The sequence below is a fragment of the Lethenteron reissneri genome, chromosome 35, assembly GCF_015708825.2.
Source record: "Lethenteron reissneri isolate LAM-NWPU_2019-01 chromosome 35, ASM1570882v1, whole genome shotgun sequence".
Classification (NCBI taxonomy): Eukaryota; Metazoa; Chordata; class Hyperoartia; order Petromyzontiformes; family Petromyzontidae; genus Lethenteron; species Lethenteron reissneri.
Window position 1 is genome coordinate 7,477,576 of NC_083813.1, and position 112,010 is coordinate 7,589,585.

The 112,010-nt window shown below is 47.5% G+C and overlaps 1 protein-coding gene across 11 annotated transcripts; it reads right to left on the reverse strand.

Moving 5' to 3' along the window:
- Nucleotides 1–25,020: 25,020 nt before the first annotated feature.
- LOC133350869 (neurofilament heavy polypeptide-like) lies at nt 25,021–111,478 on the reverse strand. 11 transcript variants are annotated; one of them, XM_061565683.1, is made up of 29 exons: nt 110,827–111,478; nt 103,476–103,651; nt 94,994–95,282; nt 92,390–92,569; nt 87,515–87,957; nt 86,255–87,067; nt 72,057–72,128; nt 62,420–62,509; nt 62,027–62,074; nt 60,150–60,242; nt 59,513–59,578; nt 58,519–58,566; nt 58,325–58,411; nt 57,709–57,774; nt 56,715–56,762; nt 56,521–56,607; nt 55,906–55,971; nt 54,912–54,959; nt 54,718–54,804; nt 53,421–53,468; nt 53,088–53,135; nt 52,894–52,980; nt 52,612–52,659; nt 51,231–51,278; nt 49,188–49,277; nt 48,086–48,133; nt 41,472–41,630; nt 37,214–37,279; nt 25,021–28,596 (listed from the first exon to the last, which is right to left on the reverse strand). In XM_061565683.1, the coding sequence occupies exons 2-29, from the start codon at nt 103,632–103,634 to the stop codon at nt 28,564–28,566; spliced, it is 3,465 nt and encodes a 1,154-aa protein (XP_061421667.1). In that variant the 5' UTR covers nt 103,635–103,651; nt 110,827–111,478; the 3' UTR covers nt 25,021–28,563. The 11 variants fall into 11 exon arrangements, with proteins under 11 accessions (XP_061421667.1, XP_061421668.1, XP_061421666.1 ...); XM_061565684.1 differs by having other exon boundaries at nt 49,188–49,274; nt 86,255–87,070; nt 110,827–111,477; XM_061565682.1 differs by having other exon boundaries at nt 56,715–56,759; nt 86,255–87,070; nt 110,827–111,475.
- Nucleotides 111,479–112,010: the final 532 nt, after the last annotated feature.

Here is a 112,010-nt window from a genome sequence, read left to right on the forward strand (position 1 = left end):
ATAATAAACACATTTGAACCTTCATATTTTAAACAAATCAGTTGCTCTGATATAAAGCCATCATAGTAATCTCCGCCATATGCTGGTGGCTATACACGTGGCCTGCATGTATGTTGAATTTCTTTCGCACCGTACGTAGCCAACTGTGCTAATCCAGCACCGTTCATGCGGCTCGAGTTGGTGGATCACACAAATGCTGCGAAAGCCCCTTTGGGCGTCGGGGAGGTGCTATATATGCCGGCTCGACAGCAGATGGAGTTGCAGCAAAACGCATACTAATCTTCTTGGTTCTTTGGTTAATATCACGTGTCCCGTTTATATGGGATAGAGTGTTGCCCCCTTGCACGCCGTGGAATTTTTTTCAGGTGCTCCGGTGTCCTCCCAAATGTATAAACACATTCATTAATTGGCAACATCTTCATGTATAGAGAACTGCAAAGCTTGGGCAATTGTTGGTAGTGCTGGCTGCTGCTTTCCGGCTTGTCTGTGGTTCCCCAGCGATTGAAAAATGAACTATGCATGAATGACAGCGTTATATATATACAAAAAATATTACCTCCCTGAGCCAGTCATCCACCTACAATAGGTTTCCGATATTCTTTTTAATATTCAATGGGATTTCATATACCCACTTATGCAATCATAATTGCAAAATGCTATAAATGTGTCCCTCCTAATGTGCTCTCGCCGGGGAACGGTAGTGCAGCTGTAAGCGCGCCGCGCTATGTCTCGAGTTCAATTCCTGCTCACGGCCAACACCAGTGACGATTATCTGAACCGGTGCTGGGCCTCCCCTAGTTCGACTCAGCCTCAAATGAGTACCTGGCGCGGTGTGTAAACATCGCCATTAGGGAGGAAAAGGCGGCCTGGGCGTGGTGTTGGCCACCCACCCCCTCGTGGGCCGTGCTCGCGAACAGCACTTGCCCCAACAGTCTGTTCAGGTTATCAGCGCAGTGTTCTTCACTAGTTTTTCGAGGGGGACCACTTCTGCCGATAAGACATCATCAATGTGAGAGCCGCCACACATTTGAAACCATTGGGTATGACAGCACGATGATGATGATGGGGTGAGTGTTTTCACATTTGTGTGGCCGCACGTCACGGGTGATACTAAAGGTCATCAGGGATCGCCAGTGGCCCGCGGGCCTTGCAATGAAAGAACACTGCTATAGAGGGGATCTTTGTCACCTGGTCATACACGGCTAAGGGCTTGAGATTGTATTGATTGATTTGGCGATTGTAAACTGGTGTCTTCCTGCAAGCCATCTCAACACCAGGAAGGCGACTGGGTTCAAATTAAGGTGCTCAGTCTCGGCTTACTTTTGCTTCTCAAGTTAAAAGCAGAACGACGGACAAATAAAAAATATTTCAAGAAACATACTCTTTTGTTCTTTCGGTAAAGTCACGTAGGTGAAATAACCACAGAAAGAAAATGCTGAAATAGGCCTCATTCAGCATTTTCTTTCTGTGGTTGTTCCACCTGATGAAGATTGCTTGTGCTGCGATCGAAACGTCGTGATTTGTTTTATTTTATTTCTACCTACGTGACTTTACCGAAAGAACCAAAGAGTATGGATTCCTGCAGTCACGAAAGCTTCAAATCAAGATTTCAAGAAACAATTCACTGTTGCTGCTGCTGCTGCATTGGCAGTGGTGCACAAAAGCACAATTAACAACAACTCAGAACGCTCGCCAATAGCACTGCTTAAAAAAAAATTCCGATTGTATATATTTTTTGTAATGTCATTGTTTTCCTTGATGGCAGCGTTGTTGACGAGTTGTGTTGAGGATCTTTGAACAATAAAACAAAAATTAGCGTTGTGATGAATGGAAGAAAAAAACTATTCAGCCATCCGCCAGTAGGGGTCTCCAGCGGGTAATCATAATGACCGAGTGACCCCATGAACAGTTCGGCTCGCTCTCAGGTCAGGTCACGGCCTCCGAACAACATTTTCAGATTGCTCAGTGATATTGCTGATGGGCGTGTTGCCCATTCTATAATTGCATGCGGTATTCGGATTATAATCGGTAATAAAGGAACATATTTCAATAATTGATCAACATCAGTGTGGCAAGCGTGCTGCATGTTTTATTTGACCGCAGCGAAGGTTTTTGTTGTTGTTTTTGTTTTTCTTGTTGTTGTTGTTGTTTTTGTTGTTGTTGTTTTTGTTGTTTGTGTTGTTGTTTTTGTTGTTTTTGTTGTTGTTTTTGTTGTTGTTGTTTTTGTTGTTGTTTTTCTTGTTGTTGTTTTTATTGTTGTTTTTGTTGTTTGTGTTGTTGTTTTTCTTGTTGTTTTTGTTATTTTTGTTGTTGTTTTTGTTGTTGTTTTTGTTGTTGTTGCACAAACTCTCCGATGTGATGTACAACGTTGCTGGGAGCTTCTGCAAGGAATTAAATTCCTAAACAAGCCCCCACCCCACCCACCCCGGCCACGTGGAGCGAACAGTCTGACATGCGTGCTGTTCGGCACACACCGCGTGTGGTTCGCCATGATGTCCGACGTTTCGCTCAACGTGCTGGGAGCTTTCGGAAACAAATCCCTGTGTAAGCTCTCAACGCGTTGAACAAAACGTCGGACGACACGCGGCACAACCCGAGGACATGCACCGTCGAGCTAGAACATGTTTTGATATCGTGCGGGAAGTGTTGTTGTTGGAGGGGGGGGGGGTATTGGCTTGAAGGCGTGGATTGTGAACGCGTTTGGTCGGATTTTGGCGTCGTTTGTCGCGACCACCAAAGACAGAGAACGTCCCGTGTAGCTTTAACAGACTGTTGGGGCAAGTGCTGTTAACGAGCAACCTTTGAAGGCCCGCACTGTGGCACACTAGGGGGTTGGGTGGCTAGCACCACGCCCGGCCGCCTTTGTCTCCCTCAGTGGCGATGTTTACACACCGCACCAGCTACTCATTTGAGGTTGAGTCGACTTAGGGGAGGCCCATGACCGGTTCAAATACTCGTCACCGGTGTTGGCCACGAGTGGGAATCTAACTCGGGTCGCCGGGTTCGTAGCGCTAACCGCTACACCACCACTCCCCACAGCAGCCACCACCACCACCACTCCCCACAGCAGCCACCACCACCACCACTCCCCACAGCAGCCACCACCACCACCACTCCCCACAGCAGCCACCACCACCACCACTCCCCACAGCAGCCACCACCACCACCACTCCCCACAGCAGCCACCACCACTCCCCACAGCAGCCACCACCACCACCACTCCCCACAGCAGCCACCACCACTCCCCACAGCAGCCACCACCACCACCACTCCCCACAGCAGCCACCACCACCACTCCCCACAGCAGCCACCACCACCACCGGCGGTGTGATTCTGGATAATGGAGCGGGGCATGATCGTTACACATCCTGCAGACTGCTCGTCGGTGTGATTCTGGATAATGGAGCGGGGCATGATCGTTACACTTCCTGCAGACTGCTCGTGTAGCACGCGGCGGTCAAAGCTGTCTATGTGCCATCCCTTAACGGCCCCCTTGATCGAGGAGCCGTCGACGATGTGTCGAACGCCGGCGGCAATGGTTGGTTCCGTGCGGTTGTGTGTGCCGTGGGCAAACGGACGCGTTGATCTACGGCGACCGCCATACGGGCCTCGCCTGCAGGGCCGTGATCATCAACCTCCGATTGATTGGCGAGGCAAGAGCTGTATGGTGTTGCTGGACGGGTGGGGGTCAGGGAGGGCAGCGGTGAGGAAGCTACGGGGTCCATTGGCTGTAACCGGCCCCGTGCATTGTAAAGCACGGGGACGTTTACGGCCCAAACGGCCAACGAACAACATTTACATCCACAATATAGTTTTTTTTGGGGGGGTTAGATCGCGTACATATATAAATGTGTCGTCAAACCAGCCGCCACCCGACACAGCCAGTCAGTAAGATTTGTCACGTAAATGTGCCAATTCGTTACTAGTGTAGTGGCATAGTGTAGTAGCATAGCGCTGGCTGCTGGCAGGAAAGGGGATCTGCGGCATACGGCAGCCCTGAAGTCAGCAGGCCACGTGACACACCAGAAGGGGGGTCTAGGGGAAAGGTCACAGAAGGGGCACACCAAGAACCCGCTGGAAGGTTCTAGAAAGGGGGCGTGGCCGGGGGCGGAGCCAGGTCCACACTGACGTCATAAGAGGGGCCCCTGTCGGGGACCTCGGGGCTGTTGTTGGAGTGGGACCCCCCGTCGTGCTGCTGAAGTCGTCGTCACCGTTCTTCTCGTCGTCGTCTTCGTCTTCACCATCTCGGGGCGCCGCGAGTCAGGCAGCCTACCAACTGTCCTGACTGAGTAGCGTCGCCGGCAATAGACGGACTCATCATGAAGAGTGTTAGCCCCGATGGTGCTTGTTCATCAAGAAGTGCCTCCGATCTTCTTGGTTCTTTCGGTAAAGTCACGTAGAAGGGAAGTAATAAAATAATAAAAATAAAACATGATTTTATTATGTTTTATTTTTATTATTTTATTATTTCCCTTCTTCGTGACTTTACCGAAAGAACCAAGAAGATGAATCCCTGCAGTCACGAAAGCTTTAAATCGAAAGTGCCTCCGAGTCTTTTCGTCTCCGAGTTAGTGACGACACTAGTACAGCAACACCGGTGTGTTGGAGAACAAAGCCACAACATTTACAATCTGAGTACGACGTTTCGTCAGTAATTACAACTCGCTTCATCAGGCGACAGCCAGATTTGTAGAGAAATCCTACTGTTTTGTTCCTTACATAGAGGGGTAGATGTGATGACGTCACTTGTGACCTCTAACGACACATTTTTCTATATTTACGCGATCTAACCCCCCATAAAAACCTGTATTATGGATGATATTGGTCGCGAAAGCCTGCTACGTGTTAAACTAACAATTACACCGGCCATTGCAAGTGTATGAGCCGCCACTAATCGTGTACCAGAGGGAAATATCCTCGATTTGGCAAGACTGTGTTTCTAATTTCAGCATGCTCAGCCACTCGTTCTCTTCCAAGTATTTCTGAGTACACAGCCAATGTATAGAGTCATGGCGTCGTCAAAGATTAGTGTCAGCTAACGTGCGGTTGTTCCTTACTGCAGACATCTAAACGTTGTATTCGCTCCTCAGTGGGCTCGAGTGTGCGACTAACAGTCGAAAAGTTGAGTTAAAATCTCAGTCAGGGGTCGACTCCACTCACCATCTCTGCATGGGGGATACAACTGAGTACCACTTTGTGTGAACTCATTACCTACGTATGGATGTTGAACTTCTTTCACACCGTACGTAGCCAACCGTGCTAATCGGAGGTGCGGGGTAAGGAGAACAAACGAAGCACAAAAAGCAGTTCTAAAGAAATGAGCTTTCAATCTAAATGTGTTTTCAAATTAAAAGTGGTTGTTCCCTGTGGATAAACTGCCCCCTGCCACAGGAACGTGAAATGAACATTGCTTCTTCAAGGGCTGCCGATGGATACGAGGATTGCCTCATTGTTTGAGCAAGGGTGACACTTTGAGCTTGCCTGATGCCTCTGCATATGCTCAGCACGTGATTTCAAGAACAAAAATAATCAACCTGAAGCAGGAATATGGAAGTAAATAATATTTACATAAAAAACCTGCTTTTTGAAATGATGAAAGGATAAAAATAATCTATCTGGATTTACATCTTCAAGAGCAATGTTTTCCAGTAAATGACACTTTAGTCTGTTTTGTGATGGCACGTACCGCCAGCGAACAATCTTTATTAAATCTACCATAACACGGGAATACAAACATGAGTGAAGCGGTCTTAGTTTTTCGCTGAGCCCAGTACATTCATATTTTTGTTTTATTTTATTTTATTTCTAACTACGTGACTTTACCGAAAGAATCAAGGAGTATGGATTCCTGCAGTCACGAAAGCTTCAAATCAAGATGATTCATATTGTCGTCACAGTGCCCGTGCTGCTGGGTTCAGTGGAAGTGTGGGTGCGCTGCATTCCTACGTTCTTATTATGGTCTGATAAGGACGAACAATGGGCAGTATCAGAGATCAAAGCTGCGAGCGATATGACATTTTAAAGGAATGGATGTTTTCAAGTTTTGGGTTTCCCATACAATTCTAGATTTGAAGCTTTCGTGACTGCAAGGATTCATATTCTTGGGGTTTTTTTCGGTAAAGTCACGTAGGCAAAAAATTAAGATTAAAATTAATAAAAGTAAAATTAAATAAAAATAAAAATCACGACGTTTCGGAGGCAACACAAGCTTCCGTCTTCAGGTAGATCCGTCAGCACGCTTGCTGTATCAAGTAAATGAAGTATAATTTACTAGATACAGCAAGCGTGCTGTGACGGTTCCACCTGAAGACGGAAGCTTGTGTTGCCTCCGAAACGTCGTGATTTTTATTTTATTTCACTTTCCCATACAACCCCATGATCAGTCGATCTGGTGCTGCCCCTGCAACAGCCGGTGCCATCTCGACAGTGGCTCCACGTCTCCAGTGAAAAGAAAAAAACAAGTTTGTTTTCGAGGCTTGAAATAACTCGACAATGAAACAAAATCTACTCCAACTCTCACGACGAATACATTGAGTCGCCCGCGTAAGATTGCGTTGGTTCCAAGTTATGCAAATAATATGCTGTTAACCTTTAGGCCGCCTGTGACCAACGCACCCATACGGCGCTCGATCTTGTCAGACCTGGGAAGCTGAGCAGGGTGGGTTCAGCGACCGCCACGTGGCAACGGGGCTGGGATGACGTGGTCAGCAGGGGACAGCTCAGCAAAAAATCCGTGGTTGTACCGTACTTCTATGCTCCCGTGCTCCTTGTACCCCTACGTCCGACGCAATTACCAGCGTTGTGAAAGCTGGTCAAATAACCGCCCCCCCCCCCCGCGACCCACATAGTGTGGGGAGGACCTTATCCAGCAGTGGATTGGTAAAAAAGCTTTACATGTACATGTACACGTACATGTGCATGTACACGTACATGTACGTGTACATGTGCATGTACACGTACATGTACACGACCTTTGGGCCAATGGAATTGGCGAGAGCGCCTAAGACGGCATACAGAGCAAGGCAGTGGCATGGCCCAGCGGTACGTAGCGTGTGTCCACCGTTTTTTGCAGAGGTTTGCGGTTTGAATTCGGCAGGCCACCCTGGTTATTACTTCGGGTGTGTTATCCGTTAAAGAGGCACCGTCTGCTTCACAGTGGACGTTAAAGATCCCGTGAGGTCATTACGAAAGAGAAGGCTATTGTCTTCCGGTGTCATGGTCCATATTTTTCCAAATTTGATCAATTACACCTAAAATTACTCAATTGGGATTGCATAGAGCAGTATTGCCCCCTACTCTGAAGCAACTACAGACTATCTGTGAACATGGCTCCTTCGTGATAGCCTTGAACCATAAGAATGGATCATATATCAAATGCACAATTTTTCCCACTAATTCTTCACTAATTTTCAGAGGGGGGGGGGCGGCACTTTCGCGAATAACACGTGCTTGTGACGTCCGCCACACATTTGAAACCATTGAGGTTTGACAGCACGATGATGGGGTGGGGGGGGGGGTTACATTTGTGTATTGTCGGGAGCCGCAGTAAAGGCCACCAGGCGCCGCCGGTTGCCTGCGGGCCTTGCAATGAAGAACCCTCGTCTCTATAATCAACTCACATCATGACAATAGGTAGAGTTGCGAGCGGTTGATCGTGAGACGTCCATGGTTGTCACAGCAGTCCTCGTGCTCCTCTGCAATGGAGACACCGTGGATTGACTACCCACCGAGAGGCTTACGCACGTATGTGGGGTTTAAGTAAAGAGGGATCAGTCGTCGGCTGTCGTGGCACTCAATCAGCCTTCTTCTTGGTTCTTTCGGTAAAGTCACGTAGAAGGGAAGTAATAAAATAATAAAAATAAAACATAATCAAATAATTCTCACGACGTTTCGGCCACAACGCAAGCAGCCGTCCTCAGGTGAAGACAGCGTCATTCAGACGCTGTCTCCCCGACAGACCTGGTCTTCACCTGGGGACGGCTGCTTGCATTGTGGCCGAAACGTCGTGAGAATTATTTTATTATGTTTTCTTTTTATTATTTTATTACTTCCCTTCTACGTGACTTTACCGAAAGAACCAAGAAGATGAATCCCTGCAGTCACGAAATCTTTAAATCGAAATTCAATCAGCCTTGTGCCGCAGGTGTGTCTGAGTACAACGCTGTCTCAGTGTTTGCGGAGCGACCAGCGGTTGGTGGTGCTCGTGTCTGCTGTCTGGCCTGGCTGTGTTGGAGTCGGTATTATTGGCGTTAGGCACGAACACCAGAGTACAAGGATGCATGAAACAATACCCTTGTATTGGTTCATGCATCTGGGCTCCATGAGCTGTTTAGAGCCCTAAGCTTATGCTTGGTTTACATTTGCCTATTACTGGAAATGACTGCTTGTCACGTGTGTGTGTGTGTTGCCTGCGTGTCGTGGGAGCGGTGGTGCAGTGGTTTGCCCACTGCGTTATGAACCCGGCGACCCGAGTCGGATTCCCACTCACAACCAATAAAAGTGACGAATATATGAACTGGTCCTCGGCCTCCCCTAGGTAGACTCAGCCTTTACTTGGTGCAGTGTGTAAACATCAAAATTGGGGAGACAAAAGTGGCCAGGCGTGGTGCTGGCCACCCACCCCCTCGTGTGCCGTGCCGCCCTTCATAGGTGCTCCTCGCGAACAGCAATTCCCACAACAGTCTGTGCCAAAAGTCTAGACGAGGGATCTTTGCTTTTGAGTATCACGTAGTCACCTTTGAAACCTTCCTTTGTTTACTCTTGCATGTTCCATAGCTAGGTGTGGCTTACTCAGAGCAAGGTCCGTATTATATTTAAATCTCTCCTGGAATGTACTTTCTATTGTACAGAGTTGCCAAGTTGAGTGTAAAGAATGCTGAGTTTGCATGGCTTGTATTGTCAGTAGCGTAACGAGTGTGGAGGCAGGGGGTGACTTGGCCCCCACCGGTGGCCAAAGCTACAAATTGGGGCCCCGCTGACAAGCACCACGAGATATGTTTCCAGAGTGTAAACAAAAACGGAGCGCCCCAACAGCGTGAAATGTCCAAGACCGTGAGCGTCACGACGTGATTAGGCAAGAGGAGCCGCGGTATATAATAGCCTCTAGGTGCGACCTTGCGAGACAAATCAAATATTGGGGGCCCCAAACTTGGCCGATTGCCGCACTCCCTCAGCTGATAATTGAGTTGCTTCGCCACTGCTGTGACTGCACAGCCTCACTCTGGATCGTACAAGAAACACCTCTCCTGGTTCAGCGCAATGTGTGGCACTGTTAGGACACTCTACACAGGCCAGATATCAGAAGCTGAGCAGAGTTGGGCCTGGATAGTATTTGGATGGGTGACCGCCTTTAGGCTCTAGGCTCCGCGTGCCGCATGGCGGATAGCAGCGGGCAATGCGACACAATCCATCGTTGTAGTGTACCTCCCGGCTGCCGCATCAATGCCACCCACCTTCATCAACCCGCAACTGAGCAGCGTGTGGAAGTGCGGTACAGTAACTGCCAATGCGCGCATGGTGTGGGGAGAGGTCCTCATCCAGCAGTGGAGTGACCAGACAGCGGCTGTTCGGGTATGGGGTAAGGGGTGGGGGGCACTGAATTACTGCGTTTCCACGTCCGTTGTTGGAAGAGTCGAGCTCATCAATGGGCTCAGCACCCCACTTCCATCCACCCACCTCCTGTGTCCTGTCAAACCCCGATCTCCTGCAGGGAAGTTTTCATAATTGTTGTTAGGCGCATGAATCGGGTGGCCGACGCTAACTCAACACGACAACTATTATTTGGGAAATTTCCCACGATGGGGTTTTTGTTTTCTGGTTGAACCCTGCCCTGCTTGTTTTTTGTTATGCGTGCGAGATCTCATTGTTGGATGACAAGTGAGGGGATGGTCTGCGATTGTGTTTTCGGATTGCACTTGCATGTGTCTCCGCGTGATGTTCTAAGCTTTCTCTCGCTGTCTCTGTCGGGGGGACGCTGTCTCCCCGACAGACCTGGTCTTCACCTGAGGATGGCTGCTTGCGTTGTGGCCGAAACGTCGTGAGAATTATTTTATTATGTTTTATTTGTATTATTTTATTATTTCCCTTCTACGTGACTTTACCGAAAGAATCGATAAGATGAATCCCTGCAGTCACGAAAGCTTTAAATCGAAATCAGTGGAATTCTGTCAACTGAATGTACAAACCGTTAACGGTGGAATTCACTGCAGTCTACTGGGGGGGGAAACTATTCAGGTTGATTTAAAACAACCCAGCGGTGAGCGAACTCACCGCTGTGCCCTAGTTTATGATTCAAATCCCACAAAGCCCGCCTGTAAATTAGATGTTCGAGATGCACTGCTGTAATTTGCAAGAGAAGGTGATTATTTGTCGGCGTCATAGCGCACGTTTGAATAATATCTGGCAACTGAATATACAAATCGTTCACCATCTATAGAACTACGGTATGCCGGGTGTGCTTTGAAAAACATAATTAATCTCAATGAACCCTTTTCTACTCTGCCAATTAGCAAATTCTGCCAATTAGCAAATATGCCACAAAATGTAGACATTTTTCAATTTTAAAAGTCATACCTCGTGCTCTCTGGATCATCAACACATCGGTGCAAGGACTCGAACAACTACACGCTTCTCAAAATGTGACTTGAGATGCGGGTTGATTAATGCCCTCTCGGCTGCCACGAGAGATTAAGGCCCTCTCGGCTGCCACGAGAGATGAAGGCCCTCTCGGCTGCCACGAGAGCACGAGTCTTCATTCGCAACGCGCGACGTTATTTCGTCAGAGAATGACGAGGCTTGCGACGGTGCAACAATCGCATTTTAATCACTCTCCTTTTTTTCTATTCCGCGTTTAAACGGCGCCTCCGAATGAATGTCACGGCGGCTCCGCCGCTAATTTACACCCTTCCACGTTGCATTGCGAGGCTGGGCCCGCTAACCACTTCGACAAAGTCACCCCCAGGGACAGACGACAGCGAAACACGCCCACCACAGCAGTGATCCCGCACGCCTTTTCGCCATCACGGTTCTCCCAGCTGCACGTACACACGCTGGGAAAGAGCGATCCCCCTGTATACATTTAGACCGATGGCACGTTTGCTGTTAGCGAACACCTACTCAGGCCGGCACGAGAGTTCAATGTGGACAGCACCTTTGGTGGCCTGGTGGCCTCACAAGGCCGTGTTTATAATATATATATTGGGGAGGACACATCCCCACACATCCCCCTAAATATTCAAATATGTTAAAAATGCCCCCCCCCCCCCAATATATTTCTATAAACAATATTTAAACAAATATTAATTTCTATGCTATATAACTAAAAAACAAAAATTTGCTAAACCTGGTCCACAATATCTGGACTTGTCTTCATATAACAATGCATAGATTTCTGTTTATATGATTGTGGTTATTGTTATACTTTATAAATCCCTAATCTCTGTCATTACTTACAATGAAACAAGAAAATGTAAAAAAGAAAAAACAGAGCAATGTAATACAATACACTATTTTACATTATTGTAAAAAAACGTACATCCGATATGTTAGTGAATTTTTTTTTATATTTTAGGCAGGAAATTACAGGAAATTTGTTTTCAAATTTAGATTTTTTTCTGGGGGGGGGGGGGGGTGGGGGCCTAGACCCCCTGGAAGATTTGTTCCCCCCTAATGTGTACTCCATGGCGACGGCCTTGATATTTACACACCGCATCGCGTACTCATTTAAGGCTGAGTTGACCTAGGGGAGGCCCAGGAGAAGTTCATTTTAGCCCACGCCGTTGATGTTAACTGTGGCCAGGAATCGAAATCAAGTCATAGTGAATCGGCTGTGCCGCCAACTCCCCACACACACGTGCGCACAAAGACAAAGACCCCCCGTAGAGCCTCAACAGACTGTTGGGGCAAGTGCCGTTAGCGAGCACCTATGAAGGCCGGCACGGCACACGAGGAGATGCTGGCCAGCACCACGCCCGGCCGCCTTTGTCTCCCCATTGGTGATGTTCACACACTGCACCAAGTACTCATTCGAGTCAACGACGCAGGTGACATGGTAAATCCGGGGAAATGTTTGTCTGCACGAGTTGGTCCATTGGCGTGATATGCCCTGCCACGTGTTTGGTCTCGCGGCCGTTGCATAACACGATGACAGATTGCGCCACACAAATACAAAGATCCCCTTGTGTGAGCCTTAACAGACTATTGGTGGCAAGTATTGTTAGCGAGCGCCTATGAATGGCAGGCCAACATGGCACACGAGGTGTGGTGGCCAGCGCCATGTCCGACCGCCTTTGTATCCCTCATGGCAATCTTTTAAACATTGCCCCAGGTTCAGATAATCGTGACTGGTTTTTGGCCGTGAGTGGGAATTGAACTCCCGTCTCCAGGTTAGTAGCGCAGCGCACTAACCGCTACATCCGTGCGAGGGATGCTGCTCAATAATTACAGTTGTTACAAAATTTGTATTCAGATTACAGTGTTTGAGACATCTATGTATTTTCCGTATGCCAACTGTCCACCTATTTCCCTTGGACAGTCCTAAATGTAATACCATAATACTTTACGTGTGTGCTCATATTCGGGTCGCCACCTTATCCAGCCAGACGTTTTTTTCCCCCGATCAGCCTATATCAGTCTATTATCAAAACTGTGCAGGTGACTGCAATACAATTCAACACAAGACCGGTAACCAGTTCTAGGTGCAAATCAATTCCTACCACCGGAACACAGATGGCAGTTCCAGGACTGTCTGGGGCAAACCGGGACAGGTGGCAACCTTAGCCCATACATCAACACGCACACACCCACGCAAACAATTCCCTTTTTAGGCAGACAAGGCTGTTGATGAGTGAGGTAAGTGCTGTCAGAGGGGACTTAATATGACCGGTATGCAGGGATGTCTTTTGTGCCTCAAGCAACTGCATGTGTGTATACACACACATACAGACACGTATATTTACACACACACACATATGGGGAGCAGTAGTGTAGCGGTTAGCGCGCTGCGTTACGATCCCAGCGACCCGAGTTCGATTCCCGCTCACGGCCAACACCAGTGACGATTATCTGAACCGGTCCTGGGCCTATCCTAGGTCGACTCAGCCTTGAATGAGTACCTGGAGTGGTGTGTAAACATCGCCAGGGAGACAAAGGCACGTGGTTCTGGCCACTCACCCCCCTCGTGTGCCGAGCCTGCCTTCATAGGTGTTTGCTAACAGCACTTGCCCCAACAGTATTTTAAAGGCTATGCGGGGGATCTTTGTCTTATATATATATACACACTGTGATAACAGCGGCAGACTTTGCCCACTTTCTTTCAGCGTAAGTGTTCAAGTTCATTTATTAGGTATACACCTGTGAGCCATTCGGCTCTTTGAATCGGGTGCAACCGCAAAAAACTAAAACATGAACAAAAACATCTTAAAGTGAATATGTGACTGAGTGCAAACAGAAAATCTAAGAAAAGACAGCAAAATATTGCAGAAAAAACACCGTACACCAACGCTGTGTGCAAAAATCCCAGTGGGATGCAAGTCAAACAACCAACACCAACAACAACCACAAGACAACTTAGATTAAGGCCATCAGTCTAACTCTGTACTACTACAACAAACAAACATGGCTAAACCAATACACTTTTCGAAATCACCAAAATAAAGCCATGAAAGCAATGAAACAGTGATCATAGGAACTGACGGATTTTTTACAATAAATGACAGAAACAACATGTACTACCAAAATCCTGCAGCCATAGCTGGCTGCATGAGTCACTCCACAACAGCAGGAGCATCAATCGGAATATTAGAATTTTTCAATGCACCTTTAAGATCAGCACAATTAAACTGCATGGAAAGCATAATGCCAGGATGGCAACTTGAGTTGATACTCGAGTTACGCGGCTCACAGAAACGCCGTGTAAGAGTCACATGGGGCACAGTCGTTGCCGGCTTTGCCTGCGATACTCCACGAGGCCCAGAACAGAAATGGCACTCGTCGGTCCCACTGGCATGACGTTTCAGCGGTTCCATTTTCTTTACGTGGCCAAACACATTCCTGCGGAGGGAGCTGTTAAGAACGTTGGGTTGCTCGGTCAATGGCCAGGGTCAACGGCGGCGTGGTGTATTCCGCAAATATGCCCGACTGTGAGGGCGGGCACAAGCCGGCGTGAGTAGGTTAAACGTTGAGTTTTATAAGGGCACCACGGGGTGACCAGCCCCTCCCCACCCAGCCCCACCCCTCCCACCCCCCACCCAGCCCCACCCCCTACCCAGCCCCTCCCCACCCTCCCCACCCAGCCCCTCCCCACTCTCACCACCCAGCCCCTCCCCACCCTCCCCTCCCCACCCAGCCCCACCCCTCCCATTTTTGGATTCACGACGGACGGTCGGACACAACAATCCCCTGTGGGCTGGTGTAACCAGGAGGTTCCTACCAGTATAACACAATGAGTTGTCTGATAACTATCTTAAATGAGAGGGGTTACAACATAATTATTTTCCAAATAAGTAAATCGATATGGCTAAAGTTTTTGAAATTGCACTCTTTGGATATTGGACCGATTGAAATAAATGAGTCGTAAATTTTTGGCACTCCACCCGCCCCTCCTCTGAAAGTGTCCTGGTTGGTTGGGAAGTTGGGATTCTGGTCTGGGATGTGTAGACATAATGTACTCATTTATTTTAGTTGTGATGATAATTTTTGTTGTTTGTGGTTTTGTTTTGGTGCAATTTTTTTATTTTTTATTTTGGTTTAACACGTAGGCTTTCGCGGCCAATATCATCCATAATACAGTTTATTTTGGTTAGATCGCGTACATATATAAATGTGTCGCCTGATGAAGCTAGTTGTAATTACTGGCGAAACGTCGTGCTTAGATTGCAAATGGTGTGGCTTGGCTCTCCAACACACGGGTGTGCTGTACTAGTAACGAATTGGCATGTTCTGTTTACGTTCCAAACTTTACTAATTGGCCGTGTCGGATGGTGGCGGGTTTAACGACACATATTTACACGATCTAACCCAAAAAAAACGTGCTTTATGAATTAATTTCTTATTTTTATTTCGCTTGGTAGCAGGGTAATCTATTTTTATCGGCAGTGGCTGTATATGGGAATTTGGTCCTTATATCATAATTAATGTACAACGTTGTGGGATGCTATTAGCATGAATAACTCGAGATAAATTTAAAGTATTATCATTTGCTATCATGTGTGCTGTGGCCCATGGGCTGTAACGCTGCCGCGGTGTTGCAGGCGAAGAGCCGCTTGCCTGGTTCGTGAACCGGGCCAACTCGCTTCTCAGAGGTCACGTGATCGCAGCAGCAGCAGTCTGCCCGGAGGCTGACTGAACAGCTCCCAACTAACTGCAGCATGTGGGCCTCTCAAGCTGAGTTGACAAATTCCGGGCGTGTGTGAGTGAATGCCTATTTGCCCTGATGGAGAGTTTAAATGTCCAATCATGGCTGAATGTCTATTGGCCCACCTTGCACTGTGCACTTCACACACCACTGCATTTGAGCACTCCCTCTATACGAAACAGCACAAAGTCACACGTGCACGCGTGTACACATACAATACATGGCTTATCAAGATTGTCACTATTTGGTGAATTGGGCCGTAATATGTTTGCTTTGGTCAGCTTATTGTAGACGTGTAAGATTTTGTAAGCGCTTGGGGAAATATTATACAAGGAGGTCAAATTACCTTCATGGTCACCTCCTGAACAAGTGCAAACAACACGTATTTTCAAGAGTGGACTAAAACTTGCAATAATAATAACAATGATGACTTATTCACGCAAGTAAGCCACACTGGGTACAAATACTCGTTTGTCAGGAGGGTCCTGCATTGGGATGTTTGACCTACACCGATTACATGACGTTTATAGCTATGGGAGGAAACCGGAGGAACCAGAGGACGCTAGAATGGTGAGACGTTAACTACCTCGTGTACAGGAGGCCGTGGGCTCGATCGCCCTACCCTGATGCCTGCTGTATATTTGGAGTTTGCGTGTTTTCCCCGTGATCGCGTGGATTTTGGTTTTTACCTCCACATGCGTTTAGAGTATTTGGCTGCTATCGATTTCCACGTGATAAGTCACTTCGTTGAGCTATCAATTGTGGCCGGGTCACTTTTGAAAAAGGGCGAATATATCTCAGTGTGCCTTACCTGCTAAAATAAAAATAGAAGTTAGTGAGTTAATAGAAACCCAAGCAGAACGTACACACTCCACACAGAAATGTGCCTGAATCAGGAATTGCCCCCAGGTCCTTCTTGCTCTGGGGAGCAAGGGTTACCAATGCCCAACCCTGCCCCACCCCTTTACTCTACTGAGGTCAGTGTAGGGGAGGAAGAGAGAAACTTTGTAAAAAAAATCACATCCAATTATTTAAACCATATTTTTAATTAAATGTCCTCAACAGATGTTTACATTGGATGACACTCGTCTCCATTGCCTTGAATGATTGGTGTATGTGCTCTACATCACAATGGCAGGAAATGTTTTTTGGGATCCTATTTTTGACAGTGGCACAAAAGTATGGCCCAGAAATGAGTCACGAAGTGACCAATGGGTCGTCTCCCTTCAATAATATAGCACACTGCAACATCGCCAACCAGAGTGCAATGTGTCAACAACTCTTGATAATTTTACTCTTCATACAAATTAGTTCATGTATAATACAACTTGGATATGTGAAGGGTTTGCCCTTCACTAAATGTCCATCAATGGGCAGCTGTGTTCATTTGGCAATGTAAGACAGTTCATGTGAAAACGCGGCGTATTTCGTGTAGTCTCTGACTGCTTTCACTCCGTCTCTCTGGCCTCCCCATCTCTCTGGCGAAGATGGCGGTGTACAGAACGAGAAAAACGATGCTGGAAGGTGACACTGATGGCTGCTCTGTGCTTCCAGTGTTCAGAGGCCTGCTTAAGGCGCGGCTCCGGCTGGATCACGCATACCGCACACATGTCGGTGATGTGCACGTCTGGGGAGCCGGAAAAGCCCTCTGTACCAGCGTGGACGCCACCCTCGTGTTCACCTTCTGAAGCGCTCGCTCGTCACCGTGGCGTGCGCGATGACCACCACAAACAACCACCACGTGACTTTTCTTTCGTGTTGTGCGCGGTGCTTTTAGCGCCACAGAGCGTCGATTTGTAGCGTTTATTTTCATTTGTTTGCTGCTGACTTTGTGTATTTCATATCGAAATCGCCTCCAGTGCTTTTGCTGCTGGCGGCAATAAAAGTTGTTTTAAAAAATCAAAAGTCTGCTATAAAGAAGGGCCTTTGCTTGAAATGTCTACCATCATATTTATTTATTTTCCTCCCCCTTTTAGACAAATATGTTGCGTCTGTGTTACAACGGCGAGCCGCAACACAACAAACCCGGTATGGATTATCGCACGTTGCCTCTACCCTGGCCGGGGTGTGAACCCACGAGCCAATAATACGCCAACGATGCTGCTCTACCGGAGGGGCTATCCTACTGCCAAACCGCCAAAAGGCAATGGTTTAAATTACTTACAAATAATTAAAGAATACGAGGAGGAGGAATATACATTTCTTCACGTTGACTAAAGTGGGCCCGAAGAGAGAATACTACAGATGCCTGTATTTCCACACCCTTGCTCAACCTGACATGGCTAAAAAAAGATGTGGGTTTAAAAAAAAAAAAACTTAAAAAATGCAGCCAACACCTATATAATATAAATGTCACCTGTTCAGGAATGTGGAACACTTATCAGCTCCTCTCTCGACCCATTCCTACATACTCATGGCCGCGTCATTTCATAAGTGTACAGGGCTCATTCTGTCTTCCAGGGTCGTAAAGCGATCATCATCGCGACGCCACCACTTCCACCACAGCTCGCCATCACTTCCTTCAGCTAAACCACGTGTTGTAGTTGTTGCCAAGCTAACATCTGACCTTTACCATCGAACTCTTGCAGTACCCAACAGTGTGGCTTTATGCCTGCACTTTGTCACGCAGTGGACACGCCCTTTGAGGGCCGCCCTCGGAGTCTGCTTCTCGGTCTCCTCCTTGGTCGCCGACTTTTGGATGCTACTCCCATGCCCGTCTCCCTCAACTGCCCTCCTCCATCCTGCACACGTGTCTCACCCATCACAATCTCCTCTTTTCCGATTACATCTCTAACATGTTTTTTTTTTGCCACATTCTATTCCGAACTTGCAAGTTGCTCACCCTAGCCTTTGTTTTTTTAATAAGATTCCAGGTATTTTCCTTTATTACAGGACAGCAGGGCTTCAAATCGTGAGATTGTGAGGTCAAATAAGGGCCGGGCTCGACTCATCCAAACTCAAAACATGCCCGTCGTCCTCAACTGAAGTTCACAAAATTATCACTGCTGCTGAATTCATGTCTCATAGCGGTTGCCCCCTGCAATGGGAATAGGGAACGTACATCACAGGCTCAAGGCTCCCATCACAGGCGAGTGCTTCCCCACTGCGTCAGTATGGAGACGTTGAAACTTGCAGTATTTCTAACTCGGGCCGTAGACAGCAGGCACCATTTAGGCAGTCTGCCCTCTGGGCTTCAGATCTGAGGGGTGTCTCAGAAGGAGAAGAAGAAGAAGAAAAAAGCCAAAAGGGTCTCAGAGGAGACCTCATGCGGAATTTTGCCCCCAGGGCTCGAGAAACCTTTAGTTTGGCCTGCTTGTTATTATAGTCACGGAGATGACGAATCCTTGCAAAGATAGACGACGAATGAGCTCCCACGGTCTCAGACATAGGACGCTCACCGTGTAAGTTACGAGCCACGTGCAAAGTATGCAAGTTTGAGCCTGGATCGAGCTTGAATGGGCACTCACGATTCATAACACAGGTGTTGTAGGCTGCCACGGGGCCACGTTATGGACAGCAGAGGGCAGTACAGTAAAATACATTACTGGGCTGTGTTTCTATGCTCCCACGTGTTTGACTCACACTGACCAGGGTGGTGAAATATGGTCAAATAACCCACACGGTGTGGGGCAGCCCTCATCCAGCAGTGGATGTACGTATCTGTGAATACTTGCCGGCAAATGTGACCTGTGTGGGTTGTAATGTGCCCGGTTCATTATGTGCCTGGGTACATGTCTTTAAGAATCCATGAAAGTAATGTGTAAATGTAGTCTATGCAGTACTCTCCGGAGGAAAGCGTGTGTGACGTGGGAACGGAAAACATGAATATGTGATTGTTTGCATGTTGGAATGCATGTGAATCAAGTGTGTGTGTGTAGGGAGCAGTGGTTGAGTGGTTAGCACACCGTGCAGAGGTGATATTCTCTGCCATAGATGACTGGCAAGTGGTATTCAAACTCGCCCTGAGCCTCGCCTAGGTTGGCTCAGCCTTAAATGAAGACAGTAAGCGGTGCAGTGTGTAAAGCATCTGCACTGTGGAGACAGGCGGCTGGCCACGGTGCAGACCACACAGACCTCTGGTGCAGCACTTTTCGCAGTCGCCCCAATAACCCGTTAAAGGCTACACGGGGACCTTTGTCTTTGTGTGCGCCTGCTCGCGTGCCTAAAGCTTTTTGCTTGATACCAACGCTTAACCAAACAGCCCCTGGTATCCCAAAAGGATCGTTATTTGATCACCTGCACGGATGGGCATGGGGCTGAACCATACCTCTGCCAGCCTTAATAAATGCTCACTTACAGGACTTTACACAACACTTGCGTATAGGTCACACGGAGGAATGTCTGCGCGCGCGCGTGTACGTGTGAACACGTGTGAGTGATGAAAACACAGCTGCGCTTACAGGGCGATCATAAATTTCATCGTCACATCAAAGTGGTTGAGCGAGGTTGAAACGGTGAACGATAGCTCTTCTTTTTTTTAAGCTGAAGATCACATTCCATAGCAGCATCACTAAGGAGGTCAAGCGACAGATACATTCCATTAGTCATTCACTCAACAACAGAGCATTTAGCAATAAGCATTTAATAAAAGGAACGTGATAGGCGACATTTCTGGCAATAGCCCTTCCTGAAGTAAATTATTCACCGCACATTTAATTTTACGTATTCGGAAGAAGGGCCGTTGTCGGAAACGTTGCCTATTATACATGGGGTGGTTATTTTAAAGCCACCCAGTATTCTAGACGAATACGTTGTGTACTCTTAGGTTTTTTTCGGTAAAAGTCACGTGGTGACTTTACCGATACAGTAAATCTAGCTGTGACGGTCCCACCTGATGACGGAGACTTGTGTTGCCTCCGAAACGTCGTGATTTTTCATTTTATTTCTATTATTATTTCTATTATTTTTACTTTTATTATTTATTTTTACCTACGTGACTTTACCGAAAAAAACCTAAGAGTATGAATCCTTGCAGTCACGAAAGCTTCAAATCTAGAATGAATACGTGGTGTTTTTTGTTGTTAATTGTGCTTGTGCATTGTTGCCAACGCCACAGTATGGCCAACGTCATGTTTAAATTGGAGCGTGTATCATTTACACGCCACCCATGGGGTGTAATATTTGGTGCAATGGACTCAATTCTATCTCCTGGTGCGGCAGCTGAATCGACGCAGCAAATTAAATTCCTCCCTCGTCACCACTATCCGTCTGGCAGGGTTGAATGTGTACACCACAGTCTAGTCCATCGGCAGGTCGCTTGTGGTGAAACGTGCATTGAGATTTAGAGATATTTTTTTTCTGCTATAAATGTCCAAATGATAAGGCAATTTGTTGAGCGATCATTTATGGCCAGGTCGCTTCTGAAAAATAAGTTAATACCTCAGTGGGCTTTGCCTGGTAGGGTGGGGATGCATCTTCTTCTTGGTTCTTTCGGTAAAGTCACGTAGAATGGAAATAATAAAATAATAAAATAAAACATAATAAAATAATTCTCACGATGTTTCGGCCACAACGCAAGAAGCCGTCCTCAGGTGAAGAACAGGTCTATCGAGAAGACAGAGTCTGAATGAAACAACCCCAAGCTTGGAGCGTCTATTTAAGCTGGGTTGGAGGGAGAAGAGCACCTTGACAAAATAATTTGCATATCAAGAGAAATTTAGCATATTTATGGGAAATGCAGATATGGGATTAGTACTACTTGTGAAGTAGTGGTTTAGTGATGTATTTGTTTGTTTTTGGGTGATTTGTTTACCTTTCTTGTACTTTGCACGACTATCATGTTTTTATATTGTTTATTGTTGTAACGTTCTTAGCTGCCCTTACTGGACATCTGTGAAAAAAAGAGCATTATAGCTCATCGGATTCCACCGGTAGAAATACATATTCTTTTTCGATTTAAAGCTTTCGTGACTGCAGGGATTCATCTTCTTGGTTCTTTCGGTAAAGTCACGTAGATAATTATTTTATCATGTTTTATTTTTATTATTTTATTACTTCCCTTCTACGTGACTTTACCGAAAGAACCAAGAAGATGAATACATATTCTGTTAACATGTTGGCACTCCCGCCTCTTCCACGATGTCTGGGCGAGCATGGACGAGCAGGCGAAAAATCCCTCCTGCTATGGCAGTAGGAAGGCCCTTCTGCCAGCAGTGGTGTGAGCAAGCACTTGCAGGGCTGCGCCTCTACCGTTTTACACCCCACCGGATTCCTTGCCTTCCAGATGCTTTAATAACGTTCAGTGATGCACACCATCGTGTATATATATGCACACAGCAACGAAATGTCAACCCGTGACAAGGAATTCATGCCATTTGCAAGAGGGCCCTCCCATAAAGTTGTGTTTAATGTTCAGGTCAGATTGTAATGTCTTATTATATATTTATGTTTTACCATCTGAGCCACACGAGACGATACCTATGTCTGTTCCTTTTTCCAATTTATCGGAAAATGTTACATTTTACGACGTGGGTGATGAATACAACTTCTTTAGCTGAGCATCATCATATCATATCATGCCATGGAATGGTACAAATGAAGGTGCCAGTCCAGGACTTACCTGGTTAGTAGTCCATGTATATACTGCCTGTTGTACACACACGATGCCGTGTTTATTTTCACATTCTGAAGATGTTCCTTATCACAACAGTTGTTTTAATTTGTTTGTTCCACATTACTATTCTTCATCAACTGTGCATTTAAAGAACAGTTTCCTCATAAACAGCTACCACATCAAGATTGCTATCCTATTTAAAACTGTCAAACTGTTTAAAACTGTTTTTAATTTTGCCAGGTAAGGCCCAATGAGCTATCTTGCTCTGTTTCCGAAACGACCTGGCCTCAAATGATAGCTCAACGAAGTGGCTTATCATGTGGTAATTTATAGCAGCCAAATACTCTAAATGCACGTTTATAAATGTGGAGTGAAACACCAGAGGACCCGGAGAAAAATCCACGCGACCACGGGGAGAACACGCAAACTCCAAATGTACAGGCGTCAGGATCGGGATCGAACACCACGACTTCCTGTATACCAGGTGAGGGAGTTAACATTTCGCCCCCGAGCGATAGGTTTATCTGTGATGGAGAGAAGTGATATGGGAGCTACCTATCCATGAGAAGCTCTTAAACTCCCCCCCCCCCCGCCACTCCAAAGTTGTGCCTCAAGTCCCGGGGCCGGCCCCATTCGGGGACAGGGCCAAAGCCCTCAACGCGAGCTCGTTCCGCTCCACCTGGACGTGGCGAGACGCCACCGTGCCACGATCAAGGAGCTCGCTGCCGACCACCCCACACGAGAAACTCCCGGGGTTCGACTCCTACCCAGACAGCAATGGTCAGCTCTAAACCGCTGCAGGACAGGGTTAATACCGCAAGATGCGGCCACCTCCTTCATCGATGAAAAATTAAAATAAACGGCCCGCAGTGTGACTGCCGCGGTCGCCAGAGGCAGACAGTGGATCACGTGTTTGAGCCAATGCCCCCTGCACCGCCGATTCACAGGTCATGGCTCACACGATCCAGCACTGTCCCACGCACCGCCAATTCACAGGTCATGGGTCACACGATCCAGCACTGCCCCACGCACCGCCAATTCACAGGTCATGGGTCACACGATCCAGCACTGCCCCACGCACCGCCAATTCATGGGTCACACGATCCAGCACTGCCCCACGCACCGCCAATTCACAGGTCATGGGTCACACGATTCAGCACTGCCCCACGCACCGCCAATTCATGGGTCACACGATCCAGCACTGCCCCACGCACCGCCGATTCACAGGTCATGGGTCACACGATTAGCACTGCCCCACGCACCGCCGATTCACAGGTCATGGCTCACACGATCCAGCACTGCCCCACGCACCGCCAATTCACAAGTCATGGGTCACGCGATCCAGCACTGCCCCACGCACCGCCGATTTGCGGGCAGTATCACTGAAATCCACTAAGCCCCTACAGAGGTTGTTGCATGGCTTCATCACCTCGATATCCACATTGAGAAATGTTGCCAATTTCACCTCGCCATATGAAAGAAGAAGCGATAAAATTCTTGAGGAAAGTCACTGCCAGCATTTGGCACGCTAGGTGGAACCGATGATCCTCGTTTTTTCAGGCTACTGGCTCGAGGTGACCATTAATCGCAGGCATCTGTCTGAGATTTGAAACCAGGTTTTTTTCCATGACATTCGCTCACAGCTCCGACACGGGCGTTAGCCCCTGGAGGCGTATATTGCCACATTAAAAAAGACAGTTTTTTTTTTTGGCCTAAATCAGCCAATGCGATGTGCGATTTGCTGTGTGTATAAATAGTGTAGATGTTACTCTCGCCAGAGATCCATACATTAAGATTAATTTGACTAAAATTAAAACGGTGACAAATTCCATTGTTTTTTTTTGCTCCCCCCCCCCCCCCTTCCTCCGTGCCCGAATTCTCGTTGTCATCACGAGATGACACTGCCAGTGCAATACCGCGGGCCGAAACAGCTCCGGAATATGACGCGGCACAACTACTTCTGAGGTCACGTCACTTGCCACCTTCTGTGTGGCCCTGCAAATGGTGTCTTATCGCAAGTCAAATGAACAATATTTCAACGAGATTGTCAGAGCAGGAATAAGCCGAACTGAGTCCAATTTCTTTTTTTAAGTGACGGTTTGAGGGACGCGTTTTTAATCACAGGCGGCTGCCAAGATTCGATTCCAGGACCTGAGAGCAACCGCCTCAGTGCTCTGACGTGGCACCAGCTCACTAAAGCCACCGCTACCCACACGCATTTACTTCAATAAACCTGTTCATTCAACAAGATACAAAATGAGAAATGTTAACGATGCCGCGTGCTTGCTCGTATTTATCAAGAAATTGTTTTTTTTTTCTCATCGCCGAGGTAAGGTCAGAGCACTGACCTGGCACTGCTGAGCTTCTGGGTTCAAATCCAGGTGACCGCTTGTGATTAAACATCGCTCTCAAGTATGGCGAGTTAGCAATATGATGGTTCTTGGCTTGTTCACTTCACCATTGGATTTCAACACTCAATTTGGTTCTGTGCATGATGAGGCTTTATTATATCTGAGAATGAAAATATTGGTTTCAATGCCACGTCATGAATATTACTGTCACGTGCACAGTGTGAACAAGAAGAGGGATCTCAGAGGTGGCTCTGTGGTGTCCGCTTCTGTGGACCGTTCTCTAACATTAAGGGCTACGCCGAGCCGCTCAGAATCAGAATATTTATCCTGGAGAAATCCGATGAGCTATGAAGCTCTTTTTCACAGGATGTCCAGTAGCGGCAGGTCAGAAAGTTACAACAACAAACATTACAAAGTATGGGAAAGGTAAGCAAATCACTAAAATTAATCAAATAAAGTATAAAATAGATAAATTCCCAAAGCTTGAGCAAGGCAGAAAAACACGAACAAAAACAGTCCCATACCACATCAAACAACACAGTCACTCTATAAAATTACACATTCAAATTCAACTATCGATACCATGGGTAAGGATGAAAATTACAAGAGATTCGAACGACATCAAGAGCACGATTGGCATAGACATGCTGGGAAACTGACAAAAAATGTAAAATTAAAATTGTAAATAGGTTATGAACCCCCAACGATGAAATAACACTTTTGATTGCTGCGCGCAGAAGATACGCACGACTCAGTCAGATGGCTCTTGCCGAAGTTGCATATCGTTTATTTGTTCACTTAACAAGTGGATTTCAACTACAGTCTTCGGGGACCACCTCAGTCCAGCATTCGACATATGCCTTGCAACAGACACGAGCAATTTACAAACAGTTCATAATTTACATTTTAACGAGCAGGCGGGTAATGTACATCCGAGTGTGAGCGACTGGCGGCCGCGTAAAAAGTCAGACTGATGGTCGGTCTCTGAGGACTGAGGTGGGAGGGGTGCTGGTCACAAAACCCCTGAAGTGAAAATCTAAAAAACACTCAATGTCCAGGTGCGATCCCAAATCTACAAAACAACATTAGTTCCCCCGATGCGATTACCCCTTCCCCGACCCACCCAACCGCTGAGCAAATGCATTTCATTAGAAAAAATATACAAGGCTTATATAATTAAAGAGCTACATTAAATGATAAAAAGTAATCCCTTTGTCAAGCCACTGCTAGATGAAGGTCCCTCCATTCCATCTTGGTTGTTGGGGTTGTTTGACCATACTTCACCAAACTGGTCAATGCGAGTCGGTGAAGGGTAAGGGGCAGGGTGAGGGGTATGGGCCTACTTCAGATATCACTCGTCAATGATGCAACACGTGGTGGCTTCATAAAGCGGTGCGCTAACCACTGCACCACCACTCTCCCCCACCTGCCCCTGTCCCCCTTCCACCAAAGTAATGGAATGAAATAAACACGATATGTGTTTTACAGTAAATCACTGGAGTCGGGTCTGTAGCCATTGGTTCTGCATTCTTAACCATAGAAATTACTGCCACTGCTAATGGCACCGATGCATGTACTGGTGTCAAACGATGGAGCAAAGAGCTGGAATCACACAGTCCGACTGCATGCCCAGTAGTGTGTTTGATTCATATAAAAAAATATACAAATCTAAACTTGTATTGAAATTGTGTTACAGTGTTAAAAGCAAAACTATACAAGGTAATAAAAAAAGGCAGGAAGGAATAAAAAAATATTTTGACAATCAGTGGTTTTGAGAGAGACTGAACTCATTCGCCCCTGGCAGGATTAATCACACGGCGTGCAAGAGTAACTCTAAAGCTCCCCATCGGCAATTAAAAGCAAACAGCACGTTGCAAACATCGAGAAGTAATTTGGAAATAACAAAGCGCTGCAGGCAGAATGACGAATTATTACATTTTTTCCCCCTCCCTGTTGCAAAATTAACTTTGCACGCTTCGCTAAAAGGTGTTAAAATATACGCTACCGATTCGGTGACTAAAATCATGTCTCAGAACACAGTTCTAATTAAACAATAACAGCGTGACCGACCTATATATATTGCGTTTTACTTGTACATCAATCTCACATCTGTCAAAGCACGCGACGAGGCGACAGGGCTCGCACGCATCAAAACCAACACCTTCCGAGGTTGAATTTTCCACTTGTGATTAAAAAATACTCGACACAATCATAAAAAACACCGTGGCCTTAAAAGTAACTACGGTATATATGTATAATGTATATGCTTTGGGGGCGATGGCATGTCATCGTAGCAAATGTGCTATGTAGAAAGGCCATTTGCCTGAAACGTCGCCTACTTTTCCTTTCAAGGCTACGTTATTTACAAATGCGTGAATATGTTTGGTTTTATTTGTGATTGTGGACTACGGCCAACGCAGCAGCGGCATCACCAAAATTATTTGTTACATTTTACCTCCGATTAGCACGGTTGGCTACACACGGTGCAAAATAAATTCAACATGCATCTCATTCGTGCGTTTTTTTTTCACCCAGATTTTCCAGAATAATCCCATGTAATAGATGCTAGAAGCCTTTGATTAAAGTTTCGTGCATTTGACTATCGTTTCGATTTAAAGCTTTCGTGACTGCAGGGTTTCATCTTCTTGGTTCTTTCGGTAAAGTCACGTAGAAGGGAAATAATAAAAGAAAACATCATAAAATAATTCTCACGACGTTTCTGCCACAACGCAAGCAGAAGACAGCGCTCTTCCCGACAGAATTATTTTATTATGTTTTATTTTTTTATTTCCCTTCTACGTGACTTTACCGAAAGAACCAAGAAGAAGAAGAAGTTGACTATCGTTATTAATATTCCTGAACCCATCTTGTTTGACAATCTGATAAAGACTAACGCCACGTTTGTGACGCGCTCGGAAGCAACGCGTTCACTCTGTGACTTCCGAGGATCTGTCGACCGTACTATGCCGCCCTGGGGCCTTGACGATTTCACTGCTTTAAAAGTGTCACGCCGTTACCAGAAAAAAACCCTGAAGTAAAAGCGTTAAACGTAAAAGTAACACCCACCGAACACTGACGAAGTGAATGTTGTGTGGGTGCCCCAGCTGACAAAATAAAAATAAAAACGCCGCAAAAGATGCCAGCGTCGGTCTCACAAAGAAGAGAGCGGTGAACTTCACCGGGACAATGCCGCGTCCTCCGCACGGCATCCGCGACCAGATGTGGGACCCCGCGACGCCTCCTCTGAAACCCCCTGCTCGGTGTCTCGTGCGTCACTTAACATGATGATGATGATTGTTGTTATTATCGTTCGTTACGATTCTGCAGGCCCCTTTTTGTCAGTCGGTGCGGGCAAAGGAAAGGGGAGTAGCTGCATGATACTTAGCGGTCAGTGTGCACTTTTCCATCCAAGGCAGCTTGTAAGTACGCAGCCAGTGAGTTTGATTTACACAAAGTGGCTCGTCACTGTCATTTCTTTTCAGTGGCAGTCACCAAGGCACGAATACCAAAGCAAAGCCGCCCGTTTTCCGAAAGTGGAAATTACAGACCCACCATCACGCACGTGCTGTCAGAAACTGGCGGCATGTCCTATATTTTGAACGGCTGAAGTTACAGACGTGATGATGGTGGATGATGAAGATGCAACGAGCATGATTTTGATGTATTGTGCGTAAATGGCTGGTAATTGATTTCGAGGCTGACAACGTTGTGCTTGTGTTGATAGTGATGGAAGCTATTTGCCCTGTAGGAGTATCTGCTATAGTGTTGCACGCTGCAATAGAATTTGCAATGGTGCTGTATGTTGCAGCGGTGTAGTGATTCAAATCTGTAAATGACGAGAAAACCCAATCAAAACAGAAAATGTAGTGCCGGCCGGAATACAAATAGATTCAACAACAAAGGAAAACGTGTGCATTGTACGAACACAGGATCTCACCCTTATCCAGACCACCAGATTGAGTTGGGTAGTCTGGGTAAAGCTCACAGCTTTTGTACTGAACCTAGCAGCGTAGTGGTATTGTTGTTGTGTGTTGTAGTAGTCACGGCATATGTTCCATGGTCGTGGTGTATGCTGTGGGGCTGTATGTTTTATTGGTATATTCTATGGTGTGCTGAGTATTGGTATAAGCTATGGCGCTGCGTACCCGAGTTGTGTCAGCTTCTGCGGTGTGTTGTGTCTGGGTTAGGTGGTGCCAAGATGTGGCAGTGGTGCTGTTGTGTACTGTGGTATCGGTGACGTGGCGTCGAACACAACTTCTTCTGCTCTTTGGAGTTGTGCGGCTCTGCTGCTCAGCGAGTTATTGTGCTCAGGAACTGCTGATGATTTCGTTCGAAGATGCCTGTGACGAGACACACACACACACACGCATACACACACACACAACACGATCCTCTTGTTAATCGTCTCATCTGTGCTGCCGCTCGTTCTCTAAAGCACTGGCTTCGCACTGCACTCTCAGGGTTACTAAACATCGCCGAGCGTGCAGTGGCTTAACGCGCGAGTCACGGGCCCAAGCACACAGGTGGAAAAAAAAAACAAGATCCCTTTTGAGATTCCGTGGACCTTGTGGGTCAAGAGCGGACATCAAGAAAATGCCTTCAATGCCCACTTACACATGCGCACACACGCGCGCATGCACTCCCGAAGGCAAAGACAAAGATCTACGTGTAGCCTTTAATAGGCCGTCGGGGAAAGTGCTGTGAGCGAGCGCCTATGAAGGCCGGCACGGCAGACGAGGGGATGGGTGGCCAACACCACGGCCGACCGCCTTTCTGTCTCCCGAGCGGCGATGATTTTACACACCTTACCAGGCGCTCAGTTGAGGCCGACTCGTCCTTACACACAAGCGTATTCGCGTTCTTACAAATTCACCCTCGTAAACACGTCTCACACACAATGATATGTGCACATTTACAGTACGTATGCGCAAGGAGGTAGTCGCGTGTGGCCAGTAGCACGCCCAGCCACCAATGACTCCCTCGGTGCTTTTCTCGTTTGTTGGAGAGAGCTTGCAATGGGACGTCATGTTTGGCGATCCACTCCATGGCTTCCCGAGATATTGAGTGGAGAAACGAAGCTAGCCTTCCACAGCAGATCTCAGTGGGCAGGTCGATGCGATCGATACCTTTCAGGGTCTGGGACTCGTGGCCACGGTCGCACTTGTGTGCGGGGGTGGGGGGTCGCATCAATCATCCTCCCCCCTACACTGAACTATACTCAACTTTTTTTTTATTTCACCAGGTAAGGCCCACTAAGCTATACAGTAGCTCTCTTTCAGAAGCAACCTGGCCACAAATGGTAGCTCAGCGAAGTGGCTTATCGTGTGGAAATTTCCAGCAGCCAAATACTCTTGAACGCGTAATGTCGATTCTGAATGTGGAGGGAAAAACCGGAGGACCCGGATAAAAATCCACGAGAACACAGGGAGAGAGACATGCAAAATCCAAATACACAGGTGTCAGGGTCGGGATCGAACCCATGACCGCATGTATACCAGGAGAGGCAGTTAACATCTCGCCACAAATGGCGCCCTGCTTCACTCGTGAAACAGGCGGGCGCGTCATCGTCCGTGTCCTGTCGTGCGGGTTCAGTCGAGTGCCGTCCACTGTCTTCGAGGGAGGTCAAAGCCAGTGACCTCTGCTGCTGGGTCAGCGACGAGGCGTTGGCTCTCTATGCCGCGTGCGTCCCACGATTCCGTCCATCAGAACGATGGCTCATTGCCATCTGCGTGGATAGCGGCTGCTGCTTCGTGTGGAAGGCTGGCGTGATTTTAAGCACTTTCATGATGGGGTTTTTCAAGTCTTCATTGGTAGGGACTTTGGAGTCGTTGAAAGGCTGCATCAGGTACTAATTTAAGGCTGCGTTCACTGAGAGGAGGCCTGATCCTTGGTCAAGATAATCGACGCTGTTGTTGGCTATGGCCAGGAATAAAACCCAGGTCACCAAGTTCCTTGCGCATACGAACACGCTTGTACGCCCACGCATTCCAGCTTGCTCATGCTATGACAGGCAAACATGCATGTTACATGCGCACACACACACACGTGGGCTGCGCCGTTCCACGCAAGCCACGGGTTGGTGCGCCGTGTCTGGCAATACTCAAGGTAAACACTGTTGTATAAGAGGAGGTGAATTTTAAATCACTGTACTCGAGTCATATTGATTGCCAGAGCATGTAAATTAGTGCCTTAAAGCTTTCGCGACTGTACGAATTCATACTCTTTGGGTCTTTCGGTAAAGTGACGTAGATAGAAAAATAATTAAATAATACAGCATATTTCTTCCTGCCTCAGCAGTCCGCCTGCTGTATTTTTTCACCTGAAGACGATTGCTTGTATTGCGAAGGTGTTGAAAACATCCCCCATAAAACAAAAAAGCGATTGTCTCTGTCGCTTTATATACTGAACATCTGAATGTATAAATAGAACATCTAAAAGACACGTACACTTAAGCCAAATGACTAAACTGCTTAGGATGCCCAAGGATCTCGTAAGATCGCGGTAGCGAAGCAGAGCTTGGACGAGTGACCACCACGAACGCCTGGTTGTAAGAGGCTGCTGCGGGGATGTGCTACGTGGTGGTCAGCAGAGAGTGCAGTGAAACAATCATACGCCGCTGTTCCTTGCTAGTATAATGTGAGGATATATCCGGCTCACTGACGTATCACAACTCGTCATGATGATTGGCTCTGCCGGTCCTGGTTTATAGCCAATGGGGGGAAGCCTAGGGGTGTGGCCCTGACGTAATGGAAAGGTGACAGCTGTAAGTAGAGGATTGGTTCTGCTGGCTTTGGCCACAGCCAATGGGGAGATGAGTCAGGGGCGTGGTCCCGGGAGCCTATGAGGGAGCCTGGAATATTCCATGGAGGCTAACCAGGATTGGTGGAAACGTACCACGTGACTCGGGTATTAAATAGGGGTGGAGACGAACGACACGTGGTCAGAATGGGAATGAACGGAGGAAGGGGCCACGCGTGAGCGGGGCTCCGGGTTGCCACGTGGCAGTGCGTCTCTATCTGTCCCTCTCACGCTGCCTGTCAGCAGCGTGAAGGAAATCTGTAATGCAAGTTGAATAAAAGACCGGATTCCAGAAGTCGCCTCAACGACCTTAATTACACTAGTATGATCCCGCGTCTCTTCTCCCCGCCTTCGCCAACCCGTACTGACCAGCGTGGGCGCATTAACCCCACGGGCCGTATGGCGTGGGGAGGGCCACATCCAGCGGTGGAGTGACAAAAAGGGGCTGTACGTGTTCTCTCATCTCAGCACACTGAGCTACAGAGGTCAGCCACCGAGGATTCGATTTGGCGTCTCGCTCAACGAGTTGCGGGTCTCGCCTAGGTTGACTCGACCTAAGATATAATACCGAACGTAGCTGCATGTCACGAACGTCAAGAGCAGTGCGAGGTCGAAGAGGCATGATGCCAAAGGCTGCTTCACTTCCTCGTGTGCTGCGCTCGTCATGATATAGGCACTCGCTAACACCTTGCCAAAATGATTCATACTTCTATTCATCACAGTCGCTCCCTGTTCAAGTCCAGGTCTCAAGACCTTCCTGTTTTCTTCCTCTGCCTACGACTGCCTGCCTCTCGCTCTCTCGCCATTTCATCTTGAGTGGGCGGTCGCATTTAAACGCTATGCACATCGACATTTGAATTGCAGATTGTTATAAATGCGACGGTTGCGGAAGCTTTTTTTCCCCTTGCAATGATGTCTAGCGAATAATCCACGAACATGTTTCATACACAGTGGATGGGACATTGTAAGTTTGAAACGGGGCAAAAAAAAAACTGCACCAGATAGCCAGCCTGATGCCTTTTAAAAGGTGGCCTTTAATAATGAGGTCTTTGGCAGAGAAAGGCCTCATTTGTATGTGAGTGCTATTGAACTCTGGTGACAAACCACTCAGACACCCGACTACATCAAATAACATAATGATCGCACCTGGGAGAGGCACTCGGGCATTCCAGCATGGCTCGACAGAGGAGAGAAAGTAGAATTAGGCCGAGCCGTCTTTAACGGACAGGTGGGAGCCGTGTTAAGGCTTTTATATTGTCTCTGGCTGACGGTGTATGCTAAAATGTGTGTGTGCATGCGGTGAGTGGTGAGCAACTGAGTGAGAGTGTGAGTGGTGAGTGGTGAGCACACTAAGTGTGAGTGAGAGTGCGTGAGTGGTGACACACTGAGTGTGAGTGGGTAGGTGGTGAGTGGTGAGCACACTGAGTGTGAGAGTGTGGGTGGTGAGTGGTGAGCCCACTGAGTGTGAGAGTGTGTGGGCGGTGAGTGACTATGTTACAAGATTTTTGTTCCTGGGTAGTAAGTGATATGTTCTAATTGCTTATGCCTCAAAAGTATAGAAAATTGGTATTATTTCCCACAAACTTTGGTTTTGTGACCCGGACTTTACGTGACGGAATAACACAAATGCACACTTTTCTCATTGAAAATAGGTACATTCATAAATATCACTGTCCTGGTCACAAAAGCAAAGTTTGTGGGGAATAATAGCCGTTTTCTGTACGTTTGAAGCATAAGCAATTGGAAAATAACACTTACTACCCAGGAACAAAAAAAACATGTTTTTTGTTACACAGTTATCACATTGGTTTGACAATGAGTGCTAGAGTGTGTGTGTGTGCCTTTGGTGAGTAGTAAACATATTGGTGTGACTGAGCGCTGCAAGAGTGTGCGTAGGGGAGCAGTGGGTGTAGTGGTTAGCACACTTTGATTTTACAAAAACCCAGCTCAGCCTCAATTAAGCCAACTGGCGTAGAGCGTTGACATCTGCACTGGGAAGACAAAGGCGGTTGGGCGTGGTGCTGGCTGTACCCACCCACCCATTTGCTCTGTGGCCAACCTTTACAAGAGCTCGCAAACAAAATTTGCCCCAACAGTCTAATAAGGGTAGATCTTCGTGTCAGTGAGTGTGTCCGTGCAAGTCGGGTCGCATTTGTAGGAACTCTGGTTGGCCTGCATTCCTGCACATGGGCTGAGGTCCAAGCCACATTGCAACACGACAGCAAGCTACTTTATAGATACTTTTTTTATATATACTGTATTTACACGGCGCAGAGAACAGGTTAATCATCAGACACATGTTAGCACGTTGACACTTTGTGCATGAAAAAACTAGCACGAACATAACGAAACCACTCTTTAAGAGTAAATTTCTAATGCGAAGTGTTATAGTGCCAATAAATTGCTGCGTTTTTATGCAATTATAGCGTTGCCAAACAAGAATGAAAACTGAATACAGATGCACAAAGATACACATACACGCGCTTAGTAAAGCAAGCGTCTTAATACTTCACGAGGCCTTCTTTGCCAGTAGCAAAATATAATAATAGGTTTTTTACCCTTTTTTCTGGCGAACAAAACTGAAACCTTTTTTTACAAGGGATCATGTTTGCCTTAGCCACAATACCTGCAGTCAGAATGCAAACAAAAACACACTCTGATAATGTATGCATTGTCCTTGAAATTAAGGAAAGCTGCCTCTGGTGTGGACCAATCAATTTCAAGGACAATGCATACATTATCAGAGTGTGTTTTTTGTTTGCATTCTGACTGCAGGTATTGTGGTTAATGCAGACATGATTCCTCGTAAAAAAAAGGTTTCAGTTTTGTTGCCAGAAAACAGGGTAAAAAACCTATTATTGCGTGTTAATACTTGTTATCTACTTTAACAGCAAAAAAAACCCTATACTTGTAAATATTAATTCCAAGTCGCCTCTAATAGCTCCGTATTATATACACCTGCAATTGCAGAGGTAGTCAGTTTGCGTCTATCTCCCGGTGCTGCAGCTGGGACAAATATATAAAGTCATCACCCCAAGACCGGGTCCATGTCTCTGTCCAGACAGCAGTAGAGATGGCCACAACCAACGTTTAGTCAATCGACTGGTCACGTGCGGTGGGGTAAAGTGTAGGTAAACTCCCCACTTCTCCCCAAGAGATTTGGCCGGCTCGAGGAGTTCTCTACAGTTCCGTTTGACAGAGGGCCCTTCGACCGGTAATCGGGCTAGCGAGCACTTTCACGGCTGCACCCTGACCTTTTTTTTTATTCAACCAGATGAAACGCAATCACATTTGTCTTGTGTGAGCCCTGGTGTGCAATTGGGCCGAGCGCGGACGGGCGGGTTCACACTCACCTCGTGTGAAATTGCAAATGACTGCTCGAGACAGGACGTAACGGGCAGAGTGTTAGGATAAATCACTTGTTCCGCGGCTCGAGATATTTCAGGTTGTTATCGAGATATAATTACTTGTGCGCGCTTTGTTATTCTTGTGTTTACAAACACAAGCTCGGAAGTGATGTGCACGCGCACACGCAACCACGCACGCACGCACAACAAAGATCACCCGTATCGCCTTAACAGACTGTAGGGGCAAGTGCTGTTAGCGAGCACCTATGAAGGCCAGAACGGCACACGAGACAGTGGGTGGCCAGCACCATGCCCCACCGCCTTTGTCTCCCCAGTGGCGATGTTTACACACCGCACCAGGTACTCATTTCAGGCTGAGTCGACCTATGGGAGGCCCAGGACCGGTTCAGATAATCGTCACTGGTGTTGGTCGTGAGCGGGAATCGAACCCGGGTTGCCAGGTTCATAGCGCAGCGCGCTAACCGCTACACTACCGCTCCCAGGCGTGTACACACACATACACAGTTACATCCTCAATTTCTTTGTACACAAACGCACACGTGCATACGTATACAACTCACCACATGTACACGTGATGCTGAACCGGTCCTGGGCCCACACACTTCACCAGCGCCACGGTGGCAAGATGTTAACTCCCTTGCCTGGCATACAGGAGGTCGTGGGTTCAATCTCAACCCAGACGCCTGCTGTATATTTGGAGTTTTGCATGTCCCTCTCCCCGTGGTCGTGTTGATTTTTCTCCGGGTCAGCCAGTTTTTTTCTCTCCAAATTTAGAAACATGCGTTTAGGGTATTTGACTGCTATAAATTCCCACATGATAAGCCACTTCATTGAGCTATCGTTTGTGGCCAGGTCGCTTCTGAAAAAGAGCTACATAGCTCAGTGGGCCTTAGCTGGTGAAATACAAAATATAGTTTTAAAATAGTTTAAATAGTTTAGTTGAACAATGACTGACACTGTGTGGGAAGGCCAGCAGCCAGTAGTCGAGTGACAAGAGGCTCTAAAAAGATGTTTTATTATTAAACGAGCACAGATGTACACGCTGCACATTGCCTGTAATTTATAACTGTCAAAACGCCTGCGCTATCAACATTTGTCAAGTTTTCACTGCCACCATATTTAATGGGTTCACATATCCAGACGGCAAATTGCTTATCTGTAATGAGAGCGCCTCTCTGTTCTGTTAAGGCATCACTCTGCCGATCGACATATCTGAAAAGCATTAGTTGTGTCAACAAATTCGATACAGAGTGCAGGCTCGAAGATTATGCAGGGAACAAAAAACCGCAGCGTCTTGCGAATTACCAAGGGTCAGAGGCTTCTTAATGGAGCCACAGCTGAGAACTGTGTAAGTAATGCCGCCCTATAACCGATCAGCGGACAAAGCCTTGGTAGAATGATGCCGGTTCAATAGTTAGAGCGGTGCAGGGACAAAGGATGTACGGCATTAGCTTCATCCGCAGCTAATGTTGGAGGGCTAACGATTACTCTCGCACTAATACAGGTGAGTTGATTATTTTGGATTATATTATGGATTACGAGCAGGGATATGCAGTCCAATATCATCTCTGTCCACTGCTGTCTACTTTGCCGTGTCTCATTGTGCCCTCAAGGCAAATGGACAGTCAGTCCTCTGCAATCATGATGTACGGAACATTATGCCGAACGTAATCTTAAAACAGCAATCCCTTTACAGCAAGGCTGTCATCTTATTGGAGCCTGTAATTTTCACTCCACTGCCCGTCCACGCACTCCCGGGCCCAGCAATTCAGGCTATCGAAGCGCCCAGCCAAACTTCACTCACTGGGAAGTCGCTCATTCACTTCAATCTTCTGCCCCCGTTGACTGGAACTCGGTTCCCATAGCCATCCCTGCTGTCAACTCCCAGCCCCTGTTCGCCCCCCACCCCATGTGACTGACTGCCTCTTTCCATTAAATGAATATGCCGGATGTGTCTGTGCAGAACTCCTTGTTGTCCTTCTCCCGCACCTCCGATTGGCACGGTTGGCTACGTACGGTGCGCAAGAATGTCAACATACATACGGCATCTCTAGTTGCGGTCGCATTTAGACGCTATATAAATCCAACCTGTAATTGAAACGTGTAACGAATGCTCTAGTTGTAGTTGCTTGTCTTAAGCAATTCCCTTCCGGTGATGTTTTGCTTGTTATTCACAGACATCAAACAGCGTGGATGGGACACAGTCTTTGAAGAAAACTATTAATTCACTGATTATTCAGTGGAACTGCGTTGGCAGTGGTAAACAAGCACAAATAACAACAACAAAATCAACACATTCGTCAATAATACTATAGCCTTTAAAGGAAAATAGTATATAACGGTCGACTTTTTCGGGGAAATTGCTCTTCTTTACAACGCAGAGTAGACCAAGTGAGGTAACGTGAGCAATGTAGAGAAAATAAAACTCCAAAATGACACCGCTGTGTACTTTTGTGAAGATTTTGCGCCTTTTGGCGTCATCTGGTCCAACCCATGTGAGACTAGGCTCTAAGGAAAGCTGTCTCGGGTGTGGACCAATCAACTTCAAGGACAGTGCACATTATCAGAGTTATGTTAGTTGTTTGCATTATGACTGCAGGTATTGTGGTCTATGCAAACATGACTCCTTGTAAAAAAGGTGTCAGTTTTGTTGCCAGATAAAAGGGTAACAAAACCAATTATCAAGATTTTGAAACGTTGCCTGTGCGGTCGCCTAACTTGTGAAATTCGCCCTCATGGCGGGGCCGATCGCTCCTCTGCGACCGTGGCCACTATCAGGCCGCGTACTCACATCTCCGTTGCCGATGAGTTCACCGTTGCCGCCAAACACCTCCTGTCTCTTCTCTTTCCTCTTGTTCTGCACGGGAAAAGGTCAGCGCACCACACGTCACACACACACACACGCGTGCACGCACGGTCAGATTAAGACCAACGAAACGCGAACCCTTTATTCACCCTTGCGGAAGCCACGTCGAGTCTCACAACATTTGTACGCTTGACTTCACCATATAGCCCAAACAAATCCTCGTAATTCGGGAAGAGATAAAAAATAACGTTGGTTCACTTAAATCATGTTAACAACAAAAAACACCTTGATAGTTGCGGCTGACCCGACGAAGCGTGCTGTCGATCTTAATTAAAGGGATACAAATCGGCACGTGGCCGTACATGACACCTGCATGGCATTTCCGTTGCGAACAGCACGTGCTAATTACCCGCAATTAAGGGGTAATTGCAGGCACTTCTTTGCTATCAAATGGACCATCGCCAATCTGCGTAAACCACCAATCCACAAGAGGTTCGGATCCAATTACAGTAATTCATATTTGTGGTCGCTGGATTTATTAATTTATTATTGTTGTTGTCTCTGTGAAGCCATCGTGGAGGGGTGGCGCAGTGGTTAGCACACCGCGCTATACAACCCCGCAAACACTGAGTTCCCTTTCCAAGCGCGACTAACATCGTTGCTGAGCGATTATCTGAACCGGTCCTTCTTCAAGCCACGCTGACAAAGCGTCGACTGCAGTTTGGTCCAGCATGGGGAGGCCTTCATACAGCAGTGGATTGGCAATCAAAGCCAGTGTTTAGAATGAACCATTTAATATTTTTTCATGGTGACGGAGGGTGAGTAATGTGTGGGTAACTCCACGCCCTCCGACCTGTTTGACCGGCTTTGACGCGCAGGTTAAATGCCCCCCGCAGAACGAGTTTGTAGTGTGAGCCGTGAACGCGCGCACCGGGGTATAGAAACGACCTTTACATTTTAGCCCAACGCGAACACTCTGGTGCCGGGTCTATCCTATGACCACTGTTTCATTGCTTTCATGGCTTTATTTCGGTGATTTCGAAAAGTGTAATGGTTTAGCCATGTTTGTTTGTTGTAGTACAGAGTTAGACTGATGGCCTTAATCTAAGTTGTCTTGTGGTTGTTGTTGGTTGTTTGACTTGCATCCCACTGGGATTTTTGCACACAGCGTTGGTGTACGGTGATTTTTTTCTGCAATATTTTGCTGTCTTTTCTTGGATTTTCTGTTTGCACTTAGTTAAATATTCACTTTAAGATGTTTTTGTTCATGTTTTTTGTTTGTTGCGGTTGCACCCGATTCAAGAGCCGAATGGCTCACAGGGCTATACCTAATAAATGAACTTGAACTTGAACTATCCGTGCACTCCGCTGTGTATCCATCATGGGAGGTAATAGCCTGTGTTACTTTTGCAACGGCAATAAATTGCATTCCTGGTGGTCCAGTGCGGTGTGGGCCGTGCATGAAGAACTCGCGTGCTGCTAACTGTCGCACGAGTGGGATTTCATCCACAAGTCACAGCGATTTACAACTTTGGATGAGCAATTCAGATGATGCTCATCTCCAGTTGACAGCCTGTGGTGGTGGAAATTCTCCATTCCTATGGCAGAGGTGAGTCTATCCAGTCTATCCATAGGATAACCACCGTTGACTTTGCCACAAAGTGGTACTCATTTTATGGACCCCAGAGAGACGATGGGCCGAGTCAACACCAACCAGGGTTTGAACTCGCAACCATGACCTTTGCACTCTGTTGCTGCACCAGTGCAGCCAGATCGATGTTTTAGTCGCTGAGTGCATCCCCAAAGGCTTCAAATGCCAAGCGACGAGCAGCAAATAGCACCGTGAGAGTTGGAGTCGACACGAATTACGACGTTCCTTGACTTGAGCTTGGTGAAAAGCGTTGGGTTCAGGGACGATGGGAGGGAATTACAAAGTTGAGCAGTGCGAGGGAACAATCAAGAGGGAGAAGCGTTTGACGTGTATATATACAAAGCCAAGGACAAAGATCCCCTGTGTAGCCTTAACAAACCATTAGTGAGCACCTAAGAAGGCCGACACGGCGCACGAGGGGGTGGGTGGCCAGGAACACGCCTGGCCGCCTTTGTCTCCCCAGAGGCGATGTTTACACATCGCACCGGGTGCCCATTTGAGGCTGAGAGGGCCAGGACTGGTTCACATAATCATCACTGGTGTTGGCCATGAGCGCGGCGCAAAGCACTGTGCCATTGCTCCCCACTTGACACACACACACGCAAACACTATACCTGCATAAAATGATTAAATGCTGCTTATTAAATTGCAAGAAACGTGAAACCAAATAGACCAAGTATATTAATACGGCAGAGTAAAATTAGTTTTTGCTTTAGTCCAGGGACGCCGCATCCAAGGTTCACGAAACACATTTAATTTCTGACTAAGGATGGCATTACGCTGCTCATTGCAGATATTCCCCGATGAAACCAGTCACTTCATTTGGTTGTCGTCTGCATCTGTGCTTCTTCAGCTGTGGTTTATCGAAACACCTTGCTTGGTCCAAGCTTCGTGTCTCATTTGTGTCTATGGGTGGTGGTGCAGCGGTTGGCGCGCTGCGATGCAATCCCGGCGACCCGAGTTCGATTCCCGTTCGCGGACAACACCGGTGACGATTATCTGAATCACCCTGCGCCTCCCCTAGGATGACTCAGCCTCAAATGAGTACCTGGTTGCGATGTGTAAACATCGGCACTGGGGAGACAAAGGCGGCTGAGCGTGGTGCTGTCCATCCCCCCCCCCTTGTGTGCCGTGACGGCCTTCATCGGTGCTGGCTAACAGCACTTTCCCCAACAGTCTGTTTCAGGCTTAATGGGGGATCTTTGTCTTCATCTCATGCGTACATATTACATGTTGGGCACGCTGCACTTCGTGGATTTAAAATTGATTCACAATCGGGAAGCGTGCGCACATTGGCTTCTGCGCGTATGGACCCGCACACATTACATGCCAATGATAAGGTATCCCTGCGGCTAGTGGAGGGGAGGGCCCACAGCAAATGAAAAGGACAACACATGCGAGACGTTTGCGGTACACACGATGCTCAAGCTAATGAGTCGTTAAATTGTGACCGTTCAAGTAATGACAATTCACCAAAACAACGGGAGCGGCACTTTGTCAACTGCCGACTCAATATATTCCGTAATTGTATCAATGTACATGCATCTCATGCATGCATTGCGGTGATATGTAAAACGACAGCGCATCGGGATGTGGCTACGCTTCAAAGCAATATTAAATACAATTGGGAGTGTCAATTGTATTTGATGCAAAGTACGTTCACTTTGGGGGGGGGCACGTGCCCCCCCAATGATCCGATCGAAATCCCTAATTTCGATCGGATTATTGGAGTTTATTAGTAATAAATCGGCATTTTGCGACCCCCACTGCCACTGTGTAGCATATTATCACGTGCCAGGGACTTTATGAGATGATAGGACAATAGTCTGAGTCCATAATTGGCAATAAGTAACGGCAAAGCGGTTATAAGTGACTCACAGAATTGTGCGCAGTTGCGTATACAGGACACGACTTCCCTGAAGGCATTCACCTTCAGTGAGCGCGATGCCGATCACACAACGCGGTTCGAATTCAACCCTCAATCGATGGCTGCGCCATCGCCGTACACGCGAATACAAAGCAAGGGACAAGTCCTTACTTGCTAACAACTCCTCTATCATTTTTCATTGCTGAAGGGGTTTCCCCCCCTACCTGAAAATCCTGGCTCCGCCATTGAGTACGTATGTCATTCGATTCCACGTTGCGCTGTACGGCTAGCTGCACATTCGACACGCACGTATGCACGTACGTGATTAAAATAAAGTGCAGCAATAACGGCCACGAGTGGGTGTCTGTTGTCGGCATCTAATTAACCCCTTCCCTGCCTGGTTACGCGCGCCGCACCACCACCGCCCAATGTCACCACCGCCTAACGAAATCGTCCCCCACGCCTTCCACAGCAACAGGTGCCGAGGGGCGAGAGTGCGTCAGGCACCCCACCGGACGCGCCGCGCGCGTGACGCATGCACGAGATCCATGGGATGTCAGGTGCGCGCAGAGCATCATTCGTTCAGTCAACGGGAGGCAATGGGGCTGTTTCATCTCACTGGCGATGGCTGGTGTGGAAGGCGCGGGGGGTGGAGGAGGGACGGGAGGGGAGGGGTGTGGAGGATAGGGGGCGCGGGGGGGAGGGATCTTCAAAGTGTTACTCACCACTCGGTGCAGCATGCCCAGGACGCTCTTGTCACGGTTCTCATCCAGCCCACCGGCCCTCTCGCTCCGAATAGTTGGTGAGCTCCCATTGGAGGGGGAGCCCTCGCTGGTGGATGAGTTCCCATTGGTGGCTGAGTGTGGTCCATTGTGAGCGGCCACCTGAAATTGCCCCCAAAACAACGACGACAACATTGTCATCTTAAAATTATCATCATACATCAATCATACATCGTCCAATCATAATTATTGTTCTCCATTCACCATCACCATTTATCATCCATCCACCACCATAATCCATCCAGACATTATCTATCCGCAACATTGTTTATCCATCCTTTCAATAATATCATCGTCCTGCCATAACCCATCCATCATCTATTTATCACCGTCATCAATCTTCATCATCATCGTAAGCGTCGTCATCATGGTGATTGTCAGTCATTGTTATCACTATTTAATCTACAGTTCAACACTAAATTTCCTGTTAAATTCTCAATAACAGGGCGCTGATGTGCAGAATTGCACCTCTGCTTAAACGACCCAACTCTTGTTGTATATCTCTCTCTGTGTGTTTATTTTGTTGCACTTAGTTTAATGCGTTTCTGTTTGTCTGCTTGAAAATGTAAAGTGTTCAATGTAGGACTTTGAGATGCTTTTGTATTTAGATGCTTTATGAATTCAAAATTGTATTATTATCATCACAATCATCATCAATCCCGAATAATCAACATATTTGAACTAATCCATTATAATCACCGCCATCAATCACTAAACTCTGCCACCTACTCCATAAGTCATCCTTATCATCATACTGGTTTATGCCACCAGTATCACTGGCCACAGTTTAATACTTTTAAACGAGAGTAGTATAAGTGTGAGCACAGGGCGAGCTACCGACACGAGTCAATCTGGATTTATACAGCGTCCAAATTCAACACCGTCTCATGATGCTGCACGCACACACAAAACAACCACTAACACTTCTAGACCATCGATGTCACGATTTTAAACAACGTTTTTGATAAAATCGTGAAATCTTAACTCTATGCACACACAGGCCTCAGGAGATCACCCGGTAAAGCGCGACGCTTTCAGGGAAACACGTGGAGCCGTAGCTGACACGAAGCTACCCCAAGCCGGCACGTGAACGTACAAAGTAGACAATCGTCAAGACACCTGCTGGAATTGCATTTGTGTGCGCTATCTGGTGCGTCATTTCTCTTGAAGTGCCAACGGCATTGGGTTTCGAATGCTCACCGAAGCGTGAAAAGGCTACGTCATAACAAAGCAACAGCTGGGCCAAGCGACTCGCTGCAGACAAGCTGATGGAATAATGGGCCCAACGTCCCATTTGCAGGTCGGCTCACTCTACTACCCTGTGTGCAGCCCCCATTAATGCCCCATCCAACTGCCATCACCCCATCCCACCATCAACCAATCCCACCATCGACCAAATTTAACACATTCCTGCAGAGGGAGCTGGTAGGAACGTTGGGTTGCTCGGTCAATGGCCAGGGTCAACGGCGGCGTGGTGTATTCCGCAAATATGCCCGACTGTGAGGGCGGGCACAAGCCGGCGTGAGTAGGTTAAACGTTGAGTTGTATAAGGGCACCACGGGGTGACCAGCCCCTCCCCACCCAGCCCCACCCCTCCCACCCCCCACCCAGCCCCACCCTCCCCATCCAGCCTCTCCCCACCCTCCCCACCCAGCCCCTCCCCACCCTCCCCTCCCCACCCAGCCCCACCCTCCCCACCCAGCCCCTCCCCACCCAGCCTCACCCTCCCCACCCAGCCCCTCCCTGCACGACGGACGGACACAATAATCCCCTGTGGGCTGGTGTAACCAGGAGGTTCCTACCAGTAAAACTGAGTGAAAATGCCACCACTGTTTAAAATGACAGACACCTGCTGGAAGGTGACATTCAAAACTAATTACAGTGGATTTGATTTCATAAAAACATTTTACAAAAAGTTTGTTAATCAGATGAAGAATATTGGTTTAACAAAAAAAGCGTTTAAAGAGCCGCTCTTGTAAGGGTCTGAAGTGATTATTTGATTCTGCTGGTTTTGAATATAATTCTTGAAATGTGCCCTTATCCAATAACCATCAGAATAAGTGAAGTTGAATTAATAGCAGAATTGTCTTTGAACAATTCAAGAACAACATCCACTCACAATACCATTTTTTCCTGAATCGTGAACAATCTTTTAATAAAAAATTGAACATATATTCGAATCTTTCGTGACTGCAAGGAATTACTCTTTGGTTCTTTCGGTAAAGTCACATAGAAAGGAAATGTTCTATTATTATTTAAATTAAATATATTATTAGTATTATATTATTATTGTATGTCTTTCTACGTGACTTTACCGAAATAACCAAAGAGTGTAAGTTATATATTTAATTTATGACATCACGTGAAACGCTTTACAAAGGATGCTTTAAATACTCTGGTGGAAAATGACTCATGACTCAATTGAATGTTAACGAGGCAGCAAAGATGGGGACGACGCTGCTCAACAAAACACGAGCGCACACACCAACTTGCACAACCCTCACGAAGACAAAGATCCCCCGTATAGCCTCTAACAGACTGTTGGGGCAAGTGCTGTTAGCGAGCACCTATGAAGGCCGGCATGGCACGTGATGTTTACACATCGCACCAGGTGCTCATTTGAGGCCGAGTCGACCTAGGGGGAGGCCCAGGACCGATTCAGATAATCGTCACTGATGTTGACCGTGAGCGGGTCGCCGGGTTCGTAGCGCAGCGTAGCGCTAACTGCTAAATTACCGCTCCCACACAACCCTAACGCGGGCACGCTTGTTCACAGCAGCACAATTCACCGCAGATGTCCCAAACACGTGTACACATTTGCAGCGAACGGTTCGCGCGTGAAATAATGCGAGCTCGCACGTGCACATACAAAAGCGCGTTCGTGGACTCAAGCACGTACACACGCGCAAACGTGAACGCACGTATTTTAATCTTAAAAATAAATTAGATAGCGCACTGTGCAAGGCGCTTTGCACAGAATTAAGAGTGGTACATAGGAATACAACGGTGGAGACGAGGTGAATGAAATAGATGAGAGGAAGCAGTGGGGGGAGGGCAATGGCGTAGCCAGGATTTTCAGGTAGGGGGGGGGGCAACCCCTCCAGCAATGAAAATGATTGCAATCGAAACGTCGTATGCTAGTATTTTATTTTATTTATTATTTTATCTTGATACGTGACTTTACCGAAAGAACCAAAGAATAATTCCTGCAGTCACGAAAGCTACAAATTAAGTTTGAGTTGTTAGTAAGTAAGGACTTTTTATTCGACGCGTGTGCGGCGATGGCGCAGCCATCGATCGTGGGTCGAATTCGAACCGCGTTGTGTGATCGGCATCGCGCTCGCTGAAGGTGTGATACCTTCAGGGAAGTCGTGTACTGTATACACAATTCTATTAGTCACTTAAAACTGCTTTGCCGTTACTTATTGCCAATTATGTCCTATCATCTCATAGAGTCCATGGCACGTAATAATATGCTACACAGTGGCAGTGGGGGTCGCAAAATGCCGATTTATTACTAATAAACCCCAATGATCCGATCGAAATTAGGGATTTCGATCGGATCATTGGGGGGAGTACGTGCCACCCCCCCCCCCCCCACTGGCGGAGCCTGTGGGGGGGGGAGGGGCAAATCTGCGATGCGTGAATTCGGTGAAAGCGAAATTGATGACAGTAAATGATGACGACGAATGGATTGAATGAGTGGGGGAATGAAGGCCGTGTAATGAGAATGTGACGAGGTAAATGTAGGGGCGGCGGTTATGAGGGGGAGATTAAAGGGGTCGTGGGGTGAGCTCTGGAAAATCACCGAGTTTTGAGTGCGGAGCAGAAACTAGTGAGCAAAGGTGACTGTTTAATACATACACACACACACACGTGCACACAGGCACAGACATGCACACACGTACACACGGGAATGGCACACATATGCCTAATCAGTGCTATTAGTGAGCTCCTATTAAGGCCAGCAGGACATGCGGGGGGGAGGGGATGACCAGCACCACGCCCGGCACGCCTTTGTCTCCATAGTAAAGATCTTTACACATCACACCAGGTACTCATTTGAGGCTGAGTCGACCTAGGGGAGGCCTAGGACCGGTTTAGATAATCGTCATTGGTGGTGTTGGCGTTGAGCGGGAATCATTTTCGGGTCGCCGGGTTCGTAGTGCAAGCGTGCTAACCGCTCCCTAACAAACATACACACACACATGCACAAAGACAGATTCCCACCTGTATAATCATCAGAAAGTCGGGGCAAGTGCTGTTGGCGAGCACATGTTTTGACCAGAATGACACATGAGTGATGGTGTGGCCAGCACCGGGTGCCTCTGTCTCCCCAGAGCCGACGTTTATACACTGCAACTAGATATTGAGTTTAGGTTGAAGTCAACCTAGGGGGAGACCTAGGACTCTATGGGATATCACTCTCCACTGATGTTAGCCAAGGCCAAGCATCGAACCCAGGTCGCTGGGTTCGTGGCGCAGTTCTAAAACCACCACGCCACTGCTCCCCACATGCCCACACAGGAGGACAAAGGTCCCCCCATATACTATGAGACATCTCCTTTACCAGTGGCAATGACGCCTTTTTGCGTCATCTGGTCCAACACCAATGGAGACTAGGCTCTAAGAAAAGCTGTCTCGGGTGTGGACCAATCAACTTCAAGGACAGTGCATATCATTATCAGAGTTGTTTCTTTTTCTTTGCATTTTGACTGCTTGTGTTGTGGTTATTGCAAACATGATGCCTTGTATAAAGGTGTCAATTTTTGTACCAGTTGAAAGGGTAAAAACCTATTACTATCCCCCCATATAGTCTACACAGGCTGCGATATACAATGCTGCTGGCAAACATCTATGAAGACTGTCATCACGGCATTCAAGAGGGTGGTGTGCCCAGGACCACATTTAGCCAGCTTTGTCTCCCCAGCGCTGATGTTTACAAAGCACACATACACACACACACAAAACATGCACGTGCACACAAAGATAATCGTCACTGATGGTGGCTGTGAGCGGGAATCGAACCCAGATTGACAGGCTCATAGCGCAGTGCGCTTACCACTACACTACCGCTTCTCCCGTGCGCATACGCACGCACACACACGCACGCACACACGCACACAGTCAAAGACACTTGTATGGACGACACATTAATTATATATTAGTGAGACCCACTCGCCCGTGTGCAGCAGATTTTACATTGTGTTGTTTCTATTAAACGCTGATAAATATTCCGCGTGCAGCTCGCGCTCTTAGGAGCCAAGTGCTCTTGTGCTCAAGTGCAGAGTCCTGCTGTTGCCTGTTGACTCAGGAGTGGGTGGCACAGCAGTGACCTTCAGAGGAACCAATTTCTGTCGGCAGCCCCTCCAAGAAAATAAGGCCACGGCTCAGTCGACACGATGACTGAGTACTACCGCCAAGAAGGGCGAGTGGGCTTGGGCATCTGCAAGTCGCTAAGAGAGATCACGGCGCCGGTGGTCGAGACTAATGACGACGTGGCAGCCAGGACGTCCGGCACGAAGATGGAGTGATGGGATGAGCTCGTGCGAAAGGTGTGTGGGTGCTAGGTGGATTGTTACATTGCAGGAGCGTGGGAGAGGCCGACGGCATGGGGGGGGGGGGGGGGGCTTTGTCTAGCGGTGGAGAGATCTAAATTGAAAACTCATTTCTTTAGAAACTGCCTTTTTTGTGTTTATTTTTTGTTCCTTCCCTGGCACATCCGATTAGCACGGTTGGCTATGTACGGTGTGAAAGAATTTTGATTTAAAGCTTTCGTGACTGCAGGGATTCATCTTCTTGGTTCTTTCGGTAAAGTCACGTAGAAGGGAAGTAATAAAATAATAAAAATAAAACATCATAAAATATTTTATTATATTATTATATTATTTAATTATGTCTTATTTTTATTATTTTATTACTTCCCTTCTACGTGACTTTACCGAAAGAACCAAGAAGGTGTGAAAGAAATTCAACATACATACATAAATGATTCCTGTATTTTAGAGTTGCATTTATTGGCTAATGAAATAAGCATTTAATATATTATTGCTTCGATGCCAATTCCTAGACAGTCTGGGAATTGGCATCTGTATTCAGCTGGTAGGAATGGGTTTGTACCGAGATCTGGTACCAGTATTGTGTTGAACTTTAAACAGTGTACTGCACAGTTATGACAGACCTACACTGAGAAATATGCCTGGGTGTGGTCTTTGGTGGAAAAAGTGGCGACCTGAATCACTAATGACATTGTCAGTTTGGTCATGAGGCTGAGATAATCATGATACTTTAATTTTACATTATATAGCATCATTCATGCTCACAGCATCCCATAGCGCTGAGATGCCCTCTCGTTTGGACAAGGACGTGAATGGAGCAGAATCTGTTATCGTCGTCGACTTCCAATGTCCTACAGAGTAAAACTGCCGAGCTCAAGGAGGGCAGCATCAGAGCCGTCAGCGGTGGCAGCGAGAACTGCTTGTGCCCCCGTGAACTACGTGGCGGTCCTGCGCGCCGGAGTGAGACGGCATTTGGTAGCTTCGTTCCAATTCTCTCACCTCTGCTTTTGTCTTCTTGGCTTTGTCGCTGTCGTCCTCCTTTTTGGTCTGAGGGGACAATTTCACGAAAAGCCGGTGAGAGTGACGCCTATGCGATGGGACGTGTTTCCTGTACAATGCACGGCGTGATGGGACGTGTTTGATGTACAATGCGCGGTGTGATGGGTCGTGTCTTTTGTACAATGCGCGGTGTGATGAGACGTGTCTTTTGTACAATGCGCGGTGTGATGAGATGTGTTTGATGTACAATGCGCGGTGTGATGCTATGTGTTTGTTGTACAATGCGCAGTGTGATGGGACGTGTTTGTTGTTCCAGCAGGGGTGGGGAACCTTTTCCTTACTGAGCACCGAATAGTTTTTGCAAATACCTTTGCCAAGCTACTTCGACTATTGGCTGCCCATCGAAACGACGATTGCTGTCTTGGAAGCTTGGAGTTAGTTTATATTATCCTCTGTTTTATTGTTATTATTTTTCAAGGCATAATTGTTTTTTATGCATGAGAATTTATGGTTAAAAATACTGATCTGGTTGACACAGGGCCGCACGTTTTTAACAAACACCTTCATGTTATCCATTCATAACACATCATATAACGTGCGTGCCGATTGAACGTAGAGACTCCCTCGCATTGTCATAACTGACCGAGCTCACCACAATTAGACACGCAGGTTGAAAATATTCCGCCCTCGAGTACACGATCAGTGCAGCTAAGATCCTAGCAGTGACTGATAGATATTCTAGATTTGAAGCTTTCGTGACTGCAAGGATTCATACTGTTAGGTTTTTTTTGGTAAAGTCACGTAGGTAAAAAAAGGTAATTTCAATTATATATTTATTTATTTACTTATTTTCCCCCTATGTGACTTTACCGAAAAAAAAAAAACCTAACAGTATGATAGATATTGTTTGCGAGCCATTTCGAAGTGTTCGACCTCATGTAGCTGCAGGCCGTATGAAACGAAGTAGCGGACGTCAGGCTCCCCGCCGCTGCTGTGGAAGCGGGCGAGAGTGGTGCGCGATTCGAGTGGTGAGAAGTGGCGTGCGGTGGTGGTAGCGGTGGCGGTGGTGGCGACGGTGGTGGCGGTGCGTCGTTCCACTCACTATTTGAGAGAAGAACTTTGAGAAGGCGTTGTCTTTGCTCTCAGAGGGCTTTGCACCTCCTTCTGTTTTGTTGGCCACCTCCTTTGCCTGCTTAAGACGAAGACCCAACTTTGTACCACCATAAAACGAAATAATAGCCCATCAAACTCATTACGAATAAAATAAAATCCTCGAAGAGATTTCACCTTCAGGGTGCATTGTCCTTGAGTTGTGCGCCTTTTGGCGTCTTCTGATCCAACCCATATGAGACTAGGCTCTAAGGAAAGCTGTCTCGGGTGTGGACCAATCAACTTCAAGGACAGTGCACATTATCAGAGTTATGTTCTTTTGTTTGTATTATGACTGCAGGTATTGCGGTCTATGCAAACATGACTCCTTGCAAAAAGGTGTCAGTTTTGTTGCCAGATAGAAGGGTAAAGAACCAATTATCATATTTTTACTGGCAAATGAGGTCCCCATAGTGTAGATGCTTGCCCCGAGCTCTCATACTCTGATGGTGCATTGTCCTTGAGTTGTGCGCCTTTTGGCGTCTTCTGATCCAACCCATATGAGACTAGGCTCTAAGGAAAGCTGTCTCGGGTGTGGACCAATCAACTTCAAGGACAGTGCACATTATCAGAGTTATGTTCTTTTGTTTGTATTATGACTGCAGGTATTGCGGTCTATGCAAACATGACTCCTTGCAAAAAGGTGTCAGTTTTGTTGCCAGATAGAAGGGTAAAGAACCAATTATCATATTTTTACTGGCAAATGAGGTCCCCATAGTGTAGATGCTTGCCCCGAGCTCTCATACTCTGATGGTGCATTGTCCTTGAGTTGTGCGCCTTTTGGCGTCTTCTGATCCAACCCATATGAGACTAGGCTCTAAGGAAAGCTGTCTCGGGTGTGGACCAATCAACTTCAAGGACAGTGCACATTATCAGAGTTGTGTTCTTTTGTTTGTATTATGACTGCAGGTATTGCGGTCTATGCAAACATGACTCCTTGCAAAAAGGTGTCAGTTTTGTTGCCAGATAGAAGGGTAAAGAACCAATTATCATATTTTTACTGGCAAATGAGGTCCCCATAGTGTAGATGCTTGCCCCAAGCTCTCATACTCTGATGGTGCATTGTCCTTGAGTTGTGCGCCTTTTGGCGTCTTCTGATCCAACCCATATGAGACTAGGCTCTAAGGAAAGCTGTCTCGGGTATGGACCAATCAACTTCAAGGACAGTGCACATTATCAGAGTTATGTTCTTTTGTTTGTATTATGACTGCAGGTATTGCGGTCTATGCAAACATGACTCCTTGCAAAAAGGTGTCAGTTTTGTTGCCAGATAGAAGGGTAAAGAACCAATTATCATATTTTTACTGGCAAATGAGGTCCCCATAGTGTAGATGCTTGCCCCGAGCTCTCATACTCTGATGGTGCATTGTCCTTGAGTTGTGCGCCTTTTGGCGTCTTCTGATCCAACCCATATGAGACTAGGCTCTAAGGAAAGCTGTCTCGGGTGTGGACCAATCAACTTCAAGGACAGTGCACATTATCAGAGTTATGTTCTTTTGTTTGTATTATGACTGCAGGTATTGGGGTCTATGCAAACATGACTCCTTGCAAAAAGGTGTCAGTTTTGTTGCCAGATAGAAGGGTAAAGAACCAATTATCATATTTTTACTGGCAAATGAGGTCCCCATACAACAGACAGTACTTTAGTACATATCAGTACATATTCATATAATATTTAAAAATATTAAATTTAAATTAGTAATATATTTCTAACATGTAAACACAGACAAGGATATAACAAGTGACGTTATCATAAAGAATCGACAATTTAGCATCCTCTTTGTGATTTAGATTATAAAGTAACTGAGGGCGCTTTTGAAGCGATTGGAATTTCAGGTAATTTGGGGCTCCAAAAGAGAAGTGGCAGAGAACCATAGGATTAATGTTCCTTAGTACAGTGCAGTTTATGGTTGTAGGGTTATCTAAGAATGTGAGGGTTCTGGTCCTGAATAACCACTTTTGATAGCATGTGGGTGTGACGTTGCATTTCTCTCACCTGTGCTCCAGCCTTCTCTGCCTCACTGCCCGGCTCCACCTTCTTGGCCTGTCAGCACATTCATCGCAATTGTTTTACGACCTCGACTTTCCAAAGTCCAACTTACCTAAGCAAGACTGTTTCAATGACGGCGTAAGTGAGCGAGATTATTAATTCTAGTTGTGGTTGAGTAGTCCATTGTCATAGATGTGTGGGGTGTGTTGTCTGATTTTAATTATACAAGTCTTGAGTCATCCTTCTCCCCAGCAATACAATTAATCTTGGTTATTCACAATCACGCTTCGAGTTTTGAGAATCAATTATTTGGCTTGTTTTTTTACCATCTTGTGTGTATTGTTTAATTACAAATTTCCAGTCCAGTTCGTAGTTTTATTTCCTCCATTAGTCACATTAGTCACATTATAACATTAGAAAACCATTTTCATGAATTCTAAATAATAAATTCTCAAGTGCGCAATTTAACGCATGCAATATTAGCATACAAATAGATGTTAAGTGATGAATCGTTTTATCATGACACGTCTAATGTTCGTTTTTTTTCTTTCACAAGGAGGGGTATAGCACGGATGAGTCAATCCCACACAAAGCCTCCACTAGGCCCAATGTATAATAAAGGCAGTGGCCCTCACAGACCCTGCGCACTATTGTCACTTTCTCCTTGTCCAAACTCAGGGGCTTCACTGAGCCCTTAAGGCCCTAGATCTGCAGATAACCATCAGGATGTTCACTAACCATGTAATGGCTCATTTACCAAGTCCGAGTTTTACATCGACTATACGTGCATTCAATTGTCCACCTGGAAATGTTATTCTTTACATTTTTTGCAAATGACACGTAAATTATATGCTCATAATCAAGGTTTTTGGGTTAGATCGCGTAAGTATAAATGTGTCGGTGGGCTGAAGTAGTAACTATTTGGCGTTTTGTTTACATGGCAAATCCCTTACTGATTGTCCGTGTCGGGTGGTGAAGGGTTTTCGACACATTTATACTGACGCGATATAACCCACCTTTATTATGAATAATATTGGTTGCGAAAGACTACGTGTTAAACCAAATTATATGCTATTATTGCATTCATGCTAACGGTATGGACCAAACTTCGGCGATGAGAGAGAAAAAAGAAGAAACGATAAAATAGAGATGGTATTTAACAAAACAAATACATTGTGCTTGATTCGAATCGCTACTATTAATCGTGACAATTCATCAAATTGCTGAAAAGGTGGTGGGAGGCAAATTTGTCACATGCCCTGTTACCGTCAGTGTGAAGTCAGGGCATTGGTTTGGTGGGTTGCAGTGCATGGCGGTAATGTGAGTTGTTATCAGGTGATGTAACATGATGTAGTTGTGTCTTTGGCTGCTTAAGAGTTGTCCTTACCTCCGCTTTCGACTGCGTGTCCTTGCTGGGCTCATCAGTCTTCATGGACTGTGGGTACATTGGCAGGCTCAGTGAGGAGAAGAAGCATAAAAGGAGGCGCCAAATCTCATGTGTTCCTACAGCCAATGCCAAGATTCCATGAACTTTGTTCAAACTTCCATAACCACCGTGACCTCTGTGACAAAGTCACAGCCATAGTCACATTCGGTACGAAGCACCCTGTGTGCCGGTGAATGTCGAGGCCGGTGTCATGTGGACAGATATAGCGCCGGTTTTCGTTACCAGACGTCGGAAGAAATTGTTCACGGGATTCTGCTTGATCTCCGCCGTGGTGCTGGTCTCCACTTTCTCGCTCGTCTTTCCTCCGGCCTGCTCGCACAGACAACTCGCTTGGTCACACGCCTAAGCTCCGATTCTTCACTTTGGCAGAAAGGAAGTAACTGAATGGTGAAGAATGATTTAGGGTTCGTCCTCACCTCGGCTGCGACATCCGTCTTACTGTCCGGCTCTCCTTTCTTGGGCTGCTGACACAACCGCAAGGATTGTTTTAAAATCTCGGTTGGTTACGTCACACCTGAACATGCAGACGAACCTGTTCTCTTAACATAATTGCGGGGGGCTATTTGCAAATAGGAGGAAGATCACCCTTTTTAACGATAGTTATTATGAATCATAATTTCAACTTGTAATGCCCCGCACGGCATTCACACACTCTGGTGGTGTGCAGTGCTTGGCGATAATGCAAGTTAGTTATGGGTTGGTGTAACATGATGCAGTTGTGTCTTTGTCGGCTTAGGAATTGTCCTTACCTCCGCTTTCGACTGTGTGTCCTTGCTGGGTTCATCAGTCTTCATTGACTGTGGGTACATTGACAAGACATGGTGAGGAGGAGCTGTGTGTGTGTGTGTGCTGTGTGTGTGCTGTGTGTGTGTGTGTGCTGTGTGTGTGTGTGTGCTGTGTGTGTGATGTGAGTGCTGTGTGTGCTGTGTGTGTGTGCTGTGTGTGTGTGTCCTGTGTGTGTGCTGTGTGTGTGTGTGCTGTGTGCTGTGTGCTGTGTGTGTGTGTGCTGTGTGTGCTGTGTGCTGTGTGTGTGTGTGTGCTGTGTGTGTGCTGTGTGTGTGCTGTGTGTGTGCTGTGTGTGCTGTGTGTGTGTGTGTGTGCTGTGTGTGTGATGTGAGTGCTGTGTGTGCTGTGTGTGTGTGCTGTGTGTGTGTGTCCTGTGTGTGTGCTGTGTGTGTGTGTGTGCTGTGTGCTGTGTGTGTGCTGTGTGTGTGCTGTGTGTGTGCTGTGTGTGTGCTGTGTGTGTGTTGTGTGTGTGCTGTGTGTGGGGAGCGGTAGTGCAGCAGTTAGCATGCTGCACATTTGAACCCGGTGACCCGAGTTTGATTCCCGCTCATGGCCAATACCAGTTATGATTATGTGAACCAGTCCTTGGCCTCTCTTAGGTCGATTCAGCCTTAAATGAGTACCTGGTGTGGTGTCTAAAACATCACCACTGGGGAGACAAAGGCAGCTGGGAGTTGGGCTGGCCACCTATCCCCTTTGTATGCCGTGCCGGTCTTAATCGGTGCTCGCTAACAGCATTTGATCCAACAGTCTGTTTAAGGCTATATGGGAGATCTTTGTTTTTGGCGCTGTGTGTGGATACACCGGGAGACAGGGAGCCCGTGTGGGTGCTGAGGTGGCTATGCCTACAGCTACATCGTTGGCACAGTCATTCTTAGTCAAATTGGCAGCTGAGGTGTGGCAGTGCCCCATCTAGAATTAGCTTATGAAAATCAAATCAAATGTTTAACATCCACATAAATTAAAACCAAGTGGCTAATCTAAGTCATTTTGCATTAAAAAATATATTTTTAAACATATGACCACGCTGCTATCAGCACATTTTTTTTACGTAATAAAATAGGCGCCAAATCTAGCGTGTTCTTACGGCCAATGCTAAGATTCCACGAACTTTGTACAAATTCACGACTTCCGTAACCACCGTGACCTCCGTGACAAAGTCACAGCCATGGTCACGTGCGGTATGAAGCAGCCTGTGGGCCAGTGCAGGGAATGCCGAGGCCGGTGTCATGTGGGGAGACGTAGCGCCGGTTTCGTTACCAGCCGTCGGAAGAAATTGTTGACTGGATTCTGCTTGGTCTCCGCCGTGGTGCTGCTCTCCACTTTCTCGCTCGTATTGCCTCCGGCCTGCTCGCACAGACGACCCGCTCGGTCACACGCCTAAGCTCTGTCTCTTTACTGTGGCAGAAATAAAGTAAATGAATGGTAATGACGGATTTAGGGTTAGACCTCACCTCGGCTGCGACGTCTGCTTTTCTGCCCGGCTCCTCCTTTTTGGGCTGCTGACACAAGCGCAAGGATTGCGTTACAATCTCAGTTTGGCTACTTCACACCTAAATATACAGACGAATATCTTCTCTAAAACACAATTGCGGGGGCTATTTGCAAATCGTGGGAAGATTACCCCTTTTAAAAAATAGTTATAATCCGCACCTCCGATTAGTATAGTTGGCTACATACGGTGCAAAAGAAGTTCAACATACGTACATACAATGAATCATAATTTCAATTTGTAAAGCACCGCACAGTCATCCGCTCACTCTCGAAGAGAGAGACGGCTCTCCCCCCCCACCCACCCCAGCCCAGCTCTGTGGTCCTCTACACATTGAGGCGTTATTTATTTATCAGCCAATTCATTAATTGGCTAATTCATTATATTGTCCGATAATTATCGGTAGTTATTGGCCAATTAATGAATACTTACATGGAGATCGATTGTGCAAAATTACTAAACATTTTCATATTTCAAATGGACACCCGAAGGTTGCAACTGGTAATAGGATTTACGAAATTATAACTCCGTGTGTGTATTTTATGGTGATTTTAAGGGGTGACACTGAACATTTCCATATCCTGGCCACATCTTATAGCCGATGCCCTGATGGTCACCCATCCAAGTACAAACCAGGCTCAAATCTGCTTAGGTTCCGACATTTGACGGGATCCGGCACATTCCGGATGTTTTTGATCGTAGTCATCGTCACCATCGTCATAATTTAACATTCATATCACGCTCAATACAACACAATTCTAACATGAAGATGGTGCACAGCGAATTAATCTGTCAGTGGTTGAGTTCACGAGCGTATGACGTCAGCGTACAGGAGGCTTGCCGTTACCTGACACTCCAGCAGCAGTGTTTGCAAAGTTGTGCACATTGTGGCGTCGTGGTGTCATGTGAGATCACGAGTTTGTGGCGATGGTGGCATTTAGACATCGTGGCCTCACCTCAGCCTTGGCCTGCTTCTCCTTGGCAGAATTGTCGTCCTTTGTGGAGCTGTCGTCCTTGATGGACTGTGGACACATCGACAGGGTGTGTGAGGGGATGCTATTGTGCCGGTGTGCTTTGGAATGGACATGTATTGTATGAATATTTAATGTTACATTATTTAAAAGGGACATAAGCAATCCCAGCTGGGAGCAAGACCAGCTGTGCTTGTATCTGAAGTAGTACGCGGGCATCGGAAGTTGCCCATCGCCTTCCCTCCACCAGTGTAACATATGAATGTGTTGCTTATATCAGAACAGTGATTACATCAGGTGTGCTCGTATCCAGCTTTCACTGTTTATAATTGCGTTGCGTTATTTTTTTCCTCGCCGAAAAAATCTTTCTGCGAGTCTTGTTCACACAATGGGAGCGTCTAGTCTTTGCCGTATTTGTTTCCATCTCAGGGTTGCGGACAAATCTCTTGCAAAAAAAAAGAGGTCCCTCAATTGAGTCGGTACCCTCATTATGAATACGGGTCGTTATTCCGCCAATCGGTCCTTCTAAGGAGATGGTCTCGGTGGTGGTTTGAGAAGCGGGGTGCAAAAGCATGAGGGGAGCCGTGGGGTTCTTGTTACCAGCTCTCGGAAGAACTTGCTGACGGGATTCTGCTTGGTCTCCGCCGTGGTGCTACTCTCCACTTTCTCGCTCGTATTCCCTCCGGCCTGCTCGCACAGACGACCCGCTCAGTAACACGCCTGAGCTCTGTCTCTTTACTGTGGCAGAAAGGAAGTAAATGAATGGTAACGACTGATTTAGGGTTAGGCCTCACCTCGGCTGCGACGTCTGCCTTTCTGCCCGGCTCCTCTTTTTTGGGCTGCTGACACAAGCGCAAGGATTGCTTTAAAATCTCAGTTTGTCTACTTCACACCTAAATATACAGACGAATATCTTCTCTTAACACAATTGCGGGGGATATTTGCAAATCGTGGGAAGATTACCCCTTTTAAAAAATAGTTATAATCCGCACCTCCGATTAGTACAGTTGGCTACGTACGGTGCAAAAGAAGTTCATCATACGTACATACAATGAATCATAATTTCCACTTGTAAAGCACCGCACAGTTATTCGCTAACTCTCGAAGAGAGAGAGGGCTCTCCCCCCCCACCCACCCCAGCCCAGCTCTGTGGTCCTCTACACATTGAGGTGTTATTTATTTATCGGCCAATTCATTTATTGGCTAATTCATTATATTGGCCGATAATTATCGATAATTATCAGCCAATTAATGAATACTTACATGGAGATCGATTGTGCAAAATTACTAAACATTTTCATATTTTCAAATGGACACCCGAAGGTTGCAACTGGTAATAGGATTTACGAAATTATAACTCCGTGTGTGTATTTTATGGTGATTTTAAGGGGTGATACTGAACATTTCCATATCCTGGCCACATCTTATAGCCGATGCCCTGACGGTCACCCATCCAAGTACAAACCAGGCTCAAATCTGCTTAGGTTCCGACATTTGACGGGATCCGGCACATTCCGGATGTTTTTGATCGTAGTCATCGTCACCATCGTCATAATTTAACATTCATATCACGCTCAATACAACACAATTCTAACATGAAGATGGTGCACAGCGAATTAATCTGTCAGTGGTTGAGTTCACGAGCGTATGACGTCAGCGTACAGGAGGCTTGCCTTTACCTGACACTCCAGCAGCAGTGTTTGCAAAGTTGTGCACATTGTGGCGTCGTGGTGTCATGTGAGATCACGAGTTTGTGGCGATGGTGGCATTTAGACATCGGGGCCTCACCTCAGCCTTGGCCTGCTTCTCCTTGGCAGAATTGTCGTCCTTTGTGGAGCTGTCGTCCTTGATGGACTGTGGACACATCGACAGGGTGTGTGAGGGGATGCTATTGTGCCGGTGTGCTTTGGAATGGACATGTATTGTATGAATATTTAATGTTACATTATTTAAAAGGGACATAAGCAACCCCAGCTGGGAGCAAGACCAGCTGTGCTTGTATCTGAAGTAGTACGCGGGCATCGGAAGTTGCCCATCGCCTTCCCTCCACCAGTGTAATATATGAATGTGTTGCTTATATCAGAACAGTGATTACATCAGGTGTGCTCGTATCCAGCTTTCACTGTTTATAATTGCGTTGCGTTATTTTTTTCCTCGCCGAAAAAATCTTTCTGCGAGTCTTGTTCACACAATGGGAGCGTCTAGTTTTTGCCGTATTTGTTTCCATCTCAGGGTTGCGGACAAATCTCTTGCAAAAAAAAAAGAGGTCCCTCAATTGAGTCGGTACCCTCATTATGAATACGGGTCGTTATTCCGCCAATCGGTCCTTCTAAGGAGATGGTCTCGGTGGTGGTTTGAGAAGCGGGGTGCAAAAGCATGAGGGGAGCCGTGGGGTTCTTGTTACCAGCTCTCGGAAGAACTTGCTGACGGGATTCTGCTTGGTCTCCGCCGTGGTGCTGCTCTCCACTTTCTCGCTCGTATTCCCTCCGGCCTGCTCGCACAGACGACCCGCTCAGTAACACGCCTAAGCTCTGTCTCTTTACTGTGGCAGAAATAAAGTAAATGAATGGTAACGACTGATTTAGGGTTAGGCCTCACCTCGGCTGCGACGTCTGCCTTTCTGCCCGGCTCCTCTTTTTTGGGCTGCTGACACAAGCGCAAGGATTGCATTACAATCTCAGTTTGGCTACTTCACACCTAAATATACAGACGAATATCTTCTCTTAACACAATTGCGGGGGATATTTGCAAATCGTGGGACGATTACCCCTTTTAAAAAATAGTTATAATCCGCACCTCCGATTAGTACAGTTGGCTACGTACGGTGCAAAAGAAGTTCAACATACGTACATACAATGAATAATAATTTCCACTTGTAAAGCACCGCACAGTTATTCGCTAACTCTCGAAGAGAGAGAGGGCTCTCCCCCCCCACCCACCCCAGCCCAGCTCTGTGGTCCTCTACACATTGAGGTGTTATTTATTTATCGGCCAATTCATTTATTGGCTAATTCATTATATTGGCCGATAATTATCGATAATTATCGGCCAATTAATGAATACTTACATGGAGATCGATTGTGCAAAATTACTAAACATTTTCATATTTTCATATGGACACCCGAAGGTTGCAACTGGTAATAGGATTTACGAAATTATAACTCCGTGTGTGTATTTTATGGTGATTTTAAGGGGTGACACTGAACATTTCCATATCCTGGCCACATCTTATAGCCGACGCCCTGGCGGTCACCCATCCAAGTACAAACCAGGCTCAAATCTGCTTAGGTTCCGAGATTTGACGGGATCCGGCACATTCAGGGTGTTTTTGATCGTAGTTATCGTCACCATTGTCGTAATTTAACATTCATATCACGCTCAACACAACACAAGTCTAACATGAAGATGGTGCACAGCGAATTAATCTGTCAGCGGTTGAGTTCACGAGCGTATGACGTCAGTGTACAAGAAGCTTGCCTTTACCTGACACTCCAGCAGCAGTGTTTGCAAAGTTATGCACATTGTGGCGTCGTGGTGCCATGTGAGATCACGAGTTTGTGGCGATGGTGGCATTTAGACATCGTGGCCTCACCTCAGCCTTGGCCTGCTTCTCCTTGGCAGAATTGTCGTCCTTTGTGGAGCTGTCGTCCTTGATGGACTGTGGACACATCGACAGGGTGTGTGAGAGGATGCTCTTGTTCCAGTGTGCTTTGGAATGGACATGTATTGTATGAATATTTAATGTTACATTATTTATTTTTAATACCGTGAAAAAAAAGGGACATAAGCAACCCCCGCTGGGAGCAAGACCAGCTGTGCTTGTATCTGAAGTAGTGCGCGGGCATCGGAAGTTGCCCATCGTCTTCCCTCCACCAGTGTAACATATGAATGTGTTGCTTATATCAGAACAGTGTTTACATCAGGTGTGCTCGTATCCAGCTTCCACTGTTTATAATTGCGTTGCGTTATTTTTTTCCTCGCCGAAAAAAGCTTTCTGCGAGTCTTGTTCACACAATGGGAGCGTCTAGTCTTTGCCGTATTTGTTTCCATCTCAGGGTTGCGGACAAATCTCTTGCAAAAAAAAAAAGAGGTCCCTCAATTGAGTCGGTACCCTCATTACGAATACGGGTCGTTATTCTGCCAAGCGGTCCTTCTAAGGAGATGGTGTCGGTGGTGGTTTGAGAACCGGGGTGCAAAAGCACGAGGAGAGCCATGGGGGGCCTTGTTACCAGCTCTCGGAAGAACTTGCTGACGGGATTCTCCTTGGCCTCTGCGGAGGTTCGGCTCTCAACTGTCTCGCTCTTCTCACTCTTCTCCCCCTTCTGCGGAGGCCAACAAAGCAAAGTTCCCCCCTGCTTTAGCCTTCCTTAAGCACTGTGGGGACCAACATCGATGCACTGAGCAGTGGCCTGTTAAAGCCGGCACAGCTCACAAGGTGTTGGTGTGACCAGGCTCATGGCGTCGCTTCCTTCATCTCTCCACTTCTGAAGGTTGACCACAGGCACTCACTTTGTATGCCTTCAGAAGGCCCAATACGGGCTCAGATAGCATTATCCACTAGCAGTGCTCATGGCCACGGATATACAGTGCAACAGTCACCAATAGCAGAGATCCCAACATTTACGAATTGTACATTTTGTATCACACGCTTGGAATTAGACCGAGACAGAACGACCAACACGTAAACCGGAGAACATACGCAAATTGGAGACATCATATTGACTTCAAAAAAGTAAGCGGACTTGTGCAGGACATGTCGTTAAGAGTGATGATGATGATGATGGGCGGTGGACAACTCTCATGATGAAGTGGCAGCCAAAGGAGTGATCATGCCCAAGAGGACTTCCTCTGAGGAGATGGACTGATGACATGAGCTCATGGTTCAAGAGTTAGATGCCGTTGTTGCATCAAGCAACAATGAGGGATGGTGACAGCTTGTGAAGGCCTTCATCCAGCAGTAAAGCCAGCTGAGCTATCAGCTGATTGTTCAGAAGCGAACTGACCACACATGGAAGATTATTGTTTTTTTTTACCCTTTTATTCTTGCAACAAAACTGACACCTTTTTTACGAGGAGTCATGTTTGCATAGACCACAATACCTGCAGTCGGAATGCAAACAAAAAACATAACTCTGATAATGTATGCACTGTCCTTTAAGTTGATTAGTCCACACCCGAGACAGCTTTCCTTAGAGCCTAGTCTCACATGGTGTTGGACCAGATGACGCCAAAAGGCGCAGGTCTATGCAAACATGACTCCTCGTAAAAAAGGTGTCAGTTTTGTTGCCAGATAAAAGGGTAAAAAATACAATTATCATATTTTTTACTGGCAAATGAGGTTCCAATGGTGTAAACACACAAGGAAGCTCAACAAAGTGACTTATTGCGTGTAGGGTTACATCGTCAAGTCATTTAGAATACAACAGAATATTATTACAACAACAAAAACATATACGACAAATCTACAGACCTTATTTTACAATAATTTAATACGAATTCGAATATGGCTAAGAAAAGAAAGCGAAGTAGCTGAGAAATGGATTGTAATTTACCGAAAGGGAAAGTAACCAGATGTCATGAATTCTAAACAAATTGGCTTAAGGCAAAGGGAAAACAGGGAACAAACACACCGTCGAATGAAAAGCATTCACAACGACCAGATGACGCCTTTTGGCGTCATCTGGTCCAACCCATATGAGACTAGGCTCGAAGGAAAGCTGTCTCGGGTGTGGACCAATCAACTTCAAGGACAGTGCACATTATCAGAGTTATGTCTTTTGTTTGTATTTATGACTGCAGGTATTGCGGTCTATGCAAACATGACTCCTTGCAAAAAGGTGTCAGTTTTGTTGCCAGATAGAAGGGTAAAGAACCAATTATCATATTTTTACTGGCAAATGAGGTCCCCATAGTGTAGCATTCACAACGGCTTTCGTCAAGCTTACTCACCAACATTTTCTCCAAGCTCAGCTTCTGGTCACTATTAACTTTAGGCAGTGATGGAGATACAACGTAGCGCACGGACTCAAGAAGCACCAGTCGAACATGATGCCAAACCGAAATCAGTAATTAGCGCGTGCTCGGTACGGTGAGAATGAGTACCCACCTCGGCTTTAGGCGGCTCCTCCTTGCTGGGATCGTCCTCCTTCTTGGACTGCGGAAACAGTGTGCGTTGAGAGTGGGTCTGAGTGGTGGTCAAGTGTTAGTAAAGCTGTTCGGAGATAGACTGGGTGGAGATCTACGTGTTGGTGAGATGTTGAAAAGTGGTCTGAGGTGTGACCAAGTGTTGGTGAGATGTTAAGATCAATGAATGATGGTGTCAAGATGTTGAGAGACGGTTTGAGTGATGGTCCCTGTGACCGAGATGTTGAGAGACAGTTTGAGCGGTGGTCTACGAGGTGGTGAGTCATTGCGGGAAGGATTGAGTGGCAGTCAGTGTGGCAGTGAGGCGGTGAGCAGGCATGAGATGTATGTGGTGGAGAAGTACGGACTCGGTCACCATTTGCGTGAAGAACTTTCTCAAGGGGTTCTCCTTGCTGTCGGCAGAGGCGGTGCTCACCACGTCCTTCTCGCTCGCTTTCTCTTCTGCCTGCTCAACCAAGACACGCAACCACATCGGCAACTCCACGTTACTCCTCAAACTCGTACATTTCATGGGGCAGAGTCAATTCCACTGGCAGTCCGTGGTTTGCCGAGCTACGGCTCGTGGAGAGATGAGGCTTTTGCGAGATGTAAAGAGACACAAAATACCGAGACAAAAGGGAGATAAACAAGAGGCAGAGATGGGAATGCTGGAGGCACCAGGTACGGATTAGAGGGCGCGTGGACAGATGTTATGACCAGGGCCGGATTACGACACGCTGGGGCCCTGGTGAAAAAAAAAATAGTCTAGCTTAGCACGGATGGCTACGTACGGTGCAAAAGAAGTTCAACATACATACACACAAATGCCACATTCTCCGGCTTATAAGACGGAAAGGAAAGCCGCATCCCATAATTTTGCTTTAAAATACATCGGCGGGGTGTTGGGGGCGGGAGTAGAAAGTGCTTGTATTGTAATCTGGAGAATACGGTACACTGTATTTATACCAGCAAGTGCCGCCGTCTGCAAAACGTAATTTCTGTTCACTGCCGGCGAGTTCTTTGTGTCCCAGAACACCGGCGCCTCGGCACGGAACCGCAGAGAGGCCTTGCTCAACGGCGTGAGGCGCACTGGTGGGCGGTGTTAGGGGTTCCTAATCTCACACCTCCACGTCTCGAAGCGAGCGGAGGGGGTGGGGAGGTTGCGGGGTTGGTGGAGTGGCATTGATTAGAGCCGTTTGAACAACGTGCAGAATAACAGAGGAAATGCGGATGAAGCAGTTGAATTCCCGGCGTCCCAAGTTTCCCAGCATTTGCCAGATGTGCCTGCGTGTTCTAGATTTGAAGCTTTCGTGACTGCAAGGATTCATACTCTTAGTTCTTTCAGTAAAGTCACGTAGGTAAAAAATGAAATTAAAATTAATAAAAATAAAATAATAAAATCACGACGTCACAGCCAGATTTGCTGCTTGATGCAGCAAATCTGGCTGATGACGGAGACTTGTGTTGCCTCCGAAACGTCGTGATTTTATTATTTTATTAATTTTAATTTTATTTTTTACCTACGTGACTTTACCGAAAGAACTAAGAAGGTAACCGAAAAGGCATGCACGATCTTATAGATATAAAAAAAAATATTATAATTAGGCATTTGACAGTTGACGTTCACCAACCTGCACTGACATGATTGGTGGGTGTGGGGAGGCCCTAATCCAGCAGTGGATTGATAAATGCACATGTAGCCATTCATCCTGAAACCCAGTGCCCTTTCCCAGAGATTCAACGTGTTGTCATGATTCAGAATCAATGTGTTTCGTCCATTTATAGTATAATTTGGAATGTTTTGTTAGATGCATTTGCATATGTGTCAGGCGACAATGCAATATTGTTTATTTACATATTTTTTTTTACCAGGTAAGGCCCACTGAGCTATATAGCTCTTTTTTTCAGAAGCGACCTGGCCACAAATGATAGCTCAACGAAGTGGCTTATCATGTGGAAATGTAAAGCAACCATATACTCTAAATGTATATTTCTAAATCTAGGGGGAGAACACCGGAGGACCTGGAGAAAAATCCATGCGGCCACGGGGAGAACACACAAACTCCAAATATACATATTCTTGGTTCTTTCAGTAAAGTCACGTAGAAGGGAAATAATAAAATAATATAAATATAAAACAATAAAAATTATCACGACGTTTCGACTGCAACACAAGCAATCATCATCAGGTGTGAAATCCACAGCAATCATCATCAGGTGTGAAATCCACAGCAATAAAATTGGATTTCACACCTGATGACGATTGCTTGTGTTGCAGTCGAAACGTCGTGAGAATTTTTATTGTTTTATATTTATATTATTTTATTGTTTCCCTTCTACGTGACTTTACCGAAAGAACCAAGAATATGAATCCCTGCAGTCACGAAAGCTTTAAATCCAAATATACAGGCAAGGGAGTTAACGCCTCACCACCACGTGTGTATAAGGCGCAGCAGAACGAACAATGAGCTTCAGAGTGCCATATGCATGATTCGATTCATGTATTGAGAGTGTAAATATTGCATTTAATCAATTAAATGAGTCGTCATTACGTGCTTTATAATGCCCTTTACGAAGGAAACCCTCACTGAATCTTAACACTATTTTTTAAGAGGGTCCTGCTTTGGAATATTTGGCAAATTATATCCATCTTCTTGGTTCTTTCGGTAAAGTCACGTAGAATGGAAATAATAAAGGAATAAAATTAAAACATAATAAAAAAGGAAAAATGTTTTATTATATTATTTTATTTTATTATGTTTTAGTTTTATTATTTTATTATTTCCATTCTACGTGACTTTACCGAAAGAACCAAGAAGATGAATCCCTGCAGTCACAAAAGCTTTAAATCGAAAATTATATTAAGTGAGTGTTCGGCTGGCGGGAGGGAATCGGAATACCTGGTTAAAATACACACACACACACGCTCACAACTCCCACACAGATAGATTCAGGAACACATGTCTGCATTGCCACATCCTGGCTACCTCTAAGTAATAAAGTCATTTCATGGAAACATCATTTATTTGTTTGGCTTTGTTCTTTCGAGACTGAAGGAGATTGATGAACGTTGAAAGGTAAAGAGAAGGCGGTGGCAGGTGGAGGCCGGGGTTTGAGAAATGCCGGAGTAAATAATTGTGCGGGCAAAGTACCTCTTCCAGGGGGCATTTCACCTTCTTTTCTTATTTATTTCCTGATTAAATAATAGTATTTTAGAAAATCGAAAAAGAAAACGCACCCCCTCGCACAACAGGAAATAAAATATCACTCGCGGGAGCTTGCAGTAGTTTTTTTTTCTAAAGGCCAAAAGCATTCAATTTTTCCACAATAGCTATTTGGAATTTGAAATATATACTCTTTTACATATATATATACGCGAATGCTTTCATGGTAGGCAACAGGCAAAGCCGGTATAAGTGGTATTTTGTGCAAAGGTTACAAACTCAAGATGCCTCGAACACCGGGAGTCACGACCCTGTGTGCATGAGTGCAGACGATCATGACGACGATATTACATTTTTCCAACGCGGAATTAGACTGTTTGTAAATTGATCTTCTTTCGCACCATACATAGCCAACTGTGCCAATGGGAAGTTTGATCAGCACGGAGAATTTGACTTTGAACAAACATCGCAATATAGGACCCCAGAGCTTGGGAAATTGTTGCCGCTGGTTTCAGGCCGCCCTCCCGCGTGTCTCTGGTTTCCCCGCGAAAGCTGTGCACGTTACAAATTCCACGGCGTTTTGAGAAGACTAAACACACATAATTAGCATTGTTGACGTCTTCCTCCACTAATATCACACACTATCCTCTTTTCCAGTTAAATACTTCGTCAAATATAAACAACACCTCATTTATGAAATGCAGTAATTAACACTCTCTATATTATGATCGTATAGCGACTCCGAAGTCAGTGTCTGACATTAGACCTTAATTATGACTTCACCAGTTATTCACTGTATACGATCACTACAGCAACAACCGTTCCATTATTGTCATCTGATAGGGTTTGGCGGCGCCTTTCTCGATCGTAACTTTTTTATTAATTCCAGCGACAAACAAAGAAAGGGAGTTGCACTGCAGGCGTGGAGTGGAAGAGGTCATGCGGCAGTTTGACCTCCGCTCACCTCTCCCCCCGCCCGCCACCCCCTATTGCTCAGAACACGTCCGCAACCCAAAGAATCACTCCCCCGCATGAGTCTTTGTGGGTTAGTGAGCAGCCGCGTCGTCACATCCGCAGGGGCCCGGTCTAAGCTGATGAGATGTACACTTCCCGTGCTGCCGCTGCGAAAATCCTCCGTGATTGTACGGGAGGCCGAGCAAACAAACCCAAGCGGGCAGCCGCTTCCTCGTCAATCCTAACGAAGCGTTAAATTTATTTTACACTTTTATTTATTTTAATTCGTCCACAATATTCTCATTAATGTTCTGTGATTTGAAGAAAGAAAGAAAAAATGATGACAGTGCCCCGTTTTTTCGCGTGGGACTTTTTCTCGCGGGGAGTTCGTGCCGCAGTGCGGCGTCGGAAGCCAAAGGGGGCGAGGTGACGGGTCCGCGTGCCGCTCGTCAAAAGAAGAAAACAAATGTTGACGCTCGGCGATGCGTGGCGTGCACGCCGTCGTCGCAATTGCTGACCCTCAAAATGGCCCTCTTCGCGCAAATTTGTGCCGGCCCGCATGCTCGCGTGCATTCGTTCGTACGCTCGTCTAGAAATCGTCTTATTACCCAGCGGCAGATTTGGCCGAGATGCCATCGTGGCTCAGGACATGAGGTTCTTGCCCACGGATAGATAGGTGGCATTACTCATTTGTTTTGCAATTTATTTGGGGAGTAATTTCCAATTTTTGTGGATTTTGGCGATGGCCCAAGTACACAGCGGTCCATATTTTGTGAAATATCTCACGGAGATCTAAATCAGCTACGCGACGTGCAGTGGAGTTTCATGGGTGGCACGATTACTAGGTGACCCACTGAACTCTTGCATCTGGCGTGGTGGTAGTCAACATAACCAGCGTAGCTATCGGGCCACACCGAATAAATGCATTTGACTATCCACTGGTGTGTAAAAGGCAGGCGCCTATGGTTATTAATGTGCCATTTCATTGGCAGACTGTGTGGCGTTATCTTGGTGTGTTCTGGGACTGTTTTGTTGTTGTTTTGTGCCTTGCCCAAGCTTGATAATTCGGACTTAAATAAAAAAAGATGTCAGTGAGTTGCTTACTCTTTTCTCTCTTTTGCATTGTTTGCTGTTGTAACTTGCTGACCCGCCCATATCGGACATCTGCAAAAAAGAGCTTCATAGCTCATCGGATTCCTCCTCCAGCAGTCTAAGTAAAATATTACGACTACCATTTGATTGTCGGCGGGCGAGAGGGGGAGTTTTTATCTTGGGAATTAATTTCAACGCGTTTTTGCGAGGTTCCACCGCCGAGTTGCTCGCCCAGATCACACGCACTGCTCGCACAACTCGCACAACTCGGTACTGTACTCACAAAGCAATTAGGGCTGTCATCGCTGCACAGTGTTGCGCTGCGACAATTTACGCCGTAATGACTCAATTATTGCTCGGGTGTTTGTGAAATGCATTGCAAAGATTAGCCAGAAAACTGCCACGGATGGGGCCGATTCGGCTACTCTCCATTACGGAAGATCATAACCGCGTGACATTCCGTTGACGCTGTAATGGTTAGCAATCGGGACTTGCAAATCAGAGATCGGCGGTTTGATTCGATCTCCCGGCGTCGTATTTTAAACAATGGGGGAAAGTGTCTTAAATCCCCATCCACCTCTCCCCGTCTCTGTCCACCGAGCATTATACACGGGCACTACCACAGTCAGCTGGCCGGCAGGTCACGGACGGTGGGGCAAAGCGTGGGTACACTCCCCCCTTCACCTCTTCAAAAATGTCTGGCCTGCATGGAGGAGTAGGCCAAAAATGTCCCTCTGGAGCTCCCTCTAAAGACGGTCCTTTCGACAGCAGCGGTGTGTGCAAGCAATTGCAGGGCTGTGCCCTTTACCCCTCTTCTGTTCTCTCGACGCATCCAATTCAACGCACAGAGTCAAACACTTTCCCACTTAGCCAGAGAGACTTCTGCATTGGGGCAATTAGCAAGAACCTTTGTTAAGGCTGGTGCGGCGCACAAGGCAATCCCAGGTCAGGTTACGATATAAATAAGAAAAACAAATGGACACACATATGTGCTGACAAAAGATACCATCTCATAAACTGTTGTGGCAAGTTTTGTTAGCGAGCGCCTGTTTAGGTTGGCACATGTGGTGGTGTCTGAGCACCACACGGGGCTGCCTTTGTCTCCCCTGTGCTGGTGTTTACACCTAGTTAAGGTGGATTCGGCCTAGGTGAGGCGCAGGACCGATCAGATATCCTTCACCACTCATGTGAGCCATGGCCGGGAATCAAACCCCTTTTGCGGGGCTCAGCGCAATTCGCGAACCACTTTGTCACCACTCCCCCCACACACACACACACCTCTGTATATGAGTAAGCCCAGGCTGGGAATTGAACTCAGTTTGCCTACTTAACAGTGCAGTGTGCCAATCAGTGTGCTTTCGAGTGTGCTTACCACTGCTGCTCAGTATGCACACGCACACGCACGTACACAAGTTTGCACATTCCCGTACGTACGTAGGTACAAATGTGCTTACATATATAAACCATAATGTTTGCTTATTTCTGGAACAATTTATCTACCTCCCCACAATGGACTTTATTGCAAAATAATTCCTGAATCTGCAAAAATACGCAGGCTTATGAATGCTGTCAGAGCACACCGCTTGAATGCTCCCATATGGGCGGCAGTGTGGATTTAATAAGGGCCATGATAATGATAAGTGGACATGACTTGCAGTCCAATATTAAAACGCTCTGTGTTTCTGCGAAAGCCTGGAATATCATCAGCGACGAAGCCCAAAAGCGGCCAACCGTCATTTACAAGAACAATGAAGAAGAGCCGTGCATATGCATGGCTTCCGCAACGCGTTCCAACGTGCATTTGTCCTCGGAAGTACTTAACGCGATGCCATCGCCTCTTGATTAATGCAACAACGACAGCAACAATTGCATAAATAACACTGCCTTCTAAAATAAAATACAAAGTATATAGTAGACTGACGTTTTGGGAACTGGCCTTTCTTCAGAGCACACAGAGTAGGCCAGAGAGATAGAGTGCTGTGAAGAAGGGTCATTATTGCCTGAAATGTTGCCTTTTTCTTTTTTGTCAGCTCACAGCGTTATTAACAAATGTGATGAGTTTTTTGTTGTTAATTGTGCTTGTCCACCACTGCCAACGCAGCAGCAGCATCGAGAGGTATCATGACCCCCCTGGACAGAGTGAACGCAAATACCGCTTTCATCCTTCATCGAAAAGCATTCAAAGAACAATGCTTTCTGCTTCCAGGTACTGCCCCACCTGCAATAGGCAGCAGATAAAAAAAAATCCTCAACAGGGACTTAAACTAACTTTCTCCGACAGCGTTTAATTTGTATCGGCCCGAAGCAGCCTTTGGCGGTGAGGCTTTGCTTCGGGGCAGCACGTGGCCCTGATGAGTAATTTCGTTTATGGGCGCCCCGCAATTGGCTTTCCCTAATTATTGGATGAAAAGGCCTTGCAGTACTGCAAAGGAACAGAGCGTTATTGTTGCCTCTGTGAGTGTGTGTGTGCGCTGGTGTGTGCGTGTGTTTGTTTCTTGTGTGTGTGTTTCTTATGTATCCCCGTGAGAGTGGCTGCGTGATTAGGACACCGCGCTCTGATTTCAACGAACCGAATTCAATTCCTGGCACGACGCATAACAAAAGTTTTTTTCTGAAATATAGAATCTGAATTTGCTCTGGGCCTCCGTTGGGTCAACTCAGCCGAAAATAAGTAATGCATCTGCTTAGGGCTGGATTAAGGTTGATGGGGGCCCGGGACTGTAACAGAGCTTTTGAGGATTTTAACTGTCTCTTAAACTTATTACGTTTATAGAGTTTTACCACCACGCATACTCGATGCCAAACACCTCATGGTTATTCCTCACCTCCGATTAGTACGGTTGGCTATGTATGGTGCGAAAGAAGTTCAACATACATATATGCTTATTTCAATTATTGTGTTTAAATGTGATATATCAAGGCACATTACTGGTAAAATTACACATGGTGACGTTACACGGCCTAATTACCAAAATACATATATAGGCTGCATTACAGTGCTAGAGTAGTACATTTCAAACTAAACGAATTGATTTTACCAGGTAAGGCTCACTGAGCCATATAACTCTTTTTCAGAAGCGACCTGCCCACAAATGATAGTCCGACAAAGTGGAGGAACGGAGGGGGGAGCGGGGAAAGAGGGGGGGGGCTGCTCCCGCGAGGAACCCCCTGCCTTAATCTGACTGTGCACCGGGCACAATGTGAACAACGCCACTGGGGAAACCACGACGACAGTGACGTGTGAACCAGGCCCAAAAATCCCCTTGTCTACTGTGCCAGCCTTAATAGGCGCTCACTAACAAGACACTTCCCTGGCAATCAGCAAGGGCGAATGAGGGGGAATGATTCGTCTCCGTGTGCAATTCAAACGCGTGTGCGCCGTGCGAGTGCGAGCTGCTCGCTATGGGCAGCGTATCTCATTGCACACATTTTCAAGTGTAATGAATTTAAATGTGAATGCACCAGAACGAGGTGCGTTGTCAAAGGGGACTGTGTGTGTGTGTGTGCCTCGGTGCTGTGACATTTTGATATGACCAAAGCAGGTGCCAATGCACACGTAGCTGTACACAGTATGCGTTTTGCAAATTTGCCAAAAAATCGTTTGCCCTTTGTCAATCCACTGCTGGATGAAGGTCCCCCCCCCCCCCCCATGCTCGGTTTGTTGTGGAGGTTGTTTGCCCATACTTCACCGTACTGGTCAGTGCGGGTTGATAAAGCTCGTAAGTTGTGTTAGCTATGGCCGGGAATCGAATTCAGATTGCCTGGTTCCTATCGCAGGCGTGGAAACCACTGCACAAGCCCACTCCTCTCAGCATCTCAATAACTCTACATTAATCTACCCAACACTCACCACCCGTGAATCCTCTTATTAAATGTCAACGTGCGCTAATCTAAATTTACGTAATTGAATAAGCACATAAATTAGCTTCATTCAAGTTTTATAAACTCATTATTGGATTTTTTTCTTTTCCTGTCTCCCCTGACGAGATGTGACAACCACCCGTGGTGCTTCGTGAATGGGTAATGGAATTTTCTTGGGAAAAAAATGCAAAGCGCTGCTCACAGGCGTGTAACAACGTGTTGATTAATCGATTATTATCTTTTTTTGTCAGTAGAGTCCTGCCAACTATTGACAGGAGGGGAAGGCGCTGCTCCAGTGTGTGATCCAACTTAAGTCATTTGCAGGAATTCTTCTTCAGAATTGGGATGTTTTGGCCAATACCAGTCACTTTGTATGTTTGTTGGTTTCTGTTTGTTTTTCTTGCTATGGGAGGAAAACAGAGATCCCGGAGGAAGCCCATGCAGAACAGGGGGAGAAGATACAAACTCCACACATAAATGGTGCCCCAGTTGGGAATCGAACCCAGGGACGTATTGCTGGGTGGCACGTCTTGTCCTTCCCCCGCACCTCCGATTGGCACGGTTGGCTATGTACGGTGTGAAAGAAGCTCAACATTCATATATACAAGCTTTACCACTGCGCCACCATGCTGCCCCATGATTTGGGCAGCATGGTGGCACATTGATTTGGGCAGCATGCTGTCCAATGATTTGGGCGGCATGATGGCACAATGATTTGGGCAGCACGCTAGCACAATTATTCGGGCAGCATGGTGGCGGAACAGAAAGAAGGAAATTAAACTATGGTGAGCATGAACGAAGTGCATGGAATAGGTGGTTCACGGCGGATGCGCCGTGCACACACACACACAGAGCAAGGCTGTGTGATTGCGAGCGTAGAGAGGGCTGGTGGAGGGGTAGGGGGCGAAAGGTGGGGGGAGGTGCTCGCGGGGAGATAAGTACCGATCCATCAGCCGATCCCGCATCCTTCACGCCTGCTGGTGCTGCTCGGTTCTTGGGCTCTGATGGAGAACCCTAGCAGAGGAAATGACAAAGATCCAACCGTATAGCTCACACAGACTGCTGGGGCGAGTGCTGTTGGTCAGTGCCTATTATGACCAGAAAAAAACACACGAGTGATGGCGTGGCGAGAACCACATTCCCTTTGTCTCCTTACTGCACTCGACTTACTGCACTCGATACTCGTTTAAGGTTGAGTCAGCCTAGGGGAGACCCACGACCGTTTGGACATCACTCTCCTCTGATGCTCGCCATGGCTGGGAATCGAATCCAGTGTTAAAAGTTTGTAGCACGATGTGCTAACCACTCCGCCACGGCTACACATGCACACACGCACACCTTTGTAACGTATATACACACGCATGAACACGCACAAATACAAGCACAAACACGTGCACATATTAGCTGTGTACAGGTACACAAAAAGCCACGCAGAGCCTTGTTCAGTGCACAAATTCTGTTAGTGAGCACCCATTAAGGAACAAAAAACCCCAACACATTCATCAACAGTACTGCCGTTAAAGTTAAAACTTCATAATAGGCAACGTTCCGGCCAACAGCCCTTCTTCACGGCACATTTGCTCTTAAGAATGGCGATCGCCCTTCTGCTGCCCACGCACCACGCACCACCACCACCGCCGACGCAGGCGTATATGGCATTTTTGCAGGAGTATCGTGGCCAGCCAACGCACACACGCCCAGCTGTGCTTGTCTCCCAGAGTGCTAATGCTGAGCACAACACAACAGGTATTCACTACAGGCCGAGTAGATCTAGCTGAGGCCCAGCCCAGTATCTAACAATTGCTCCTGTCAATTAACTCTGCTAAAAGCGGTCGATTCGTTTTTTGCTGTATTCTTTCCAGCACAAACACCAAGTGCATTCTACGGCGGAATCGGGAACTGGCAGCCGGAGGAGGATCAGTGTTGTTTTCATTCGCTCATTCGTTCACTCGCTCCCTGGCTAGCTAGCTCATTCATTTATGAATGAAAGCCTTCCATGAGCATTTCTCAAATTCCGACCCTGCCACCCCTCCCATGACCCAGTGTTCCACATCGAACAATCAACACGCACATTAGCACAGTGCTGAGCGCCTCATTTGCATGTGAATTGAGTGGCTTTGTAAACAAAAGGAACCTGGAGGGTTATAGTCGTGGTGGTGGTGAGGGCGGTGGGGGTGGGTACGGTCAGGAGGGAGGATGACATTACTGTGGTTGTGAGAAGCTACTGCCTGAAATGACCTTTTCATGCCGTGCCTCTATGGTGGACCGCAATCGTCCGACTGCAGCGCCACGAAGAGTTGAGTTTAAAGATTTGAATAAGTGAACAGTAGAAAGACAACGTGCAGCTGAAGCAATTGGTCAGCGTGATTGATTGTCAATTCCGACCAGAGGCAATTTTGAAAACTAATTTCTTTAGAACTATATTCTTTGGGTCTTTCGGTAAAGCCACGTCGATAGGAAAAATAATAATAATAACAATATCACGACGTTGCGATCGCAACACAAGCAATCGTCATCAGGTGAAAAAGAGGGGGAAAGCTGCTGAGGCAGGCTGTTTATAAAGGTTTAGAGATGGGCGGGGCAGATAATGTTAATGTAGGAGAGGTCTCCGTACCCGGCAGTAGGTCTACACCAATCAAAGAGTTATTTACAAAGGTTTAGAGATGGGCGGGGCAGCTAATGTTAATGTAGGGGAGGTCTCCGTACCCGGCAGTAGGTCTACACCAATCAAAGAGTTATTTACAAAGGTTTAGAGACTGCTTGTAAATGTCGGATAAAGCTAGGAAAGAGCCATCGCCACATGGAGGTGGAAAAGGATGGCAAGCCGCCATGTACGAATACAAGCTAACGGTGGCTGTGTTTAGTTCTCACGTTTACAGTGTAAGCGGAATGATGGGCAATCAAAGATGGATCGGTGAATCGGTTAGACGATTTATTCCGCAAACCAATTGTTTATAAAAACTAATGGACGAATTAGGCTTTAAAGTTTCCACAGCCTTTAAAATCTATATTTCACTTTATTTAGGTGTGACTGCATGCGTGACTGCATAAGCAGTTGTTGCTAAAGTCACCCTCCTTACATCCGGCCTGTAGACTGCTGCACATTTGCTGGAATCAGGAACTAGCGACGAAGTCACGCATGCAGTCGCACTCGCGTAAAGTGTAAACATGGGAAATGTACTGACTACCTGCGATATTATTTCCAGACAATTCTGTTGGGAATCATCCCATTTCTTTGTTTAACCTTTTTTTCCTGCTCCCGTAGTCTGCCCTGAAAATCCCCAGACCTCCCTTCTCCCGCTCTAAACACCCTTTCACCGTTGCGTGGCTTAGGCGACCAGGTGGCTCAGAAATCAAAGCACTTCCTCTTTTGTATGGCTTTTGTAGAATGCAGAACAACAACTACAATCTCACATTCAGTTGGTCAAGCTAGCGAACCGCGTCAGGAGCAGTGGAGTGTATCGCTGTGATGTCTCCGTATTTATGGATTTGGCATTGCAGCGTCGAAGCACTGAGACTGGTAGTCCTGAACTCTTGGGTTCAAATCCAGGTAGCCACTTGTGATTAAATAAGATTCTCAAACGTAGAGTCGATGATCTCTATGACTGCACCAAAATTAAATTTGTTCCTGCGTTTAATTTGACTGAATTCAAGCTGTAAGAATAGAAAATAATGGTTATAATGGCAAGCGACGAACATCCCTCTCCACAGTAGATGCGGGTGAAAAGTTCTGCAGTCTATGCCAATTGAAGGGACCTCGGAGGTAGCTCTGTAGTGTTCGCTTCCATGGGCCCGCTCTCGAACATGAACGAGCTGCACCGCTCTGCGAGAGATTTAAATGCACTCTTGGTCTCGTGAGACGACGCAGATTGTGCAATGCGGCAAATAATTCGGGAAAATCGCAATTTTTAAGAATGTGCAGAATCTTCACAAAAAAACCCACAAATATTTCTACAAGACAGCAAAGCAAGCTCCATCGAATATAACCCGACCAACCGGCCAGGCCGGGTAGACTGCATGATTCCACAGCTGGGTGTGGTTTGTTGTCGTTATCTCATCGTGATCATTCACATGCACGATCGACATTAAGTTCCCACTGGCCACGCAGTAACCTGCCAAATGTCATGGAATTTACAATGAAATGTGCGTGCAAAATTTAGTCTAATCACAAGCTTGTTCCACCTTATGGCGACAGTGGTGCGTTTGGCGCAAAGGAGGGTTATTTTCTACTTTGATCCGAGTACTCGAATGTGCACAACAGCACAGTTGAGGTTGTAGATGTAACAACGCACTCCGTCTCTGGCCAGGATTCATGAGGTTTCACAGAGTCACTGAATGCGGCATCGTTTTAGCATCTGCTCAAAAGAAAGCTGTCTCTGGTGTGAACCAATCAGTTTCAAAGACAATGCATATATTATCAGAGTACGTTTTTGTTTGCCTTCTGACCACAAGTATTGCAGACATGATTCCGTGTAAAAGGTTTCAGTTTGGTGTTTTAACATCCTAACAGCTGTTTTGTTGCAAGAAAAAAGAAGAAAACGTATACTCAGAATCTTCAATGTCCAATAATTCGCGAGTGCCGTGGTCGAAATAAATAATTTCAAAGGAAGGCCCTTTAAAACGGATTGCCCTGATATCTCCAAGCCACAATATTGGTTTTGCCCCAACTTCAATGTGGGTCGTAAAATCGAATGTAGTTGGTCTGTTTCTCTCCGTGGTCTTCCATCCAAGCAATTTATTGGGCCAAACCCTGCATAGCTTATGAGATGAGACGGAAATGCGGGGCATCCTGGGGCTTACGGTACCCGAGTAAAGCGACACATCGGGATATTCTGATTGGCGAAACCGCGGTGGTCTAAAGCTCACACAGCCGAGGCTATTGTGTCTTAAGAGGGGGGGGGGGGGGGCCCGCATGCTGCGATGAACTGAAAATGGATTCGTAATAGAAGAAGCTGATTATATCCCGTACGTAGGCAGAAGTCCTCACAATCCACGACAAGGGGATATATTGCATGCATGCCCGTGAAAATTGAATGCTTTAGATTAAAATGTCTTACTCCGCCGGCATCGCGAGCGGACTTTTCTATTTGCTCGTGCACACTTCGCGGTGGAGACGGTAGCAATCTCTCTCTCTTTCTCTCTCCCGTATTACACGATGTACCACGATTTTTGTTCCTGGGTCGTAAGTGTTATTTCCTAATTGCTTATGCCTCAAAAGTACAAAAAATGGCTATTATTCCCCACAAACTTTGCTTTTGTGACCACGACTTTATGTGAAGGAAAGACACAAATGCACACCACGTGTTCTCATTGAAAATAGGTACATTTCTAAATATCAGTCTTGGTCACAAAAGCAAAGTTTGTGGGGAATAATAGCCATTTTCTATACTTTTGAGGCATAAGCAATTGGAAAAAAACACTTACTACCCAACAACAAAAAATACATCTTTTTTTGTTACACAGTGTTATTGTCGCCGACTCGTGCTGGCAAATGTCAGCAATTTAAGCGGCAAGGGGCGGCGGTGGCTTTTGTTGGGAGGGGGTCGCTAGCTAGCAGGTGTTTCGTGGATTTCTAATCGGAGGGGGAGGAAGGGGGCAGGCTCTTCGGTCTCCTGCTCCGCCACGACTCACGTGCCGGCGTCGTGCCCCCCAACCTCTCTGAATGAGCCCCCCGAGTGCGAGCTCTGTCGTTGGACGCCCGCTCGCATCGCCCTGCGCGTTCGCGCACCCGTGCTTAGTGCGACGGTGTTTCTAAATCTGGGGCACGATACAAAAGGCCGTGCCTGTCCATGTCCGTGCTGAGTCTTGGCTCATTCCTCTATTCGCCTGCCTGCCTGTGTGTGTGTCTCTGTCTCTTTGTATTTGCATAGCTTTCTGTCACTTGCTATCTCGGGCTCCTCTACGCGCGTGTCCGTGTCTGTGCCAGCCTTAATCCATCGCTACGACTCCACTCGTTGTGTTCTGCTGTCTTGTCCACTATCCCCCCCCCACCTCTCTCTCTCTCTCGTTATCTTTCCTTTTGTTGTCCATCCCTCACTGTCCCGGTGTCTCCCTCGCTGAGACAGGATCCTTCGCAGTTGATCGGTCTCACAAATGCTCCGTTCAAAAGGGGGGGGGGGGGGGCGGCTAAGCCACAATGTCGCAACGACACAAGAGGATCTAAGTGAGAAAAAGCTGAAATAAGCGTTTCAAAACCTCCACCGTGGAATCGCGATTAAGGTTTTTTAAAAGTTATTTTCCACTAATCTGATACCCGAGACGCAGAAACAACGTTTGCATTTGAAGAGAGTGATGAATGGGGACACAGAGCCTAGGAGTAGAAAGAAGTGGTCCAGTTTGAGAAACCCCCCCCCCCCCACCCTGGAATGCAGGAAGAGGAGGTTGCAGATATAATGGCAGTAGAGTCTACATGCGGTGTGATGGGACTAGTGACAGGGGAGTCAGCCTACAGTCTGAATGCACTAGTGGCCACGGGAAGTAATGACAGGGGAGTCAGCCTACAGTGTGAATGCACTAGTGGCCACGGGAGGTAATGACAGGGGTTTCAGTTGTGAGTGCGGAGGGACTGGTGGCTACGGGAATGATCGAGAAGGGAGCGTGGTCAGGAGATGGAAGAGGAGGGTGGAGTCTGCCGGTGGAGCGAGCGTCCAGAGTCAGCGAGAATGATCGGGAAGGGGGGCGTGGCCTCGGTTGGTATATAAGGGGGAGATGCGCGGGAGACTCGGGGCTGTTGTAGTGGGGTCTCCGCCTGATGTCAAGTGAACGTGTCTTCAATAAAGCGCCATCTCAAGAGAAGCGTGTCAGGTCGTCTTTACACAGAGATAGGAGCTCATATTCTTTGGGTCTTTCGGTAAAGTCACGTAGATAAGTTAAAAGAAAATAACAAAAAATTAACAAAAAACTACGACGTTTTGATCACATAACGTCCACATAACGTCCTTGCAATGATTGCTCAGTTTATACCCATCTTCTAGATTGAAGTTGTGAGCAATCATTGCAAGGACGTTATCAACCAGTTTAAGTCATAACTGGCTGTGATGTTCCCATCCTACCACCTTCCGATGTTAGTTGTTATTTTCGGCTCTCTGATTTACATGAACAGGTTAAATTTCGCACACTAACTCAGCCACCTCGCTCGTCGAGCTCGACGTTGCTGCTCTGCGATCTGCCATTAACATGCCAATCTCTCACATTAACATAGCCAATCTCTCACATTAACATAGCCAATCTCTCACATTAACATAGCCAATCTCTCACATTAACATAGCCAGTCTCTCACATTAACATAGCCAATCTCTCACATTAACATGCCAATCTCTCACATTGACATAGCTAATCTCTCACATTAACATGCCAATCTCTCACATTAACATAGCTAATCTCTCACATTAACATAGCCAATCTCTCACATTAACATGCCAATCTCTCACATTAACATAGCCACCTCCACACACTCGTCGTAGAGGTCACCCTCCAATCTTACATTAACGTGCTAATTTCTCACATTAACATCACTAGCCCCGCCAACTTCGTTTATGACCCTTGGGCTACACCCATTTTAAACCTTTATAAACAGCCTGCCTCAGCAGCTTTCCCCCTTTTTTCCTCCTGATGATGATCGATCGCGTTGTGATCGAAACGTCGTAGTTTTTTGTTATTTTTTTGCTATTTTCTTTGCACCTATCTACGTGACTTTACCGAAAGACCCAAATAAAATGAATTCCTGCAGTCACGAAAGCTTTAAGTCAAGAGATGGGAGCGCAGAATGGGCTCAGACGCACTGTGGAAGCTGGTGGTGTCCGACTAACGCCAGTCTCCTTCACTCATTTTCAGAGGGGGGTAAAACATCGTCAGTGCGAACACCGCCACACATTTGAAATCATTGGAGTTTGACAGCATTACGGACGGGCGGGTGGGGTGTTATCACATTTGTTGTGTATTATTTGGGGGGGGGGGGCGTACGTCAGGGGCCGTACTAAAGGCCACCAGTGGCCCGCGGACCTTGCGAATGAAGAACAGTGGACTAGCGAGTGGATCTCGGTGGTTATTGGTCACATCGCAGATGGGTTCCGTGAAGTTCGCCCCCACCCCCCGCCCCGCCGTGTCAGGGATAAGATAAGTTATGCTGCAATATAATTATACCGCATAAACACAAACGCTGCTGGCTACTTACTCAGTGTATCCATAGTTCAATATTAATGTACATATTTTATTGAGGGACTGTGTGTTGTCTTGGTTTGATCTGAGACTGTTTTTGTTGTTTTGCTGCCTTGCCCAAACTTGCATTTAGTGTTGAAAAATCGGCAGGAATTTGTGCATTTATGCAATTCGTACTTATAGCATACGTGTCAACCCATATGCTTTTCCCGTATTCTTGTACAGGCAAATTGAGTTTTCAGGTCTATACGGCGTACAGCCGTTTCAATACGGGCAAAAAGATGTCTATTTGTTTGTGTTTCTCCCTTGCGATGGGACTTTGTAGGATGAACGTTGAGATTTAAAAGGGCACGGGGTGACCAATAAGGTCTGAGCTGGTCTGTAATAAGGTAGGCACTGATAAGGGGTTGACAGGTTTGTTACATCTTGACTTAAAGCTTTCGTGACTGCAGGAATTTATATTCTTGAAAAGAACAAAAAATATTTTTTGTTATTTTCTTTGAACCTATGTGACTTTACCGAAAGACCCAAGAATAGGCATGTTACATATTGTATTTTTTTTCAGTTACTTGATTACCTCTTCTTCTCTAGCTTACACTCCTACAGTTTGTTTTTGTTTTGTTTTTTTTTGTAACTTGCTGACCTGCCCCAACTGGACGTCTGTGAAAAAGCTTCACAGCTCATCGGATTCCTCCAGGACAATAAAAACAAATAAAGATTCTGCGCGCGCTACCGCGTGTTTAAAGGATTCCATCGCCGGGCATTAATCAGCGGTCGTGTCGCCTCGCGGGACGTTAAAAATACCACGATTCTTGTCCGAAACGTTTTGCGTGGGTGTTTTTTGTACTATATCTCAACATTTGAAGGAGGGGGGGGGGGGTGTCCAGACCCCACGACACCCACCCACAGTGGCTGTGCCCCTCATGCACGGTAGCAGGGGGACAGGTGGGGGTAGAGAGGGGTGGGCGAGGGGGCGAAGTACGCGTGGGGCTGGGCGAGCGTTTGAACTTCTTTCGCGCCGTACGTAGCCGACCGTGCTAATCGGACGTGTGGCGGCAAGGGTGGGAGGGGGGGGCAACAAACTAAACACAAAAGAGCAGAGTGCGAGCTGGCACGGCGTAGCATCACATGCTTGCAGAAACGTCGGAAACGCGCATCGTGAAACTCAGGACCCCGCAAACCGAATCAGAAGACTTCACGCCAGGCTTGGCACGCGAGCCCCGCGGGCTGTTTAAAGCGTCATGAAACGAGCGCGACCGCCCCGCACGCCTCGAGTGCCGGGGGGGGGGGGAGAGGGGCCGCCAAGTGTGCGATCGCGCCCCACCGAGACGAGATGACACGCGCGTGGACACCTCCTGCGTCACTCACCGCGGGCGTATCCAACGAGAAACATTTGACTGATTCTTGTTCATCCAGGATAACCAGCCACTGCTGAGTGGTAAGATTGTTTTTTTTGCAGGTGGGGTCCTGCATTTATTTTAATTTAAGATGTTTTTCAGCCACTTAATGATGAGCGTTTACACTACGCGTGGGAGAAAACCAACGCGCCTACAGAAACGCCATGCATGCAAGGATGCAACCGCACAGATGGAAACTGATGGCGATTAGTCCACTTGCTGTACTGCCTTCTGCTGACGAGCCTGGGAATGGCACTTCGACGCGCAGGGGAACGGAGACTCAGCGCATTCGTTGCGGTGATCCACCAACCCTGGCTGCTGCCTCCAGGCATGCGCCACCGCACTGACGAGGCGGAGAATTGTGTGGAATGAGAAATGAATGGGCTCGACAGTCAGAGCAGTTCATCGCCCTCTCAAAAAATCGGTGATGACGGATCTGTCTGGGTGCTTTATAAGCAAGTGTCAATTAGATTCCCCTTCACAGGTCTAGCAGCAGAAAATGGCACCCTCATAATACGCCCTTTTTGTGTGAAACAAAAAAATGCATCCTGATTTTTCATTTTCCGCATAAAATCTGTGATAAAAGTATTAGTGTGCGACCTCAGATGGACTGACTCTGTAGCTGAGGCATCTGTGTAAATTGTTGCCATTAATAAAAGTCTTACGCGGTTGTCCTGACACTATAGTAGAGGCTGCGATGCGGATTACGACGATCAGCTTCGTAAGGTGCCAACGAACTTCAACATACGTACGTACACCACGTCGGCTTGCGCGGTTGTGCCGTACCACTCTCCGATGAGTTTTCCGGCTGTTGTTCGGCACGATGTCCTGATATTTCACTCAACACGTTGGGACCTTCTTCAGGAACTGAAGTGTTAAAGAAGCTCTCAGCACGTGGAGTGAAGCATCTTCAACTGTGACGTGCGGTACAACCCGCTAACACTTCAAAGGGCTTAGCAGTGCCAGTGTCTAAAGTATGAATCGAATGCTTACAATAGCTCTGCGATTAGGCAATGATAATTATGGAATGTCGTGAGGATTTTTCCCCCCTCATGCTGCTATGAATGAAAACTTGGAATGACCTTTTTCATTATGATTGTAAACTCTTGCACACTTTGTGGGTTTTGTACCAGGCATAGTCAGCTGGCAGAAACAAAAACGAATATTCTTTGAAAACGATAACATTATTATTGCTTCCTTAATCCTAACATTACTCCAGAACGCTTACGATGAAATTTCGATTTAAAGCTTTCGTGACTGCAGGGATTCATCTTCTTGGTTCTTTCGGTAAAGTCACGTAGAAGGGAAATAATAAAATATTAAAAATAAAACATAATAAAATAATTATCACGACGTTTCGGCCACAACGCAAGCAGCCGTCCTCAGGTGAAGACCAGGTATGTCGAGGACAGACTCTGTCTCCTCGACAGACCTGTTCTCCACCTGAGGACGGCTGCTTGCGTTGTGGCCGAAACGTCGTGAGAATTATTTTATTATGTTTTATTTTTATTATTTTATTATTTCCCTTCTACGTGAGCTTACGATGAAGTTGGTGCAATTGAATGTGACAACGATAATCATCACTGCTAACGTTACTTTGTATGTGTGCGCACTAAGAGTTTCTATGCAATTTTTTTCTCAAAGTCTGCATAAACACACGCGAACATAGCACGTGTTGGAGACATCGCCTTGATTTTTTTTTCGTTTTAAACATAGCGGGTTTTGGCAGGAAAATCCGCATGAAGGAATAGTGGCTGGTGGTTGAGATTAACGACGGCGTGGCACCCGGAGGGATAAAACAAAAACACGCCCGGCAGGACGTCCAACACGGAAATGCAGCGACGAGATCGGCTCCTGTGTGTGCGTGTGCAAGTGCCGAGTGGATAGTTGCATCATCGCTGGACCGTGGGACATGGGCGACCACTTGGGGGAGGACTTTATCCAGCAGCGGATCGATCGCAGCTCTTGATGTTGATTATGGGTTGCGTCGGTTTGGCCCTCCGAAGGAGCATTTGGGAGGGCAACGATTCGAAATCGGGTGACGAGGTGGAGATGCGGGTGCAGAAGTGGTTCCATTGTGCGGCAGAAGTGCTTTGTGGGGAGTGGAAGTGTAGCGTGAGCATGCTGCACTAGGAACCCGGCGACCCGGGTTCGATTCCCACTCACGGTCAACTCCACTGACGATTATCCGAACCCGGTCCTGGGCCTCCCCTAGGTCGAGTCAGCCTCAAATGAGTACCTGGTGCGGCGTGTGAACATCGCCACTGGGGAGACAAAGGTGGCCGGGCGTGTTGCTGACCACCACCCACCCCCTCGTGTGCCGTGCCGCCCTTCAAAGGCGCTCGCTAACAGCACTTGCCCCAATAGTTTGTTAAGGCTACACGGGAGATCTTTGTCTCTGCCGTTGGTGGAGACTATGTGGAGGAATCGTGCGAGCTGCAATGATGCTGCAGTGAAAGCTCTGGTCTCCTGTGAGCAAAAGTCCAGCAACGACTTGCACCACCCTCACACGAGGGCCGTCGCGTTGTGAACTGGCCAACAGCGGCATTCCTTTGAACATTTTTGTAATTATTGACTTAGGACGCCCACACCGCCCCAAGTGCCTTCACACCCATTGCAAGCCCCCTCCGCCCCCACCCACCCAACCCACGCCACTCCCCGGACACTTTCACCAGCCCCGACCCCTACCGCGAAGGGCAGCGGGCAGCTCGAGGCCGGAGGTGGGGGCAGGGGGGGGCCACTAAAAAACAACCCCGACACGCCCCAGCTCTCTATGGGACAGAGGTCGCAAACGGGTTTTGATTCCTTACCCGTACCCGGCCGCACCAGGGTCGCAAACGGGTACCCATACCCTACCCGATACCCGGCTACCTGTACCCGGCCGGGTATCGGGTAGGGTACGGGTACCCGATTGCGACCTCTGGGATGAAGCCATGTTGCAGGCGCGGGTGGGTTGATTCTAGGAACTTGAATTGTGAGAAGAGACAAGACGTTGGGAAATGAGTGACAAACGGTTACTCACCAGTGACTCACGGTCCTACCCGTAACCGTACCCGGCCGCACCAGGTCGCAAACGGGTACCCGGCTACCCGTACCCGGCCGTGTACGGGTAGCCGGATATCGGGTAGGGTACGGGTATCGGGTACCCGATTGTGACCTCTGCTATGGAATGTGCTCACGTGGGGGGGGGGGGGCAGCAGCGCAGCAGTGAGCAACACTGCCCTGTGAACCCGGGGCCATGAAATTAAATGTCCCAGCCACGAGTTAACACCAGCGGTGAGCCCGACCTGAACTGGTCCATGCCCCCTCCTCCGCTTTGCATCTTGCTTCTCACCGACACGCAAACACACACGAACGTCCACCAACGTTGGTCCAACACACAGCGAACGTCAGCCGACGTCCAAACTTCAACAAACGTTGGTCTCTTTACGTGTTAAGCCTCATTGCAATTACGACACTGCGCATACCCTATGGGAACCTCATTTGCCAGTAAAAATATGATAATTGGTTCTTTACCCTTCTATCTGGCAACAAAACTGACACCTTTTTTTACAAGGAGTCATGTTTGCATAGACCGCAATACCTGCAGTCATAATACAAACAAAAGAACATAACTCTGATACTGTGCACTGTCCTTGAAGTTGATTGGTCCACACCCGAGACAGCTTTCCTTAGAGCCTAGTCTCATATGGGTTGGACCAGATGACGCCAAAAGGCGCACAACTCAAAGACAATGCACCATCAGAGTATGAGAGCTCGGGGTAAGCATCTACACTATGGGGACCTCATTTGCCAGTAAAAATATGATAATTGGTTCTTTACCCTTCTATCTGGCAACAAAACTGACACCTTTTTTACAAGGAGTCATGTTTGCATAGACCGCAATACCTGCAGTCATAATACAAACAAAAGAACATAACTCTGATACTGTGCACTGTCCTTGAAGTTGATTGGTCCACACCCGAGACAGCTTTCCTTACAGCCTAGTCTCATATGGGTTGGACCAGATGACGCCAAAAGGCGCACAACTCAAAGACAATGCACCATCAGAGTGGCGTCATCTGGTCCAACCCATATGAGACTAGGCTCTAAGGAAAGCTGTCTCGGGTGTGGACCAATCAACTTCAAGGACAGTGCACAGTATCAGAGTTATGTTCTTTTGTTTGTATTATGACTGCAGGTATTGCGGTCTATGCAAACATGACTCCTTGTAAAAAAGGTGTCAGTTTTGTTGCCAGATAGAAGGGTAAAGAACCAATTATCACTGCGCATACCGTTGCGGTGAACCACATCGCGCTGCCGTTGTGATTGCAGTATCCACGTTGACATTCATGAAGCGGTGTCTGGCGGTTATTAACCCGGCGGGCCTGAGTTTGATTCCTGGCCATGGCTAACAACCGACTCTGTGGCTGTGACACAGACGTAGGGTCCCCCCATCACCACCAACCCGCATTGCCCAGCTCGGTGAAGAAGCATGGTCAAAGAGCCCCCCCCCCTGTGACCGATACGGCGCGGCGCGGGGGGGGGGGGGCTTGAACCAGCAGTGGACTGACAAAGGGCTGTACGATTATAATGAATGCGAGAGGTCCGGGCCACAGAGAGAGCGAGCGAACGGAGGGGGGGCTACGTTCCCCTCCCTGCCTCTGCCCCATGCCCTGCCCCTCTGCTCGGTTTTCCCGAAGGAGGCCTCTGTCTCTCTGTGTGTGTGTCTTGCCGCGTAGTGATTCCCATGGGAGCTCACCATGACGCGATCGCGTGTGGGGGTCATGACCAGGGTTACCTCCCGTCCTGGTTTGCCCAGGATCGTCCTCTGTTTGCGGTAACCGTCTTTGAGACTCTGTCAATCTTCCTGGGGCATTAGGAGTCTTGTATTTTTTTTTGTCAGTTGTACAATAATACACAATAACACACCACTAAAACAACCACGTGTTGGTTGTTTCTACCTCGGAGGTGGCAATCCCCTAGTCTTGCGATTCAATGGCTTGAAAGTGGTGGTTGGTTGATCAGGAAATAATTCAACCATTTAAGGACATGAGGCTTCCACCATCAAATGAATGAGGCGATGCCCATAGAAAGATAGTACAACAAGTAGCTACTGACCTATCTGAGCAAAGTTTGAGTGATATCCACCTACGTACAGATTCACTTTGGAACTAGTGTATTCTTACTTATATATTTTTTTTAAACAGACATTGATCAATCATCTTTAACAATGACCCATCTATAAGACCTGACTGCTGATGAAAGTCAGCAGAAACAAGTTTTACCAAGGCATCCTACATTAATAACAATACAAATTAAAAACATTAATCTATTTCACGTCCCTTGATGATGTGTTAGTCACACCACTTATATGTGCAGTATCTTGCCATGTAGTGAAAATACATTTAATCTTTTTTGTATTTTGTATTTGGGTCTCGATTTGTGAGAGCTTTGATGACTGCATTGATTTAAACTGAGTCTAGAGATTCGAGTGCACTCATAAATTAATTTACAATCTCTTACGAATGATTTTAGATGCTATGCAACTTCAAGTTGTCGTGATTTCTGGACAATAGAATTAGGGAAATGTGCACGCCCTCTCACCTCTGACCCCGCCTCTGCTCCATCGCTCTTCTTGTCATCCTTCCCCGTGAAGAACCGCTCCACCTTCTCTATGAACGTGAGGTCCTCCTCGCCCTCATTCTTCTCTTCCTTCCCCTTTGCTTCATCCGCACCGCCACTCTTGGGAGCGGATACGGCGGCTTCACCTTTACTCGCGGGGGTCACGGCTTTGCCCGTGGAGACTCCATCTTTGCCCATGGAGACTCCATCTTTGCCCGTGGAGACTCCATCTTTGCCTGTGGAGACTCCATCTTTGCCCGTGGAGACTCCATCTTTGCCTGTGGAGACTCCATCTTTGCCCGTGGAGACTCCATCTTTGCCTGTGGAGACTCCATCTTTGCCTGGGGTGACTCCATCTTTGCCTGGGGTGACTCCATCTTTGCCCGTGGAGACTCCATCTTTGCCTGGGGTGACTCCATCTTTGCCCGTGGAGACTCCATCTTTGCCCGTGGAGACTCCATCTTTGCCTGTGGAGACTCCATCTTTGCCCGTGGAGACTCCATCTTTGCCCGTGGAGACTCCATCTTTGCCTGTGGAGACTCCATCTTTGCCTGTGGAGACTCCATCTTTGCATGGGGTGACTCCATCTTTGCCTGGAGAGACTCCATCTTTGCCCGTGGAGACTCCATCTTTGCCCGTGGAGGCTACTTCATCTTTGCCTGTGGAGACTCCATCTTTGCCCACGGGGGCCGTGCCTTTGCCCTGCACCGGGGCCTCCAGCGAGTCATTGCTCTGCTTCACGACTGCCACCTCCTCCTGTGCCACCGGCCTGGCTGCCTCCTCCAGCTCCGACGCCTGCTGGGGAAGCATGGACAGAGAGTAACATTGACAATGACATAACAAACAGTGCAAGCAGAGGATGTGTGTTCACTGCAAACAAATGGGCAGGCAGCCCTGTCGGTGTGTCTGTAACTGGGCAGGACTGCTGTAGGAAGCTTTCGTGCTGAAAAAGAGCACAAAGCCAGATGATAATTTAATAAGGATGATGACTGCTTTATTGATGATGAATGTTTATTGAAGATGCGATTGATTAGCCAAGATGATTATTTATTAATCATGGTGACTTCTTATTGATGATGCTCTTTCAATAAAACCATACATTACGAAGCATGGGCACCAGCTGCAGAAACCCACATTGCTATTGCCAGCTGCGCTATGTCGCTATGTCTCACCAGCAGCGTTCTGTACAAGAACCTCCACAGAGCAAACAAAGCGTCCACTGCCGCATTCTTAACCTCTTACCTTCGTCTCCTTGCCGTTGGCCCGCGGAGGAGGAGGAGCATTCTCCATCGAGGCTCTTGCAGCTGAGGATTTCTCAACTTCCCCAACGGCCTTTGCCCCGTCCACAACAGCCCTATCTGCAGACGAGCCCGACTTCCTACTCTCATCCGAGGTCGACCGCTGATCACCGCGACCCTTCGAGTCCCCGTCGTCCTCCGCCGAGGAGCCCTCGTCGTCTCCTTCCGGCACTGACGCCGGGTCGAATGACTCCGAGGGCCGTCCATTGAAGGTGTTGTCGGAGCGCGCCGGGGCGTCGCGGGAGAAGAGACGCTTGTAGAACGACCCAGGTGGCTTGGCATCGGGGGCAGCGTTGGCCGCGGCGGCCGTCTGCCCGACGATCGGCACATCCGCGCTCTTCCCCTGTGGGCCCCGTTTGGGGTCGGAGTCGTTCGCTGACGCCGCGTCTGTCAACAAAACACGCAGGGCGACATCTGAATTGGTGGACTCGCAGGGGGAATATAGGAAGATTTGGTCTCCCTTTGTTGACTGGCTATTGATTCGATCCGCTCATCCCCGCTGGGTACTTAACCACCTGTCAATCTCTTCTTTTTCTCTCTCTGCTCTATCTCCATTGCTCCATTGCCCTCCCTTTCATTTCACTTGGTTTACTATTTCCCTTGTTCCCTCGATCACAGCTAGGGGCACCTATTGTTCAGTATGTTTACCCTCGATGTGGTGTATTCTGGCTTTTTTCTCGTGGTATATGTTGCTGTGGTTGTTGTTGAAAATACAAATAAATACATTGAAAGGAGTGAACTCACCCACTGCCAGTGAGGAGTTGAGTGATGATAAGGTAGTGCAGCGGCTTCAGGGGCTGTAGGCCAAAGCCTCGGAGTTTGAGGGCCCCCCAATATATACACATACTGCTCTATAGCGGTTCAAATGCAATACTTGAGCACTATCATAAATCATATGTAGGATGACTTCGTCATTACAGCCATGGCATCAGGGTCTGTTACTGCCAGTCATGTGCCAAAATTAAAGCGGTCAGGTTCATCTTAACTTTGATTCACATTTTCAAAAAAAACATTTGACCTGAAATAAACCAAGATGGGTATTAATGGAGTATTTATCAGAGGTGGGACAAAGTCATTGTTATGCAAGTCCAAGTCGAGTCTGAAGTCATCAAATTCATGACTCGAGTCTGACTCGAGTCCAAGTCACATGACTCGAGTCCACACCTCAGAGGTGGGACAAAGTCATTGTTATGCAAGTCCAAGTCGAGTCTGAAGTCATCAAATTCATGACTCGAGTCTGACTCGAGTCCAAGTCACATGACTCGAGTCCACACCTCTGGTATTTAGTAGCGTGAGTGGTGGTAAAACATTAAAGGGAATTAACTGAAGGTATTACGGCCCCAGGCCATGATAAAACTCACTCCAGCCCTTACCATAGAGTAGAGGCACTCACTGAGACGAATGATTATTTGTTCTGGCCTGGTGTAAGGGTAAGCGTGCTGTTTTTGCCATTTTGTGCAGTGCACACCCGGCTGTGTTGTGGCCCCGATTTCTCACCAGGTGACCTGGCATTCGTCAAACACACGATCAAGTGCAGCTGGTAGACAGATTGCTCTCTCACGGGACCATGAGGTATGGTGATGACTTGGGGATGCCTTCATACAGCGGTAGACCGATCGTGGCCGATGACGTTGATGGTAACGATCATGACATTGCTGACATTATTAATTGGGTCCTTAATCTGTATTTTCTCTTTAGCTTTGGGTCCTTGAAATGCAAAACGAAACCGATTCACTCTCGCGCGATGCACGCATTATAATTCGAATTTGTGCCGTATATATTAAAATGTACTCATCGGGAAGGGGGAAAAAAAGAAGACATTTTTGTTTTGGTTGGCCCTCGCCTCATTATAAATTAACACATTTATTCATTCCATCCTCCCTTGGCCTATGAATGCTTACACTGACGCCTGTCAAAAGCTTCCCGTTTCGTTTCGCTCGAGCAAGGGTCGACAACCTGTGCCGCCGGAGCTGCATGCGGGAAGTCGTTTAAAAGAATTCGTACATTTGAAAGATAATTTAATGCAAAGATAATAAACAATTGATTAAATAGGCAGGGAATGGGTCACTACGGAATGTCTCGGTGACAACAAAATGTACCGTCAAAGTGTATTGTATAAAAAATAAACTAAAGGAGGAGGAAAAAATAGACGCAGTTTATTCCATCACCTATTGTGTTTATTGAAGTCAGAATTTGTTTGTCATCTGCCATACACCTGCGGTGTTTGTGTACAAGTCGCTCTGCGGGTGATGCGGCTCTCAAACTATTTTGGTCAAAGACAAAAAAAAACAAAAAATGGCTCTTCTTCTTTGAAGGTTTGCCGACCCCTGTGCCAGAGTGACCACCGCTCAGCATCCACGCGTTGTGCACACGACTGGACCACCTAGTAGTCCATGAGGCCAGAGCAGGCATATTGTATTGAGCTCGTCGGTACCATCAGAGGTAGCGTGGCATTCGAGCGACACAATTTACTTACGTGACCAACAACAACGGATTGCGCGATAACCATTTAAAACGAGTCGGTTACCAAATAATTCAGCAGTATTAGCCGTTCGTGAATACATCGGCGCCACTCAAGTATTCCTACTTTAGCTGGTACCAATTGCTGCACTGACCCAGGGACTAACATGGGCCAGTGCTGAGTCTTAAAGCCAGCAGCAGCAGCAGCTGCACGGGACTGAGAAAACAAAAGAGGGCTGGTGAGATTTACATTTTAAGCGCTGTTCTGCTTCCACGGGCAACCAGACCGGACATTGGATTTAGAAACTTCCCAAGTGGGAGGAGGGAGAGAGATTAAGGTGGGGGAGTGGAGGAGGGGAGGGGGGTTCCGAAATTTCAAGCTTTTCGGGATCTCAAGTTTGGGGGCAAATGCCCCCCAAACCTTCCACTGCATCCTGATAATATGACGTGCACTACATGCGGCTTTCTGGTAAAAAGTACAAAGTTGCATGCAAGTGGCCATCACATATCAGCTCACAGTGCAGTGTTTATGCACGGTGTAATAACGGTCATTTTCTGTAGATGTTCGCAAATACAACCTTTTCACATGTCTGCCTGTGCCTCAGACTCGGATATGCGACGTTGTACTGCAGATTTATTTTACCCAGGTCAGGTGACACTGAGACAGGAGGTGTCCCCTGCAAGGGAGATGATCTGGAGTGAATCCGAAGTTCGTTGCGTACGAAAAACGTCCGGACCTTTTGTCAACCCGCTGCTTGACGGTTTGCCTACCGTAAGCTGTGTAGGTCGTGGGGCTTGTTGGAACGGGGATGAATGCACACTTTCACGATTAATGGGAGAATCCGGCATTTAATGCATAGGCTCACAATTTTACATTCTGCACATTTGCTGCCGCTTTCAGGCAATCAATCGGACAATGCTGGGCTAACACACTTCACAAGTGGAATTTCTTGACGTCTTTTTGAACCGCTCGCTCATGCAAGTAGCAGCAGCAGCAAAGATAAGCCAGCTCTCTCTCTCTGCCTGCGCGTAGCTTCAATAACACGCGCACAGGGAACTAAACACAAACAAACACAGCCTTTCTGACAAATAATCACTGGCTTTGGCTTCCAAGAATTCTTGGCTGTGTTTATTTCTTTATTTATCACTCCACCAAGAAGGGGGGTGCATCGCTGCGTTTTATGTTGGGAAATGAGAAACGCACGCCAGAAAAAATGACGAATGCAAAAACAAAAGAACAAAAGCCAAGTCACGAAAAGGGATCAGCCCTCCCCATGGTAAGGATTTCATACGTGTAGAAAAAACACCACGTTATGTAAAACACGCAAGCCCTGTAAGAGGTGTAATGTCACGGTGGCTGTGTTAAAACAAAGACACAATTGGGGGTAGAAAAATTGGCATCCTCTCTTTCGTTAGAAAAGATACCTCGGAGTAGCAACATCAACACACAAGAATGTTCGCAGCAAAAATAGGAGGAACAGCAAGGCGCGAAGGTTTGACCGAAGCAACAAACCATAGTAGTGGACAAACAGTGATGGAGGGCGTTCATTAGGCCCTATTGTTGCTCTTCGGGGGTTGGGTTTGGGTGATGGGGGGAATCGGGAAGCCACTGAATCTCAATGAGCTTCCCACTCGGGCTTATGAACCGGTGAGTAGCGGATGTCATGAGTTTATTAACCGGGTGAGTAGCGGATTTCATGAGCTTATGAACCGGGTGAGTAGCAGATGTCAGGTTTACTTGATGAGTGGTGAGCGTCGTGTGAGAACACGTTATCTCATCCGTACGATGGGCTGCCACATTCGTTGTTTTTTTTTTAACAATATTCTCTGGATTATAAGAGGCTCCAGGAAAAGAAAAAGACGCACCCATAATTTGTGACTGGCGTCAGTAGCGTTACACAACTCAGATTTGCTTTCATACACAGGGGGGGAAGTGCGTCGTATTATAATAACAGAAAAACAGACGAGTGTCAATATGTGAGCATCACATCATGCTGCAAATACAACCGGCTACCCACGAGGTTTACATTTGCAGGGTTTGTCGATCATCGTGCAATGGAAACTGGTGCAAAGTTTACTTGGCTTGAATCATTGCTGCTGAAATTGTGGACTCCCAGAAGGCCGTACAGTCGATGCGTTGTGCAATAAATACAATAAATACTTAAATTTAAGTAGCTTGCACCCCCACACACAATTACACAATCACACACACTTACACATTTGTTTGAAACGTTACTGATCCATGTGAAGGGGGCACATAACCGTCCGCCTGTCCATTTCGCTGCACCGCGTGCATTCCGCACGACGACGCTGAACGACTATTCCGCGCGATCGCTTTCTTTGCCCGTTCCGGATTCACCTTCTTCGACGGACTCGAGGTCGTACGACTCGGAGGGCCTGTTCTTGAAAGTGTTGTCGTCACGCTCGGGGGCGTCGCGGGAGAAGAGCCGCTTGAAGAGAGGAGGGGAGCGTTCGGCGGGGACGGGCGCAGCGCCGTCTGCCTTGTCGACGACGCACGGGGACTCGGGGCCGGCGACCCCTACGAGGCGACACCGCACACCGAAAGGGAATTCACACTCCCGGGGGGCCAACGCTGTGGGAACTCTGCGCTTCAGGCACATTGCTCACCACTCGAACCGCTTGTTGTCGGGACGCTGTGCCCGACAAATGGTTAGAATGGTTTTCACGCTGGACTCGATTATCTTGGTTATCTAGAGGTCGCACGTTTGATTCGATCTCGCGGTGCGCCAGTCATAACGCCGGTCATCCTCGCCGCAGCAGCTTTTGGCTAACCATCCGAACAAAGACGGCCACTGCATCGCGCGCTGTCAGATGCGCTTCTGCGGCCGTCTGGAATGCTCTTCCTTCCGATATTAGGCAGCCACTGGAGCTATGCACTTTTAAATATAGATGTATTTCTTTAGAACTGCGTTTTTGCGTTCAGTTTGTTGTCCATCTCCAATTGGCACGGTTGGCTACGTACGGTGCTAAAGAAGTTCAGCATACATACGTACAGTTGAAACAATGGGGCAAGTTAATTAATCCCCGCCCCCCCACCCCGCACCTCTGCCCAGCGAGCAGTATAAATGGGTACGTCGACCGGCAGGTCCCGCACAATGGATTCAAAGTGTGGGTCGCCCACCTCTTCGAAGATGTCGGCCAACGATGGAAGAGTAGGCCCAAATATCCTCTTAGTGCGGGATCTCTAGGGGTTGCCCTCTAATAATTATAGAGGCCCTGCTGCCCGCGGTGGTGTGAGCGAGCAATTGCGGGGGCTGCACCTTGACGTTCAGATGTTCGCTCTCTGGCTGCTCTGCCTTGCCGAAGGGACACGGGGGGGAGGGGGGGGAGGCACGCGCGTGACGACGCATTGATGCAACAGTTCGATTCGATTCTCTCGCTCACGATGGATGACGATGCAACATATTCACGTTGCGCCAGAATCGGGTTGCTTTCAACCGATGCAAATTAGACGCTAATGTCACATTTTCGGCGAACAAAACTTGTAAAAACGTGATGGGGGAAAAAATGAGCATTGAGCATGCGAACGGGAATGCTACGGATGAGACGGGGAAAAAAACTATCGAATGTTGAGTTGATTTGCCAGGGGATCGTGACGATTATCGGGTCTCTGGGGCAAGGTGGGGGGTGGGGGGTCATCATAATTAGTGGCCTCTCAGCTGGTTGTAATTAAATGACACTGTATTACTATAGTCACAAAATAAATGATAGGGAATTAAATATGATAATCGAAATTCCAAATGATTTTCATTTAAGTTCCTAAATTCCTTTGAAAGCAGCAATGTTTATAATTGAAAATTAGATAAATAAGTGCATTTTATGGGCTTTAAGGATTAGGGTTTAAGGATGAAGGCTTTCAGGTTAAAGTTTTAGGATTTTGGGATCAAGGGTTAAAGGTTGGGGTTTAGCATTCATGGTTAAACAATTGTTTAAGAGGGGAGTGGTGGCACAGCGGTTTGCACACTGCGCTGTGAATTCGGTAGCCCGAGATTCATTCCCAACCGTGGCTAACATCCGTGATGAATCTGAATCAGAATCTTTATTTATCCTGGAGAAATCCGATGAGCTATCAAGCTCTTGTTCAGCAAGACACACTGACGAGCGCGGTCAAGAATCGTTGAACACTGGCACAGCGTGCAGAGGTCGTCATCCAGCAGTGGAGTGAAAGAGGGCTGTGATTGTGCGTTTGTTATTTATTTCAGGCTCACGATGAGACAGTGCTGTCCTTTACAGAGACAAGCCCCTGTCATAAGGATATGAAATTTCCATCACTGTCAAAGTGAGTTCGTTTGAGAATGGGAGAATTGAGCTTGCACAAATGCTCAAACTCCTTTTGCGACGATGATTAGCGAGCTGTTTTAACGGATCGTTATTCAAGGTTTGAAGTGAGATGGCGAAGTATTGTGATTGGTTTAGAAGTTTGGCATTGCAGTGCAGTGTGTTATAACAGATGTTATAGGCTGCAGGGCAGTGCGGCAAAAATCCGACGTTGTACTCTACTTCTATGCTTGCACATCTTCTCCAACTCGGCGCTGATCAGGGCGGTGAAACTTGGTAAAAGTGAGGGCATGGACAGCCCCTGATCCAGCAGTGGATTGATAAAATGAATGTATATGTCCATGCGTAAGTTAATACAAACTGATATTTTTTTTCAGAATTAACAAATTCCGATCTCCAATCCTAAATCCCTATTACACACAGTAGGAAAGTTAATCTTCTCCGTTGAGCGTTGACAGAGCAAAGCTGCAAGTGTTAGCAGCTGAGCGTTGGCGATCTCACACACACGCAGGCAGGCAGAGCCTTCACGTTCAACCAGGGAAGAACCTATCCAGACCAACAGTCTCTTTGCCAACGGGTGACGCGGGTTACGAGGCAAAACGCGAATAAACGCAACTGCACAAATAATCAACTGAAAGCATCTCTCCTCCGCCCCTCCGCTCACCAGGCGCATCCCTGGAGAAGAGTCGCAGGGGCGGCTTGCGCGTCGCCGTGCCCTTCCCAGTTGTTCCGGCAGGCTGACCCTCGGCGACCCCGGGCTCTGACCCCGGCAGCTTGCCCCCCGCCTTCCCGGAACCGTCATCCAGCACCTGCGCGGCGAGCGCCTGCGTGCGGTGCAGCAGCTTCTTCCCTTCCTCGGTGGAGGGGTCGACGAACACGCTGCCGTTGTCATCATCCGAGAGGACCTTTCCTTTCTTCGCTCCGCCGCCATCGCCGCCGCTGCCGGATCCCACCTGCTCGCCGCGCGGACGCACAAGGCGGGACGGCGCGGAGGTGTCACAAGAGTCTCACGGCGGAGCGATACGACGATCGAACAAAAGTCGGCCGCTACGCCCGCGATGCGTGCGCCGAGACGTGAGTATCTCGGTCGTTTTGCGCTCGTGTAAGCCATGTGCGGCGCAAGTGGTGAACGCACCGCGCTTACAGACCCTGGTGACCCGAGTTCAATTCTCAGCCATGGTTAGCACGGCTAGCAACATCGGTGGCGAGTGATATCTCAACTGCTCCTGGGCCCTCCTGCCCCCCCCCCCCACACCTCCGCACGCTCCCCACACTTCACCGACCCACAATGACCAAGCCTGGTGAAGTATGGTCAAACAACAGCGTGGGAACGCCTTCATCTGATCAGTAGATTGATGAACGGCTCTAAGTTGCGTATTATTTCAAAAATGTATAAGCTCTGTTGTGTATATCGCATAATACTTTTTTTATAAAAGAAGAGACAGTCATAGCCAACGGAAGGTCTTGAACCTGGACTTTGAGAGATGACAGCACAGACGGCCGTGACACGATTGTGGAATGGGAGTTATTCTGTATGCGTGGGAGTTCTCTGGTGTCCAGGCACATGCAGGCGAAGGTCTTGCAAACTCAGTAGCGCTTATGTTGACAGTCTACAACAGCTAATGGGGAGGTAGTTTGCACGTGTGCTTATGTGTCTTTGTCTTCGGAGAGTGCCCATGCCCGGCTTCAGCTTGGTAGCATCTCACTCTGAACCAATCGAGTGGCGTTATCGTTTCATCGGCTGCGTAACGCCATGTGGAAGCTGCCTGACCTTGTCGCTCCACACAAAGCTCTATGTTTTATCCGCCACAGTTACACATTTTATTCTATATGCTTGCAAACTCTGCATCCCCTTTACAGGAACATCTGCAGCGGCTTGCAACTTTCATGCTGGCTTGCCAACGATCCATCCTGGAATTAACCAGACTGGATTTTATGAATTCACAAATCCATGAAAGGTGTGTACACAGTCTCATCAGTGGACCCCTCCGGTTGCATTGACTGAGTCATGTAGCCTGCATACCCAAGCAGTTTGCCTCTGAGTGGATAGAGGGGGCTAAACAGCTATGATACGTGCTAGATAAGAGATGGGCTGATTTGGAAGATGAGTGGACTCGTCTGCAACAGTTATGTGAAGATCGGTCTCTGTGGTGGAGGCTCATGAAGGATGCTACTGGGCAGCTGGATGGCAGCCGCCCTCCTGCAGCAATGAAGGGTGGAAAAGCGACGTGCCCAATAACGAGTGGCACACCAACTGGCTAAGATAGATACAGCAAGTTGGCACAGTGGGGAGTACAGGCGGTGCATTTACCGGTCATCTCGGTTCACCCTTATCGCCTAGATTTGCGCTTTGATGCATGGAATTTCTTTTGTTTCCACCCACAAGCCAGCGAGCACTCGGTACTCCACATGGCCTGAAAACACACCAAGTTTCACACGGGAGCTCAGGTGATGTTATTGCCACTTAGGGGGGCTGTTGTTGTTGGAGGGGTGGCGCTGTATTTTATGGACTGCGCTGTTAACTTAGCACCCTGAGGTTCATTCCGGAGCACAGCTAACTTAAGTGGCAAGTGGTTTCAGAAACTCTTCTGGGCCTGGCCTAGGTCGACTCAGCCTTAAATAAGCACCCAGTTAGGCATGTTAACGTCAGCACTGGGAAGACAAAGGTGTGGCACCGGTTACACCACTCACTCATACGCAATTCTGGTCTGAATAGGTGCTCGCAAATGGCACTTGCCCAACATTCTATCTACAATCTATCTTTAATCTCTCTACAAGGACAACCATGTATCTACACGTACAAAGAGTGCTTGCTGTGTACAAGCGAGGAGCAAAGTCCAGTGGGATAAAATGTGTTTTGGTTGAGCAAGTTGGGTTGGAATCTGTGTCCTTGGCCATGCAGAGAAAGTAAGATGTTCACTTTAGGGGTCAGGTCATTGCACCACTGGCTACACTGCAATGGCGCAGTGATTGTGATTTAAGCCGCTGAGAGTTGGCCCTTTAAATATGTACGCGCCCATTGTTCGGCCGAAGCCGAGGGCCGAGACTGTGCTTGTTTTTTGCCTCTGATCACCGCCGGTCATGAAGTTGGGAAGGAGACGATCGATCGCGACGAAGCGACGGCAAAAGCAGCAGCCGCTGTGAACCCCAAACGCCTCGAGAACCTCGCCAATCACCGCTCGCGTCCGAGACACTTTGTCCTCATTAACCAGCAACGCTGGACATAGATTATGGATGATAATGATGTTCCGTCTCGAGCTTTTCTATGCCCAAGACGATTACTGGTGAGTGAAATCGAAGTGGCTGTCCGCCAGGGGTTCTGGGTTGCACGCGCTGCGCCATCGGTGACGAGAGCACAGACGCAGCAACGACCCCGCAGGGCCAGGGCCCCCTCTGGCCTCATGGATCAAAGGCCCACCTTGGGCCAACATAACTTTGGCCCAAGGTCCAGGGGCTGGGCTACACAGAGGGGGCGAAATTGTTAAAGGAGGCTCCATTTTTAGACTGTTGGGGCAAGTGATGGTAGCGAACACCTGTGAAGGCCGGCACGGCACATGAGGGGATGGGTGGCCAGCACCACGCACGGCCGCCTTTGTGTCCCTCGTGGCGATGTTTACACATCGCACCATGTACCCATTTGAGGCTGGGTCGACCTAAGGGAGGCCCAGGACTGGTTCAGATAATCGTGGCCGGTGTTGGCCACGAGCGGGAATCGAGTTCGGGTCGCCCCGAATTTTTGTAGCACGGCGCGCTAAACCGCCACAGTACCGCTCCCCGCACACATACCCACGTACATTGCCACACACACACACATGCAGGAGTGCGTGGGTGATGAGAGAATTCTGAGATGTGATCTGGTTTGTTTGGGACCACGATGGGTCTCTCTTGACCTGCGCCCGTGTTGCCGTCAGTCAAGTGTCACGGTTGCTTAGCTCGGCGAGTTGAATGCGATCTCTCTCACACGTTGCATACCAAGTCAACATGCAATGGCTGGGCCAACGTTAATAGGCCAACGTCCCACGTTGACTGCGTTGTGATCTCACACGGCAGGCAGCCGAGGAGTTGTGGGGAAATGGAACACGGAAGTTACCGGGGGAGTGGTGATATTTCTCAATACATTTTGGAGGAAAACATTAAAACCGACACACAAACCAACACACCGCACACACACAGATATATACACCCACACACGCACAATCATGCACACAGAGATCCCTCACATAGCCTGAACAGACTGTTGGAGCCAGTGCTGTGAGCGAACACCTAAGAAGGCTGGCATGGCACACGCGGGGGTGGGTAGCCAGCACCACGCCCGACCGCCTTTGTCTCCCCAGTGACGATGTTTACTGCACACTGGACCAGGTTACTCATCAGGCCCCATGACGGGTTCAAATAATCGTCACTGGTGTTGCCCATGAACGGGAGTCAAACTTGGGTGGCCCTCTTCTGAGCGCAGTGCGCTAACCGCTGCGCCACCGCTCCCCATGCACACACACGTATATGACCACAAAAGTATACACACACATGGGTTCACTGCAACGCACACGAACTCAAGAACACACCCATACACGGAAGTGAAAATACAAGCGCGCGCACACGTGAACACACAATCGAGTGAACTGAAGCACAAACCCATACACAAGTAAAAACACAACCACACACCCATACACACATGTGAACACACAACCACGCACACACACGTGAACACAGCCACGCACACAGTCAATCACTGCCCAAACGAAACTTCTAGACGACTCACCCGCCCATCAAAACAAGCAATGGGTCAAACCAACTCAACAATCAGGGGGGAATCAGATCCTGTTGGGCATAGTTATTTTCTCTATACGTCATTTAATAAATACCCCACTGTCCTTATTAACATCGTCTTTGACGTCGGGAAATATCGTAGTGTATGTGTGCTTGGTTCGTGTGTGCTGGTATGTAAGTGAATGCATTAATTAAAAAAAACTAATGATAAAATGTTCCCTCCACGCGTTGTGGTTTAGCCCAGGTCCAATGAGGTGACGCAACTCGTGGCAATGTCGCTTTCATATTGACACAAACAGGTCTGATGACGATTAATATCAACCATTCTGGTATGGTTCCCATGCCGCACCCAGCACAGCGACTTTAATCACTAATAACCTAAGACGAAAAAATCTGCAGCACCCAAAAAATACCCCGAGGACATTAAAATCGCAATTTAACAACATTATTATTTCTGGTTCTGCTGCTGCTTGCGTTCGCAGTGGTCCGCAACCACAATTGATTTAATAATAAAAACAAACCTCAAACACATTCGTTAATAACATCGTGGCCTATAAAGGAAAGAAATAGAATAGGTTACATTTTGGCCAATGGCTATGTTTTTCTTCGCACATGGAGCAGACACGGAGTGATCTCTCTCGCTACTTTTGTATGTGCTACGGAGAAAGGCCAGTGACCCGAAACGTTGCCTGTCATACAGCGTTCCTTGTTAAGGCCACGGTGTTATTGAAGAACGTGTTGAAACATTTTTTTAATACAAAATTGTATTTATAGCGCACCGTGTATTTGGGCCTGTTAAGTGCCCGCATTTGTGTTCAGTCTTTTATTTATTCGTCCACGGCTTTGCTTTGCATGATAGTCAGCGAGGTTCCTAGCCCGGGGGAGAGGGGGCGGTCTTATTTACGAGGAGAGGCGCATAGTTGAGGATGAGGCAGTGTTACTCAGGGATGCGGTGCTTCTTACATCCCCGCCTCCCACCCCCACTCGCCCTGACATTGCTGCTGCTGCCACCATTGCCAGCCTAGGGTTGCCACCCGTCCTGGTTTTCCCTGGATCGTCCCACTTGTTGAGGTGGCTGTTCTTGGAGATATATGAGTGTTCCTGGTACATTAAGTCCTTTGCGCACTAATACAGCCACACAAGGCAATGCATTTTCACGCTGTTCTCCTCCTCCTCTGGAAAAATGTGAGATATTAATGTTCTTCCCATGATACGTCCAGGTTTTTGTTTTATCTCAGAGGTGGCAACCTCAGCTGCAACCCTCGCATCAGCTCGGAGTTTATAAATAAAACCGCAGGCATGGGCTTTGGCAGCCGTGCAGAAGATGCAAGCTGGGCTTTGTAAGCCAGCAAGCAGTTGTCGATGGCACTGCTGGTGGTGAAGTCGTTTTGTCAACTGAATTCAAGTGCTTGCAAAATAATTCCGTTCCAAAAGCACCAACAGCACGTGGAGAAAAACGTCGGACATTGAGCAGGACAACACACGGTAGGTATGTATGTTGAACATCTTTCGCACCGCACGTAGCCAACCGTGCTAATTGGAGGTACAACCCAAACACACGTCGGGTGAGAGTTACACATAGTCCAGTGGTAGCGTGATCGCCACTCTTATGCAGGGGTGTGCGGTTCGAACATGTCAGGCCACCCTGGTTAACACTGCGGGTGTATTAACCATACGAATACGCACCCTTTGCTTCACAGTGGACGCTGCAGATCCCCTGACGTCATATGAAACAATTAGGGCATTGTGTGGCAGAGTCACGGTCCAAAATGACCACATTCGAAAAATTGCCCGCGAATTACTCAATTGGACTTCCGAATATCCGTCCACTGCAAAAATACTGCAGCCAGTGTCTGTGAAGCATAGCTCCTTTGTGATAGCCTCGCACTCTCAGAATGGATTACTATAACTTTATAGAACTGCAAAGTCTTATTTTTACTTGCCGCTGTGACCAAATGTATCATTGCAAAAAGCTACTGCTGCTGCTTGTTTGTGTTACGTCCAATGTATGGAGCTCAGATAACTGTGAAGTCTGCGTAAGAGGGCATGTCCAGTTCACAGGAGCGAAAAATGCGAATTTCCACTTGGCGATTTGAATGGAATGAGTCAAGTGACCTCAGAACGTTTTGGCGAATGCTGATAAGTGAAAAAAAAATGTCCGCAACCTCCTTCAAACCCCGAACTCCCTGGACTCAACAGCCACCCACAGTGTCACCCAAAACCACCTCCCCCCAAACACCCACTTCACCGCGTCCACATCACCGGGGTTTTTTTCCAGTTTAGAAGTTCAATCTCTAGATATAGAGATTGATAGATTTTTTTTCTTCAGAGAAATGTATTTTTAGTTGCCGAGGATTGCGTTAGAGTTGGAGGTTTGGGAACGATTTTCTCTGCAGAGTTTGTTTTTTCTGACCACACAGAAAGAACGGTTCAAACGGTGCAGCCTCGCTTGCCAGAAGCTCTTCTGCAGGGGCACCATTATCGTTTGAAAGCAATAGTTTGAAAACTCAGTCGGACTTTTGCCCAAACAAAATTCCCAAGTACTTTCCCCAAGCTGTGTGTAGGTTTTTACTTTTTAAACTTTTCATTCGCTCAGATGGTCCTCAGCTAAAACAACTCAAATTCCCTCCCACACACTGACCTTCTCTATCAGAGTTTCCAATGCTCGCTACAGGCACTCGAAAAGAATGGAAAGACAATTCACCCAGGCATGCCCAAACAAAATTCCCAAGTACTTTCCGCAAGCTGTGTGTACGTTTTTACTTTTTAAACTTTTCATTCGCTCAGATGGTCCTCAGCTAAAACAACTCAAATTCCCTCCCACACACTGACCTTCTCTATCAGAGTTTCCAATGCTCGTTACAGACACTCGATAAAAATGGAAACACAAATCACCCAGGCGATTGTGTGGACTCGTAAGAGATGCCAGTGTCATCACCAGCAGCCATGATCTATCCACTGCTCGATGAAGGCCTCCTCACAAGCCATCATCTATCAAGGTCCTGCGATTCAACGATACATATTGCTCGTTTACACGAGCCTATTTCATAGCTTCATTAACCACGGTGGACGTCCTCTCAGCTGCGTTCCCTCCATTGGCTGTTATTCCATCGTTAATCTCGGCCGCTGGTCTATCATCCCTTCTCATGACGTCTCCCCCTCCCCCCCCAAGCCCATTCACCTTCATCAACAGCCCACATGGTGTCTATAACTTGCTTGTGTTCTCTAATCTATGTGTTCCTCTTCCCGTCTCTCAGTGATTTTTTTTCCAAGCATGCCCCTACCCGTGCTTCTTTATGGACTTTCCAGCTTTTGTTTCACATTCTTTGTCAATGTCTATGTTTCTGATCCATGTGTCATCGTAGATCATAGACGCTGGTTTTGGTTGTTTGAACTTATTTTTTTAGGCATGTGCTGCTGGGCTGCGAGGTCACTTGGAGATGGCAACTCTGCAAACTGGGTTCAAGAACCCATCTGTGTGGACCTTTGATTGTTTGTTATTCCCTCTTGCGCGTGGGCTTGCCTCTCAGAAGCAATCAGCCAAACATCCCATCGCAGGACCCTAATAAAGGAACTGAGCTTTGAGACTCATTCGCTCGGTGAGGCTTTCCTGGATGAACATTCGACACTATTAGGGGGCGCCACGGTGGCGAGATGTTAACTAGCTCGCCTGGTATACATGCAGTCATGGGTTCAATCCCGACCCTGACGCCTGTATATTTGGAGTTTGCATGTCTTTCTCCACGTGGTCATGTGGATTTTTCTCCGGGTTCTCCGGTTTTAGAAACATGTTTTTGAGAGTAATTGGCTGCTATATCATTTCCACGTGATAAGCCACTTCGTTGAGCTATCATTTGTGTCATGGTCGCTTCTGAAAAAGAGCTACATAGCTCAGTGGGCCTTACCTGCTCAAATAAAAAAGAGTTCAGTTTAACCCATAGGCATTCACGACCAATATTATCCATATTTTTTTGGGTTATCTCGTGTGAATATAAATGTGTCATTAAACCCACCACCACCCGTCACAGCCAATAGTAAGGTTTGTCAGGTAAACAAAACATGCCAATTCATTACTAGTACAGCACACCGGTGTGTTGGAGAGTAAACCCACAATATTTACTGTTGTTTACGTGACAAACCTTGCTAATTGGCTGTGTCGAGTGGTGGCGGGTTTACCGACACATTTATATTTACGCGATCTAACCCAAAAACCTCCATTGTGAAACATCGTTTAGTTGAATATTTTAGTTCAATTAGAATACATTTCAGATGCATGGGAACAACAACAACAACAAACTACAACTCGACTCAGTGCCAGAAACGCCACTCTCAAGGACTGCCCCAACAAACTCTCTGCCCGGATCGGTTGCGGCCCCCACCTGGGCGTCGTGGGTGCCGTTCAAGGGCGGCAGCTCCGAGTCAGTGAGGCTGGAGCGCTGCACATACGACTTGAGCTTGATCGTTCCGTCCAGGTCTTTATCCGGGGCTCCCGGTCCTTCGAACACCATATCCTCTGCCGCAGACTCCGTGTTTCCCATCGCTCCTCTTGTCCCGACTGCATTCAATGGAGGTTGAGGGTAGAGAGTTGACCAAAGCACAAGAATTTCGATTTATAGCTTTCGTGACTGCAGGGATTCATCTTCTTGGTTCTTTCGGTAAAGTCACGTAGAAGGGAACAGGTCTGTCTTCCCGACAGGTCTGTCTTCCCGACAGACCTGTTTTTCACCTGAGGACGGCTGCTTGCGTTGTGGCCGAAACTTCGTGAGAATTATTTTATTATGTTTTATTTATTTTATTTTATTATTTCCCTTCTACGTGACTTTACCGAAAGAATCAAAAAGATGAAAGCACAAGAAGTCACAGAGTCCCAGAATAGTGAATAATGGTGCATAGACACAGTCCAAACACGACTGCATAGGTTTTTGTGGTTGTGCTCTATCGCTCTGCGATGGGTCACGGATACACAAGTGAATTCAGTTCCTGAAGAAGCTCTCGGCACGTCGAGTGGAACGTCGGACATGATCCTGAACGACACGCGGTAGAACATGTGAACTCATCGGATAATAAAGAAATAAAAACGCGGCATATTCACCAATAAAGCAACGTGGTTACGCAAAAATGACAGGCGGCACAGCGTGCCACACTCTGAACCTGGTGACATGCGTTTGAAGCTCGGCCACGGCTGACACCAGTGTGAAGTGACCAGCGTGATGGTCAAACAACCCCTGTGACCAACACAGAATGGAGAGGACTTCACCCAGCAGTGAATTGACCAAGGGGTCTTTGAATTTTAAAAATGTCATTGTTCATTCTTCAGATAAAAACTATGAAGAATGGCCACTGGTTAATGGGTCATCCAATTACACGCCTTTCTTTCATAAGGAGGCAGCGTTAATGATGCAGGTGTGAGTTTTTAACGGTTTAAATTTTTGCAAAAGGGAGACTTGGGGTCAAATTAAAAGTCAAAGTAAGTTATCGCTCCAATCAGTGTGCGCTGCGGTATTTGTCTCCTATGCACAACCCTGAGCCAGCGCTGGATATTCCACATTCTTATGACAGGGTGATTCAACTCGCAGTGCAGCAGCTATTAACTTCCGGTAAAAGTGGCACTTTATTTAATCGATCCGAAGAATGGATTGAGACGACCTTGTGATTACGAGTCACACACATGAACCACACAGCAGAATATTGTACAGTAAAAATACAGGCAAAAAAATAAATTTACAAGACTAATTTGAAACGTCTTTTTTTACAAATATGTTATACAAAGGTAACAACTGTGAAGGATGTGCTAGATAAAGAAGAATGTGCTCAAATATATTGTAAAAAATAAATAGACATCAGCGGGAGAATTTGCCAAGCGCGTGCCACCCAGCGTAAATTACAGATTCTCAAAAAAGCCTTCGCCGTCTGCTAATTTCGGTAATTGTGGTAATTGTCTAAATTCGTCCCTCGTGGCAGACGTACAATGGGCCTGGCGCTGTGAAGTGAACAACACCCCGAGCCATTTTTTTTTATCATCCGCGTGCATTCGCTGATGGAGTCCTCATAATGATTGCTGTTGTTCAGGGCTCAGTGAGAATTCGCACCTGCCAGCGTGGCTTTATTCCACACAGAAGGTGCGCCTACCCGCAGGCTCCAAAGACAAGTGCTGCGAGCAAGCACCTATGAAGGCCAACACAGCACCCTGCCTGGTTGTCTTTGTCTTCCCAGTGCTGATGTCCACATACTGCACCAGGTCTACCTCGTGAAGGGCCCCTGACCAGTTCAGATATTCGGCACTGATTTTGGCTGTGAGCAGGAATTTAACTCGAGTCGACTGGGTTCTTAGCGCTAACCATTGCACCACCGCTCCCCTACCAGGCGATCCACACACTGTGATACGCATACCACGATGCTACCCAGTGACACACACGATGCTACCGAGGAACCAAAGACAAAGATCTTCGTGGGGTGGGGTGGGGCAACACCACATCCGGCCGCCTTTGTCTCCCCAGTGACGATATGTACATTTGAGGCTGACTCGACCTAGGGGAGCCACAGAACTGGTTCAGATAATCGTCACTGGTGTTGCCCGTGAGCGATAATCGAATTCGGTTCACTGGGTTCATAGAGCAGGGTGCTAACCACTGCACCATCGCTCCAAAGACAAAGATCCCCCGTATAACCTGCAGCAGACTGTTAAGGCAAGTGCAGTTAATGATCACCGATGGAGGCCGACACGGCACACGAGGGGTGGTCAACACTAAGCCCGTCTCCCCAGTGGCGATGTTTACACACCGCGCCAGGCACTCAGTGGAGACTGAGTCGACCTAGGGGACATTGCTGCAGTATTGTAACAAGATTATGACATTACCATTTGGAACTCTCACGGAAAGTGGTGTACCATCACCCCATGTTATAAAATAGTCCGTGGAAGGTGACATCATTGAACTACTTCTGAGGTCCTTTCAATATCCTCTTAGCCACACCTTATACATACTCGGTACGCCCTTACTAAAGACATCATCTGTGAGATGTGAGTCAAACCAAACACTTCATAACCCTTAGATGAGACTATCAACTTGAGAACTCGGTTTAATCACAGGTGGCTGAAACCTGGATTCCAACCCAGAATCTCAACATTCTGATACAGTATAGTCGTCCATGGCCCAGAGCAGAAACTGGTACTGCCTAAGAGATCGTAACTTCAATAGCACCGATATGTTTACGTGGCTAATAGAGAGTGAATGATTTGATAGCCCGATCATTTCAAATGGCTATCACGCAATGCACTGTGATTGAGCCACATCAAGAAATTGTAACCGCTGAAGCAGAGGTTGCAACCAGGTACCCGATACCCGGCTACCCGTTCCCGGCCGGGTACTGGTAGCCGTTTGCGACCCTGGTGCGGCAGGGTATGGGTACGGGTAGGCCGTGAGTCACTGGTGAGTAACCGTTTGTCACTCATTTCGGGTAGGGTACGGGTACGGGTAGGGAACGGGTACCCGTACCCGGCCGGGTACGGGTATGGATACGGGTACGGGTACCCATTTGCGACCCTGGTGCGGCCGGGTACGGGTACGGGTAAGGAATCAAAACCCGTTTGCGACCTCTGCGCTAAAGTGGTTGCCACCTCCGATGGCTGCGACAAGTGCAATATCTGGTCTCAGCTCATGGACTCATGGGCCCTCTGAGCCACATGGCCACCTAGATTTCCGGGGATGTATGCAACAGCCCCGTTGTTTATAGGCACGCTCCTGTAATGCATTAACGCACAAAACTATATGATGTTTTCGTGAATGATCACACCAACGTGGTGGGGCGATTACACTGTGGAGACATAATAAATGTGTGAGCGATGGCGAATTCAAACATTGTCTCATTGTTTAAAATGTATCCACCAGCGTGGGTGGCTGCGTATGTGCATAGTGTGGGGAAGCGGTAGCGTAACAGATATCACACTTGCACTTCGAACCCAGTCACCTGAGTTCGATTTCTACCTTGGAGTTAACATCAGTGACAAATATCGTCTGAATCTGGGCTGGCCCCTGCTCAGGTCGACTCTAATGAATGCTCGGTATGGTGATTTGATCAGCATGAGTATTCGTCCCATAACCTGCTCTGTGTTGTGACTTTAATCGGAGCTGGCAAATAACATTTCCCCAGCAACCCAATGTATATGGTGACATCGGCATGCACAGTATATATGGTGGGTGAACTTACTTCGCATCGTACGTAGCCAACCGTGCTAATCGGACGTGTGTGTGCGCGAAGGGAGCTCGAATATATTTTATTAAACAATACACAGCCTGGATATCACTCCCATTGAGTAAATAACTACGCTTGGCAGTTGTTCTAGGCTTCGGGGTAAGGGGAAGTAATGTGGAGGAGCTGTACGGTACTTCTATGCGCCCACATCTACGGGGCCGTCCATAAATGACGTCACGCGATTTTGGACGATTTATTTACCCCCCCCCCCTCGTCACACGGCGTCAGAAAAAGTCAGACCCCCCCCTGAAATATGACGTCACAAAGCTCTGCCCCCCCCGCCAAAATAAAACATGCTTCAAATCGCTTTAAACTATTGTCATTGTAGTGCGTATTTAATGTGACGCTGCACTCTGATGTTGTAGGAGAAAACATTTATTAAAAAGTCTATTTAATTAAGTAGAACGTGTTGTCTATTTTTATATAAAGTTGCGCATTTTGATGTGACGTCACATTTCTCAACCCCCCCCCCCCCTCGTCACACATCGTCACAAATGTCTGACCCCCCCCTCCCCAGGTGCGTGACGTCATTTATGGACGACCCCTACGCTCTGCGCCTTCACAACGCCGCACTGACCATCGAGGGGGTATTATGGTCAAATGGCCCCCTCCACCAAGGCCCACGTGAAATGTGGAGACCCTCATTTAGGCAGCAGATCGACCAAGTGGCTGCACTTGTACACGGATGAGAATTTGGCCAAACATCCCCGACGCAAGATGCTCCTGCGAAGCATTTTGAGACTCACTCCCAAGGGCTGTCAGACAGAGCGCCGCAAATTCTGTTGAGCCAGGTGAGATCTCGAGAGAGCCGGGAGGTCTTACATGCCTCATCGGTGACTTGGCTTTACACACACACACGTAAGGCAGCGTGCCCTTTCATATTTAGATGACCTCCCTCCCGCCCACTCTGCTGGAATGTATTTATCACCTTGCGAAACTATTCAGAAACATTCTACCCAGAAAAGTGGAAAGTTTAAATCACCACAGACACGCAGCACAGACGCATGCTCCACAGGTGACTCAGCTACGCCTATAAACGTGGACCAAACCTGGGTAGTCGGCTTATGAGTGCCGTGTCATAGTAATTATATTATTATCGGGTCACAGTAATTCTCAGAATTATGAGACACCCTGGAAAGTAAGACGCATCCCGCAACCCGGTCACACACACACTCACACAGACCCACCGGAACTTTTAGTTGAAGATACGAGAGTGGAGGGAGGGATTGCGTATTATCATAGATGCGTATACGGTTTGATTAAAACAACTTTGTTAATTAATTGCTGCCCGGTTGCGTATACTCAGTGCCGGATTATCCTAGAAGCACAAGTAGCTACACATGCTACGCTGCCCGCACTTTCAAGGGCCCCACGCTAAATGCTTTCAAGCCATCAATTCCGGTTCAGTGATTCTGCACCGCCTTCAACTTTTACGAACGACTGGGTGTTTAAGGTTAGCGATCTGTATTATCTGGCTGTGTAGCAAATGAAATCATACAATTACTTTACTATGCAAGTTAAACATTTGTGTTTTAATATTTAAATGTGTTTTTATTTTATTTAGGGCCCCTCTATAACATATGCTACAGACCGCGCACTATCTTAATCCGGCACTGTGCGTACTGTGTGGCATTTGCAGCACTTTTGTCAACCCACTGCTGGATGACTGGCTCCCAAGCCGTGCGTTGGGGGGGGGGTCATGGGGTTGTTTTGACCATACTTCACCAAGCTGGGCAGTGCGGGTTTGGCGATGGGTGGAAGGGTGTTGTGACAGCCACAGACGTAGGGTCGGTTCAGACGCCACTTGCCACTGATGTTAGCCGTGGGCGGGAATCAAACTCAGGTCCGCCGGGTTTAACAGCGACCAGTCACCACTCACACAACGGCAGCACTGTGCAGTTCACCACAACGGTGGCTTATACGCAGTGTCGCAATAGCAAAGAGGCCAACGTTGGTTGATGTTAGAACAACGTTCATTGCATGTTAACTGGGGTTTTATAAACACTTAAGAGACCCACGTAGACACAAAGACAAAGATCCCCCCATATAGACTCAGCAGACTTGGGTCAAGTGTTGTTAGCGAGCACTTACGAAGAAGGCCGGCACGGCACACGAGGGGGTGGTGTGGCCAACAAAACGCCCAGCCGCCTTTGTCTCCCCAGTGCTGACGTCTAATACGCACCGCGTCAGTGAACTCATTTGAGGCTGAGTCCACCTAGTGGAGGTCCAGGACCGGCTCAGATAATCGTCACTGTCGGGTCTGTGGCGCAGCGCGCTCACCACTGCGCCACCGCTCCGCGTTAACCACAGGGACACACACGCACTGGCAAAAAGACAAAGATCCCCCGTATAGCCTTAACAGACAGTTGGGGCAAGTGCTGTTAGGGAACACCTATGAAGGCCAGAACGGCCGCCTTTGTCTTCCTAGTGGCGATGTTTTTACGCACCGCAACAGATACTCATTTGAGGCTGAATCGACTTAGGGGAGGCCCAGAACCGGTTCAAATAATCGTCACTGATGTTGACCGTGAGGGGGAATTGAACTCGGTTTGCCAGGTTCGTAGCGCAGCGCGCTAACCACTACACCACCGCTCCCCACGCACACACGCACACACTAACACACAATCACCGCCATTCGCCACTAAGTGTCGGTGACGTCACCACGACGCTTGTGCCAGGCTAGGTGCACGTTGAGGCCACGTGAAGTGTCGAACGCCCGCCGGCAGGAGGTCACGGGGCAGACCCAGCAGGTGCCACGGGTCGACTGACCGAGATGACCGAGATGACTGACTGATGCACCACCTGTGCCCCCTACTGTGCCAACTTGCTGTGCTTTATCCACCTGGCGCTCCGCTCGTTGTTGTGAGCATCACTCCTCCGCCCTCCGTTGTTGTTGGAGGGCAACTGCCTCTAACTGCCCAGTAGCGTCCTTCACAAGCCTCCTCCACAGAAGGAGATCTTGACACCGCTGGTACCAGTCATCGGCAAGTCCACTCAGCTCCACGTCCTCCTGTACCACATCACTCCATCTCTTCTCTAGCCCGTGCCGCGCCCGTTTAGCCCCCTCGATCCGGCCAAACAAAAGTTGTTTCGGCATGCGGTGGCTGGGGATGCGGGCTACATGACCCAGCCAGCTCAGACACACACACACTGGCCCACACGCGCAAGTTGTTTACGACAAGTGCTACTCCTGGCTGGGTGCGATTTAAAGTTCCGCAGGTGAGAGTTCTGAGTTTCAGGAACCCTGCCATTTAACTCGAGCTCATGAACAAATCGATACCGTATTAACGCGTCAAGAAGTTGCTGCTGCTGCTGCTTAAGAACCGAACGGACACACATTTTCTACCCCCCCCCCACCCCTTCGCCCGTCACCGGATTAGAACCTTACTCTTTTAGCCTCCGGCAACTTTGATGTGTAACCCCCGCGTGGAACGCCACCGTCGTTATCGGCGATTGCGACCGCGAGAGACCGACTCGTACCGTCACGGCTCTGCTGTGTCGCTGTCACACTCGGAAGATGTCCCAGGGATGGTCGATCCCAGGTCGCTGCTGCTGCTGCTGCTTTTCGCGTTCAAGTTGCGTGTCCACTCGTCCGCGCGCTCGCTGTGTTTGTCGGTGAATCAGTGTGATGTTGTGAGTCAGTGAGTCTGTGCAATCTGTGTGTATGTGTGTGTCAATGGTTGTTGTGTAATCGGTGTGTCTGTGGAGTGTGTGTGTGCGTGTGGTTTGGAAGTGAGTCTGTGTGTTCGCTTTGTGTGTATGTAATGTACGCGAGTTTAGAAGTGAATCGGTGAGTGTGTTGTGTGTGCGTGCCTGTGTGTAGTTTCAGCGAGTGGGTGTGCTGTGTGTAGTTTGCGTGTATGTTTGTGAGCGAGTCTACGAGTGGGCGAGTATGCCCTCCTCTACTGTGGACGAGTCGACGCGTTCTGTGCCTTCTATGCGTCTGTTGAGTGAGTTGAGTGAGTTCTACGACTGCGTGTGCGAGTCTGCGAGCGAGTCTATGTGCGAGCGCGTGGCTGCTGCCTCTGTGCTGTGTACATTCTTGGCACGCGCGGCGTGACGCCAATGGGAGTCTCAATAACCCCACCACCACCACCACACCTCTCTTCTGTCACCGAGCAACCCGCCCAGCTGACACGAGTGTCCCTTGGCTGGGTTGTCTTTTTTTTCTTCCCTTTTTGCTCAGCCGAAATTGACAACTCTCACCACAGCGACACCTAACGACTCATCGTCATCCAAGCTCGAGCAATGCGTCATTCTTCAACGCATTGATGTTCCTATGAAGTCATCCAATGAACGAAACTGCATATAGATTATATATATTAAATATTTTGCCATGTAAGGCCCACACTGAGCTACAAAGCTGTTGTAGTAGGGTTTTACCCTTTAAACTGGTACAAAACTGACACCTTTATACAAGGCATCATGTTTGCAATAACCACAACACAAGCAGTCAAAATGCAAACAAAAATAAACATTTGACTGCTTGTGTTGTGGTTATTGCAAACATGATGCCTTGTATAATGCAAATTCCTTTGTCAATGCGCCCAGCTTATATATATGCTCCAAGCTCGTGTACTGTTTCATTCAGACTCTGTCGCCTCGACGGACCTGGTTTTCACCTGAGGACGGCTGCTTGCGTTGTGGCCGAAACGTCGTGAGAA

Bases quoted from the DNA above. Each gene is read 5' to 3' on its own strand.
- LOC133350869 (XM_061565677.1), bottom strand. From the start codon at position 103,634: ATGGGAAACACGGAGTCTGCGGCAGAGGATATGGTGTTCGAAGGACCG. The intron at 56,608-56,714 runs GTGAGGCCTAAC...CTGTGCGAGCAG, and splicing joins AGGCAGACGTCGCAGCCGAG to GCCGGAGGGAATACGAGCGA. The intron at 49,278-51,230 runs GTGAGAGAAATG...CTTCGTCTTAAG, and splicing joins CAGAGAAGGCTGGAGCACAG to CAGGCAAAGGAGGTGGCCAA.